The 143,233-nt window shown below is 45.7% G+C and overlaps 2 protein-coding genes across 7 annotated transcripts; both read left to right on the top strand.

The window, feature by feature from the left end:
• The first annotated feature begins 450 nt into the window (after positions 1-450).
• Positions 451-53,530, top strand: Igsf9b (immunoglobulin superfamily member 9B). Of its 6 annotated transcripts, none has more exons than XM_090319720.1 (21): positions 451-690; positions 11,620-11,817; positions 14,221-14,367; positions 21,088-21,239; positions 21,588-21,705; positions 22,558-22,699; positions 22,931-23,076; positions 26,055-26,197; positions 26,546-26,686; positions 26,801-26,917; positions 27,180-27,330; positions 28,163-28,274; positions 30,781-30,956; positions 32,173-32,399; positions 33,792-33,876; positions 37,419-37,580; positions 37,938-37,983; positions 38,752-40,404; positions 40,993-41,082; positions 41,956-42,001; positions 51,189-51,235. In XM_090319720.1, the coding sequence occupies exons 1-20, from the start codon at positions 627-629 to the stop codon at positions 41,999-42,001; spliced, it is 4,116 nt and encodes a 1,371-aa protein (XP_090175846.1). In that variant the 5' UTR covers positions 451-626; the 3' UTR covers positions 51,189-51,235. The 6 variants fall into 6 exon arrangements, with proteins under 6 accessions (XP_090175846.1, XP_090175845.1, XP_090175844.1 ...); XM_090319719.1 differs by lacking the exon at positions 51,189-51,235 and adding an exon at positions 48,477-48,555; XM_090319718.1 differs by lacking the exons at positions 40,993-41,082; positions 41,956-42,001 and adding an exon at positions 48,477-48,598 and having other exon boundaries at positions 51,189-53,530.
• Positions 53,531-77,863: 24,333 nt separating this feature from the next.
• On the top strand, positions 77,864-82,575 carry Spata19 (spermatogenesis associated 19). The gene is made up of 7 exons (XM_090319832.1): positions 77,864-78,016; positions 78,196-78,252; positions 78,637-78,729; positions 78,905-78,996; positions 81,401-81,478; positions 81,742-81,807; positions 82,401-82,575. The coding sequence occupies exons 1-6, from the start codon at positions 77,939-77,941 to the stop codon at positions 81,800-81,802; spliced, it is 459 nt and encodes a 152-aa protein (XP_090175958.1). The 5' UTR covers positions 77,864-77,938; the 3' UTR covers positions 81,803-81,807; positions 82,401-82,575.
• The last annotated feature ends 60,658 nt before the right edge of the window (positions 82,576-143,233 follow it).

Consider the following 143,233-nt stretch of genomic DNA (forward strand, 5'->3'; position numbering starts at 1 on the left):
AACTGCTTTTTTGCTAGCTGTAAACCGGATGTTGGATTCCCTGAGTGGGCGGGGGCTCCATCCCTTCAGATCTGTCAGGGGTAATTGAGAATCCTGGGGACCCATCAGTCAGTCCGTGAATCTATCATTTATTCCACCAGAAACTTGCCATACAGCCTAAGCAGAGAATAGAACAGAGCAAAGACGCTACAACGCCTTCTCCCAGGCAATGCGCATGATTCTGCGGCTCTGTTCTCACCGCACTTCAACGCACCTTGAAATGGGCTCGCCTCCTTCGCGCCCACGACGGGCAGACAGTTGAGCCAATCAGTCTTCAGACTGGTGGGAGGCATCCAATAGTCAAACCGAAGGGGCGGGCTTAGAGGTCCGGCCCGGCTAGGCTTCACCGTGGACCTGGTTGCCTTCTGCTTAGGCTAGTAGTGCAGGTGCCGCTGCGCCGGGGCCGGGGAGGCTGCGCGCAGAGCCCAGCGGAGCCAGGGAGGGATGGAGAGCGGGACGCCCGGGCTGCAGGAGCACCGGCAAGGGGCGTAGGCGGGCGAGAGGCGGGCGCTCGGGCACGAGAAGTGTGCGGGTGCTGGGAGCACTTTGCGATAGGATGAGGCTCTTGGCTGGCGCGCGGTAGTACTATGATTTGGTATGTGGCCACTTTGATAGCAAGTGTGATCAGCACCCGAGGTCTTGCGGCTCAAGGTGAGTTGAAGTGCAGCGTCCCTCCTCCGCCCCTCCCGGCTGGCTCCTTTTCAGCTCCTGATCACCGGCCCCCTGCACTGTGCCGCTCCTTCCCGATGGCGAGGTTCGGGCTTGGACTAGGCGCGCCTCCGGGCACTGACAACAGAGGGCCCGGGGACGGAGGAGCCGAGCCGGGCGGGAAAGGGCCGGCGCCCACCGCCTTGGAATCGAGGTCGACTTGGTCCACTTTGGGCCCCGGTGGTCGGCATCGGCACGCCGAGTTCCTTCCTCTTTTCTGCTGGCACCGGGTGATTGGGGTGAAGGTGGTGTGTGTGTGGGGGGGGGGTGGAGTCGTGCTTCTCTTCTCCTAACTCTGGCTGCCAGGGAGTTTGCGGTCTTCGGGCCGGCTGCAGCACGTTCGAGCACCGCGCCGCGCCGCTGCTCCGCGGAGGAGCCGTGCCCGGGAGGCCGACCCGAGCCTCGGGACCCTCTGCGCCCCACCTCTTTGGGACTGGGTCCTGTCGGCCTCGCGGGTGCCCCTCCTGCCCTTACGTCTCGGCAGCTGGAGGTCGGATCCCCCTCGTAGGTGACGGGGTGTCATCTTGGAGCAGCCCTCGCCCCATTTAGCCGTACCTGGGCTTCGGCCTGGCAAAAGTTCCCCGGGAGCGGGCCGCAGCCTTGCCACATGCCACCCTCCCCCGCGGCCGGGCACAGCCGTCCGGGGGCGAGGGCAGCGGGGCTCTTCTTCTTCTTCTTTCTGATTTCTCCTGTCTGAGCTCGGGGAGAAGAGCAAGAGGGAAGCCAGCGCGTCGGGGGAGATGCGTGCGTGAGCGCGCGGGCTTTTGCTTTGGAAACGGGCAGAGCGACTTGCAAGCCTCTGGGTGGCACCCGGGCTCTGGCTCTCCGCCCTTGTATGGAAGTAGGAGCGGAGCCTGGAAGCTGCCAGGACTCTGAGCTCACGGTTCTCAGCGCGCAGACACGACCCGGTGGTGGGCAAGTTCACCAAGCCGGGAGGAGATGGCGGCGGCGGGAGAGAGAGCTAGCTTGGGGGTGGGGTGGGGGTGGAAGGCGGTAGGGAGGACCCGCCAACCACAGCACCCACTCCCAGAGGGCGCCTTGTAGAGGGTCTTATCATCACTTGGGCGGGAGGTTTGGTGTGTGTGTGTGGGGGGGGGAGTGGTTTGAGAAAGTTTCAGGAATGGAAAATGTCTCCTATGCTCCTTGGGAGGGGGCGACTGGAAACCAGAGCACTGGGTAAGGGAAAGGGTGGTTTTGCCAAGTGAGGTGATGGGCTGGAGGGTCTAAAAACTTCCTTTGTCAAGTGGGGAGACAGGCCGGAGTGGCTAGAGAAGCCTGAGGGGGTGGGGTGGAGATGTAGACCAGCTGGCCTCATCCTTATCCTCTCCCCAGTCTCCTGGATGTCTTGCAAAGCCTACATCCCCCTCCCCTCCAGGTTTTGGTATGTTCCTGCTATGGGACTGTCACTGAAAGCACAAAGGATGTACTGGGATCTCCGAATAGAAGAGACATTGAAGGAAGATTCTGAAATAGCCGGCAAACCTAAGCCAGGGTGTGGGGGATTGGCCTGTTGTGTTTTATTATTTATTTATTCTTGCAAGTGTAAGCAAGGCATAAAGTAAACAGGTTTATGCTGCAGCAACACACAGAATGGCAAGGCAGAAGGAACTCCCCCACATTGCCTTCTTTCACAGTGCAGAGAGGTCTTCCCACCAGGAATGGCCTGCCATGTTCCCTTGTCTGAGGGCAGGGGTGACCTTCTTGGTCTTGGGATCTTTTTAGCCTAACATGACTCCATAATGTGATGGTGGTCTAGGACCTAGACTTAAAATTACACGTATTCAAATCTGGGTCTTATCACTGGCTAACCCTGTGACCTTGGACAAATTGTTTAACCTTTCTTGATGTCACTTGGTTCAATGGAAATAGGTTATGAGTGTAAGCTTATAGAGGTTTTTTCCTCCCTGGGGGGTGTAGTAGCTATAAATAAAAGAGTAGCTATCACACATAGTATATACTCATGAAATGTTAACATTGTTTATTATTTCAGTATGTTGGGGTTCCTGGTTCGCCTTTGTTTCCTTTCCCTTGGGTCATTCAGGGCAGCAGGAGGAAGTTCAGAAGGTTGCCTCTGTCAGGAAATGAGACTCCTTCATAGACTGACCTTGTCTGTGTGGAGCCTCTCATCCTCCTACATCTACTGAGGCGTCCAGGGTATGTGTGCTTCAAAGCTGCTTGAAAGCCCTTTGCAATGTGTTCAAAGCTAAATCCTTGTCAGTGTCTAGAACTTGTGGGAGGGTACAGAACTCAGCTTCTGGTAGGGAAAGGCTACTTGCTGTGTGTGAAACTGACGTTGGGTGCTTGCAGAGCTTAACTTTGACTTGGAGAGGCACTCTTAGGATTCACTGAAGTAGAGGAGTGAGAGAGGGCAGTTCCCTTAGGCCATGATAGGTGGGGCCTCTTGTCAACCTGCCTGCAAGGGATACGGGTAGAAATGGACTCTTCCCTTGTCTCTCTGATCATGTGTCGGGGAGACGACAGGTCAGTCATCAGGTGGAAGGCACGAGGAGAAGTTGGTCTATTGGTATCATCTCAGCATACTGTATGGTTGCCTAGTAAGCTGGGCAAGTTTCCACACTGTGGGAAGATCCTGGGCCAGTCTGAACTTCTCATGGCAGAGGGAAGTCTTATTCCAAAGGCTGTTTTCCCACTTGACCAGATTCTGAATTTTGCCTGGCATCAGTGCCCCCAAATAAAGTAAGGTGCTGACTCAAGTCAGGTTAGACAAGTCCCCTGTCTACTCTGGCCTTGATCTACTCAGCTCCCATTTGAGAAAGAAGTTTCAACCCCATGCCCAGGAAGAATTGATGGATGGAAGTGATTAGTGCATTGTGTGCCCCAGCACACACATGATGGAGGTGGGGGTGTGTCTGGCAGCAGCCACACTGGAAGTAGTTGAGGTTATATGTGAGATTGGGCATGGCTGAAGGGCAGTGGGAAAGATCAGCTTTCAGCTGCTGGTCTGTGGCCAGACATATGCCAGTGTCTGGAGATATCCTATCTCAAGTCCTGAGTGGTTTCTATGGTTCTGACACAGAAAGCTAATATCTGGTTACCTGAGGAGCAGGATCTGCCTCACTGAGCTGCTGCACCCCAGCATCTCTGTATCCGTCCCCTCCTTCCCTTAAGCCTCATTCTCTCCTGGTGTCTTCCTTTACTTCTCTAGCCTCTCCCCAGCCAGGCGCCAGCTAGCTTTCAGAGCTTGGCCTGCTTGTTCTATGCTTTCTTCTTTGGCTGTCTCTCAGCTCTACTTTATGCTCAACTGTCTATACACATCTTTCCTGTTTGCTGCACTGAAGATGTGCGGGTGGGAGATGAGTCTCTGTGAGGGCTGAGATTTAATCAGTTCTCATCTCCATAAGAGCCCCTCCCGACATGTGGTGACCTTAGCTCGGATACAATCTCTCCAGGTAGCAGTACTCCCTCCCTCTGGTTTCTAGGATGGGTTGGACAGCTTGAGTAAAGAGAGGATCTGAATGATGAAGGAGCTGTGATTGGTGAGAACTTCCCAATGTCTGGAGGTGAGAGCTGTATGTGTACTTTTGTGTGCCCGGGTCCACCTGTCTGTGTATGTGTGTTCTCCTGCAAATGCACACTTGCCTACCTGCAATGACACATGCATACATACATGTGTGTGCACACATATATACACACATGTGCTTATGTTTCTGTATACATATGTGTGCATGTCCATGTGATATGCATGCATTCTGTTTGTGCATCTATGCAAGTGTGAATGCCTATATGTTTGTATGTACATGCATGGACTGCAGCAGGACAGAGCTAGTTAGGTACAGACCCCGCAGTCTCCTTGCTTTCTGGTTCCCTTGCTTGGAACCAGCATCAAAGCAGCATAGAAGTCTCCAAAGTCGAAGGCTCTAGGTCCAGAGGCTGGGTTGAAGGATGTCTGAGGTTCTGGAGAGAAAGCCTAGGTAGCAGGAGAGTCTGAGCATGTGGGGAAGCTGATACTGGGCTATCTGTCTGTCTATCTATCGCTAGGAGGGACGGGTAGCATTCCTTGTCTTCAGATCTTTCCACTCTAAAATAGAGAAGAGACTGAATTATCATCAGTCCCCTGCCCCAGGGGCACTGCTCAGGGGCACTGGTGTGGGCCAGTCTACCAGAGGCAGCTGACCTATTTTTCTTAGGAATCCTCCTACTTTTCCTTTTCTCTCTTGCATGAATAAGCAGGAGAGAGAAGAGCAGAGATGGGGCCTCCATGAGGGGTTTGGAGAAAGATTCCAAAGTATCAGGGCTGTGAAGGAAGCCTGATTGCTCTTCTGACAAGAGAAGTACTGACAACCAGGCCTTCTGCCCATGCCCGTGCAGCAACCCCCCCTCCCCCGCCATTTGTAGTCACCCTTACTTTCTTCCTGGTCACGTGTGACTACCAGGATGGGGCAGTGAGTGGTATACAACTTGCACACAGGCAAACATTGTAAGGAGATGAGTCACTGTCCTCATTCTCGTTGGAGTAGGGAGTGTTGACGTTTTACCCTGAGTAGATATGGAACTTTGATCTCCCACTTAGTTATGGTGCCATTCTGGTCTCTTACCCTCATGGCATGCTCAGCTTTAGTGCCTTTACTTGACCAGCTCTCTGCCAACCAGCTTTGGGACAGGGAATCTGATTGCAGGGGGTATGGGTGTGTGTGTGTGTGTGTGTGTGTGTGTGTGTGTGTGTGTGTGTGTGTGTGTGTGTGTGTCTTTGCTTTTCTGCTGAGGAGCCATTAAAGGAGCAGAACTGAGATTGAATTACCGACTTCCTTCCTGCCAGGGGCTCCTGGGGAAAGAGCTCTTGGAAATGCTGTGTAGCCAAGCAAATGAAGGTTGCTAATAGCATCGCTGCCTCCCAGCTTGCTGGGGTAAGGGGGGACCTAGCCAGAAAGCGTAGAGAGCAGAGTCAACCATAGATGAAAGAAGCTGGCCATCCCTACCCTCTCCTTACCAGTCCTTGCTGTTCAGGCTTCCTGGCTGTTCCCACTCTGGGCCTCACCTGGCTTTTCAGACCCTGATGCAGACTGGATGTGGAGGAACCTAGAAGGGCAGCTAGGACACTGATGGGAGGCCCTGGCACTGTCTTTTATTAATGTGCCTGTGCACACGAGTGCTTGTTTCTAGAAAGAGGGAGGGATGCTCCTCAGGAGAAGCACAGGACATCCCTTCCCATCCTGGGCATGAGTCTATTTTCCACATCATACTTTTTGGGTGTTTCTCATTGGGCAAGAGGGAGCCATCCTCCAGTGTGTGCCTCCCACTTAGTGAGAACCCCAAGTCTGCTGGCTTCCTGGAATCTCCAGGAGCTTCCTGGCTTGTTGAGGAGGAGGGATTGGGGGACTATTGGGGGCTGTGTCTTTTTTGGACTCAGCAGGGATTATTTTTAGGCTGGCAGATGGAGGTGGTGGTGGCTGTCGCTGGTATTATTAGACAACAGGCCTGTGGTTTGAGAGTCTGGTGCCCAGAGGAGGAGGAGGAGGACGCGAAGGAGGAAGAGGAGGAGGAAGAGGAGGAGACTACAACAAAGATTTGTACTAATGAGTTTAGAAGGCTGATGCTCATCCACCAGACCCAGACAAGGGACTCTGAGATCTTAGGCAGAGCAAAGCTCCAGGTCCAGCTATCTGCTGAAACAGGTTCTTCAAAGTCTTCTTTGGTCCTGGGCTACAGAATCTAAGCTCCCAGGACCTGTGTGGGCTTGGCTGAGTGGGTAAAGAAGCGGAGGGGCAGAGAGGAGAGGCATTGGCCTGCTGGGGCTCTGGTGAGGAATTAGGAGAATCCTGACTTCCCTGCCTGTTACTTGGGTAACTTCCCAAATAATACCACTTCCCCATTGCTTCTTTGCAAAATGGAGACAACAGTACTTGTGCCAGGGCCATTGTAGGCATTCAGTATCAGAGCGGGTATGGAGTAGAGCTGGCAGCCAGCATGTTCCCTTTGCATCCCAGCTGAGGCTTTCTCTGCCCAGATCCAATCTTTCCCCCTGCTGTTTAGATAGTTTCCCATTCTCAGGACCCTTTCCTCTCTCAAGCCCTTCCCTGGCAGACAAGTTCTAGGTGAGGAGTGCTGGATGTGGGGCCATGCCAGGCCCTGGATGCTTCATGGTTCTGTGCCTACAGGGGGTCTGCTGGCAGCCCTGGACTCAGCTACCCACTGGGTACCACCTGGCTCAGAGAGCAGATTTGTATCCTATGGTTTCCTGGAAAGGTCAGCCAGCCTGCAGGGGGGTGGGGCTACTTCATCCTCTCTTTCTTGTCAGGGTGGCACCCCTCACAGGGGTCTAGGAAGATTTGGTAAGCTCAGGATGCACTGTTTCCTGCCTTCTTGCATACCTTCGAGTCCCTTACCCACTATCAAGCCAGTCAGAAGAAGCCTGACTTGGGGAGGGGGCTGCTATGAAGGAGGAAGGGTCTGGGGCTCCCCTCCCTTGCAGGCTCTGTCCCCCAAACATTCCCCACCCTCTCTACCCCTCCATGGTACACCTGGCCTTGCTGGAGACAAGCCATTCTGCTTCCTGCAGGCTCCACTCTGTCCTCCTGGTTCTCAGGTGCTCTGGAGGTTTCTGTCTGTGAATCTCTGTGTCTCTCTATTCTGTTGTCACTGCCCCCAGCCAACTCTTGGTTTGGACTGCGTCCATCTGTATCTCCGCACTTCCTTGCTTCTTGAATTGCTTTCACTGTAGGATTTGGGCTTCGTTCCCCAGTGTTTGAGTTTCTCCATGTCTCTCCTCCACCAGGCCCCTCTTTCCTCTTTACTGCCAGCCTGAGTACTTTCTCTCTCTCTCTCTCTCTCTCTCTCTCTCTCTCTCTCTCTCTCTCTCTCTTTTTTTTTTACACTGAGCTTTTCTGGAGAGAGTGTTTATTAGACATACTTTGGCTCAGAAAGGATCAGGCTGTGGGAGATGGAGTGAGGAAACACACCCGTGTGTGTGTGTGTGTGTGTGTGTGTGTGTGTCTGTGTGTGTGTGTGTGTGTGTGTGTGTAGGAGATGCAGAAGAGCAGATGATAATACATTAGGAACCTGGAAACCAGGAGGGCCTGGACTGAGTGTGGGACCTGGGATGCCTTCTCTCTGTCTACTTTTGGAGACACTGGTCTCATTTGTCCTGTGTGTTATTTTGGGGGTGCACCTGGTTGTTGTTGCTCCTCCCTGATTGAAAGGGTCTCAAGAAAATGATGCTGGCTCTGTGTGTGTGTGTGTGTGTGTGTGTGTGTGTGTGTCCTCCCTGTTGCTTGGGATGGGCTTTACAATGGGCTCTGTGTTTAACCCAGGGACTGGCCAGGCTGGGGGTGGGGAGAGAAGGTGTCAAAGAGCTGCCTCATTGCCATGCAGTGAGAATGAGGCAGCACTAGGTGCAAATGAGCAGAGCACCCCCATGTCAAAGCTGACCCACCTTCTAGTAGTGCCCTCACTCCAGAATAAAGCTGAGTGGTAGAGGTGCCCAGTTGTTCCCCTAGGCTCTTTCTCTTACTTCTAGGGCCCAAGGAGCCACCTTGCCCCACCCAAGGTTTACTGGCCCCTGGGAATAGCTCTTTCCTCCCTCACATTTCTGTAGTTTGTCTCCTCATCTCCTCACTGCCCAGTCCTGTACATGTTCAGTTATTACATGTGTGTACTTACACATTTGCACATGTGTGTGCGTGCACACACATACACGCTGTCTCTCTTGATGGCTCATGGCACCTGCTGCCCATCCATTGCACTGGGTCTAGCACTGGCTTGTACTTGTGGGTGAAGCAGGGCGAGCAAGCCAGCAGGCAGGCAGGCAGGCAGGCAGGCAGGCAGGCAGGTATCCCTAGGGATGTTGGGGAGGAGCCTGCTGCAGCTGGGCCCTCTCCTCCTTTTACCCCTAGGGGCTGGGCTGCAAACTGAAGCCAGGCTGGGAGGGGGTGGGGGCTCAGGAAACCTGCTGGGGCCTCTAGCAGGTGAGTGCAATGCTGCTCTGCTCCAAAAATACTCTGTGATCTTAGCTCTTTCTCTAGAAAACAGTGATGTCACTGGGAGCCAATCGGCTTCTGGAAGAGCTTGCCTCCTCCTCCTCCTCCTGCAAGTTACAGGGAAGGGGGAGCCAGGAGAATGGGGCTCGCAGAGGCACACGGAGATGACATAGACTGACACAGAGATTCAGAGATAAGAAACACATATGCACACAGATACAGAAGCTCCTCCATGTAGAAAGCAGCTGAAATCTCTTGCCCTCACATGGGCCAGCAGCAATTCGTGGTTCCAATCCTCCAACACACACACACACACACACACACACACACACACACACACACACACACACACTAGCTGATAGAAACAGGGAGAGAGGCAAGTAGGTAATTACTCACATGTAATGCTAGCAGGAGAAAGAGACAGAGAGAGACACATACTGATGGAGAGACTTGGAAGAGAGCCAGAGAGACATAGGGAAGAAGCAAGACAGAGACAGAGACAGACAGAGACAGAGAGAAAGACAGAGACACAGAGACACAGAGAGAGACAGAGACACAGAGACAGAGAGAGACAGAGACACAGAGACACAGAGAGAGACAGAGACACAGAGACACAGAGAGAGACAGAGACACAGAGAGACAGAGACACAGAGACAGACAGACACATGGAGAAGGAGCCAGAGAGACAGAGAGACTTGGGGCTGAGCAAGAGATTGACAGACAGACAGATGACAGACACATCAAACAGACAGACTACAGAGTAGTAGAGAGACAGTAGAGAGACAGCGATAAATAAAGACAGATAAGAGCTAGGAGAGAGAGAGAGAGAGAGAGAGAGAGAGAGAGAGAGAGAGAGAGAGAGAGAGAGAGAGAGGAAGAAGAAGGAGGAGGAAGAGGAGGAGGAAGAAGGGGAGGAGGAGAAGACAGAAAGGGGAGAAAGTGAGAAAGAGAGATAACAGACAAACTGACAGAGATAGCTCCTTCTGGGAGCACATGCGTGCATACACACACAGAATGAAACACTCAGACATGAAGGAGAGACAGTGGCAGCTGGGATCCCGTAGGGGTCAGGGCATGCAAAAAGAGCCCAGCTTGGCCAGAAGGGCAGCGTGGACTGTTCCCTCTCCCATCCTTTCTGGGTGGAAGGGCCCAGCCTGCGTTTGGCTTCGGGCCCTCAGTCTGTGGTTGCTGTCCTAGGTGCTGCCCGGAACAGTCTAAGTGCCCAGGCTGTGGCCTGGAGGGGTCCAGTGAGGTGGGAAAGGGTGTGGTCAGCTTGGGAAGGGCAGTGCAGGGGAGGCAAGGCTGGAGCCGCCCCTGCTGTCCTTCTAACCACCAGCACTGGGCAAGGTGACCTTGTACCCTCCCTGGTCCTGCCTGGTTGCAGGGCACTGCAGATCCTGTTTGGGGCCTGGGAGCAGGTGCCCAGGAGAGAGGGAGTGACTTCCACGGGTCCTCATCTTCCCTCTTAGGTGGAATGGGGGCCTCTCCTACCTGCTTTCTTCCCCATCCTCCTCTGTCAGCAAGGATATTGATATTTTGTGCCCTAGGGCCCCCTTTCTTTGTCCTCAGCAACCTGCTCTCCACACAGTGAAGTCAGATAGATTTGAGCCTTGGACATAAATGGGAAGGCTGTAAATGCTTCCTCTGCAGCAGAGGTGGGAGGAGAGGCTGGAGAGGCCAGCCTGGCCGGTGGGGTTTTCCTCTGGTGTTGCCTAGAGCAGCCTGCTTAGCGTGTTAGGGATTCCCAGCTTGGCTCCCGGTGAGGAGCACTCTTGTTTAGTGCAGGCTGAGCTGGGGGTGGGGCCGTGGAGGAGGATCTCCTACCATTCTGGAGCAGGAAACAGCTTCTGGAGGAATGTTGCCTGTTTGTAGGTGGTTATGGCTGGGCTGAGCTGTGCCTCTTGAGACAGCATCTGTGTGTGTGTGTGTGTGTGTGTGTGTGTGTGTGTGTGCCTATACTGAGGCTTGTCCTGGGTACTGTCCCTGATCACTGAACTCAGGGACTGAGTGCTGTCCCTGAGCTCTTTTGCTCACAGCTAGTGCTCTACCACATTGAGCCACAGCTCCAGTTTCAGTTTTTGAGTGGTTAGTTGGAGATAAGAGTCACACGGGGACTTTTCTGGCTTTGAACTATGATCCTCACATTTCACCCTCCTGAGTAGTACTAGCTGCTAGGAATGGTAGCTGTGGTTTAACCCACAGGTTCTTGGCTTGTCTCAGCGCTTTGATGCCCAAGTCTGGTACTCTACCACTTGAGCAACAACTCCACTTTCAGCTTGTTTGGTGGTTAATTGGAGATAAGAATCCCATGAACTTTCTTGTCTAGGTTGGCTTTGAACCTTGATGGTAGGCTTTCAGCTTCCTGAGGAGCTAGGATTACAGATATGAGCCACTAGCACCGGGCTTTGCCTGCTTTTCTTTGGGATTGGGAAGATTAGTTCTTGCTTATAGAGCTAAAAAACAAAACAAAACAATGAAACACTTTTTTTCCCCTTTGGTCAGTTCCTGGGCTTGAACTCAGGACATGGGCTCTGTCCTAGAACTTCTTTTTGCTTAAGGCTAGCACTCCACTTGAGCCACAGTACCACCTGTGGATTTTTTCTGAGTAGTTTATGGGAGGTAAGAGTCTCATGGACTTTCCTGCTTCGAACCGAACCATGATCCTCAGATCTCAGCCTCCTGAGTAGTTATTCATGAACCAGGCATGAGACACTGGCACCTGGAAAGACTTTCTCATTTCTTTTCCTCCCTTCCTCAGCTGTGAGAATGCTTGAGGCTTTTAGGGCAGAGGGAGGTTTGGGTCAGAGGTAGTAAGTGAAGGTGCACTGGGGCCCTCTGGAAGGGAGAGGGTGGGCTGGGGTGACGCCTTTGACACTGACACACTAGGCTGCCGAGCTTTTTGTCACCTGCTCATGTCCCACCTTGGCTGTCCCTTTAGGTGCCCACGGCCTACGAGAGGAGCCTGAGTTCGTGACTGCACGAGCTGGTGAGGGTGTCGTTCTGCGATGCGACGTGATCCATCCAGTGACGGGACAGCCCCCACCCTATGTTGTAGAGTGGTTCAAGTTTGGGGTTCCCATCCCTATCTTCATCAAGTTTGGCTACTACCCTCCTCATGTGGACCCTGAGTATGCAGGTAAGGTGCGGGTACTGAGGGGGTACTTTGTACGGGTACTTTGTCTCTCTCCTCCCAGGTCCCAGATTCCTTTGCCTTCATTATGGTAAGTTCTGATCTTTCTCCAGACTGATCTATTATCTCTGTTGTTATAATCTCTAGCTCTTTCCCTCCCATCTTTGCTTCACTAGGTTTTTATTAAGTGGAAAGAGGAGGGGGAGTAGGATGTGAGGCATACATGAAAGTCTTCTAAACCACACAGCCTTGGGAATGGAGTAAGGATTCAGCAGTCCCAGGGCAAGCTAGAGAGAGGACTCCTGGGAGGAAGCAAGAACCCACACTGTCCAGGGAAGAAAGGGAAGAAGACAGAGCTGCCTTTGACCATATGTGGTGAAGCCAAAGCTGCAGAATTCCTTGTCTGCATATTCCTTTTCTCTTTCCCCTAGTTCAGAAGTTGGCCATACTACTATCCCCAGTTCTAATAGTCATTCCCTTCTGTACCTGACCCTAGCCCATGCCTCATCACTCCCTCCTCTGCCGCTCACCCTCCCCTCCCTTCTCCTGGCCCTGTTTGTGTCTTGTTCTGCAATTACTCTGCCAGTCATGGCCTCTTTATGACTCATAGCCACTGCCCTGCCAGTCTGCCAGGGTGGAGGGTGCTGTGTGTGTGTGTGTGTGTGTGTCCCTGAGTGTGTGCTGGGGTAAAAAAGAAGAAACAGGACACTGTTTTTACTTTTGTCTCCCCTGTAGCTTATAGTCTGAACTGCCTTTTTCTTACAAAGCTTCCCTTCTCCTCCTCCTCCTCTTCCTCCTCTTCCTCCTCTTACTTTTCTTCCTCCTCTTCCTCTTCTTCCTCCCCTTCCTCCCCTTCTTCTCCTTCCTCTCCTTCCTCTCCTTCTTCTTCTTCTCCTTTTTCTCCTTCTTCGTCTTCGTCTTCTTCTTCCTCCTGTGGTCAGGAGTGACTTCATTAGTCTGAGTTTTATGCAGATTTACAGATCCAAGATGAGGAGGAAAACAGAGGAGATGGCGGCGATAGTCTTGGCTTGGTTTGAAAGAGGCTACAGTGGATGGTGAGGAAGTGGTGAGCTTTTTAACATGGCATGTCACTGCCAAGCAGGAAGGGACTCCTTTCTTAGTGTAAGAGGAACACAGAGGTGGCCTCTCAGTGGAGTCAAGGTCCTCTACTGCCCCCTTTGCCTTGATTTTTTTTTCTTTTGAGACAAAGACATGCTGTTTATATGCGAGGCTGCCTTACACTCACTATACTTGTTGGTCTAGGGTAGCTTACACTTGTATTCCTCGCTACTCAGGAGACTGAGATCTGAGGATCACGGTTCCAAGCCAGCTTGGATAGAAAAGTGTGTGAGATTCTTTATTTCCAGTGAATCAGCAAAAAGCTGGACATGGAGCTGTGGCTCAAATGGCAGAACACCAGCCTTGAGGGGAAGAAGCTAAGCCAGTATATGTGAGGCCCTGAGTTCAACCCCCAATAGAAAGAAACCAAAGATAAACAAACAAGCAAAAAACTGTGCCTTGGCGTCCTGAATGCTGGGACTACAGGTGGAACCAGCATATCTGGCTGTCCTTTCTCCTGGAGTTGCTGGGTTTTGGAAGGGGTTGGTAGCAGGGTCTATAAGGACTCTATTGTCCAGTCCCGACAGCCTTCACTCTATCCTCCCTTAGGAAAACTAGGCAGACAGGAAAGTGTGAGGTAGCCCTAGCCATAGCTAATAGAGATACTTCATGGCCTGTCTGGCCTCCTCATCTCTGTTGTGCTTTTCTTTTGGTCTAACAGCTCTCTAAAAAAATGCTGCTAAGCTGGGTGCCAGTGATTCATGCCTGTAATCCTAGTTATTCAGGAGGCTGAGACTTAGAAGATGATGGGTAGAAGCCAGCTCAAGACAGGAAAATCTGTGAGACTTTTATCTCTGATAAACTACTTAGAAAAGGCTAGAAGTAGTGGCTGTGGCTTTAGAGATAGAGTATTACTCTTAAGCAGAAGAAGCTCAGGGAGAGCACTCAGGCCCTGAGCCTGGCAAGAAAAAATAAGCTAAATCGGAGGAGTGGCTCAAATAGTAGAGCGCCAGCAAGAAAGCTGAGAAAGAACACATGGCCCTGAATTCAAGCCCTGGTACCAGCACACACATACACAGAAAGAAAGTTTCTGTTCTAAGTTGTTGAGGCTAGCCTTGGTTTTACGCACAGTGGGCTGTTTGGTGGCCTGGGTCAGGGTTGGCTGGGATGGACAGTGGTGTTGTGGTCAAGGCCACCTACTGGTGTGTTGGGGTACATGAGGTCGTTTTGGAGCTCTGCTATGGAAAGTAGATTGGTTACCTTCTTTGGCTGGGGGAAGGGAAAACTGATAGTCCTGCCCTGATGGCTTACTGGGTTTTTGTTCACTGTCTGCCCCCCTCCCCCCACTAGGCCGGGCCAGTCTTCATGATAAAGCATCATTGCGGCTGGAGCAGGTACGCTCTGAAGACCAGGGCTGGTATGAGTGCAAAGTGCTCATGCTGGACCAGCAGTATGACACCTTCCACAATGGCAGCTGGGTCCACCTCACCATCAATGGTGCGTATGAGTCCCCTTCCTGGGGGCTGTCCTCACTACTGGCCTTTCCCTCAGCCTTTGCCACCAAGAGAAGCCTTGGGCAGCCTTGGTTCTTTGAGATCCCAGCTCACTCCTTTGGGGTCTCCGGGACGATGGGGGTCCAGAGGTGCAGCAGCTCACTGTGTACATGATGATGTCAGAGTTTTTCCTCTCAGGGAACCAGAAGGGTTAAGGCTTTATGGAGGGCAAATCAGTCACTGGTGCTGTCACTTCTCTCCTCTGGGAGGCGCCTGGGAGCTCAGGAAGGGCATTTCCCCTCTTCTGTAGAATTCCTAGAGCCTCAGCATTGGTCTTTTTAGATCGCTGTTTCGGTTTCTTGTTAAACGTATTTATTTGAGTAATAATACAGAGGGTTTGTTATATGCTTGGCCCCACACCAGATGGTGGGGGAAATACTGATGAGCAAACCTGGACATGGTCCTTGCTCATACACGCTTTACTAGCTAATAAAATGTAAGGATCCTAGGGAGAAGATCTGTTTTCATGGCTGACAGTTATTGATAGCTCAGGTTAAATGGAATGTACCCTGTACAGATGCTGTTCAACTATCTAGGTGGGCAGGTGTCAGGATGGACTTGCTGAGTTCCTAGAGTTGGCTAAAGTTGGGGGCAGGGGATCCACAATGGTGATGGCATGGGGGTGGGTCTTCAATGTCTCCACGGAGGAAGAATGTCCCTTTATGTCCCAAGGAATCCTTACCTGGGATGCTGGCATCGTGGAGAAAGGACAGGAAAAGGTATCCACTCAGTGGGTGGGGCATGAGGATGCTTTATTTCTCTGTCCCCTCCCTCTCTTTCCTTCTCTCCCTCCTGCCCTCCCTCCCTCCCTGCCTGTCTGCTTGCCTGCCAGATCTGGGATAGATCTACTTGAACTCAGGGCCTATGTGTTGTGCCTGAGCTTTTTTGTTTAAGGCTAGTGGTCTACCACTTGAGCCACAGATCCACGTCCAGCTTTTTGGTGGTGGTTAATTGGAGATAAGAGTCTCATAGATGTTTAAATGTTCCTGCCTAGGCTGGCTTCAAATCTCAGCCTCTTGAATGCTAGGATTAATGGCATGAGCCACTGGCACCCAGCCTTCCTTTGTTTTATTTCATTCTTTTAGCCAGATTCTTGTTTTTCTTTATTTAATGGATAGCTACACACACACACACACACACACACACACACACACACACACACACACACACACACACACACACACACACCTGGCTTTGGCCACCACTGTGTCACAGATACCATGCTAGTTATTGAGACTTCAGTATCCTGGGTATGCCACATACCATGGAGATGCTTATGGTTTGGGTGTCTGAAACTGTAGAAGCTGTGGTTGGAAGATAGAAATTGATGTTGTTCCTGGCCTGGAAGCTTCTCCCATTATTGATTTGCTCTGAAGGATGGCTCTGTCCACACTACCTATAGAAAATGCATCAGATTCAGTCTGCTTTGGAGCCTTGGAACCAATCCAGGGTCTTAAAAGAACAGACTTTAAAAAAAAATTTGTTTTTGTATTGTTGGGCAGCAGGCCCCAGACATGCCAGGCAAGTGCAAGTATTATACTACTGAACTAAGTCCTCGCCTTGGAATAGAAGATTTTAGAAAAATCATTGTGTAGCACAGGAAACTAAAGATGGACTGAGGTGAGAGTTACCTGAGGCATTAAGTGCTGTTGGCTCCAGCCATTTGGTCCCAGGAATCTGATGGGAATCAGACTTTAAAGTCTATACCTAATCAGGCATTGGTGGCTCACACCTATGATCCTAGGTGTTCAGGAGGCAGAGATCTGAGGATTTGTAGTTCAAAGTCAGCCTGGTCAGGAAAGTTTATGAGGCTCTTATCTCCAATTAACCACCAAAAGGCTGGAAATAGAGCTGTGGCTCAGATGGTAGAGTATCCACTTTGAGTGAAAAATCTAAGGAATAGCATGCCCAGGCTCGGATTAAAGCCCTAGTGTGCCAGCACAAAAATAAAATTTATTTTTACCACTGCAGGCTATTTATTTATTTATTTTTGTCAGTTATGGGCTTGAACTCTGGGCTTGGCATTGTCCCTGAGCTCTTTAGGTCAAGGCTACCATCTTACCCCTTGAGCCACAGAGACACTTCTGGTTATCTGATGGTTAACTGGAGATACGAGTCTCATGGACTTTAGTGCCCCAGCTGGCTTTGAACCAAGATCCTCAGATCTCAGCCTCCTGAGCATCTAGGATTATAGGCATGAGCCACTATGCCCAGCTTCTACAGGCTTTAGAAAAGTTTTTAATCACCTGCTTTTGATTCCAGCTGTCATAGAAATGAAAATTCCCCCTTAATATCAGTCCAAGCAAGACAGAATTAGGAAGGCATATTTGTTGCTGAGGGCTTTCCTGATTGAATAGCAGGAAGCCTAGAGTCCCCTGTTGTTTCCTCTTTCCCAGGCCCTTCCCTAACTGCCCCAAACCATCCTGAGTGAAGACCTTTTGTCTTTCACATCCTCTAGTTGGCAGTGTCCACTCTAGAAATCAGAAACACCAGCCGATTAGCGGACACTCGGGTGAATTTGGTAGGATATGGTTTGGAATTGTACGTTCTGTTGAATGTCAAGTGGGATTTGATTCTTTGAGAATTTCTGAGTCGGCTTATTTTATTACTGTTCACCAAAGCCTGTCAAGTCACCTCTCTGAGCTCTGGTTCCTCGGTTATAAAAACAATGTTTGTTTGCAGGGTGGATGTGAGGATTCAATGAAATTCTGTATGGAAAAGAATCTTGCTGTGTCTGGACTATTAATTACATGGGAGCTGATTATCGATAAGATATTGGCTGTCCTTCTTGAGAAAAAGAAAGGGAGGGAGATAGGGAGGGAGGGAGGAAGGAAGGAAAGAGAGTGTAGTTAGTGTAGTTATTAGGGTTAGCTCCCTAGAAGCTATCAAAGATGTTGACCATTTAAAGAAGTCCTTGTAGCCAGGCCCTGACACTGGTGGCTCATGCCTGTAATCCTAGCTACTCAGGAGGCTGAGATCTGAGGACTGAAGTTTGAAGCCAGCCTTAGCAGAAAAGTCCACGAGACTCTTATCTCCAATTAATCACCATAATTCTGGAAGTGGAGCTATGGCTCAAGTAGTAGAGCACTAGCGTTTGGCAACATTGCTAAAGGACAGGGTCCAGGCCTTGAATTCAGGCCCTAGGACACACACACACACACACACACACACACACACACACAAACACAAACCAATCTACCTATCAGAAACGATCCATTTATATTTATGCTTTCCAATTCCAGTATGGGTTTGGCGGCTACAGTAGGGGGTATAACCCAGTCCTGGTGTTTAGGACTTGGCTCAGTGATAGCCATCCAGAGAAAATTGCTGTTTGTCTTTGGGAGCACAGAGGACAGGCAGCCTCTTTGAAGACATGGCTTCTGTGCAGAGACCTGGCAAAGGAGGGGGCTTGGTTTGGAGGAGGTGGGAGGAGGGAAGAATCCTCCAGGAAAAGGGAATGGCAAATTGAGGAGCATCAGGAGGAGCCAGGACTTAACATAGAGCATAACCAAGTTTTAACCATAACCAGGAATCCCACCTGAAGACCAGGCAGAACAGGGCTGGTACTTCCCATTAGGAGAGAGCCATTACTTCTCTTGCTTTTCTCCCTTTTCCTTCTCCCCGAGTTCTGAGGTTCCTTCCACGTAAATATTTCCGTCATCCAGGAAAGGGTCTGAGTGCCAGCATTCCACTGCTTCCAGACTAGAATGTTTCATGTCAGGCATTTTCTGACAGGGATCACCTTTGGAAATCGAAAGACCAGTGAAGAATTAGAATTACAAATTGTTCTCATTTGCCTTCTGTGTTTTCTTTGAAGACCGGTTGGGTGGAAACAAACCCAATTATTTCTTTATCACATGTAAAATACTCAAAGAGCCCCAGCCAAGTCTTGCTTTAGGTCGGTGAATTACTTGGAGGAGAGGCCTGCCTATTTCTAACCTGCACTATTAATTATAGGCCACTTGCAAAAAGAATTAAGCCTGGAAATGCAGCTGGCAAGCTAACACCTAATTCAGTAAATAACGGAGAGTCAAACCATTATTTTCCTGAAAACTTGAAATTGTTCAAAGTACTTTCCTGATTAGCACCTAAATAATAAAGTAATTATGTAATTAGCAATTAATTTGTCACTTCAGGACGTAATTTAATTTATTATCTTTTCTTTTAAGCTTGACACTGGAGGTAATGGAAGCTGTGGCTGCATTAACTGCATTTCAGGGTACAGGCTGGATCAGGGTGGGGTCTGAGATGAACACATGTTCCCAGAATCTGGAGGCCAGGGTTCCAGAGTTCCTTTACAGAACTTCAAATGGCCTTTTATATTATATTTAGTGTCTTAGACCCTGTATGCAAATAGCTTTCCTTGAGGATGTTTGTTGTGTACATTCTGTTCTGTTTTGGGTTGGTTGGTTGCAGAGCTTCAACTGTGGGCCTGAGCATTGTCCCTGACCTCTTCAGCTCAAGGTTAGCACTCTATCACTTTGAGCCACAGTGCCACTTCTGGTTTTTTTAAATGGCTAATTGGAGATAAAAGTCTCATCGACTTTTGTGCCCAGGCTAGCTTTGAACTGCAATCTTCAGATCTCAGCCTCCAGAAAAGCTAGGGTTACAGGTATGAACCTGTTGTTATATTCTTGTGTGCTTAAGACACTCCATAGTTCCTCAAGTGTCTCTGTGTGCCCATACTGACCTACAGGCTTTGTAGATTAGAGATCCAGCAATCTTGCTGTGGTCTTCCTTTTGAAAGGTTTTATTATGTATTTGCATTTGCGTTGGACCTTCAGTATCCATACCGTAAACTCCCATCCATTTATTCCCTAATTTTATTCAACAATTTTCTTGAGCCTGCTCCTACATCCAGGAATTATGCTATAAAAGCCGGCCATTTGGTGGGATTGCAGAAGGGGTATCTGCTTTAGAGAATCACAATGTCCACAAATGGGGACAGCTAGAAAGCCGGCTTCTATACAGGTGGGCTTCAGCTCATGAGAGATGAGTAAGGGAAAGAAAACAGTGCAAAAGGGACTAGGATGAGCTGGAAGTGCCCTTAGTGATGTGCTAGCCAGGTAAAGCAGAGATGGCAGTTCACATGAACTGAACAGGCATGCCTGGGATCCAGGCAGAGAAAGCTGCACACACGAAGGCCCTGAGATTGCAAATCCTCGGCACTTTGGAAATGGACAAAGAAGGCCTTATATGGTAAAAGAGCAGTTAAGATAAAATGTGAAGGGAGATGAACGAGTTTTAGGGCAAAACTTCTATCCTTCCAGGACACGATGATGATAATAATAGCAGAACCACCGAAGTTTGGTTCAACATATGCTTACATTCTACCAGGTCCTTTCCACATATATTAATCTTCCTAGCAATTCCAGAGGATGGGGAGTAGGGAGGCCAAGGAACTTGCTCAAGGGACATGCAGCAAGGGGCAAGCTAGCACTTTGGATCCTGAGCTCTGGTGGCTACCTTAAGAGGAGCTCAGGATGTCCTGTCCAGTCCAGCACTGAGGAGGACCTCAAGGCTGCAGTTTAGATATGGAAAGCCACAGAACTGCTAGTCCAGAGGGTTAAGATTGACCAGATTGTCTCTACAAGCAGCTCAAGCAAATGGGACTCAGACTCCAAAAGCCGATTATCCAAACAGGATGGTGTTTTAATCACATCTCCGATGCACAGCAGGAAAGAGGACATGGAATAATCAGAGACTTAGGAAAGAAGTAGCCTCGAGTAAAGCTATATATTTGTATCCACAAGAGCCACAGAGAGAGGCAGGTGGAGGACTTTCTCTGTAGAACTGGAGACTGTAGTCTTGACCTGAGACCTGCATGAGATGACAAATGTCCTGGCAATGAAGGGTCATAGTTGTGATGGTGTTGCTTCGTACCATGAAAATCCTTGGGTTAAACATTGTTGTGCAATAGAGGATTCTGGGGTGGCTAGGCATGAGAACTGTACTTTTTGTCAGTCCTAGGGCTTGAACACAGGGCCTGGGCACTGCCCTAAGAATGTTTGCTCAAGACTCCTGCTCTACCACTTTGAGCCACAGCTCTATTTCCAGTTTTCTGGTAGTTAGTGGGAAATAAGTGTCTTATAGATTTCTCTGCCTGGACTGGCTTTGAATCTCAGTTCTCAGATCTAGCCTCCTGAGTAGGTAAGATGAGACCCGGCAAGAGCTTGGTCTTACTTTGTGTCCCCACTGCTGGCTGTGGCATCTTTCTTTTTTTTTTTTTTTGCCAGTCCTGGGCTTGAGCTCAGGGCCTGAGCACTGTCCTTGGACTTTCTCAAGGCTAGAGCTCTACCACTTGAGCCTCAGCACCACTTCTGGCTTTTTTTTTCTATGTATGTGGTACCAAGGAATCGAACCCGGTCTTCGTGCATGCTAGGCAAGCACTTTAACCACTAGGCCAAACTCCCAGCCCTGTGGCATCTTTCTTATAGTAGATTTCTTCCTCTCATCCCTGAGATAGTTAAGTTTTATGGGATGAGAAGATACTATAATCTGAATACACCCAGACTGAGCCTGGAGCCTGGATGTCCCCTCCCCTGTGATGCTGATGGGCAGGACTTTACCCACTCCCTTCGTGTTCCTTCATCTGCGCATTCTGCTGAGTTGCAGTGCCTAAGTGGGTTGATTCCATCCCTCACCTCCCTGGTCTCCTTTGCAGCCCCTCCCACCTTTACAGAAACACCCCCCCAGTACATCGAGGCCAAGGAGGGTGGCAGTATTACCATGACCTGCACAGCTTTTGGGAACCCCAAGCCTATCGTCACCTGGCTCAAGGAGGGGACGCTCCTCGGTGCTAGTGGGAAGTACCAGGTGAGCTGAATGTGGCGCTAGGGCTGGGGCACTGTATTTGCTTTTCCTTTCCCTTCTTCCCTGCTCTTCTGCTCTTCTTCCCCTTCTCCCTCCCCTGGTCCCAGGGCAGCTGTTTCCTGATATTATGTGCACAGGGCTAGGTGGGGCAGGAAAGCCTACAGCCTGGTCTGGTGGAGACATCTGTTCTGTCTTGGAGGGGGAATGGGTAGACAGGCACCTGTTCTCTATCTTCCTGTGCTTGTGTTCCCGACCTTCTCCAAACCAGCTGCTCTTGCATCCCTCTGCTTGGAGGGATGTGTTGGGGAGCTCCTTGCTGTCTGCTGAGTTCTGTTTGTCCTGGGGTCTTAGGTGAGTGACGGTAGCCTGACGGTGACATCAGTCAGTCGAGAGGACAGAGGAGCCTATACCTGTCGAGCATACAGCATCCAGGGGGAGGCTGTCCATACCACCCACCTGCTTGTCCAAGGTAAGAGGCCTTCTGTAAACTCTAGCCCCTGAGCTCTGCAAAGGCGTTCCCAGGCCTGCTGAGTTATGGATGCTGGGTTTTCAGGGCACAGCTGGGGTTGGTAGTGAAGCTGGGTGGTGGCTCCCGCATCTTGAGTGCAGGTCTTGGCAGCAAGGACTTTGTATGATGTAGCAGAAAGGCCTTGTGCTGAGCCATTTCCGGTTTCCCTCTGTCCAGAGAGGATCCCTGTCATGGCTCCACCTCCCTGAGGGAGGAGACCTCCCTCTGGTTATCTATCCATTAGTGTTGGCATCAATAAATAAAGGCAGAAATGCTATCCAAGCCCTAGATATTTAAACACTACTGAGGGCATTTGGCAGACACAGGGTCTGTGCAGTCAGCTCTGAGAGATGCCAGTCTGTCCAGCCTGGGCTCCAGAAAGCCCCAGAAGGGCTGGTCACTGACTATCCAGAATGGGTGGGGTCCTCTGCCTCCCTTCCCTCCATCTGGTGAAGGGACAGAGTGGGAGTTAATGGCTGTTGGGTCCTGTTGGAGAGACAGAGAGACTGTGGTGGCATTGACTTCTCCTGCCACCGAGAGTTGAGCAGCAGCCGGGACCAAGGTCCCTCTGCAACCTGGTGAGACTGCAGTCTGTCCACGTGTGGCCAGCCAGCATCAGCAGCTGCTGGAATTCCACCCTCCCTCTGTGCCCCGGCCTCCTCTTCCTCAGCTGCCTTCTTAACCTTTTGGCACTGCTCCTTCCTGTGTGCTCTTCCTGCCTGGTTCCCTAGCGCCCCCCCTATCCCCCCCAGGGCTTGGTGCACTTGCCCTCCACCACCAGGGCAGGTGATGTTTGTTCCCTGTGCTCTCCAGGGCCTCCTTTCATCGTGTCCCCTCCGGAGAATATCACCGTCAACATCTCCCAGGATGCTCTGCTCACCTGCCGGGCAGAGGCGTATCCGGGCAACCTCACCTACACCTGGTACTGGCAGGATGAGAATGTCTACTTCCAGAAGTGAGCAGCACCTTGTACTGACCCGCTCATAGGGGTCCCCCCCCACCCCAACCACCCCAGTTTTCTAGGGGCAAGAGTCTGTATACTGGAGGGGCTTTGAGCACTGGGCCTCCTTATCCCATCTAGGGGAGGTGAGGTTGACTCATTGTTTACCTGCCTTGAGTTCTTCCGGACAGTTTCACCCACCTGCCAACACCCTTTGTGTCTCGTGTCTCCTTACCCACGCTGTAGTGATCTGAAGCTGAGGGTGCGGATCTTGATTGACGGGACGTTGATCATCTTCCGGGTGAAGCCGGAAGATGCTGGGAAGTACACCTGTGTCCCAAGCAACAGCTTAGGACGTTCCCCCTCCGCCTCGGCGTACCTGACTGTGCAGTGTGAGTAGCCAACAAGGAGACTGATGCTCCTGGCCATTCCAGAAGGCTTCCAGCCACTTCTTAGCCAGGTTGCAAAAGTATGGGTGGATTATGAGCAAAGGAAGAAAAGACAGGTTCCAGAAGAGTCCATGGCCAGGCTGGCCAATCAGGATGAGATAAAAACACTTGCTAAGCAGCTTTTATGGGCTGGTGCTCTCCGTGAGGTGTTAAGCTAACTTGGCACATCAAGCTTAGGTTCAAGATCATGCAGCCCTGCTCTTTGAATAATTGCTCTTTGAGATGGTGGTCCTTACAGTGAAAGCTGGCTCACCTGTACCTTGAGTTTCTAACTACTAGAGGCACTTGTCAGGAATCTGAGGGATGGAGCTTAGACTCAGTACAGGGTTAAGTTCTCTGGTAGCTGCAGCTCTCACATTCTCATACTATGAGGCGAGGGGAGTCGGGCCTAGCAGGATAACTCAGCTCGTATCGTGTCTCCTCCCTCCTCTCCAGAGGCTGTGAGAGATCCAAATGAATGTGCTGCTTCTCAGCTAGAACATCGGAGGGCTTTGGTATCTGTGGAGTAATTCCCTTTGCTGATCTTTAATACTTGAGCACCAGTGGTGGTTTCACCCCTTGGCAGGCTGAGCTTTGTGAGAGTGAAGGATCAGTAATGAGGATTAATGTCTTCCTTTTGATTTGTGGATGGTCCTGTCTTTCAGGCAACTGAGGCCCCAGGTTGTTGCTGTAGGTGACCGAGGCTCTGTCATTTCAGGGCTGGTGTGGGAGAATGGTAGGGATGTGGAATGTGGCTGGGGTGATTAGTGAAGCAATGTGGAGATGGGCCGCTGGGGGATGGAGGGGGAAGCCTACAAGCCAAGGATAAGTAGAGGACCAGTGGGTGGCCCTGAGAGGTGTAGCTACTCTGGCTGCTGCAGAATGGGTGTGTGGACTGGTCTGTGTTGATAGTCGGGGTGGGGGGTAGGAGATGGAGGTCTGTGGAGGTTCTCCCGTCATCTCACTGGGTCTCATCTCCATGGATAACTTTGGGGAGGAGTCACAGGCCTCCCTTGTCCTGCGTCATGACAGCTTGGAGGGACTTGTAGTAACTGGAATGGAGTTCCAGGCATTCGCTGACCCGCAGTGGGAGAAGCAAGTGAGATGTTGTTCCTACATGGCTTAGGATGTGTCCAAGCGGGAGAAGAAAGACAGGTGGATTCCATTCTTTGGGCTGGACACAGGCCATGCCATCTGGCCAAGAAAGTGGCAGTGGTGTAAGGGAAGGGAACTCAAAACGGTAGTCTTTCAGAAAGATGGGAAAGCAGCCAAGACAGAGTTCCCCTCAAAGCTGCAGGCCACCAACCTGTTGGAGAGGCGTGTTGGTTACCCGTCTCTCTCTGGCACCAACATTTGCTACCCACTCCATCGTCTTCTTTTTTACCTTCTTCGGCTTCAAAGGGAATCCAGGGGGTTGAGAGTTCCAGGTGGGTGAGACAGGATCGTTATTTCTGCTAAGGAGCAGTGTGTTCAGAGTATTTCCCATTCCATTCATAAACCCTCTGAAAACCTTGGAGGAATTAGAAAAAAAGAAAAAGAAAAACTCTACCGTACAAAAGTGGGAAGCTATGTCTAAATATATAACTCTGCCTGATATTTATGTAATGCACTGTTCTCTGAAGAGCTCAGAATGCTTAAAAGGCACCACCAGCTCATTCATCCTCAAGGCCTCCCCAGTTCTGTGTCCCACTCCTCCATAGCCCTCAGGGGTACCTGGGGAGAACTGACAGGAGGTGACTCAGCCTGGAGCCCAGAGATGTGGGGTTTCTCATGGCTCTGCTGGAGTCTTGCCTCCGTTTTTTTTTTTGGCCAAGTCTGCTTCTGCATTTCAACTGCAGAGTCCATGGGAACACTGAGGCCATGGGAGGCCAGACAAACAGCAGAAGGAACAGATAGAAGGAAAAAAAAATGACCCACGTGCTATGCCTGTGATGGCCTCGTGCAAAGAACTGACGTTGCTCTTTTGGCTTAGGATGTCTAGAGACTGAATTGCTTGCTCCCAAGGGAGACTGCAGGGAGAAAGTGGTTGGGAAAAAGAATGGCTTTGTGCTTTATAATTTTAGGATTTGGACAATCTGAACACCTTGCTGGTTTGAGATGCATTTGCAAGTGCTGCAGATTTGGGCAGTTGAGAACATGCCTTTGAATGTCTCCAGGCATTTTTTTGGGGCCATTCCTGGGGCTTGAACTCAGTGCTTTTGCACTGTCCCTCAGCTTCTTTTGTTCAAGGCTAGCACTTTACCACTTGTGGCCTTTTCTATTTATATGGTATTGCGGAATCAAACCCAGGGCTTGCTATGCAAGCACTCTACCACTAAGCCATATCCCCAGCCTGTCTCCAAGCATTTTAAAACTTCCTATATTTCTTGCAGTTAAAAACACAATAGAAGCCAGGGGCTGGGAGTGTTGCCTAGTGGTAGAGTGCTTACCTAGCATGCATGAAGCCCTGGGTTTGATTCCTCAGTACCAATAATCCCAGCTCCTCAGGGGGCTGAGATCTGATGATCAAGATTTGAAGCTGCTTGACACTCTTTTCTGCACTTAGCCAGCAAGAAAGCCAGAAGTGAAGGTATGGCTCAAAGAGCAGAGTTGCAGCCTTTAGTGAAAAGCTAAATGAAAAAAGCTTGGAGCCCCCAAGTTCAAGCTGGCATATACACACATGAAAATAGTAGATTGGGCAGACCGAAGAAGACTGCAGTCTGCTTCCCCAACCCCAACCAACAGTATATAGCCCGTAGGCTTTAAGTCTAGAGAGATGGATTAGTTATTCTTATCCTATGCCTAGTCCTGGCACCTAGCACTGAGCCATGCAGTGAGTCTATGGCTTGGGGGTGGTTGGGGAGGTTCTCTTTTGCCGGCAGGAACATCTGGGCCTGTGCTGCCTACCTTCTCACGTGGCTCCTCTGACATTCTTCTCTCCTATGTTCACTGTCTCTCTGCAGACCCAGCCCGTGTACTCAACATGCCCCCTGTCATTTATGTGCCCGTGGGCATCCATGGATATATCCGCTGCCCTGTGGATGCAGAGCCCCCAGCCACCGTGGTGAAGTGGAACAAGGATGGGCGCCCCCTGCAGGTTGAGAAGGTATGAGCAGGTTGCAGGGGGTTGGGGGTTGGGGGCAGGGTGGTGCTTAGAAAAAGCAAGCAGCTGACATTAGGAGAGTGACCTCTAGCCTGTGGTTTTCTGCCAGCCCCTCCTCCCTCCTCCAATAAAAAAATAAAATAAAATAAAATAAACCAATGAACGACCAGGAGTTGTATATGCTAGCGCTCAGTACCTGACTGGAGGGTGCAGGCATCCTGGCACTTCCTGGCCCAGGTTGACACTCGCTCTTCTGTCTTGTACTCTGCTGATCTAAGCTCAGGTTCTGCCTGGGCTGAGCGAGATGGACTTTTCTTGCCCTTCCTACCAGCCTTGTTGTCTACCTTGCAGAACCTGGGTTGGACGTTGATGGATGATGGCTCCATACGAATCGAGGAGGCCACAGAAGAGGCTCTTGGCACGTACACATGTGTGCCTTACAACACTCTGGGGACCATGGGCCAGTCTGCTCCTGCGAGGCTTGTCCTGAAGGTGAGGCCCAACAGCTGTCTGGGGCCTCCTTGCGAGTGGGTCTCGATGCCAGCTCATATGTGTGTGTGTGTGTGTGTGTGTGTGTGTGTGTGCGCACGCCTGTGTCCTTCTCAGGACCCCCCGTACTTCACGGTGCTACCAGGCTGGGAGTATAGACAAGAGGCTGGCCGGGAGCTGCTCATCCCCTGTGCAGCCGCAGGGGACCCCTTTCCTGTCATCACCTGGAGAAAGGTACCTGGGCTCTGGAGATCCTGGGCTGTGGGGAGGATGGTGAGGCCCCGTGGCCACCACCTCTGGCTATGACAGGCCAGATGTCCAGTCAGAAGGGGGCATCCTGGAGCTGTGGGTGCTGAGGAGGGTCAGCGGTGGTCTGAGGGCCCAGGGATGGCCCCTTACCATCCTCCTCCTCCTCCTCCTCCTCGGACTCCTGTGTTACCCTCTCCTAACCTCCATCCCTGCTCCCGCCCTCCTTCCTGCCCCCTTGTTTGGCAAGGTAGGGAAGCCCAGCAGAAGCAAGCACAATGCCCTGCCCAGTGGGAGTCTTCAGTTCCGCGCCCTGAGTAAGGAGGACCACGGGGAGTGGGAATGTGTCGCCACCAACGTGGTCACGAGCATCACTGCCAGCACCCACCTCACTGTCATCGGTATGTGGCTGGATGGGCAGAGTGGGGGCTTGGCAGGAGGCACCTGGAGACCGCTCGCTCCTAGGTCAGCCATCTCAGAATCCAGTCCATCAGCTATAGCCTTCACCCAGTGGGAGCTATGTGCATGAATGACCATGACAAATCCCCAACCTTGGGGAGAGGCGGGCAGATGGACTCACGTGACACACTGGCGGCAGGGCGTCTCTTGAGTGTGGGAAATTGGGAGGGACTCGAGTCAAGGGGAGTCAGGTGAGGACATGGTGCTAAAGCTTGAGAACTGGAGGAAGCTGATTGATGCCCCTGGTTCTAATTCCCTGGGCCATGTGTCCACAGACACTCAGCCTCTCCCTCCCTTTTAGCCTGTCCCTCTGAATCTTCATGGCCAACATTGACCATTTCTTACCAGTTTAAGGCTCTGCACCTCATCATTCACCACCTCAGAAGGGAGCTGGCTTCTCCCCAGGTGACGTCTGCTAGACCTGAGCACCTTCCCAGAGGCAGGACTGATCACTGGCAGAACCAGGACTCAGGCTGATGTGTGCCATTCCAGCATTCTGGTGGAGTGAGGCTGCAGAAACTGGAAATATATCTTGTTGTTTCTGGGTTGAGTAGAGCACAAGAGTTTGGCTTGGGATGAGAGAAGTTCCTGTATTCACTGGGACTTGATTGCACGGTGGAACAGCTTCTGGGTCAGACCTGGCAGGGTCAGGGGAAATGGAGCCTCACAGCCTCCATCATCCCCTGGCCTCTTGGGTTTCCTGCAGCAGGATCGCATGTAACCAGCGAATGGGCTCAGCTCCGTTCAGTCTGAAAGGTCTCCTTTGGTCTCCAGGCACCAGCCCCCATGCCCCAGGAAATGTCCGTGTCCAGGTCTCCATGACAACTGCCAACGTGTCGTGGGAGCCAGGTTATGATGGAGGCTTCGAGCAGACATTCTCAGTTTGGTACGGACCTCTGTGAGTCAGCCCTGCATGCTTTGCTCTCTGCTTCCCCTTCCCTTGCCCGACTCAGGCAGTCTCAGGGCGGGTGGAGGGTCCAAAGATACCCGGGGTTTCTGCCATCTGCCACTGAGACAGAAAAGTGGGTCAGACTGTTTTATGGGTGCTGGGGGTATGTGACTCAGGACTCTGGGTTCCCACAAAAAGAGTTGGAGACACCAATTGGGGTCTTCATTTACGTTAACCCTGACCCTCTGTAGCTTTCTTCCTGGCTTTGTTTCTATGCCCACTTCATGCCCCGACCCTTATGTTTGTCTTGTTTTTTTTTTTTCTAGGGTGCTTTGGCATTTAGAGAAGACTATTTGGGGGGGTAGAGTCTAGGGTGGGGAAATTAGAGCTATTACTGGCATTTGGACCCAGGGACTTGTGCTTGCTTGGCTTGCTTGATTTGCTGGTGCTCTACCCCTTGTGTCACACCTCCAACCTTGCTTTTTGCTACTTATTTGGGAGATAGGCTTTTCTACAAAGGCTGGATTCAAACCATGATCTTCTGGATCTCGGCCTCTTGTGTAGCTAGGATTACAGGAATGAGCTACGGTGCCTGGCTGAATCTTTTAAGGGTGTTTGGGGAAGAGCCCAGGCTGAGGCATAGGGTCTAATTTGTGCTTTGCCCAGTGGTTCTAGAGATCTGGTGCTCATGTTCCTGGACTTGACTTCAACGTCACATTTTCTCCCTAGGACCCTGGATCCCTGTTGTTTTCCTGCCCTCAATATTAATTTAGCCAGATCAGTGATGTGAGATCTTTGCGCCAACATTTTATGGAGGTACAGATCTCAAAATGGTAGGGGCCATGCTGAGGATAGGAGCATAGGAAAGGTTGGAAGAAAAGCCCGGAAGAATTCCTTCCCATCACTCCGAGACTTCTCTCTCCTTTTGCTCCTATCCTGAGCCCCAAACTATAGGCTTCTGGGTCCTGGTGATGTTCTGAACAGGGAGGAAGCTCTGGCTTCCTAGATCCAGACTTACACGGGTGTGTCTCCAGCCTGGTTCGACTTGAGTCTGCCGAGCAGAACTAAGGGAAATCCCTTGGTGCATCCTTAAACAGCATGGGAGGCGGAAGGGGAATCTGTGAGGACCTCTGCCCTGATTTCTACAGTGGTTTGGGGGAACAGTCCCCAGGCAGGATAATCTGAGGCGTTGGGGTTTTAGATTGATGCACTGGTATCTGGATGGTGGCAGCTGTAGCCAGAAGATGCCCTCCAGCCTTACCTCCGTCACTCCACAGTGGGCATGTTTGTAGGGGTGAGGTCAAGCTGGGTAACAAAGACACACGGGATCAGGTCTCCTAACAATGGGAGGGAGGGGGTATTTGGTGTGGCTCAGCCATCTTTGGGGATGCCTGTGTGGGTTCCCCTTGTCGCTTGTGGCACTGCTTTATGTCATTGTTCATCTGCATTGCTTTGTCACCCTTTGCCGGTTGGCTCTGGTGCCCTGGGTGTGAAAGGGCAGGGTGTGGTGTACAGAGGCTGGGTTGGCTCTCTTATTTTTCCTTTCTTTCAGACTGCCTTCAACTCTGTACTGACTCAGACATTTGGTTGCCAGTTCTTTCCCTTTTCATTCTTTTTCTTTTTCCTGTTTTTTTTTTCTTTTGGCTATGCTTCCTTTCTGCTGTCTCATCTCACCCTCCTGGGCAAACATGATAGGGAGCCTTTCAACCTAGAGGGGGAACACAGTGGGCATCAGTTTAGTTACAGTTCAGGGCTGGAGAGGAGTATGCCAATCATACAGGACAATATCTCCTCCCTGTGGCAAGATGGTGGTACTGCACCTACAAGTGTAGCATTACTGCCTATTGAGACTTAGGGGTTCCTTTGGAACAGTGGAAAGCCCTCAGGCCTAGTGTCAGAACTCTCCACACATATTGTGACAACGCATTTGACTGCAATTTCGAATCCTCAAGCCATAGGACTCCTGGTCCCATGATGGAGATATCTCTGGTCAGTTTTTTTTTTTTTTTTTTGTATATCTTGGATACTCTCATAATCAGACTGAGTGAGCTCCCAGGGGTTCTCTGGATCCTGTGTTTGGCTATCCCGGTAGGGAGCTCAGCCAAGGTCACCGAGGTTCCTTTCCTAGTTCCAATATTGCTCATCCTCACAGCCAGTGTCCCCACTCTCCCCAGGCAAATCTCACTTGCAGGGTGGCCCTCAGGGTGGGATTTGTCCCACAAAACACCTGGTAATCTGGCCAGTGTCTTCAGCATGATTTGTACTGGAGGGGCTCAGCACCAGCAGTGGCAGGTAGCCTGGCATCATGAGGGTTGGCACAGCTAGAGCTGGGCAGGTCACTCTCCCACCACCCTTACCTTGGCCATCCTCTCTCCCTTCTCTTGAACCCGGGAATGCTTGTCCTCTCACTGCCTTCTCCTCGAGGACCTTGTATGCATGCTCTTCTCTCCAGTGTGACCCACCCCACCCCTTGTCCCCCATCCTCTCTCTCTCTCTTGGCCAGGATGAAGCGGGCACAGTTTGGGCCCCACGACTGGCTGTCCTTGTCAGTGCCACCGGGCCCTAACTGGTTGCTGGTGGATACCCTGGAGCCGGAGACTGCATATCAGTTCAGTGTCCTGGCCCAGAACAAGCTGGGAACCAGCGCCTTCAGTGAAGTGGTCACTGTGAACACTTTAGGTGAGGCCACAGGCTTGGGGGCTCTTCCTAGCAGAGCTGGGGTAGACCAAGATAATGAAAGCAATGGTCTTAGACTCAACACTTAGGGCTTAGTAAGTACCGATAGACTTACTTACTAAGTGCTTTCTAGAATGGTTCCATTTGGTCTCCCAGTGAGGATTTTCCATGTGGCGTTAGCCAGTTCCAAATTTCTATGGCATCCTCACATGGAAGGGAGAGATTCTGCATCACACCCTTCCTTGTTAAGCTATGTCTTTGGTGGGTTTACTGCTGGTTGCAGTTGTGGGTGCGTTGTGAGGCAGAAGCTTGGGGAGGTGGCTCTTTCTAGAACAGGGAAAGGGGTGGCAACAGCTCTAGCTGGCCCTGTTTCCCGAGTCCTCTAGAGTGCCGCCAGGTAATCAACAGGTATAGGATGCTCACCTGGGCTCTACAGTTCTCAGCTGGGCTTCCTTTTGTGCTCAGGGGCCAGAAGGAGTATTGAGTGAATGAACCGTGAGCTGTTGGGTGAATGTTTCCTCCTTTCTGGGAGGAAAACCAAAGATAGAATCCTGTGTGACTTAATAACAGGGACATGAGCTGAGAAGGGTGTTGTTAAACAGTGTGTTTGTTGTGTGAACATCACAGTGTGTATTTACACAGACCAAGATGGTAGGACACAAGAAGAACAAAGATGTAACCAAGAGACACGGTAAACATGGGATGTATGGAATGAGGGCCGGCAAAGCAGAGTAGATTTGCCAGACACTTAAACATAATAATGATAAAACGGGTAGTGTAGTCAACCCATTACTTGGCAACATCATCCTCTAGCTCCTGAATCAAGAATTCTGTGCTACACAGACCTGCAAAATGTACCAGCTTCATCACCAGCATTAGAACGACCTGCTGTTCTAAGAGGTCAAGCTCCGTTATCGTCTCTTGGGTCTCGTTGGCCAAAGCGTCACATAGCACACGACTATACTTATACTTAGTTCTCCCTTCCCCTGTGAGGCTTCCCCTATGTGCACTCATTAAACCTACTCTGAAGCTAGAGTCATGAAGCTCTGGCCCCAACTTCCCTTGGACCAGAAAGGCTATTGTAAATCGCATCCTCTGGCCTCTGTGCTGCCACATGCATTGCTGAGTTCCCCAGGTGGGCTCCTGAGTGGGTGGGGGAGGCCACCACATTTCTCTCAACCTTCCCAGTGCCATCTTCCTTCTCCCTCCCTTGCTGCAGCATTCCCTATTACAACTCCAGAACCCCTGGTGCTGGTTACCCCACCAAGGTGCCTCACAGCCAATCGGACCCAGCAGGGTGTGCTCCTGTCCTGGCTCCCGCCTGCCAATCACAGCTTCCCCATCGACCGCTACGTCATGGAGTTCCGAGTTGGGGAGCGCTGGGAAATGCTGGATGATGCCATTCCAGGAACCGATGGGGATTTCTTTGCCAAGGATCTGTCACAGGTCAGCCTTTGCTTTTCCTTGTCTCTCTTTTTTGGCCACTCTTGGGGATTGAACTCAGGGCATGGGGGTTGTCCTTGAATTTCTATTGCTCAAGGTTAGTGCCCTGCTACTTGAACCAAAATGCTACTGTTGGCTTTTTCTGAGTAATTTGTTGGAGACGAGAGTCTCACAGACTTTTCTGCCTGGGCTGGCTTCAAACTGTGATCCTTAGATCTCAGCCTCCTGAGTAGCTGGGATTGCAGGAGTGAGCTACAGGCGTCCTGCTCTTTTCTTTTTTTTCCTTTCCTGTTTTTTTTTTTTTTTATGTGGGTCATGGAGCTTGAACTCGGCCTGGGAGCTGTCCCTGAGCTCTTTGGCTCAAGGCTACCGCCCTTCTCTTCAGCCAAGCCCCACTTCCCGTTTTCTAGTAGTTAACTAGAGATAAGAGTCTTGGGTCCTGGGGCCGGGAGTTTGGCCTAGTGGTGGAATGCTTGCCTAGACCTGGGTTCAATTTCTTAGTACCACATACGTAGAAAAAGCCAGAAGTGGTTCTGTGGCTCAAGTGGTAGAGTGCTAGACTTGAGGAAACCCAAAGACTGAGCTCAGCCCATGACTGGCAAAAAAAAAAAAAGAGTCTTTGGTTCTTTTGAGCCTGGGCTGGCTTGCTCCTAAGCAGCTAGAATTCCCGGCGTGAGCCAACATGCCCAGCATCTTTTCTTGTTTTATTTTCCTCTGATTCTGGAAGTGCCACCGGAAACTTGGAGTGACCCAACTCAGTTGAAGAAGGTCATGTTTTTTGTTGTACCTCCTCAACCTACACTCCTGGCTTCTCTTAGATCTGCTGGCAGGATTTGAACTTGGTCTTTAAGATCCATGGGGCCAGCTTGGCCCAGTTGAGGGATTGCACTAATGGTTTTCCCTAAGAGCAGACATCAGCTTGGCAGGGCAGGTGAGAGGTTAGTGTGGATCATCAGATCCCTGGCTTCACTGCTTCACTAGGTCTCAGCAGAGTGGGCTGAGAAGGTCTCAGAAAGATTTGTCTTCTGAGGTTGCCAAAGGAAGGACTTTCCTCTAATCATTCAGAGCCCCTGGACAAATGCAATTAATTATCTTTTTTCCAGAGGACTTCTCAAAACCAGGGTGTCTCTGGACCTTTAGAAAGGAAGCAGCTTGCTTCCTAGTTCTAATCTAGTGTATCTTTCCTGCTTGGTTAGTGGTAGAGTGGAATCTGCTCACAGTGGCTTTTGGGAGCCAACTGGGACATGTTTTTCCAGCTCTCCCAGCGACTTCAGGCCTATACCCAGAAATCATCCGTGGTGGGGTGTTTACCAGAGTAGTGTGGAGGCGGGGGTGGGTGTGGGGAGTGTATCTGAAGTCCTTCATCTGACCTGTTGTTATCCTCGGGGGTTTTAGGACACCTGGTATGAGTTCCGGGTTCTGGCTGTCATGCAGGATATGATCAGCGAGCCCAGCAACATCGCCGGAGTCTCCAGCACAGGTATTCCAGGATGTAGGGTTGTTTTACAACTCCGGAGATGTGCTCCTCAAAGCAGTGGGAGTTCTTCCGTCAAATAGCTAATCTAATCCCGGAGAACAGGCTGGCTGCAACCTAAGGAGGTGCCTGGTTGAAACTGCACAGGTCTGAGCATCACAGATGCCCATCCGATTCTTTGCATCCAGGATGCATGGTATTTTATCCCTCTAAAAAGGCCTTCTGGGGCCGGGAGTTTGGCCTAGTAGTAAAGTGCATGCCCAGCATGCACGAAGACCGGGGTTCAATTCCTTGGTACCTCATACCAAAAAAGCCGGAAGTGGTGCTGAGGTTGTGGTAGAGCTCTCGCCTTGAGAAAGTCCAAGGACAGTGCTCAGGCCCTGAGCTCAAGCCCAGGACTGGCAAAAAAAAAAAAAGAGCCTTCAACTCTTCTCATCACAGTTGTCACAAAACACTGGCTTTAAGTGTTACTTGTTATACATTTTCCCCTTTCTCCTGGTGCTCCCGGCTGAGGTGGGGAGGGGCTCGGAATTGGAGGGAAGAGACAGTAGGTCAACAAGTGTTTATGGGATGCCTATTATAGGCTTCTTTATAATTATGTGGGTTTTATTTGGAAAATTGTTGTTTGGTGTTGTTTTCCTCCCTTCCTTCCTCTCTGTGGATTTTTTTTTCTTTTTTTTCCCCTTCAGGCTAAATAAAGCCAACTTCCTAGCACTTTTCTCGATTTATCTTTCTTTCTCTTGGCACGGGTCCCATATGTATATACATCTCTCTCTAGCTCCAGTTTATCAAACATAGAGCAAGATCCCTCCCTGCTAAAAGTGGTATTCTTGGTAAGCCTAGTAAGCAAGCCATCTTCATGGAGAGACCTCTGGGACCCAGGAGGCAGGGATCTTGGTCCAGTTTCCCTTTCTACCTCCATGTAGGGGGGACCTAAAGTTACAAGAGCACTGTAATATGGGCAGGTTAGGGGAGGGGAACAAGAGAGTGTGATTTCTGTCATGTATTAGGCACCCTGGGTTTTTTTTTTTTTCTGTGTAAAACACAGATAGCTTCATTAGGCAGCAGAAGACAGCTTCCTTCTGTCTTAGCTTCTAATCAGGGATCAGACTCAGAGAGGTGGAGGAAAGAGGAAGGCAGCCCACAGCCAAGGCCCAAGTAGAAAGCCTGCATGTTTTGTGGGTTCACTTCTTCCATGCCCACTTCTGTACGCAGTAGCTCCCGAAAGGAAGTATGTAATCAAAGGATTCCATATTGCTGATGATGACTTGAGGACCCACTTATCACGGCATTGTCTGACTGAAAGCTCCCCAACTCCCCTCCCCCCATTTCCCAAAGCTGTGGCATTCATTTCCTACTAAATCCATCAGCATAATTTGGATTATTTTTATCTGCTATTATTATTGACAGGGCAGTGAATTCTGTCCAAATGTCTCACAATGCATCGATTTTTGCCTTTGATTAACCTGAAGATGGGCACATACTGACTGATCTAACAGTCCTGTGGCTGCAGTAGGCTGAGCTGAGGTCTTCATCCTTGCTAAAATCTCACGGTCCAGGGTTAGGGTTCAGATTAGCCCTGGGAATCTGTAAAAGGAGGAGAACTGAGCCCCTTTCATCTAGCATGCCTCTGTAGCTTGCTGACCAGGATGTGCTTAATTCTTACACACTTTGTCCCTGAAATGACTTAAGAGGTGGTTGTCTTCATTTTGTCAAGACAGCATGAAGGAAGGCAGGAAATCTGGGACTGGAGGTCAGAACAACTAGATCGAGCCAGAGCATTCGCAGCAACAAGAGCACAAGTCACTCAAACCCAGTGATCACTGCGCTGCATGCACTGTGGGGACGGTCCACGTCTTGTTCACAGAGCAAATGCAGGATGCTCTGATTACATGAGCCAACACATAGGGTACTAGGCAGATGTAGGGGGTTTACTCATGGGTGAGCTCCATGGGGGAGATGTGCCTAGCATTCTTTATAACCTATGAGGAGGTTACTTGACTTCTATAGTTTCTTTTTCTCCTTCTTCAGACCACCAAATGAACTTCTAAACTTCTTTACCTTTTTGTTTTTGTTTTTTTTGGTGGTACTGTGATTGCACTCTGGGCCTCACACTTGTTAGACTAGTGCTATGCCCCGCCCCTCCCCTGGTGTTTTGCATTTTAGTCTGAGTTGACCTCATACCTGGATCCTCCTAACTCTTCCTCCCTAGTGGCTGAGATTCCAGACATGTACCCCTGTGCTTGGGTTGTTTTTGTGAGAAAGGATCTTTGTCCTTTTCCTCCTGAATAGCTGGATTTAGAGATGTGTATCACCACACACAGTTCATTTGTTTCTTTCAAAATAAATTTTCAGTTACCTTTAGTTATACAAAAAGGTTTCAGTTCAGTGTGTCGATTTACGAGTACACTGTATCGTGACCAGTGTCATCCCTCCCATTATTCTCCCTCCCCATCCCTCAAACTTCCTAGTTCCCTTTGCACTTACATACATTGGCTAGTATGATAGAATTCACCCATCATTCCCCTCTCCATTCATTCCCCACTCCTTAAAAATCCACTCTCTTCAGCCACTACTTGGCATTTACCCAACCACCCAGAAACAAGGACATACTAAACCCACTAGCACAACAATGTTCATTGCAGCACTATTCACCATAGCAAAGATATGGAACCAACCTAGATGTCCCTCAGTTGATGAGTGGATCAACAAGTGGTGGTATTTGTACACAATGGAATTCTATGCTGCTGTCAGAAAGAATGACATCGCCCCATTTGTTAGGAAATGGAAAGACTTAGAAAAAATCATATTAAGTGAAGTAAGCCAGACTCAAAGGAACTTAGGCTCAATAGTTTCCCTCATTCGTCATAATCAGTAGAAACCTTGGGCTCTACTAGCAGAGATTTGCAATAGAGCAAAATCTTGATACATAAGGACATATAATGTGAAGCTAATTGAAAGGACCTCCAGGATAGTGAAACAAAAGCCATATAATGAATGATTCTTGTCCTTAATGTACTATGTTGTCTCTCATCTCCTTTGCTGTCCCTTGGTTATCTCATATTGGTATAGTATCTCACTTTGTTATCTGATATAGTGAATTTATTTGTATTTGGATATTTGAAATTTGATAGGGAAGGGGGGAAAACCAAGACGGGTGGGGGGGTGTGGGGGGGGGAGGGAAACGGGTACCAAGACATGTGAAAGGGTATCAATGTATGTGAATTAATGCACCTTCTATCTGGCAAATATCATGTAACCCTTTTACTAATTACAATAAAAAAATAGTTACTATAAAAAAAAATCCACTCTCTTCAAATAAAATATTTCAGCATCTTCATAGTTATTTAATTAAACTGTCTGCCAATTGCTCAAAGGAACCCAGCTCCTTTCTGTACCTCTTTAAAGACTCCATGTTGAGCCAAGCATGGAGACAGAAGCCCTAGCCTGGTCTGTTGTAGGGAAAAATCCTTGGGGATAGAGCATCAGAATGGGTGGGTGATGCAGGAGCTGGTAGGGGACCCACGCGTGCTCCTGCTTTCTTCCAGACATCTTCCCACAGCCGGACCTGACTGATGATGGGTTGGCCCGGCCCGTGTTGGCTGGGATTGTGGCCACCATCTGCTTCCTGGCAGCTGCCATACTGTTCAGCACTCTGGCTGCCTGCTTTGTCAACAGGCAGCGCAAGCGCAAGCTCAGGCGAAAGAAAGGTGAGTGCCTGCCTTTATTGTCCTCTCTGGCTAGGTCATGATGGTCTCTAGCCAGTGGGAGGAAGAGGGGGCGTCCTTTGCAGCATTCCTCCTCCACCCTAACATGGGAAAATGGAAGACTTATGGGTAGAGATGTCTGTGGGAATTGGTTCGAAAGAGAAAGGAGAGAGCAGGGTTGGCGGGGAGGGTGAGGTGGGCTCAGGGTACAGGGGTGGGTGAGCCACAGACTGCTGGTGGTGATCACAGACCTAGGAGCTGGCTTTGTGTGGGGACTCTTTGTTGATTTTTGGGTATGGGATGCTGGCTTTTTGTGGGTTCAGGCCTCAATGGGCTCTCTCCCTCCCTTGCTCCTTCTAGACCCTCCACTTTCCATCACTCACTGCAGGAAGAGTCTCGAATCTCCGTAAGTGTCTCTGGCTGTGGGTGGTGAGGGAGAAAGGCACTTGGCCCATTTTCATGATTATTAAATGGTCCACGTGGTTGGCAAGTGCAGTCATAAAGATAAAGGCCAAAGCAAGGCTATTCCTTTCTCTTTCTCTCTGACAGATTTGGCTTCCTTAATGTGTCTCACTTAAGTCAATGTTAACAGGAGTTTGGCTTTCTTGAACAACTAGGGAATGACACTGAAGGTGTACTTAGACAGAAAGACACGTTTGGGGAAGATCCAAGGAAAAAGTAACAGTGTGTGTATGTTCATCTCCTGGTGGGACAACGTACATCTAGACAGCAGAGTCTGCTACAGGGCTTCTGACTAAAATAAAATTATTACAGCCTACCTAGGTTCCTATTCTTTTCTTTTTCTTTCTTACTTTCATTTATTTATTTATTTATGGCTAGTTGTAGGGCTTAAACTCAGGGCTTAGGCACTGCCCCTGAGCTCAAGGCTAGAGCTCCATCACTGAGCCATAGTTCTACTTCTGGTTTTTGTGTGGCTAATTGGAGTTGAGTCTCACGACAACTTTTCCGCCCGAGCTAGCTTTGAGCTATGATCCTTAGATCTCAGCCTCCTGAGTAGCTAGGATGACAGACGTGAACCACAGGGCCCAACGAGGCGTCTATTCTTTAGTGTTGCCTTTAAAGGTATTGGTGGGTTGTTCTAAGACAGGGAAAACAGGCGGTAGGCTGGTGTGCAGCCCCACTCCTTACTCCCTACTCTTCATTCTACCTGTAGCTTGTCCTCTGGCAAGGTGAGTCCGGAGAGCATCCGTACACTGCGTCCTCCATCAGAGTCTTCTGATGACCAGGGCCAGCCTGCCGCCAAGAGGATGCTGAGCCCCACCCGGGAGAAGGAACTGTCCTTGTACAAGAAGACCAAGAGGGCCATCAGCAGCAAGAAGTACAGCGTGGCCAAGGCTGAGGCCGAGGCGGAGGCCACCACCCCCATTGAACTGATTAGCAGGGGACCTGACGGCCGCTTCGTGATGGACCCCTCTGACATAGAGCCCTCTATGAAGAGCCGGCGCATTGAGGGTTTCCCATTCGCGGAGGAGACGGACATGTACCCTGAGTTCCGACAGTCGGACGAAGAGAACGAGGACCCACTGGTGCCTACATCTGTGGCTGCCCTCAAGTCCCAGCTGACCCCCCTGTCTTCCAGTCAGGAATCTTATCTGCCACCACCAGCATACAGTCCTCGATTTCAACCCCGGGGGCTAGAGGGTCCCAGTGGCCTGGGAAGTCGACTCCAGGCCACAGGCCAAGCGCGGCCTCCTGCCCCTCGGCCCTTCCACCAAGGCCAGTATTATGGGTACCTCAGCAGCAGCAGCCCAGGGGAAGTGGAGCCACCGCCCTTCTACATGCCGGAAGTGGGCAGTCCCCTGAGCTCGGTCATGTCGTCTCCACCCCTGCACACGGAGGGGCCTTTCGGCCACCCCACGATCCCTGAGGAAAGCGGAGAGAATGCTTCCAACAGTACGCTGCCATTGACCCAGACACCCACGGGAGGACGCTCCCCTGAGCCCTGGGGTCAGCCAGAGTTCCCCTTTGGGGGGCTGGAAACCCCAACCATGATGTTCCCCCACCAGCTGCACCCATGCGATGTCACCGAGAGTCTGCAGCCCAAAGCCTGCCTGCCCCGAGGACTGCCTCCGTCCTCCCTCCAGGTGCCCGCAGCCTACCCGGGCATTTTATCTCTGGAGGCACCAAAGGGTTGGGCAGGTAAATCACCTGGCAGGGGCTCTGTGCCAGCACCCCCCGCCCCTAAGTGGCAGGACAGACCTATGCAACCTCTGGTCAGCCAAGGGCAGCTAAGACATACCAGCCAAGGCATGGGCATACCTGTGTTGCCTTACCCCGAGCCGGCAGAGCCGGGGGGGCATGGTGGCCCCAGCACATTTGGCCTGGACACCCGGTGGTATGAACACCAGCCTCGGCCCCGGCCCAGCCCCCGCCAGGCCCGGCGAGCTGAGCCCAGTTTACATCAAGTGGTGCTACAGCCCTCCCGGCTCTCACCTCTGACCCAAAGTCCCCTCAGCTCTCGGACCGGCTCCCCTGAGCTGGCTGCCCGAGCCCGGCCTCGTCCGGGCCTCCTGCAACAAGCAGAGATGTCAGAAATCACCCTGCAGCCCCCAGCGGCTGTCAGCTTCTCTCGAAAGTCCACGCCATCCACTGGCTCTCCATCCCAGAGCAGCCGCAGCGGGAGTCCCAGCTACAGGCCTGCAATGGGCTTCACCACTCTGGCCACAGGCTACCCCTCCCCTCCACCGGGCCCTGCCCCTGCAGCGCCTGGGGAGAGCTTGGATGTGTTTGGACAGACACCTTCCCCTCGCAGGATGGGGGAGGAGCTTCTCCGGCCAGAGCCCCCCACAACGTTACCTACTTCAGGGTAAGTACCAACTTCTGTTTCCTGCCCATCTGCCCTGCTCAACTTCCTGCTGGCCCTGCCTCGCCCTGCCCACCACCACTCTCCATCGTTCCTAGCATGGTTGGACTTGGGCAGCCTCCCTGCCCACACATCGGCAGGGTGTGCTCACAGGGACAGCTGGGTTACCTGCCCACGTACCCTGACAGAAACTTCGAGGGGTTCAAGGAGCCTCTTCCCTTCCCAGAATTCTCTGGAATTCCTCCCCCCCCTGCCAGGAGTGTGGGGAAGGGAAGGGGGACATGGTGTGTGGCGGGGGAGTGATTTCTGTGATTGGATTTGAGGCCCTCCAGGTCTCTGTGGTTCATGGCCAGCCTCCTCTTCCTTGGGCCTCTGCTTGCTAAGCAGGACCGTGGAGCCTGACACCCCTGGATTACCAGGTCAGGACTCTTCTGTTCCCACCAACCCTTGCCCATTAGTAGTTGAGTAAGCACCTGACTTCGGGCCCTGTTTACCTCCAGAGGTGTGTCCTGGAGGCAAGGCCAACAAGCTCAGGCCTTATGTTTGGGGAGCCACAGCCCCCTCCCCCCTTCCCACCTATGTGCCTCGCAGGAAGCTGCAGAGAGACAGACAGACAGACAAGCTTCCACGATCAGCCCGCCTGAGAGAGCACATTCTATACTGTAGCCGCTGGTATTCCAGGTACCAGAGTCGGCCTGGACCCGTGCCTGTGCCTCTGCTCTGTCCTCTTGCCTGTCTCTTCCCTTTTCTCCTCTCTGCCCTTCCTTCCTCCCTCCCTCCCTCCCTCCCTCGCTTCCTTCCTTCCTTCCTTCCTTCCTTCCTTCCTTCCTTCCTTCCTTCCTGCCTTCCTGCCTTCCTGCCTTCCTGCCTTCCTGCCTTCCTTCCTGCCTTCCTTCCTTCCTTCTTTTCCAAGTCAGTTCTCTCTACTTTTCTTCTGTCTCCATCGACCTTGGGGTTGACTTGACTTGCTCACAAGAGCCTGCTACCAGTAACTAGTGTTCTCTGTCCTCCTTTCCCTCCTCCCTTTCCCCTTCTGTCACCCCACTTCCAGTTCTGTACTTCCGTCTCTCTTCTTGATGTAGCTGCCTGTGGTGGGGAGTGGAGTTCCAGAGGAGGCTGGCTTGGTGGTAGGGGCTGGGAGGTGGTTAGGGAGGAGGGAGCCAAGTGCCCTCCCCCTCCCATCCACTCCTATACCTGGACCACAACTTCACCTCCCATCCCAGTAGCACTGCGTGCTTCTGGCGGGCAGGTGTGGGAGGTGGAGGAGAACATGGAGCTAGGGTGCCTGCCTCTCTCTTCAGGAGATGCTGTCACTGTGCCCCGTCTGTGCTTTGGGTAGCACACTCAGGTTCAACTCACCTGCTTTGTTCCATCCTGCGTCTGGTTCTCGTCTCTCCTCTCCTCCTCTCCTCCTCTCCCTTACCCATTCTCTGGCCTCCACTATGGGTCTCTGCTGGCCGGGCCCCCCCTTCCTCCCCTCTTCCTCCCCTCTGGGTGTGCGTGGGTGGTTTCCCTGGCCAGTGTTGGTAACTGCTTTGTTTCTGATTATCTCAGCTATCTGGGCAGTGTTGTCGAGACAAGCCTCTCCTCAGCTCAATAGGTAAGGGAGCTCCTCGGCTGGGCCGGGCGGGGGAGGGCAGGCGGATGGGCTTTGGCAGGGCCATCGCTTCCTTGACAGGGGATCCAAGCCACATCCTCTCACCGCCCCATGTGTGTGTGTGAGGGGGCAGCTGTCGCTCTCCTCGATTCCCATGGCTTCTGGGGTTCCCCACATCACGCTGCTCCAACTGCACCAGCTGCCTTCTGGCCACCATCTGGGCACCACCTGGCCGAAGCTTTTAACCTCCCAGCCTACCTCTGGCTCTTCCCTGGGTCCCCTTGCAGAATCCCAGCAGACCCCCATCAGAACCCCCACAGGAGCCTCAGGACCTGCATGTACCCTGAGGGATATACAATGCCCCTCCCCACCCATTGGCTTTGCATCGCCACCTTTGGGCACCTGGGCCCATACTGGAATCTAGGATCCCCTCCTAACCACCGTGAGCACCCCTGCCCTGTTTTCTCAGCAACTTCAGGCCTAGTGCCTCCTTCCTCCCTAGCCACCCTCCAGAGACTCATCCCCTGGGGTTGCTGGTCCCTCAGCCCCTTTGGTATTAGGTTTTCTCAAGGAACTCACGGTCCCTGCTTCCACATGTGGTTCTTCCTCAGGGTTGGGTGGTCTCCAGTTTTCAGGCAAGACAAGGCTGGGCCAATGTCCCTACTTCCCCACGATCCTTGCCTCTGCAGCTTTTTCTTGGCTGTTACAGGACCGGAATATAGCCTAGCCCTCAGGTACACACTGATAAGATGATTGGGAGTGCTAACAGCCCCCCCCCCCCCAACACACACACACCTGCCTGGGAAGAGGACCAGTCTCTCTGGACAAAAGGAAGTTGAGCTGGCAGAAGGAGGAAATTCCCTGAGATCAGCACTGCACTCTCTACCCTGCCCTCCTGTGCCTGACTTCACCTTTCCAGATAGATGCCCAAGGAATATGGCCTTTCTAGGAGGCAGAAAGTCTCTTCAAGAAGCATAGGACACACAGGCTCCCCCTCTCTCATGACATCCCAGAAAGATGCTTCATTTTCTTTAAAAGAAAAGAACTCCAAGCTGGCTACTGGTGGCTCATGCCTATAATTCTAGCTACTCAAGAGGGTGAGCTCTGGGATCTTGGTTCAAAACCAGCCCTGGTTTTGAGATAAGACTCTTACCTTTAATTAACTGCCACAAAAAAAGAAACGGAAAAAAGAAATCAGAGTGGAGCTGTGACACAAAGTGGTAGACTGCTAGCCTTGAACAAAAGAGCTCAGGGATAGTACCCAGGCCCTGAGTTCAAGTCCCATGACTGACCAAAAACAAAACAAAACAAAAACAACAAAACCCCCTTCCCCCCAAAACCGTTATGCTGTGGGCCTGGATGGGAGTCTTCAGTCTGGATGCTTTTGGCTCCTCAGGTGAAAAAGAGCTAATTGCTTTCCGGGGAGGTTGGAGGCTGCATTTCCTATCTCAAGACCATAAATCCCATGAAGCCTAAGAATGACTTCCCATAAGAAGAGGACTCCTTTGACATTTGTTTACCACCTGCAGTGGAGGCCCAGAAATTTCACCATGAGGCCACCTGGGTGTCATGTTGCAATCCCCCAGGCTGGCAGAAGCATGGTGGAGTTCAGGCTCCCAGGGCCTCCTGTGGCCTTCTGGATGGATGCTGAACAGGAGAGAAAGTGGTCACCCTTCACCTTCCCCGTTCTTCCCACTGTCCCCATCAAGTCTCCTTTCCTTGCCCAGAGGGACATGGCAGCTTAGACCAACTCTTGAAAAGCATCTGCATTTCAGTCTCCTTGGTCCTTTCCACTCTCTCCCAAATCCACTGACCCCTCCTCTTCCTGTAATTTCTGCACCAATACCAGATGCAAGATTCACCCCACTGACCTCTCCTCTTCCTGACACCAGTGCCAGATCCAAGAGAAACCAGTTATCCTATCACTATTGTGGCAAACGTAGGAACCTGGGGCAGTGAACAGGGACTGTTGTTCCTCCCCCAGGCCTGGCCAGTGTCCCCAGCCTAGAAGAACAAATCCTTCCCATCATCCTCTGGGTTAGACCTTCATAGTGCTGGATAATGAACAGACGCCTCTGCTCACTCCCCTGCTTGCTGAGAGCCTCCCTGGGGTGCAGGAGCTGCTGGGGCCATGGGGAGGCGGCAGTCCCCTTGTAGATGCTGTCTTCATGCTGTGCCTTTGCATGTGTCTTGCTTGGAGAAGTTGTGACGCCTCTTGTCTATGTGCGTTATCTCTGTTTCTCTCCCCTCTGGTCTCTCTCCTGTTCCCTTCTGTCTATACCTGTTGCTGTTTTCCGAACCCCTCCTCTTTGGTCTCTTTCTTCTCCTTTTCTCCCTCTTCCCAACTCCCATCTCCGTGTGGAGAGTTGTATTATGTGGACTATTGGGATGAGGGTGGGGTGAGATACCCACTGAACTCCCCCCAAATTCCCACATCTCTAATTCCCTCCCCCCAATAAGACATGAGAAGGACAGGACCCCCGTGATGGAGGAAGGCCGAGGAAGGGAGGGGTTGTGGCCTCCTTTTACTAGGTGCCCAGAGGAAGGAGCTGTCATTTGGACCCAAGCTCCTCCTAAATTCTGAGGCCAAGCACTTGGTCAAAACCTGACCACCCTGGAGAGAGTCTTCCACCTTGTAGTCCTGGGTTTGCACTGACCTGTGAACTGGCCATTCATGAGGTACACAGAGTGACTTCACCTGTCCTGGGCTGTAATTTGTAGTGTGCCTGCCACCCTCTGCTACTCCTGAGTTTGCTCTCAGGCAGTTAAGAAGAGGAGGAGGAACATGCCTTTAAACCACTGCTTCTGCCTATTAGCTGGGGAAAATTGAAAACTGTGCGAGTGGCCATCTCTTAGGGCACCAAGGGGAGAAAATTTCTAACTTTCTACTTTCCTGTCCTGAGGCTGGCTTGTATCAACCTGGCTGCCTCTTTCTTTGGTTACCCTAGGTAAGCAGAATGCTAAGAAAATACGACCTATTGGGCTAAATGGTTGTAGTTGGGGTTCTGCATGGGTTTTGGAGGAAGAAAGAGAAAGGGAGAGAGAGAAGAGAGAGGCAAGATAAAGAATCCCAGGCAATTTTTAGTAGTTCTGAGATTCAAGAAACATCACCTGGATCATCTTTCATTAGTACCCTTACTGCTGGTAGGAGGGAAACCCCAGAGTTGCTGGCATTCCTGTATGTTTAGAAAAAATCTAGGCTGATTGGAAGGAGAACTGGGACCTCAACTTGGAGAGCCCAGTTGAATTCTGCTGTGAACAGGCTGAACTCGGGTTTATCTGATTTCCTTTCTTCCAGAGTTAGCAAGAAATTCTTTATCCCAGTTGGTCCCGGGGACAGATTGTGGTCATCTTTCCTTAGAAAGGGAGGCAACTTAATTCCAGTGGGCCTGCCCCTGCTCTTGGAAAAGTCTGTTGAAAGTCTTTTTTATCTGTCTTTTCTATGTAACCTGCCTAAAATAGACCCATTTTACCCATCCACCTTCTACCCATCTGTCCTGCTAGACACTGGCTTTATTTTTTCCTCTGGCATTAGGCAAAATGTCCTGGTACCTTCAGAAGTTGTCTCTCTGCTATGTTGCAATGCCTGGGAACTGCATCAGGCACCAAAACAGGTGCCTTTCTGCTTAGAAAGGCAGAGGTTTGGCTGCTTCTTAAGGGAAAGTTAGTGGTGTCTTTTGACAATGCTTCCTTTCATTATCGTTTGTAGATTTCTTTGTTTGAAGATATGACATTAGCTAGTTCTCCTCACTGCTGATCTTTCTTCCTCTGGTTTGGACATGAGAGCAGAGAACACCATACTTTTGTTCTATTATAACTTCCATGCCTTGTATTTACTGGGAAGGAATTGGAGGGCTAATTCCTAGCTTAATATAAAACGCCTTGGTTCTATCCCCTCATAACTGGATTGTTCGATAAGATGCAGAACTTTTCTAAACAGTCTCTCTGTCTGGAAGATGGGGGTCAATGCAATATTTGCCTTTTGGGGTTGCTGTAAATATTGACAATGGTTGTAGTTAAACCTACGACAGTGTCTGACGTGGTAAGTGGCAAATGAATGATGATGATAAAAATGGTGATGATAATATGTTGATGGTTACAATAATATTTCCTCCCATCCCTGTGGACCTTTTCCCTGAGTTAAAGAATCTCCAGGATATTTCTGATAGTTCCTTTACCAGCTTCTTGCATGGTCTGAACATTACACTGATTCTCTGAACCCTAGTCAAGCCCTAATCTTAATCTGGGTGAAGTGTTTCCTCCTTTCCCTAGTTACGGTGGGTTTAGGAACGGGTTTCTCCTGTATCCCATCCCGAGCGTTTTACTGAGTAAGTGGAGTTTGCTCCCAGGCAATTAAGAAAGGAGGAAGAGGAAATGGTTTTCAAAACACGGCATCTGTTTGTTGGCCTGGGACATCAGATTCTGTGTCACTGCAGGTTACCTAAGGTTCCGCCTTCTAAAACCACAGATGGCTCACTTCAAGTCATCGTTCTGAAGAGGCTGGCTGGGAAAGTGGTGGGTAGGGGTTTGTGTTTTTGGATTTCCTTTTAGGCACCCTTGGTCCAGGCTGACAAGCAGGTGAGCCCATTTAAGTACTCTGGGGAAGGCAGGCTCCTCCCACCTTTCTATTTGCATTCATTACTTTCCAAATTCCCTTGCAGCTGCTGCTGTGGGAGGTGTCTGTGAGTAGATTGGGATTTATAGAAGAGAGAGGAGTGAGGTCCCCGCATGCTGGCTTCTGAAGTGAGCTGGAGCACTCCATGAGACATATGTGCCTACCTGGGCTAGATGTGCTTGTATGCATACAAACGTGGCCCCATGCAGGCCGTTGGGCACTAGTGGCAGGTGGCTGTGGAGAGGGAAGAAGTTGGGTCTTACTTGAGCTTTGGAAGAGCTACTTGATACTTTAGGTACCAAAAAGCTCTGGACTGATGATATCCATCAAATAAGTTGGAGGCTACTTCTCTGCTAATAACAGCCAGAAATTCTAGCCACCAGAGATTTACCTACCATGAGTCCCTTCTCTCAATATCCCTTGTTGGGGAGATGGGGGCCACAGTTTTTTCAACTTTCTCACTTTTTTCCTTAACCTCAAATGGCTTACTGACCTTTGGGAGCTTCCTTCTTTATTTCTTTCAGGATCTTTTGTCTTTAGATCAGGGGTGATAAAAACCCAGTTGTGAGGAAGATGGAGGGGGGAATCAAATCAGTCACTTCCAGTTGACATGGTTTTAGACCATCCCTACTTCCGGTATGCTAATACCAGCATTAGTGGGAACAAAGCACGCCCTATCTCTCTCTCCCTTTTATTACCCAGGCTCGAAGTTCACGTACTTTGAGAAGAAATGGCATCAGTAACATGTCTTCTAGATTCTCTTCTTTTATGACTCTTGAAAAATTCTCTCCAATAGGCACAGACTCTCACAGCTCTTTATTCTGTTTGTTTTGATCTCCTTTGCTGAGTTATACATACCTTCACTGATCATCAGGCAAATGACAAAATCCACGATGCAACTGAAGTGGCTGGATATAGTTCTCCTCCTCCAGCAATTTCAGCATCCTTATACTTGTGACTAGATACTTATTTTATAGCAAAGGAATATATGAGGCTGTAGAGTTGAACACTTGCCATAATCTCCTTCCACCTTCTTCTCTGTTTTCTTATGAGACGAAGGAAATCTGAACATAGTCTGTGGGCAGTGATGTAGACACCTCTCTCAAACTGTTCTGGTTTATGCCCAGCACTTGTTGTTATTTGCTGGGAGGTTTCTGGTTGAATCTCGCAGATGGATGAGAAATCATACTCAGTGAAGCTGGGAATAATGTTGCTTCCATCTCAACGGGGGATGGGCTTATTACTTCCCCCTTCTTTTTTCTGGAGGGGGGGAAGACTTCATTTGGGTTGAAGCAGCTTTCTCTTACATGTATGTTTAGAAAAATCTAGAATGATTGGAAGGAGAACTGGGACCTTGACTTGGAGAGCCCAGTTGGAATTCTGCTGTGAACAGGCCCAACTAAGCTTCACCTGATTACCTTTCTTCCAGAGTTAGCAAGAAATTCTTTACCCTGGCTTCCTATCTAAAAACATTTTTTTTTAACTTTTCAGTTTAAAGTCTTGGTTGTGGTGATTTGTGGACACGGCCCACGTGGAGTCCTGTCTTTCTTCTCTGGCGCTTCCTCAGCCCAGCTTTGGGTGGCGTGTGATGGGGCTTACTATTAAAGTCTCTTTCTCCTCTCCTAGGGTCTTCTCTCCAGGTTGGTTTCCACCTGAGGTAGGCCACCTGCAGCTGGAGTTTTGGCTTTTTTCCCTTCCAGGAAGCAGTAGGAAGGCAGGTATCAAGGACCTATCGTGGACACCCCGGATGCCTCAGCCTGGGCTCCATCCTTCTGTGGGCAGCTCTTTGATTTTCTTCCAGCCCCTCTTCGAAGGCTCCCTCATCTGGGAGCTGACCTGTGCCTCTCTAATTGTCCTTTGCAGAATTCTTCCACCTGCACCCGGGAATGCTGCTGCGCCTGAGAGGCTGGAGGCTCTGAAATACCAACGGATAAAGAAGCCCAAAAAGTCATCCAAGGGCTCTTCGAAGTCAAAGAAACAATCCGGTAAATGGTGGGGGAGCTCCTGGTCCTCTCCATCTTGCTCTGCACTTACCATGAGGACTGTTGGATCCAGGATCCCTCCCTGCCTTACGTTTTCTCTAAAACCGAATCCATCAGCTTCTCTTGTGCTCAGTTTCCTTTGACACACTCATTTTAAAGTAGCACACACGTTTTTTTTTCTCACATAAAACTGTGGGGGGTGATGAGGTGAGACTCGATTGACTTCCCTCCTAGTTCATTTCCGCCCCCTAGAGAAACTATCACTTGTGGTAGTGTGTGCACCTGTATACAGGCATTAGAGAACAGATCACTTGGTGTTAGCATGTTTTTGAGTGACTATACAGTATTGTATTTTTCTCTCCCTCCCCTTCTCCCTGTTCTTCACACCTGGTAGATACCTGTATCTCCTGCGTATTTCTCCTCTAATGAATCAGGCTTTCTAGTGGAGCTTGAGGTATATGTAGCATAGATCAATTTTGACAGGCTGACCAGACTCAGTATCTTTATTGGAATTGTGTCCAATGTCTATCTGGCATTGATAGGTAGTTTCTAAAATTGGGCAGGAATAATTCAGCCCTCTTTCAGAGAATTCCTTGATGTTTATCCCATATTCTGTTTCCACGGATGGCTTAAGGAATGCTGTGGCAGTCTGTAGATCTTTGATGACTGCTGTGGAGTCACTTTCTTTGTAGGTAGGTTATGGAGAAGTGTGCAGGGGAAGCCCTCATCTCCTTGGGAATCACTGACGAATCACTTAGCAGGTGGCACTTGTTTCCTGTCAGTTTATGGATAGGGATACTGAGGCAGAGAAGCCAAACTAATGACTTTTTTTTAAAAAAAAATGGTTTGTGTGAGAAATCGGAGCTAAAAGCTCCAGTTAAAACCCACTTCAGCTTACACACATGTATGTTTGTGTGTGTGTGTGTGTGTGTGTGTGTGTGTGTGTGATCATGTCACTTTATAATAGGGACAGCACTGTAGGAATTTGGTTGTTAGGCAGTTTTTCCCTGGGGTGAGCTTACAGAGCATGTTTACACATGTGAGTTACTATGGCTTCATCTATAGGCCCACCATGGCAACAAGCAAAGTGTATTGACTTACTGCCGAGCAGGCCACAGCAGATGCCTGTTCTAATGACAGTGAGCCTGGTGCTTGTTCTGTGTTAACGATTCTCCAATGTCTGTCCTTAACCGAGGTGTCTTCTAAGAGGTCGAGTCTCAGATTTCCAGTTGACTGTTGAGCATGTACTTGGGTGTTCCTTTTGTTTTTGTTTTAATAAACTTTATATGTCCTAGATGGAGTCATTGGTTCTCTTCTCCAAATCTGCTTCTTCACACTCCTCTCTAGTGTAGTAACTAGTGCTGCTTCCTGCCCTGTTTTGCAGGTTTCTTCTCTTCCTCTCATGATGCCTGTCTGATTCATTTGATAAAGCCTATTGAATCAATCTTTGTAACCCTGTATCTGGCTGCTCTCCTGCAAAAACAAACAAACCTAAAGTCTGAGCCCTCTTTTCTTCTGCCCACATGGATACAGTATCTCACAGCTGCCCTCCTGCCAGTTCTTTCTCCTTCGGTGTGTTTCACAAATAGCAACCACGGTGAGCTTTAGAGGGACGGAAGCAACCTCTTTCATGGGTGTATATACACATATACATACTTCTGGTTTAAGCATTCCAGAAAACTTCCCTTGACTAGTGGAACAGATTTCAAACTCCTTTTGCACTTCACCCCTATTGTTCCTGCCTCTTTCCCATGACCTCTGTTCTGTCCCCAACTTAACATCTCTGGGCTTGGCCATTCCTTAAGATGGGAATAATTGTCCCTCAGGTCTGTGGAAGGCTCCTAATTCCAGACTCTAGTTGGATATGAACGCTATGGAGAGTAGAAGCAGTTGTCTCTGTGACATGTCTCTGTCACATGGCCCTCTTTTATCTGTCTTTGTCACACTGTTAGCATCTGTATTTTTGTTTTTAAGTCTTGATGATTTGTCTCTTTTTTCTCACTGTCACACTGAATTGCAGACTTCTAAAAAGTAAAGCTTTTCTGTTAAATTCCCCAAAGGGCCACAAGGTAGAAGAGTGGTGCTGGTAGTTCAAAAGGAGTTAGGCCTGACTCTGTCATCTGTGCTTAAAAGTCTGTTGTGGCTTGGGATGGGTGAGAAAGCCCCAGTTCCTGGTACCCAAGAAGCACTGCAAAACTAACATCTAGCGATTGATTGGTTGGTGGGATCTATGAGTTTAGAGGAAGAAAAATGTCCATTTGACTTCCTTCTTATAACGAGGGGGCCAGAGTTGGGTTGTGGATTGCCTTTGGTGGTGAAGGAAGTTGGTCTCTGCAGTCATTTGATCTCATTGTCCATATGTATTCAATGATTGCTGTGTTCCAGTAGAAACATAGAATGTAGCTCGGGTAGATGTACAAGATGAGGTTGAGAGCCTCCTTTTTACCCTTTCTCTTTCTCTCTTTTTCTTTCCTTTGTGTGTGTGTGTGTGTGTGTGTGTGTGTGTGTGTGTGTGTGTGTGTGTATGTGCATGTGTGTCTGTCTTATGTGTGGGTGTGTGGGTGTGTCTGTCTGTCTGGTTTCCTCTCTGTAGACGGTTCTGCCTCCCAGGCTCAGCAGCTTCCCAGTTCTCAGGTTCTGTGGCCCGACGAAGCAGTCTGCCTCCGAAAGAAGAAGAGACACTCTCGTCCTGACCCCTTTGCCCGGCTTTCAGACTTGTGCCACCGCCAACTTCCAGAAGACCAGACGGCCATCCTCAACAGCGTGGATCATGACGACTCTGGCCACGCCACTCTGCTGTGACTCAAACTACTCCAAGTGTCCCTAGGGCAAGGTGCTGGACTAAGGGGGCAGGGAGGGACATTGTGTGGGGCCTTGTCCTTTTCTGTCCACCAAGGGAGGGCCCAGACCTTGAGTGGCATCTGAGTGCCCTCTCACTTGCCAGAGTAAGAGGGTCTCCCACAGATCTGTCCAGCTGGACTTGTCCACAGGACAGAGAGCTGGGGACAGACCTACTGCCCATGGGTAGAAATCAGGGGGTAAGTGAGGGAAAAGAAGATATTTGTCTCCATCCCTCCTCTCTCCCTCTTTATTAGGTTGATTTTTTTTCTTACCTCTTCAAATGTCTTTGGAAGTGAAGAGGAAAACAATGGCTCTTACTACCCTCTGCTTCTGTTCAGTTTTCTGAGTCTTAGGAGAGGGCTGGACTTATACCCCATCTTCCAAACTGCACATATATATAGATATAGGTACAAATGCACTTGTATGTAGTTGGTGGGTTCCTCTATGTGTATATATATGTACATTGAAACAAAGCACTGTTTCTCTATGTGGACAGTGAAGGAAGGAGGCAGGTAGTGGACAATTGGAGGTTGCGAGCAGGGTAGTCTCAGCTGGTGGGGTGCCCTTGTATCTGTTCTTGGGAGACTGATTATTCCTGCTGAACTAGGCTCATGACTCTCAGCTGAATTCACCTTTATCCTCTCTAGGTTCTTCTAACTAGAGTAGAAATGAGGTTCTGTCACAATGACCAAACTGCCTGTTTTGGGTGTACCGCAGTGAGTTAACACAGAACTAAACACAAGTCCTAAACACAAGTCTTCATTGCTTGATTTACTGGGATTAAAAACAATGGTGGCCCAGGTGTAAGACCAGACTGGCATCTTTCTTCCTTCCACAGTTTGGCTCGTGTTACCGAAGTAGAAGCTGCTTCATTGTGGGTCAAAGACCCTGGTGCACACACCTAAACTTAGATGATCAACCTTCAGTACCTTTGGGTCAAGCCAGGGCCCACTGGACTGAGCAGTGAGCTGTTGGGGCTCTATGGATATCGGCTGGCTCAGCACTTTCTGCAGTGCTGTTGTAGCGCTGGGTTGGCTCCTCCTTTCCTTTTGTGAGAGCTGATTCTCCACATTGATTAATTGCTACTGTGAGAGCCTCCTGCACATCCCTTGCATCTTCACCACATGCTTCCTGCTGACTCGATGTTGCCCCTGGAGTTCTCCATCTCCAGGACCCAGGCTCCAGTGGTGGGAGATCAGACTGAAGTGAGACCATCTCTGGTGATTGAGTTCTGGGGTGTTGGTTCTCTGAACAAACGAGCTGGCTAAGGTACTGGAATGAAGGCTGAAGGTGGGGGAGGGGAGAGTAAGCAGGGCCCTGGGCTCTGATCCTTCCTGTGCTCGAACCAGATTCTGGTTTCAAACTATTAGTACTGGTCAGTAGTTGTGAGTTCATGTCCCTGCTCAGACGTATCCCTCTCTTCCTGTAAGACAATGGTGCTGCCCCCAAACCAGGGCAGAAGGCTGAGGCTGGATAGGGAGTATACCTGCTCTCACCTGCCCTCTTGCATAGAAGGCATCCTTCTGACCTGGCCTGGGAGCTGCCAGCTTCCTTGAAATGTTTCCTTTTTGGTGCTTCTAGGTTGGTAGGTCTGCTCATCTCACTGCACTTGTCAATGATGATGGCAGTTTTGCTCAAATGACCTAGGCAAGGTGTGGTCTGGGAAACTGGTTCCTTATAGAAGCTTCCATTTGGGAGAGATGGTCTTCATCTCTTCTAGCCAGGCCCTGGTGCTTCCTTCTCTCTCCTAGTGAGTGAGGGACCAACTCCACACTCGAGGATCCACCATATAAGCCACACCACTGCTCATTTCTGGATGCAGAGGGGAGGGTTTCTGTCACTTGGGAGTTAGACTGTATACCCTTAGGATGGCACTGTACCCTCTGCTTACAGACTTCTCGAGGCATTGGGATCTGCCTGACCACTGGGCCTCAGCTCTGCACAGCAGACAGGTACAGTTGGGTGACTCCTTGCATTCACTGGAATGGCAGCACTACCTCTGCCAATGTGCCACGATGGACCTCTCTCCCAGGGGTGCCAGAAACAAGCTTACTTGAAACGTCACAGTGGGACCTGGAGGCTGCCCGTATTCCATCCTGAAGCCTTGACTCCCCTGTAGCATGTGATGCATCCTCACATCCGGGGATGACATGTACATGTGGCATGTTAAAGCTGTTGGGCCTCTGTGATGGATTCGGCCAACTGTGACTCAACCTTTATTTGGAATTCTGTCCCTGATGAGGTTGTAGCCCTGAGACTAGAAAAGAAGACAAAAGTGGAAAGTTTTGCCTCTTTATAATGTTAGCTCGGGCCGTGAGCCAAACCTTGTGGGCTGGGCTTGCTGAGGCCCTGTGCTAACTCTGGCTTCCTTTGCCTGTGCCCATTACCTCAGATCAAAGATTAGGAGTTGTGCTTTTGCTGGCTACCAGACAGCAGCTACGCTGTGGCGACCCCAGGGATAGGAAGGGTCACAAGGTCTACCTATCTCTCTGTGGCCTCAGACTCTTTCTCCTTCCAAGAGGACTTCTTTCTTGTGATAATGCCCTTGGAAGCCAGCAACCTTTCTGAACCCCTGGGAGGTATTTAATCATTCCTCCAAAGGAATTTGGCAGATAACAGGTCCCCCGTGCCCACTGGTGGAGGGTAAAGATATCAGACACATACTCTTCAGTGTTGGGCATAAGCTTATGTTGGGCTGGGAATGTGTACATAATTGATGTATATATGCATTTCTAGGGACCCATATGTTCTGCCTTTAAATATGTCAGCAGCCATTATTGGGCTTCCTAGGGCATCTCCCCTCTTCTCTGAATGAGAACATACATCTTCCAAGTCTTTCCTTTTAGGATGTGGTAGCCATGGAGCAGAAGTTACCCAGGTACAAACCTATTGTTATGTCTCCAATTTCTGTCAGGCTCTTCTGTTTGGCTAGAAGTGATTGTTGCAGCTTTAGGTGATTTCATGGACCAGGAATAAGGTAAAACAGTTCTCTATGTGAGAGACCACAAGGGTTTAAGGGAAGATGAGCAATAAGGAAGAGAGGGTAAATCTATTTTCTTGACTTATGGTCTGATGGCCAGTGGGCTTCATGGCTTTGAGTGGAGTCTTTTGTGTAGATTTCTCATTGGTAATTATGGGCTAACATCTGGTGGTGGCTCTTGCCTCCTTCCAGTTTTCCTGGGGCTACTGGGCTAGGAGAAGGAAGACCAAAGTACTAGCAGAGCCTGTGTCCTATTTCATGGCAGGGTCTGGCTGTTTGGGCCATGCTCTTGGGAAGGTTCCAGCAGGGAGAATGGCACGTGGGGGGCCGGGGGGGGATGAGTAGTTACTGCTTTTCTTTCATGGTTGTGTGTGTGTGTGTGTGTGTGTGTGTGTGTGTGTGTGTGCGCGCGTGCACGCACGCGTGTGCACGAGCGCGCATGCTCATGAATGCATGTACCAGTTCTGGTTTAAATTCAAGGCCCGGGCTATTGTGCCTAAGGCTAACATTCTACCACTTGTTGGTAGTTTATTGGATGTCAGAGTCTCACGGACTTTCCTGCCTGAGCTGGTTTTGAGTCAAGATCCTCGGATCTCACCTTCTGAGTAGCTAGGATTACAGGTGTGAGCCACCGGGCACCTGGCTCTGAATTTTGATTAATGATCAAAAGTATCTGGGATTGGACAAATTTCAATGGTTTATTCCTCTGCCTTTATCATGCTGAGGGAAGTGGGAAGGTGTGGAATTTCCTGTGTTTGCTTTTATTCATGTAAAGATTGACAAACACTAGCTTCAGCAACAAACAAACAAACAAACAAACAAAAACCCAGATAGCATCACGGACTACCAGGCCATTTGTTTATTGCCGAAGATTTGACTGGGACTGATTGAACTTTGTGTGTGGCTGGAACTTAAAAAAAAATTGCTTTTTCTCCCAATTTTGTTAGGAAAAGACATTTTGGTGGCAAGGGGGAAGGGAGATCATAGATAATTCCATTTTATCAGTATGCTGAGAACCTTAGGAAAAGAAGTGGGAGCTAATGGTGAATCTTAGGCTTGCTTTTGCTTACATGTCAAGGATCTTTGGGGCTTATTGCAGGAGTTTGGGAGAGCAGATGAGCAGGCGTGGAGGAAGCTCCTGGTGCTTGTGGAAAGGTTATTCCTTGGCTTGGCCTTACCTTCTGTGTGGTCTTCAAAAACGAAGCCAGAAGAGGCTCCAGTGAGGTAGAGGCCCAGAGCCCCACTGGCTATGTTTGCTGCTTTGTTGGGGAGAAGTCAGGAGACATTTCAGTGTCCCATTCTGTATTCAATGTACCAGTGGAGCAGAGTGTTTCAGGAAGGAGAACTTGAGAGTCACAGCCCAGGAAGAAGCCTGAGGCTTTGCTCAGGTATGCCAGGTGTGCAGGGAGCACAGAGTGTTAGATCAGCCATGGAGTAGGGAATAGGGATCCTACAATAGCCTGGTAACATCTAGATATGGGGCATCAAGCCTCTGATCCTCTTGGGGGCATATTGTTAGTTATTCCTAACAATGTAGTGTATACATTGTTGGATCACCCAAGAAATAATGGTGGGTACCCAGAGTACAGTGAAAAGCAAGGGAGGGACATAGCTTGCCACTGAGAGCAGGTTGTGGGCATGGCCTACCCTACAAGCTCAGACTAGCTCTCAGAAGAGGTCTTACTTCTTAGCTGGCTTTTCTTACCCTCCTAGAATCACCCTCTGACACTAAGGGCCCAGATAGGGGTGTCTTCTTTGTCACATTCTGTAGCTTTACCTGTCTGCATAACCCCTCAGATTAAATGCTGGGAGTCTTGCCTTGAAATGCTGGGGCTCTGTGCTTGTAGAGAAAGAAGTTTGTGTGTTTATTCTCCTAAGCAGAAGGGCTGGGTTGCCTTGCTTCCTCTCCATTATCTGAATATGTTCACAAGACATTGGGATGGTGGTCTGAAAGAGGACTTGGGAATTCCTTCAGGCCATGAAGCTGCGCAAGTGGCCTTATACCTAGAGCTTTTGTCTTTACTTTCTCTTCTTTCCATAGTCTGAAGTAGGAAGGGTGAAAGAATTTCACTCTGAAATCAGAGATCAGCCATTCTGCCCTCCTTACTTAATGTCTGCATCCCTGCTTCCTTTTGGATCCAGGGGTGGGATTGAAATAATAATAACAACAATCTCTTCTTTAGAAGAAGTCAGTAGTCCAAGATCAAAGCCCAGATGGGACTTTACACTCTTACCAACTTGTTATTTGGGTAGGGGCATCTCTTATCACCCCCTCTCTGATCAACAATGAACGTTCATGGGTCCTGAGCCTTATTTCTGGGCCCCTGTCTATTCTTGAAAATTAACCTTGTAGGAGCAAATATGCTATGTTTTATCCTTTCGGCTACCAATAAGGTAGAAGAAGTGTTTTTATGACCTCATTTTAAGCTTTAGAAAAACTCTCAATTGATGAAGTCTGGTCCAAAGATATCCCTAGACCCTGAGAATTTCTGTGTAGATAAGGAAAAATTAGGCATTAGTACAAATATTAGTGATTGACCATGCTTTAGAAGGAGAAAAGTCAGGGTATCTTGATTGCTAAATATTTTAGTAGAACAGCAACCAATCAGTGAGTGTCACCTGGACGTTTTCTCCTTCAATGAGTCAGTCACACAGTTAGGGATCTGAACAGAGCTGAGAAAATACTCATCAGCTTTGGACCCTTGTGTGGGAGAGCTAGGTTGGAGCATTGAACCCAGGTAGTATCAACTCTCAAGTCTTTGGCTGTCCACCTTTCCTTTTTCACTAGATGGTGACACAAATGGCTGCCCAAGCCCGTGTTTCTTCTGGTTCTGAGAGGAACATGCCCCACCAATCCCATCTCCCACTGGCACTGGATTTTCTGGATTTTATCTTAGGAATGAAGGCCAGCTCTTCTCCCACCCCACCTCATATACATACCAGTTAACTTCTCTTTCCTTCCCTTCCCCACTTGCATATGGCTCCAGAGAGCTCAAACTTGTGCATGGTTTATGATAGGGAGGTGGTTGGGAGGGAGGGGCATGGGACAGGGCACTGGGCTGGGATGGGGAGGGGGATTTGCACTTTCAGCCTTCGACATACTGCAAGCATGCTTTGGGGCCACATGTAGGGTCTTCACGTAAGTAGTTGGTAGGGGCAGATGCCTGCTGCTCCTCATATTGAGGATGGGAGCTCGGAGGATTTTGCTTCCTTTGGCTTATGGATCTATGAAACCTCTTACCTTGTGGAACCTCCACTGATTCAGTCACGTTGTAGTCTTTGGAAGGGAGACTGTCATTTACTCTGTCAAGGAGTATGTTTGTTGCCTACGAGCAATGCGAGGTCTGTCACGAGTTGATGTTGCTCTAGCTGGGTCGGAGAAGTGGGGTTATTCCACTTGTCCCATGTCTCTGCAGGTAGCAGATTATGTCCCTGCTCCCAATCCCTAGCCACGTGTCTCTCCCAGTGTTCCTTTCCTCTGTTCCAGAAGTAAGTATGCTGGTATGTGTGTGAACTGTTTGTGTGTTTTGTCAGCTCGTGGTATCTGTATATGTGTATGCGTGATATGTGTTTGTGGTATGTATGTATAGTGTGTATGGTATATGACTAAGTGTGTATGTGTGTGGTGTCATGTGTGATGTATGTGTGCGTGTGTATGTGATGTATGTGTGTGTGTGCATGTGTATGAATGTGGTGTGTATGTGTATAAGAGATTTGTAGGGACACTCTGCTTTGCCTGAGTAGTATCAGGCCTAGGAAACCCCTTTTCTTTTTGTTTGTTTGGCTCTTTCTTTTTTTAGACAACTTCTGTTTTGGTAGGAGGGTCACATTTGTTAATATATCAACTTGAGTGTACTTTTTATGGAGATTGTATATAAAATGATATAAATATATATAATTGTTCTATTTTAAGGAGAGAAGGGGACTTGTAGTGGGGGGGTGGGCAAGGATCAGATGCAATAGTATGATTAATAGTGGGAACTTCAGGAGAGTTTATGTGGGAATGGGTGAGTAGAAGGGCAAGAGAGGCAAGCCAGATGGATGAGCAAGGGCTCTTGCCTTGGGCACCCATCTATAAATAAGAGAAACTATATAAAGTCTATCTAGCTATCTTATCTAATCTATATATCTATATATCTATATGAAGTCATAGTTTGCTTTATTTTTGTACTTGTGCTTAGAGAAGCTTTGAGCAGTATCACCTTCCTTAGGTGGTCTGGGGTACGAGCTCATGCCTTGGTGCCACCTTCTTCTTCATCTTTCCTGGGATACACTCTGTTCAGAGCCACTTGGGTCTTTTTGATGGAAATGTGTATATATGGGGGGGGGCGGGGAGAACCCTTTCAAAATACAACAAAATCCACTTGCAGAAAGATAATCAGGCTAAAAGTTATAGGGAGCCACTGGATTAAATAGCCCCAGAGAACCTGGATCTGCCGTGTTTCCAGCCAGGAGAGAGGACCTTGATTGTAGGATTGGCTGAGAGGAGCTCATTCTAGCAAGGATAGTAGGCTCTTGCAGCTCTTCAAGCTATGGTGGTAAGATTTTTGTGAGGCTGACTGTGTGGGCGCCATCTTGGAGAAGGGAAACTCTGGTGGTGATCACTGCAGATTCTCGGAACCAGTGTGAATGTGATATTTAGTCTAAATAGATCATCTGTGCTTTCTTTTATTTATTTTAATCGGACAACAAAGTGTGATAGGAATTGGGGTGGTCTGATGCTGGCATCCCAAGTAGAAAGTCAGAAGTAAGGGATTCATTTTGTGTAAGATTAGCAGGATAGGCCCTACTGGGCCTTTCCTTTTGGCACTCAGCTTGTGACTTCTGAAACCAGGTCACATCCTGGAAGAACATGATGCTGAATGGGAGATTTGGGGAGTGAGCAGGAAGCTTCTTGTGTTCTGAAGAATACCTCTGAGAATTCAAGACCTCACGTATGCTGCAAGAGCCATGTGCCTTGCAGGTATCTCCTGGGTGCTAACTCTTTTCTTTTGGTGTTCCAAGTGGTGCATTTGAAGTTGGTGTAGGGTCAGATGTTGCAGGAGCCAGGAGAGACTCAAGATTGTAGTCTCTCAGCATTTTCTGCTCTTCCTAATCCTAAAAGAAGAAAAAAAAGGCAACATTAACCCTTCTTTTCCAACCAGAACGCTCAGAGCTCTGCTTTATGGAACTTAATATTGGAGGGACTGAGATGCCTGACTATGAAGAAGTTTCCTTTTGCCTTTTGAGGTTATTGTGGGGAAAATGGGAGTAAGAGTAAGTTGAAGCTTGAGTCTAACTCCTGACCCTTATATAGACCTTAAGAGGCCCTGCCGTTCTTCATGACACTTAGCTTGGGTCCCCTAAGTGATCTGTTCAGAACACTTCTGATTCTCTAAGGATAAGGAGATGGAAGGGTTCCCATGACTGGGTCCAGTTGGCAGTGTGTTCGTGCTTGCAGATAGCCAATTGTTGGGGGGCCCAAAAGTGGCTGTAAGATTTTTTTTTTCTGGACGTTTGAGCAAGAGGAAGAACAGCAAATTCGATGTCACTTCCTGGCTTCCATCCCCCACCCCAAGCTGCCAAAGAGGGTTTCCATGGCTATTCTTTTGACTCTCAGAGCTAACCCCTTTCTCTGTAACTCCATCTTACTACTGCTGGCCACCTGACACCAGCAGCCAGACACTTCAGGACACAGGCACCTCAAAGGCCCAGGGTCCTTCCAACAGTCCACTTTCTTTGCATATGAAGCCAAGGGCTTCAGAAACCTCAGCTGCACCAAAGCACTTGAGGCTGGGAAAACCTGCATATTGCCATTCCATTTTGTGATGTCCATATAGCCTCTTTATGTGGGGAGAGAATAGGATAGACAGAGACATATCCTCTACATTAAAATTCTACAGTCTTTAAACAAACAGTAAAATTCTAGAGTTTGGAGAGGATGTGTTATTTACCTATGCTCTTTCCATGACCTAGATCTTGGCAAGATGTCAAAACAGTGAGCATTGGAGAGTTAAGGACCAAGGACCCACAACAACCCACCTTTTTTTTTTTTTTTTTTTTTTCTTTTTCAGAAAAGCCAGGCTTTTACAAAGGCACAAAGAGTGAAGGGGATGGGGTGGGATTATACATGAATGGAAAAGATGTCCTGTCTTTGAACCCTCAGTTCATGGGACCATGGATAGGAAAGGTGCCTTCAAGAAGACTTTGATTCCTCACTTCACTTCCAGTATTCTACTGCAGGGTTCCACATGCTGTGAACTTATTCCTTGAACCCCAGGAAGTGGAAAGGACATTAAATTTTTGGTGCTTTTCCTCTTTGGAAGGAAGTAAAGGGAAGCTATCACATTCTTTCAGTTCTGCTACTTCTGTCTGCTATACCGTACAGAGTGTGGCGTAGATAGATCCACTGGGAATCATTCTCCAAGGGTCACTGTGGGCTCTCTCCTTTTCTCTGTGGTCACCCACCAGGAGTATGAGGAAGGGAGACTCTGACCTGGCCCCTTGGTTTTTGCCTGGGCCTTCTGCTCTTTTCCATTGACCTTTGCAAGGTCCCATTTTGAGCAATATAAAAGTAGGAGGTGGGAGGTGAGCCTACACAGTCTCCTTTCTGTTGGTGGAGAATTGATCCACCCTGTTGGCACGTGGAAGTCTATCCTGCTGTTGACAGAATGACATGTGCAGACTCCAAGGACTGGAGGCTGGAACATTAGGCTGTGGTGTAGAAGGGAGTGGTTGATCTGCACTCATCATTCACCATGTCAGGCAGTCAGTGGCAGAAAGTTTCATTTAGATTTAATTTCTTTACTGCCATTTCTGGGGCCAGGGATGGAGGGCTCTGATGGAGTGTTCTCTCACAGGTTGCCTGTCCTCACTCACCGTCTCCTAACATGAAGAATCTATATCTTGGTTCACGTCAGCAGCTCTGGGCCCCCTTTCTTGCCAACTTTCTTTCTTCTATCAGGAGGGACTGGGTCATCTTGGAGATTTTTCTTCCACCCCACACCCTGAGGCAGTTTTCATGGGAATTCCTTTCTTCCTGTCACTCTGTTGTGTAGGCACGCAGGGTGAGGAGTGAAGAGTTGGTAGAGAAGGGGTTCCCTTTGCTCCTTCCTCTGAACCCCTCTTGGACTGCACACCTCCGATGCCTGGCAGTCTCTCTCTCCAGTTCTTTTCTGGATGCATCTGGATATGACCACCAGTTTTGTCATGAGATGATTTCTTGCTCTCATTTCGAACCCATTTTTTTTTCCTTCCTCCAACTTTCGTTGAGGGTTCCCCCCCCATCCATGCCGGGTCTTCTTGAGAAGCCTGTTCAGACCTCGTTTCCATTTCCTGAATGTTGAGTATTACAACGCCACTGCTCTAGGGTGCTTTATGGTGCTGTTTCTGAAGAGCCCAGCTGGACGGATTCCATCCTTTTCGTCCCACTGGTTCCTTAGATCTTGCTGTATTTTACCTGTATTTGATTTTTTTCCCCCCTGGGGTTTTGGGGAGGGGAGGTTTGGGGGTGGCTTTTGTGTTCTCTCTTTCTTTTCTGTATGTAAGGATTGGTTAGCATGGGCAGCTGACTCCACGGTATCGGTTGGCTGACTTTGGTTCCAAATTAAAGACAAACCAACACATGTATGGCTGCTCACAGAACACCTCTGAGTGTGAATTTGGATGGCAACTAGAGGCTTACTTTTTGAACTTCAGGTATGTAACTGAAAAGTAAATAAAACACTATTTTTTCAGTAAGCTTTTTTTCTTCTTCTAAAAAAAAATAACTTAGAATTCAAAATATAAGAACATGAAATTGGTGCTGTACCAAAGCCTTATATGACACATTCTATACTCTGTATAACCTGTCTGTGGGGAGCTCCCTGCTCTACCACCCTCTTCTCAATAGCCTGGGAATGCCAGAGTGTGACAAGCCTGGAGGTGGGTCTTGGGGACCTGTGGGGACCCCTGGGAGCAGAGGATGACAGTGGAGATGTGGCATCATTATGTTGCCTGAGGAGATGCTGAAGAAGGCTGTGTGTATGTGTGTGTGTGTGTGATGAGTGTGTATTCTAGAGTGGTCAATGTGTATGTATGTGTGTGTGTGCATGTGTGCGAGGGGAGAGAGAGAGAGAGAGAGAGAGAGAGAGAGAGAGAGAGAGAGAGAGAGAGAGAGAGAGAGAGAGAGAGAGAGAGAGAGAATGAATACAGGTACACAACGCCAAAGCCAATGCATTAACTGGGGGCTTGAAAGGGATTCTCAGGTTGGTCCTGGGAATGGGGAGGTGGTGGGAACAGGGGGTCTGTTCCCTCCTTTGTTCTCCCATCTCCTTCCCTTTCTTCTCTGTCAAGGAGGTGTATTAGAAACAGCTACACTCTCAATCAGGTGCTTTTTCCTCCAAAATCTCCCATCTCTACACATTTCTTCATTCAAGGGGCAGGCATCTGAAGCTATGAATCCTAGTTTCCAAAGCAGAAGGGCCCTTGTTTCTCCCCAAACGTTGCTTGCTTGCTTGGGAAATTAGGATTCCTTTTGCAGGAGGGTCTCCGTTGCCTCCATTCCTAGGCTGGGGGGGGTGGCTTCCACCTCTCCAGGTGGGCTCCCATTGACTGTTTCCTCCTTCTCAGCCCACTGAAAAGACCCCCTAAGCCACACCTACACCATGGCCCCAAACTATAATGCCTGCCCAGCTACCAATGATAGTGATTCCTTTGGCTTTAGATTTGCCAGTTAAAAACTTGAGTGAACCCCCCCCTCCCTCCCACCTTCCCCTCCAACTCAACTAAGGAGAGAATTTGCAGTCTGCCTTAGCTCAGGCTGCTATGGCCAGGCTCCACTCGCTGGTATTTTCAGGCTTGCTGAATACTAACCAATTCATCTGCCAATAACACTGCATGTTCATATCCTGAATTAGAAATCAAAATGAGCAAACAAGTACACAGGCGAATAAATGAGGGAGGAAAAAGGCACCTAAAAGGACGAGATGCGTACCAGTGTGGGTGCCCCACGAGTGTTGGGAGTTAAGCTGATTAAAGGAAGCTTAGTGTTTAATTGCTCCTCATGTAACATTACTCTGCTTCAGAAATGTTTTGTATTTTGATATAAATAAACATTTGCTAAAAAAAATCTGCTTCCTATTTTTTTTTTGTACCTCATGTTATTTATGTCACTGGTGGCCCTCGGTCCCTCTAATCAAGCCATTTTCACTTCACAGCTCCACACGGTTCCGAAGGGACTTTGAAATTTGGAGATGGAAGAAGCTGTTGTTCACTCATTGTTGAGAAAACCTGAATCGAGGGGACACTTGTGTGAGTCCCTAAACAAATGAGAAATGTCGTCTACCTGACAAGCAGCAAGACTACCACTCACGGAAACGGAAAAGAAAAAGTTTATTTGCACTGAGTCTTAGAGTCGGGATCTAGACTGCAGTCTCTGTGGCTCAGGGTTTTTAAGCACAAAAGCTGCATGTACCACTTGCAGGTGGTTGAGCAAGTCAAAAACAAGCCATTTACAGAAGCGAAATTCAGCATTTAAGTTAACAGGACCTTCGTGCATTTTTAACATTATCACTATGGCTCCTAGGACAGCATAATTACTTTGCAGTTTTCCTTGGCCATATGCTGATATCTCCCCATTTAAGCAAGCATGTAGTGACAGAAGTAGAGCTAGCAGCTAGTAGAAGGAGCACATTCCAGACACTCTCATTGTTTCCCAGTGAGGGCTTGGCTGACATTTACCAGAACATGCCTCTCTATTTTATTGAGTTTGCCCTGTTCTAGGCCAACTGCCTTACCTAGATTTTCTGTTTCTAGGATCTCAAAAGAAAAGGGGTGGAAGCTTCTTTCCTTGGTTCTCATAGTTAAGGGTGCTATCCTGGAAGGTTTAGTTAGTACTCCTGGACAAAATTGAGTAGAGCAAGAGGAAACTGCTGTATAGAAGGAAGGGCTTAATTACAGCCCACTAAGAAGACCTTGTTAAGAAGATAACCATTTGAACAACAGTTAAAAGGGAACTCGCTTAGTTAAATGTTGGAGGCTCATATGCTTTTTTTTTAAACTGCAGGTGTGCACGCCCACGTGTGTGTGTGTGTGTGTGTGTGTGTGTGTGTGTGTGTGTGGTGTTGGTTGGTCCTTGCAGCTTTTTGGTGATGAATTGGAGATAAGAGTCTCACAGTTTTCTGCCTGGGATGGTTTTGATCCACGATCCTTAAATCTCAGCCTTCTGAGTAGCTGGGATTACAGGCGTGGGCAGTGGCATCCAGCTCACTCCACACTGGGTTTAGTGGGTCTGGCTGCCTAAATTGGCATACTTTTCTTTCCTGACCACATCATTTTTCTCGACTCTTAATGTAGTTTTTTTTCTTATATCCCTCTAGACAATAGTCCCTAGTGATTGTCCAATCCCTACTATGCTTCTTGTATATATTTAGTTTTCTTTTTGAGACAGGATCCCACAATGTAGTCTAGACTGGCATTAAACCCATGATCTTCCTGCCTCTTTTTAAAATTTTTATTTGGGATTTTAGTGGAAGGCAAATACTGTAACATAATATTTCTTTCATATATATATCTACTGTTCAGGATGAAGAAAACCACCAACTGTGTTAGCATTCTGTCACTGGATAAAATTTCAGAGAAAAAAGGAGGGAAAGTTTAATTTTTACTCATAGTTCTGCTATTTCAGTCTGTGGTTGGCCCATTACTTTGGGCCTGTGGCATTCAGTCAAGGTAAGACTATATGGGGGAGAAGGCTGATCACCTCAAGAAGCCTGGGAATCAGAGGAGGCAGGAAGAGAGTTATGGGGCACTGGGAATCAGAGAGGAAGAGAATGAGAGGGAGAAGGAGAGGAGAGAGCCTGGCACCCCAGTATTCCCTTCAGGGGCACACCTCCAATAACCTAACTTCCTCTTGCTAGGTCCACCTGATGGTGGCTAATTCATGAACACATGAGATTTGGGGTGATATAACCAAGACATACAACCAACTAGCCAAACACTAAAATAGATCCACCTACACATTTAAAAATACCAACCAGGTGCCAGTGGCTCATGGTGGTAACCCTAGCTGCTCAGAAGACTGAGATCTGAGGATTTCAGTTTGAAGCCACCCCTGGCAGGAAAATCTGTGAGACTCTTATTTCCAATTAATCACAGGAAAAGCTGGAAGTGGTGCTGTGGCTAAAGTGGTAGGATGCTAGCATTGAGTAAAATGATGCTCAGGGATAGCAACCAAGCCCAGAGTCTAAGCCCCAGGACTGGCAAAAAACAAACAAAAACAAACAAAAAAACTACTGTGGTTTAACAACTTCTCCAAGCAGTACTATTCCCAACAACCAAGTTATGAAAACAGCTCAAATGCCCTACAACCTATGAATGGGTTAAGAAAATGTGCTATGTACATACACGCAATGGAATTTTATCCATCACTAAGAGTAGTACGTCATTTGCAGAGAAATAGGTGTACCTGGAAAAAAATAATATCGAATGAAGTAGTCAGGCTCAGAGAGACAAAGATACATATTCTATCTCACATGGGAATTAGACCCAAAATATAAGGGCACATGAAAATACATATAGAGCCCTATGCATTTATGCATGGGCACACTGATTAAATATGCATACACTGGAATGGGGTTCCATGGTGTACTTCTCTGAATGATTAACGGACAATTCAATAAAATGAATACCAGGAAGCTAAAACATATCTTGTCTGAAGGGATTGGGGGATAAGAAGAAGAGGGTAAACAGAAAGAGGAATGGTGGGTAAATACAAACATAATGCTCAATGTATATACATGAAGATGAAACAAACAATAATCTTATGGGAAGTACAGGGAATTGATGGAAAGGGGTACATTGAAAACCCCTCATACAATTATTTGAAGATAATAATAAGAGGAAAAATGCTCCCCCCAAGTTGTGAGATGGGGAGCTGCCAGTATGCACACAACTCTCCCTTGCTTCAGTTACTGGTCACAATTCTTATTCCTATCCAGTTTTCATTTCCTCTTTCCATTGCCTTCTTTATTTAGGCCATGATGAAATTATTTTTGATTGCTTCCTGTAGGCTATGGTATTCTAATGTCTGTCGATTATCTATCAATATATTTATATCATTTTCTTTTTTCCAGTCCTGTGGCTTGACCTGAGGGCCTGGTCATTATTCTTGAGCTTTTTTTTCCCCCTCAAAGCTAATGCTCTACCATTTGAGCCACAGCACCATTTTCAACTTTTTCTGTATAGGTGGTACCAAGGAATGGAACCCAGTGCTCTGTGCATGCTAGGCAAGCACTCCCTGGCCACATGTCCGGCCCTCACCTTTTCTTGATTCATTTATCCATTGAAAGGTATCTAGGTGATTACATAACTTACCTATGGTTATAGAAGACAATTCTAATATGTATTGGAATGGTTATTGGAAATTTGATAAGATTGATGGCCCATGTGAGGCAAAATGAAAATGTTAGAAGTCCATTGCACATTTTGAAAGGAAGCTCCAAAGCCTTAAAGAAGTGGCCCATACTAGAATGGACCTGCTATTAGAATATAGCAAGACCTATCTGATCACTGAGTTTTCTGTTTGGGTGGAAGGACTCTTCAATTGGTGAGTGTGGGTTGGTGTGTGCCCCAGCCTAGATGAGAAGCTCAGGAGTGTCCCTCCTCAGAGGCTGAGCTGATGAGTGAATGTGCTGTTACAGAACCAGACATCCAGTGAATATTCACATGGGAAGACAAGAGTTTCTAAAGCCAAGAAGAAAAAAAGACACCAACTCCACTAGGGAATCTTGCATTACAAACCCAACCATGATAACTTAAAAGGCAAATCAGTAAAAGGTGTAAGCAAAACTATTATTACCTTCCATCAATATGAATATATAGAAAATGTATGAGAATCCATGAACTATTAAAAATAATATAAGGTCAGGAAAGTTTGATCTGCCTGAGAGTGTTATTGAATGTACACATAAGATGTGTACAAGTAAAAAGTCTCCTGAACCTCAGGAGACTTCTGTGCCTCCCCCGCCTTGATGGTACCTCTTCCCATGATGTTAATACCTAATCAAGGAAATCAAGTCTCTATTTCCCCTGGGAAAAGGAGTGAACACGGGACTAGGAATTTCTCCTAGTGTTAGAGTGCTTACCAAGCATGCACAAAGACCTAGGTTTGATTCCTCCTTACCACATAAATTGAAAAAAGCCAGAAGTGGTGCTGCAACTCAAGTGGTAGAGTTCTAGCCTTGAGAAAGCCCAAGGACAGGCCCTGAGTTAGAGCCCCAAGGCTGGCAAAAACAAAGGCGTGAAACACCTCCTGTCATGTTCCGTGTACAATGCATCTTGGTCCCTCTTACCCTTTCCATCTTTCTTGTCCATCTTTCTCAATCTCATCCATGCTCTGAAGCTATGAGATTGCATTTTCACATATGTACATTGAATATAATGACTGTATTTATCCACTCTCCCTCTGTCCATTCACCTCTCCTTGCTACCCCTCCAACCCCCAACAGAACATCCAGCCCTTGGATGTGTTATTTCATTGTTTATAAGTGTTTAGTACCAAAATACATTAAAAAAACTTTATAGCTGAGTGCCAGTGGCTCACACCTATAATCACAGGTACTTACGAGGCTGAGATCTGAAGACTGTGGTTCAAAGGCAGCCAAAGGCAGGAAAGTCCATGAGACTTTCATCTCCAATACACTGCTCAGAAAAAGCCAGAAGTGGCGCTGTGGCTTAAGTGGTAGAGCTCTAGCCTTGAGCACAGAGAAGCACAGGGATAGCGCTCAAGCCCAAAGTTAAAGTTCCAGGACTGGCAATAAATGTAACTTTATAAATGGGGTGAAATGATCACACATGTAATCCTAATTGCTTGCCATTCAGGAGGCTGAGATCAGAAAGATCACTGCTTGAGGCCATCCCAGTCCCCCCCCCCAAAAAATACTTCAAGAAATCCCTTTTGGACCAATAGTTGGATTCAGTGGTACATATCTGTCATTCCAGAGAACTCAGAAATATAAATAGGAGGAATGTAATCCATGCCAGCTGGCAACCACCTCATAGAAAGGAATAAGTCTAGTGAAAAATGGGTAAATGATATGAATTGATTGTGATAATTATGGGAGCAAGCATTCATTATCCTCTTATGTGAGGATGTGATTCTTAGAGAATTTTGTCTGGAGCAATGGTCTGCCTTGCACAAGCCCATGTGTTTATTAACGTTCTACTGTATGTGCTAAACCTCAGCTCTTTCCTTACATGCAACGACCTGCCTCTTTTCCCTTTGCTCTCTCCCCTCTTAGGTCAATGGGACTTCAACTTATGTTTAGGTTGCCATGGCACCACTTCCTCTCTTCAATGTTGACACCTGCTTATGGACAGACTCATCTTTGCGCTCTGAAGTATGCTTGTTATAGCTCAATCAGCCTTCTAGAATGAGGGGGGAGGGGAAGGACATTTTTTTTCTCTTTTTTTTTATAGTTGTCTTTCTTTTTTTTTATTGCAATTAGTAAAAGGGTTACATGATATTTGCCAGGTAGAAGGTGCATTAATTCACATACATTGATACCCTTTCATATGTCTTGGTACCCATTACACCCCCCCACACACCCCCCACCTGTCTTGGTTTTCTCCCCTTCCCTATCAAATTTCAAATAACCAAATACAAATAAATTCAATATATCAGATAACAAAGTGAGATACTATAACAATATGGGATAACCAAGGGACAGCAAAGGAGATGAGAGACAACATAGTACATTAAGGACAACAATCATTCGTTATATGGCTTTTGTTTCAATATTTAGATTATATTGATTTTTCATTATCTTTCTTTAAGTTATGCTGGGCTTTCTTCTTTAAATAAGATTTAAAAATATATACTTGTTCTCAGAGCCTTGCACTGGTAAACCCTTTATGACTAGAGCTATGTCTCCTCAGGTCTAAAAAAGTCCATATGTGGGGGCTGGGAGTTTGGCCTGGTGGTAAGAGTGCATGCACGAAGACCCGGGTTCAATTCCTCAGCACCCCACATACATAGAAAAAGCCAGAAGTGGTGCTGTGGCTCAAATGGTAGAGCGCTAGCCTTGAGAAAGCCCAAGTACAATGCTCAGGCCCTGAGCTCAAGCCACAAGACTGGCAAAAAAAAAAATCCATATGTATATATATATATATATATATATGTATATAAACACACACACATATATATATACATATATATGTTTTACATATGTAAAATATGCAAATAGGTATAAGTGTGTGTGTGTGTGTGTGTGTGTGTGTGTGTGTGTGTGTGTGTATGTGTGTGTATGTTTGTGTATGCCAGAATTTGGACTTGAACTTAGGGCCTAGGTGCTGTGCCTTGGCTTTTTTGCTCAAAGCTGGCGCTTTACCACTTGATTCACCTCTCCACTTCTGGCTTTTTTCAGTGTTAATTTGAGAGGAGAGTCTGTTTCTTGCCTAGACTGGCCTTGAACTATGGTCTTCAAATCTCAACCTCCTGAGTAGTTAGCACTACAGACATGGACCACTCATGCCTGGCTTAAAGATATTTCTCAGCTCAGTTTGATCTATTTGTCAAAGGAGAATTTAATTCATTCCCATGAGTAGTGACTGTTATATTATATATAGCTTTTTTAAAACCTTATTTTTAATTTTATTTGGTGTTTCCTTAATTTTCCCTCTCCTTTTTTTTTTTTTTTACTGGTGTGTGTTGTTTATTTTCTGGCTCATATTTATTGCCTTTTTAACTTCCATATTAAATTTAGGAGCTTAACTATCGTTTTCCATGCTGCTAATGATAATGTTTCATTTCCAAGTTCTCAGTCAAGTCCATATTTCCAGTGCCATTTACTAGATCGTAACAAATGCCAACCAAACACACTGTTATTATCTGACTGTTCTCTCTATCTGCAGTAAGACTGGAAAATTTCCATTTCCTGTGTCTCTCTTTCCTAACCTTAATTAGACCTTTTTTGACTTCTATACCTCCTTTGTAACACCCAAGATATGGTGAACTTAATATATTTATCATTAGAATTATTGAAAGATTATTAGAATTAATCCTGTAATAAGTAGGGTTCTTCTATTTAAGAATTTGTATTTCTTAGATTGTACATTCTCAGGTACCTATTTTCGATGCATGAGTACAAGAGTCTGTGTACTTGTGAAAACAAACATATACATAAAATTAATTTTTCACCATCCTCTCTCCTAAAATCTCTGACGTTAACTTTTGGAAGTGAAGTTTATTCTTAAGTTCCTTCCTTAGTTTTAGAAGTGAGAAAATATCGGGACAGTTGTGTCTGAAAATGATCACTTGCATTTAAAAATTGCTAAGTAGTTGTAAAAAGGAGTTTCAGTACAACAAGTCATAGTGTGCATGCAGTGAATCTTGGTCCCTCTGATGCTTTCTGTCTTTCTCCTCCATCTTTCCCAATCTTATCCATGCTCTCAAGTTATGTGGTTTCATTTTTACATGTGTACATTGAATTTAATGACTGTATTTGTCTACCCTTCCTCTCTCTATTCATCTCTCCCTGCTTGCCCTCCAACCCCCTCCACCGAGCATCCAGCTTTTGGATACTGACCTGCTAACATAGCAGAAAGAGGTGTTCAACCCTTATCCCAGGGGAAGTGGTATAAGAACAGGCACCATCAAGGGTGGGGCACAGAAGTCTTCTCCTGAGGTTCAGTTAGGTGCACACACCAAAACTTTTCTTGCTTGATCAAATTTTTCATCTGGCTCTGGCTCTTGTTGGAAAGGAAGATCAGCTGGAACCTAAATATCCATCGATGTTTTGTGTTTGCTAATGAGAGGGTGGAGAGGGTAGACAGTGGCTAAGAATAGAATCCTGGAGAGTAGCAGTGTTTCAAGGGGCACACAGTAAAAAAAGGGGATGTAAGGAAGATGGTTGGAAACACAGGAGGACTGGGAGTAGAGAGATAGGAGGGGAGGTCAATCAGTAGGTTCCAATATGAGAAAGGTATAACTGTTCTGTGTCTTCACAAACTGGGACAACAATGGACTTGCTTTTGTTGAAACCATATACTTGTGTCATTGGTTCAACAAGTTGTCTCTGTGTCCTCTTTGGTCCTAATTTCTTAGTATCCTGGAAGTGTTTACCTGAACTGCAGAAACTGATCCCAGGTGTCTTAGATCCTGCCTGATGAGAATGTAAGATCAAGAGCCATCATTCAGTTCACAAGACTCTAGTGGGTGACTGTGTCTCAGGATGCTGCTGGTTCTTCTTGTTGCCAATAGAGGTAGAGATGGATATAGTATAAGGTCAAAGGAAGTGTATGCAACCTGCTGTGCTTTATGGGTTTCAGAGGACTACGTAGTGCTTACAAAAAGTCCTGACCCCTGCTATTTTTGTTTTGGATTTTGTACTCAGGGCTTGCACTCAGGGCCTTGCATTCTGGCTTGGCTTTTTCATTCAAGGCTGGTGCCCTATTATTTGAACCATACCTCCACTTCTGACTTTTTGCTGATTTGTTGGAGCTAACAGTTTCATAGACTTCCCTTCCCAGACTGGCTTTGAACCCAGGTCCTTAGATCTTAGCCTCCCATGTAGCAAGGATAACAGATGTGGGCTACCAGTGCTCAGCTTCTGCATTTAGTTTTGTCTTCTGTTCTTAGATCTCAAATGGTAGACACCAGAGATTTGTTCCATTCCCGCCCCCTCCTATCCCAATAGAGTCTATTCAGTTTTGAATAGATGAGGGAAAGGAGGAAGAAACAAGTTCTAAATGCACATGGAGACAGTGTGGAGAAAGAAAGGGCAGCAATGAATTTGGCAAAGAATGACGTCCCGCTGTGTGCATTGGGTTTCAAAGGGTAACAAACAATCAGGAGGATCACATTGGTAACTGGTTCCAAGGATTCCCACAGATTGAAGGTAACTTAAAAAGCCAGAAGGCACTGCAAGGACTTTGTCAATATGAACCATAGGGTTGAGGAAAGCAGGGCGTGAGGGCTGGATTGTTGGTCTTGGAGGATAAAAAGAAGATATGTGGTTCAGGTGTTACCTGTCTGACTTCAGTTTATGATTACCTGACACCCTCTGTTGCATAAAATGTGAAAGAAACAATGTATGTAGTAGACAGTTCAGACACCACTGGCTACCTTGTGGGAAAGTCAGCAGAAAAGCCACAGTGCAGTGAGCTAGACAAAAGGGGCAGAAGGGAGTGAATGACACAGGCAGTCAGTGATAAAGACTCTCTGAGATGATAAGGAGAATGCTGAGATGCAGTAGGTGTAGGTGTGGTATATTATGAAGGTATTTTTGCCTTTTTTTTTTTTTTTTAGCATTGCCTGGATTCAATTGCTTGGTTGTACCTTTCAGGTGTCTTCCTCCTTCTTTACTCTGTACTTAACCAGGCTTTCCCAGAGGGATGTCAACAGATGTTATGTAGTGAAGGTTTGAAATAAGTCTCTGGAAGAATAGTAAGACACAGAGAAAGGCCACATTGCTCTAATTGATCCAGCTGGAAGCAGAGAAGAAGTGGCTGATCCCTAGATATGTGGGTGATTCTAGCCAATAAGAGAGTCAGCCAACTCCAGAGGCAGAATTCCATACATTTCCAAATACTTGTTTACAGTAACAGACATTATTATGTGTTGCTGGAATCTCATAGTGAATATTTTTTGGCAGTATTGGGGTTTGAATTCAGGGCTTTATGATTGCCAGGAAGACATGCTCTATCACTTGAGCCATGCCCTCAGATATTTTTGTTTTCATTACCTTTCATATTTTAGGTCTCATGTTTCTGCCTGGGACACTTGTGGACTCTATTTCCTTCTATTTAAACTTTCCACATAACTAATAGTCATATACCACTGGACACCTGTTGAGATGGAGTCCCAGAAACACTTTGCCTGAGGCTACCCTCAAACTGCCATCCTTCCAGTCTCTACTTCCCAAGTAATTAGGATCATAGGCATGAACATTCACACATAGCTCATTGTTGATTTTTAATACAGCAATATTGAGTTGACTGATAGAAAGGATAAATTAATATTCTTAGTAATTGCTTATAATTAATTTTTGCCAGTCTTGGGGTTTGAACTCAAGGCCTGAGCTCTGTCCTTGAGCTTTCTCAAGGCTATAGAGCTCTACCATTTGAGCCACAACACCACTTCTGGCTTTTTTCTGTGCATTTGGTACTGAGGAATGGAATTCAGGGCCTTGTGTATGCTAGGCAAGCATTCTACCACCAGGCCACATTCCAGGCCCTCTAATTAACCTTCTAGAAACCTAGATTTAGAAATTACATGGATTAAATCCTATTTCATTTGAAATATGAGAAAGCCTAGATTCAATTTTAAGTATTAATATGTTAGACTGCAAAAAAATTAGATAAAAATTTACAGGGCAAAAATGTCAAATGACAAACAGAGAGAAAATAATTGGGACGTATTCCACAGAAAAACAGGGCTCCTCATACAGACAACAGCTTTGATGAGGAAGGTCACTCTCAAAAGACTATAAACTGGCTGGTTGCTGGTGGCTCATATCTGTAATCCTAGCTACTCAGGAGGCTGAGATCTGAGTATTGCAGTTCAAAGCCAAACTGGGAAAGAAAGTTCATGAGATTTGTACCTCCAATTAAGCATCAAAACAACTAAATCCAGGGCCGGGAGTTTGGCCTAGTGGTTAAAGTGCTTGCCTAGCATGCACAAAGACCCGGGTTCGATTCCTCGGTACCACATGCATAGAAAAAAGCTGGAAGTAGTGCTGAGGCTCAAGTGGTAGAGCTCTAACCTTGAGAAAGTCCAAGCACAGGGCTCAGGCCCTGAGCTCAAGCCCAGGACTAGCAACAAAAACAACAACAACAACTAAATTCTAGAAGTTGCATTGTGACTCTAGTGGTAGAGTGCCAGTCTTGAGTGAAGAAACTAAAGGACAATGCCCAAGCCCCAAGTTCAAGTTCAAGCTCCAATACAGGCGTATTCATGCTCGCACATGCACACACGCACACACATACGCACACAAATTAAGAGTTTCTGTTCTACAAAAGGCAGTAGTGCCTGCTACAGTGGCTCACACTTGTAATCCTAGCTATTCAGGATTAGATTTGAAACCATCCTGGACAGGAATGTCCCTGAGACTCATCAACTGACAACAAAATAGCTTTAAGTGTAGCTATGGCTCTACTGGTAGAGTGCTAGCATTGGGGGGAAAAGAAACCCCAAAACAACTCAGGGACAATGCCCAGACCTGAGTTCATGCCACTAGCCTGGCATATATACACATGAAGATAATAGTAAAAGACTGAAAAGGTCATAGATGGAGATAAAATAATGGCAGCATACATATCCACAAAGGATTCCTATCTATAATATATAAAGAAATCCTACAGATCAACAAAGAAAGAAATGGACACGTCATTAAAAGGGCAGCAGACTTGGGGAGGCACTTCAAACACAAAAAAGAACATCCAACAGTGCCAGTAGGCTTAGCACTATGAATAATTAGCTAAATACACATGAGTCGGTTGTTAATGATCACTATGCATCTACCAGATGGCTACGCTTAAAGAAGTGACAATACCTACGCTGGGCAAAACTTGGGAGCAACTGTCTCTACTACACATTATTTATGAGCTAAAAATTCCTATAACCTCTTTGTCAAGAACATGTAAAACCTATAGGTTAGCAATTGCATACTCGGATGATTTAGTGCTTATGACAACCAAAGGTAAGTCGAAAGTATTCATAGCAACGTGCTCTCCAAATACATCATGTTTGCTATAATGCAAATGCATGTTGGTAATCAGTTTGATAATTTGTGTTGCTAAAACAGAGCATAAGACAGAAACGAAATAACATACAACAGCTTCACTCACCACCACCACCACCAACAACAACAACAGCATGTTAAGAAAAGGAAAACAGAGAGAAATTAGTCCACACTGCAAAAGAAATTCATTTGCAGCAGCGGAGTGGAAGTTAGGTCTCTCAGGCTAGGCAGGAGATAGAAATCAGCACTGGCTCCAATATGGTGGGCAGGCTGAGAGGGGAGTGATGTGGCTAAATGATGTGTCTTGCTCACCTCTTGGGCACTGGAACCTAGTGCATTGTTGCTTTTGTGGCTGTGGTCCAGTACATGTTCCTCCCTAACTTCCATCCAGTCAGGAGTCCCTTCTGTACTTACACAGAGAGGGAGGAGATCCAATCACAGGGAAACTTCTGCACTCATGTTCTGAAGCAAGGGAACCAATCACAGGCCTTTCCACAATGTATGTCCGCCTCTTGACCAATCAGATCAGGAACAAGGTCCTTAGGGGGTGGAGGCAAGGGATCCTTTATATAGCAAGTCCACAGAGCAAGCTAGAAGATACCTGGATCTGGAGCCCCTTCTTCACTATTTTTTTTCTTCAAACAAACATGCTATGTCTGATTTAATCACTTTCCTGCCCTTTAATTCATTAATTAGCAGAGGAAAAGAGCCCTAGATAGTTAACAAAAATATTATGTGGTTATGATTGCCTGAAGGTCTGTGGGAATCAGGAATGTCCTCTATGTATCTTCATCTGGAAAGTGGTTTCAGTAGGTGTGTGTCAACGTTTTTTTCAGAGTTGAACCTGTATTTTCCTAAATGCATATGAAAAACAACAATCAAAAAGGAAGAATATGTTTGTATAACTGCTTCATTTTTACAACATAAACACAATATATATCCTAGAAAGTATTAAAAATTAACTTCTGAAGCAAGCCTGAATGACATTAGATAGGTGGAGGAGAAAATAAAACTATTTTGAGTGCATTTTTTTCTCATAGTCTTGGTATTTGAGACAATGTCAGTTTTTTTTCATGTTCTTATCTGTAGTATGTAAGAACTTAGAGGTATCTTCCTTATTATCTAATCCATATGAGGAATTCAAATCCCTTTGTAGCTCAGACCTGTAGTAACACCTACCTGGGAGGCAGAGATAGGGAGGTTCGTGGTTGAGACCTTAACTCAATTAATAAGGTAGATATGGTAGTGTGTGTCTCTATTCCCAGCGAAGGGGAGACATAGAGATTAGATCGTGGTTCAAGCTAGAGCTGAGGAAAACTGTGTGATCCTATCTGAAAAAAAATAGAGCAAAAAAATGGCTGGAAGTATGGTTCAAATGGTAGAGCATCTGAACAGCAAACATGAATCCCTGAGGCGCAACTCCTGTCCCTATAAAAAAATACACGTGTCAGTGTGCACATGTGTGCATGTGTGTACACAGGCACATGCACATTTCAAATAATAAAAGAAATAGAGTGTGAGGTCAAGGCACTTTCTTTTTGCCCATATATTTTTTAATTGTAATTAACAGAAGGGTTATATTATACTCACCAGATAGAAGGTGCATTACTTCACATACATTGATACCCTTTCTCATGTCATGATCCCCATTTCCCTCCCCCTAAAGGAACACTCTTTAAAAGATAATTCCTAGTCACTGTGTTTCAGTTCACTTTGGTGGGTTGTCTTGGTGGAAGGCCAGGGACGAGGACATGAAGAGATCATGCTATGACTTCAGAATTGGATGAAAAACCCCAATAGGGGCTGAGATTGTTTTGCTTCAGTCACCTTTTGTCAAGAAATCTAAGGGAGTTCAGAATGCTGCAGGACCCTAAGCAAAGGTTCCTTGGCTCTCCAAAACGTGTAGCTCTACAACCTTGGGATCGTTCTCAAGATCTCACACACACTCAGATGCCGTCCCTTCCCTGCTGCTCTGCTCACGTGCCCTCTACCTCATCATTCCTCTCTTTAGTCCTACTTTCTTGGTCTTAAAATGAAAGGGGAAAAAAGAGGACTCTTTATTTTTTTATAGTTGTGATATCCTGCCAGTTTTCTCACTTGTATTCTCTTCAGTGATATAGAATACCTTTATTTTTCTCCCAAGTTTTTCTTTTTTACCAGTCCTGGGGCTTGAACTCAGGGCCTGGATACTGTCCTTGGGCTTTCTCAAGGCTAGCACTTTACAACTTGAGCCACAGCACCACTTCTGGCCTTTTTATGTACTCAGGAATTGAACCCAGGGCTTCATGCATGTTAGACAAGCACTGTACCAGTGGGCCAAATTCCCAGCCCTCCTCAAGTTTCTTAATATAGCTATTAGATCTGTTCAGTCTCAACAAACACAGCAATAACAACAGAAGATTACAAGTGTGAGCCACTGGCACCCCGCTGTTTTTCTTTATGTTTATGAGACAGGGCATCCCACTGTAACCAAGGCCAGCCTGGAACTTGCTATGCAACCCCATTTGGCCTTGAAGTGTGATCCTCTTTCCTTAGCTTCCCAAGAATTAAGATTATAGGTGTGTGCCACTATATCCAGCTACCCTTTATGTTTTCCTTCGAATTGTTCTGGTTGTAACTTAATAGTTGAGGCAGAAATCTCTGGACCCCTCTTTTCCATCTCCATGCTGACTCTGGAAGTTTAAGGGAGCTCATTGTCACGTCATCAATAGTCAGCCAATCAGGAGGGCTCCTCCCTTTGATGACCTCCCTGTCCCACAGAAGTTCTTAGGCAGTTTCAATGGAAGGAGGGAGTCAAGAGGGAGGCCTGGTATAAGTCCAAAGATGATCATTACAACATGGATTGTGTACATCCTCTCCCGGAAAGCTGTGGGACTCCCCTTCCCACCAAGAATGAGTTGTGTGAGTGTCAGTGTTGGGTGGATGTGTCGAGTATGGTATTCCTTCTATTTTCTCTGTGTTTCCTGCTGTACTTCAGAACCATCTCATCACTTATAAGTCTAGATAAGAGTGGGAGGGAGGGATGGGGTTTCCAGATTTGTTTGTTTGTTTGAGATAATCAACTTACCCATTTATTCCAGGACGTCGACGTTGTGGAAAGTGAAGCTGTTTCTGTTGTACAGCATTGGTTGAAGAAAGTGAGTATGGTGTGATGCCCCAAATTCTAGCTGGTTCAGTGGGGGAAGAGATCTGGACTCTCCCCTCTACACATCTGGGAAATTAAACAACACCCTGTGTGGAGTTGATTCTAATGCACCCACATGTCCAAAGAGGATGCTCTTGTCTTATCCTGGTAAAAGAGGCATCAGCATCCATCCGGTGAGCCAGTCCTGCTGATCAAGCCTCATGGGGAGAGGGGTTTCAGCTCAAGGGTGGCTCAGAAGTTCGGAGGAGTTGAATGCGGGAAGAGTGCGATGGTGAGGGGGCCTGGGCACGCTCTACAAATTGGGGAAGGGAAGAGGTGAAGCCTGGGGAATCAGATGCCGAGTGACACATTCAGAGGATAATTACTTGTCTTTCAGACAGAAGATGAGGCTTCCCAATGCATCAGGGAGAAGTTGTCCATCGGCTCCTATCCCTCTCGTGGCCAAGACATACACGTGACCAGAGATGTGGTAACTGAGAGCTGGAGGCAGTGGCCTGAGGGATGGGGGTGAGGGTGTGGCATGTTGGGTAAGGGGGGAGCAGACTGAGGAAAATGAAGCATGCTGGGTAAGTGGGCACTGCCCACCTCTGCTATGGGATCTATACTGTCCAGTAACCATGTGGGCCCTTATCCTGAATTCTTAGGTGAAGCACCCTCTTTCCAAGTGTGATTTGGAATCAAACCCAAACCAAGAGTTCCTGGAGGAGAGAACAAGAATTCAGTTCATAAGATGGAGGTACAGTGTCCTGTTGGCTTTGAGCAGCAGAGGGCAAGGGCTAGGGCAGGAATGCATTTCTCCCTGCCTCCTAAGTCCATTGCTATCTTCTTTGGCTGAGAAATGTTGGGTGTTAAGGGAACATTTTAAGTGTTTTGCTCATTCCTATATTTTTAAATGACTTGAAGGTGTGCATGGTAGCCAAGCTCATCTAGAAACCTGGACCACATCACCACATCCCTTCTTGGAGAAGGCTGTGGGCATGAACTCCCCACATAGAAGCTGAGGGAAGCACTGTCTCCCTACGCTTCTGCGTTCCTGTCATTTTGTCTGCTGACATTTCTCAGGAAGGCTGTGCATGTGTGCATACCTGTGCCCTGACTCTCTGGTCCTGGGGCTCAGCCTTGAGCTCTTCCTTAGCTTTTTTCCCTCAAGGTTGACTCTCTACTACTTGAGACATTCCTTCACTTATCTGGCTTTTTCTGGTTAATTGGAGATAAGGGTATTATGGACTTTCTTGCCCTTACTGGCTTCCAACCATAATCCTCAGAATTCAGCTACTCAGCCTCTATGTAGCTAGGATCATAGGTATGAGGCACCAGTGCCTGATAGAATGTGTACTTTTGCTACGGGATACTGGGTATTGATGAATTTACCTTTTCCTATGGCTCCACAGAGGAAGATTAAAATGTTCAGGGAAAGATTGCTAATGTTTGAATTCAAACCCTCCATAGAAAGGAGAATTTTGAATGAGAAACCTTACTGATGTGTTGATGGTTACCTGAGGAGGTACAGTGTAGAACCATAACGCATAGGCATCTTCCAATGTTGTTTAAACTTTGCCTGTACACGGTTACTAGGTTTAAGCTTTGAAATAGGCAGATAGGAGTTAGCTTTCTACTGATTTTATATTTTTTTCTGGGTTTTCTATGGAGATCTTAAGCCAACAAACTATCTGACACCGCAACCCACTGACTCAAGTGCCCTTTTAGTTTTAGCCAGTGAGTAGTCAGGGCATATAGTCTGTATGTGACATAGCTCTGGTCATCCACACCTTTGATAGACATAAAGGAATCTGGTATTTGCTAGTCACTTGGAAAAAAGAAAGGGGGCACAATATACCCTCCAGTTTGCAAAAGGTTAAAGTTAGCCAGACAGTTAAGGTCGGTGAAAGTTTGTGTTAGGGAAGCTGAAGGAGTGACTGAGAGTGCAGGGTAGAGACACAGGTCACCCAAGTACTGGACACTGCTGCCCACTATCCTCAATTAAAGTGCCTAGAGAGCCACATGCCCACACCAGGTCCTACCTGGCCAGTACTGGAGACAGCAGGAGCACCTGGGAAACCAGGGCATCCTGGGTGGCTCTGAGATCAATGTGAGGGTTCCCTCTTTGAGCTGCCCATTCCCTCTGGACTGCGACCATCCTGGCCTCTTGGCTTTATTTTCCTCTCCTGAGTACCCACTCCTATTCACAATCCCAACTTCTCTCACTTGGGACCACTGGAATGGCATTGCTGCCCATTATCATGTCCCCAAACCTGACTATGCCAAATGCTGGTGGCTCATGCTGATAATCCTGGTGACTCAACAGGCTGAGAGCTGAGGATCCTGGCACAAAGCCAGCCCAAGTCTGTGAGATTCTTACTGCCAATTAACCACCCCAAAATGGAAGTGGCATTGTGGTTCAAAGTGGCTGAGTGCTATCTTTGAGTACAAAAGTTCAGGGACAGTGCCTAGGCCCTAAGTCCAAGCCCCACAACCAATAAAAAAACAACCAACCAACTTCCTCCACCCTGCGCCAATACATGGAGAACAGGGTATTACCAAAGTAGGGGAGTTTCTACAGACATAGAAGTGGGCAGATTGCAGGGAGGGGAGAGGATGAGTGGGACACAGAATTGGAAAGGACACAGAGTATCCCAGAGAGGCCATAGTAAGTAAATCAGATGGAAATAACCACCAGGGCCAGGTGGTACCCACCATTTTCTTATGAAAGAATTTTCTAGAAGCTTCTGGAAACCACGGTGACTATGGTATGTATGATGTTGATTCTAAGAGGTGAGAGTGAAGCTGGAATTTCAAAGGGATTTAGAAGGGAAGCTGTCCCCCAGATCAATAACCCAGCTTCTTTGTCTCTTTGCCTATTTTGGGTGTCTTGGGGGTCCACACCTTCTATAAGGAGGATACAAGGAGGAGACAAGAAATTTTGTTCTATGTCCCTGTTCTTTGACACCCAAAAGTCTTGTCCTCTTTATGTCCCTCTCTGGACACTGACTCTCATTCATGAGCAAATCTTCCCTTCCCCAAGAAACTTGGAACCCTTGTTCTCTATTTATTTATTTATCATTAAACATATCAGTTTATAAGTACCATGAATCAACATCACCCCGTTAATCTGTCTCTCCTGCTTGAATGGCATTTGGTAGCCACACCCGCATCTTCCAAGTGCCAAGTGAGATGCTGGATGACGTCATGCAAGACCGAATAGATCAAGTGAGACGAAGGTAAGCTGAGGGTGACGAGCTGCGTTGTGCTCCTTGCTGGGGGCAGGCGGGTGAAGATGACTGGTAAGTACCTGTTCAAACCTGTCATGCTTTCCCCACTTTCGGACGGGGCACTAAAGGACTCAGATGGCGAGTTTCTTCCTAAGATCCCTCCTAGACTGTCCCTGTTCTGTAGTCTGGGGGGTCAGGTCTGGGGTATGAAATATCTGGCACGTGCTCTGCCCATCAGACAGCTTCCCCTCCACCTCTTCTGTCCCCTGCAGCATATCCCATATCACGAATGACTCCAGTTCAAGCTGTAGAACTTCCTTCTCAGAATGCTAAAACAGGTGAGAGAACCAGCCGGTGAGTCACTGAGCAGGGAAGAGGAGAGGGATTCTGGAATGGAGAGCTTGAAGCTGAGCCTTGGAGCTTTTTGAGGGGTGCTTTCACTCAGAGCCACTGAGGAGAAAGGGGGTGGAGGAAAAGTGCCTGCCTCTGGCTCCTGTAATGCTTCTCTCCAACTTCTGAAAGGATAGCCAAACACAAATTGGCATTTCCACCTCTTCTCTGCCACCAGAGTAGCACTTCTCCATGATTTCCCTTGTGGGGCCAGAACCTGGTTGTTCAACAGGCTGCACTGGGCAGGCTGTGCTAGGGGTTGTATGTCTGCACATGCAACAGGTCCCAGCAGAGTTGCTGCTGCATTTTTCATCCTACTGTGTGTCCCAAGATCCCACAGTCAGAAGTGAGGCTGGTAGATTTTACACCAACCCCAAATCAGGATACATGGGACTGTGGTTCTCATGGCCCCATTGCTTTGGCTCAGTGTAAGCCAGTGGCTGAAACTGGTTGTCCACGGGTAGCTCTGGGAGGAAGAAGGTCAATGGGTGAGGCATTGCCTCTCTATCATGGTGGCCCTGGGCCTTTCTCTGATTCCAAGGTTGAAGGCTTCCAGGGTGAAGAAGCAGCCTGCGTCAGAACAGCACCCACCTCCCGCTCCATCTGCAGGCTGATCAGACCTGGGCAGACACTTCAGTGGTTCAGCCCTTCCTTGTGACAACATTGGAATTGTCTTGCTGAACTGCTAATAAAGAGACATGCTATTTAACAACTCATGAAGGTGGTGGAAGTGATCTGTCATCCCTTCATTTGTTCACTCAGGCCTGTCTCTGGGCGTCCATGGTTGTCAGCTGACAGGGGAGTAGTCTATTTTGCTATTGTATATTGAAAATGATTTAGGTGGTGATCCTAGAACATTTGAAGGGGACTACTGTGGGCTGGGGCAGAGAAGAATTCCTCAGGAGGTAGCTGGGATGTTTCTTGTGCTTATTTTATTGCTGCTGGTCCTTCCCTAGCATCATGTGAATCTGAATTCTAACTTAGGACTTTTTCCTTGAAGAACTTTTCTTAAGTCAGATCTACTAGTGATGGTTACGTTTAATTTGGTTGTCCTTGTTGTTGTTGGCTGTGGGGCTTGAACTCAGGGCCTGGGCACTATTCTTGAGCTTTTTTTTTTTTTTTATTGCACAAGCCTAGCATTTTACCACTTTGTGTCACTGAGCCACTTCTGGTTTTCTGGTGGTTAATTGGAGGTAAGAATCTTCTGGAGTTTCCTGCTCCAGTTGGCTTTAAACTGTGATTCGCAGACTTTAGCCTCTTGATTTGCTAGGATTACAGTCACAAGCCACCAGTACTCAGCCTCTTTTAGTTTTTGATTATCTGAAGAAATTCTTGTTTTTTTTTTTTTACCTGAAGAGGGATATTTTTGCAGGACATGGAATTTTTCTTCTGCAAGATTTTTTTTTCTCAATAGTATTTCACTCCCTTCTGTGTATGTGTATGTGTATGTGTTTGTGTATGTGTATGTGTATGTGTTTGTGTATGCGTATGTGTATGTGTCCTGGAACTTGAAATTCATTTTTACTCTGTGGAGTGTGTGTGTGTGTGTGTGTGTGTGTGTGTGTGTTGTGTCCTGTGGCTTGAAATCCAGGCTTTTCATCCTTGCTTGGCCTTTTCCACTCACCAGGTGAGCATGCAGGCCTCTACTTTCGGGTTTTTGCTAGTTAATTGAATATGAGAACTCAGATTTGTCTGCCTGGGATGACTAAACAGCATTCTCAGCTCACAGCCTCCTGAGTAGCTAGGATTATAGGTGTGAGCCACAAGTGCCATGCTCCAGTTTAGTCTTGCTTGCATGGTTTCTCAGTAATTGGGTGTAATTGATATCCATGTTACTTTATAGATACCCAGTGGTGTTTTGATTTTTTTTTAAGGATTGTTTGTGTTTGGTTTGTTGTTGTTTCGATATTACATAATAAAATGCATTTCCTTTTGGCATTTATCCTGCTTGGTGTTTCTGAGTTGCTTTGGATTTATTATTCGGCCTCTGTCATAAAATTCTGGGACATTCTCAGCTATTCAAACACTTCAGGGTTTCCATATTTTCCTTCTAGTATTCTCATTATGCAAGTGTTATACCTTTTGGAACTGGCCCACAGTTCTTGGAAATTCTTTGGTTTTTTTTTTTCCTCCTCTTTGCTTTTTAGCTTGGTTATTTTCTTTATTTTGTTGCTTATTTATTTTTTATTGAAAACTTTTAAATTGTTATTGTAAAGGTGACGTACAGAGGAGTTAGTTATATAAGTCAAGTAATAAGTACACTTATTTTTGGATAATGCCATCCATTTCCTCACTCAGAGTTTGGGTATTTCTTATGCATGTTTACTGTTTTTTTAAGATGTTGAAGATTGAATCCAGAGCTTCATGGGTGCTAAACACATATTCTATCTCCCACTAAGCTGCACCCCAACCTATCACTGTTTCTTGAAGCTCAAGGATTCTTTACTCAACCTTGTCTAGCCAACTGCTAAGACATTCTTTACATGTGTGTTGTGTTTTATTTTCTTTTGCGTGTCCGTATTTTTCTCTCCCTCTGTTTATAACTGCCTGTTTCCCACTCTCTATTTTTTCCATAGGTGCCACTGGCATATTTATCACAGTTGTATTTACTGTTATTTTCCTGTCAGAGCTGATGTTTGAATGAATGGTCTTTCCACTTGCTGGGCTAGCATGATACTGTTGAGCCAAACCTCCAGCTCTGGTTTTCACTGGCTGTTTTCAGGATGGTGTCTTACTTCCCTCCGTGCTATGACTTTAGGGCTTCTCATTGAAGGTGGGGTCCCAGGCTTGTGCCACCATGTCTAGCTTCCCTTCCGTGGAGGTGGACTCTTGACAGCTTTTCTGTCCTGGCTGTCCTGGTACCACAGTCCACCTACTATCAGCCTCCCCCATAGCATGAGATGACATGTGTCAATCATTTTGTGTAGCTAGGGGTTGAGAAAGGGTCTAGGGGTGGTCTTGTGAACTTTGTTGCCTGGCCTGGCCTCAGATGATGGTCTTAGCCTCTCAAGCAGCTAGGATTATAGGTATAAGCTGCTGGCGCCAGGCTATCAGAAATTTCTAGTCTAATTGGTCCAGCACAGCTTCAAGTTTGAGTCTGATTCTGATTCTTTGTTCTTCCACGCTGTATTTTTTTTAAAAAATGATCTTTTGGCATGACTTGTAAAAATTCTGCTAAAGGAAGATCCGATGTAACAGGTATAGGAACTCAGATGAACCTTCAATGAGAGGCAGAATGTCTGTGCTTGTGGCGACTGTCGGTTGTTATGATTCCCTCTGACACCTTGATTCTGAATGTCCTATTATCTTTGTGTTTCCCTAGAGACTCCTTAAGTAGGGATCTGAGACCCGCATTCTAATATGACTGTGGGTATTAGAATATCCACAGGGAGCTCCCCAGGCCTGGGGACAAGTTTTCTGTGATCTCTGAGCCAATCTGCCTCTGAGCTGTGACCTCCACATTTTACCAACCTTAGGAAAGAGACAGTCTGGAGGACTGAATAGTTCCCTCTTAGATTCTCTTAAGGGTGGACTTTGATGAAGAACAGAAGGCTCTGGATGTATTTAAAAATGGCTGTACTTAGAGGTTTATCTTTGTGATTGTTTGCTATGTGAAGTTATTTTTCTTTTTGTTCTCCTTATGATCTATCTCATGTTGTTACTATATCTGACTTTGGTACATGGTATATTGTATATATATGTTTATTTGAAATAAGAAAGGGAAGGGGAAAAAGAAGAGGATTAGGAGAGGGTTGGGGGAGGGAAAGTGGAACAAAAACAGGAGAAGGGGTATCAATGTTCAAGAAGTAATGAACCTACTACCTGACGAATGTAACTGTAACTCCTCTATACATTACCTTGACAATAAAATACAATAAAAAAGAAAAAGCTGTTCTTCCTTCTCCCGGAAGACCTTGTAAAACCCCTGGTGGATATATATATATATATATATATATATATATATATATATATATATGCTCCTCCCACACACACATCCCCTATGACAGGGCCTAGACCTTGACCTTGAGAAGGTAGCAGGCTAATAAGCCCTGTGCATCCCCAGTGCGACTTTTGTTTTGACAAGGGAGATACGTTTTGTAAGACAAGCCTATGAGTCAGAACTTTCATCATTCAAGAAGTACTATTAGATATTGTGGAGATTTCATCAGAAAAGAAAACATTTTTCTTTTTGGCCAGTTGTGGAGCTTGAGGCTCTACCATTTGAGCAGTAGCACCACTTCCAAGTTTTGAATGGTTAATAAGAGATAAGCATCTGAAAGGGACTTTTCTTCTTGGTCTAGCTTCTAACCATGATCCTCAGATCTCAGCCTCCTGAGGAGCTAGGATTACAGGCCACCAGGACCTGGCTAGAAAACGTTAATATTTTATTTTATTTTTTTTTATGTTTTGCCAGTCGTGGGGCTTGAACTTGGGGCCTGAGCACTGTCCTTGGACTTTTCTCAAGGCTAGTGCTCTACCACTTGAGCCACAGCACCAGTTCCAGCTTTTTTCTATGTATGTGGTACCGAGGAATCGAACCCAGGCATTCATACATGCTAGGTAAGCACTCTACCACTAGGCCAAATTCCTGGCCCCGGTAACATTTATTTTTAAGTTATCTCCATTTCTGGATGAGGAGCAGGCAGTTCAGAGACTCTGAAACTATTACAGGGAAGCATTGTTAGAACACTCGAAGATCCAGGCACAGGTAAGAATTTCCTGAACAGTACTCAATAGCTCAGAAACGAAGTACAAGAATTAATCAGTGGATTTGCGTCAAATTAGAAAGCTTCTGCATAACAAAGGAAATAATTACCAGAATGAAATGATAACCCACGGAATGGGAGAAAGCCTTTGCAAGTTATTCATTGGATAAAGATTATTATCTGGAATGTATTAAGAGCTCAAAAAGAAAGTAAGAAAGAAAGAAAGAGAAAGAAAGAAAAGAAAGAAAGAAAGAAAGAAAGAAAGAAAGAAAGAAAGAAAGAAACCAGGTAATAAATGGGCAAATGAACAGACAGTTCTCAAAAGAATTACCGATGGCTGATAAACAAACACATGTGTTCAACATCCTTAGCCATAAAGGAAATGCAAATCAAAACTACACTGAGGTACTATCTCATTTCAAGTCAGAGTGACATTCATCAAGGAAATATAAACCGGGTACCAGTGGCTCATGCCTGTGATCCTAGCTGCTCAGGAGGCTGAGATCTGAATATCTGAAACACATTTTGTGTACTATGGAAATCATAAGGAGGCCCATAGAACAAAAAATACAAGATAAAAAATAGGGACTAAGGCAGTCAAATAAGAGTCCAATTGAGAGGTGCAAAGGGGTCAAAGTGCATTCTTCCTTTTTTTTGGTGCTAGTACTGAAGTTTTTACTCAGAACCTCACACACTCACTTGACTTTTCACTTGCCCAAGGCTGATACTCTACCATGTGAGATACACCACCCTTCTGGTTTTTTGCTGGTTCATTAGAGATTAGAGTCTTTGGAATTTCTCTGCCTAGTCTGCCTTTGAGCCATACTCCTCAGATCTCAGCCTCCTGGGTAGGTAGGACTTAGAAGCCTTCAGTGCCTAGCTATGATCAAAGTATGTTCTGTATGTGTATGGAAATATCAATGAAACCCCCTACATTATACAACCACCCTAATATGAGGAAAATGTGAAGAAAATATGTATAAAAACTGTTAGCATTTCCTCCATACTGGATCCTCAGCCACTCACACTTCACAACATATCTATCCCCAGCTGCATCATTGGATTGCCCTCTACCCAAGCCTGAACTCCACCCTGCCCTAGAACTCTTCTGTGATTGGCTGGCATTTCTTTTTTTCATACATTTTTATTGTAATTAATAGAAGGGTTACATTATATTCACCAGACAGAAGGTGCATTGCTTCACAAACATTGATACCCTTTCTCATGTTTTGGTCCCCATTTCACTCCCCTCACCTTTGCCTCTCATCTTGTTTTTCCCCCTTTCCTATCTGATTTCAAATAACCAAATAAACATATACACAGTATACCAGATAACAAGGCAAAATACTGTAACAATATGAGATAACCAAGGGACAGCAAAAGAGATGAGAGATACCATAGTACATTAAGGACAACAATCATTATATTGTTTTTGTTTCTATATCCTGGAAGTCCTTTCATTTAGCATCATCCTAGGACCTTATATATCTAGGTTTTGCTCTATTGTTAACCTCTTCTAAGAGAGCCCAAGGTTTCTACTGATTATGACAAATGAGGGAAACCACGGAATCTATGTTTCTCTGAGTCTGGCTTACTTCACTTAATATGATTTTTTTCTAAGTCTTTCCATTTCCTTACAAATGGGGTGATGTCATTCTTTCTGATGGCAGCATAGAATTCCATTGTGTATAAATACATGTTGTTGATCCACTAGTCAACTGAGGGGTATCTGGGTTGGTTCCACATCTTTGCTATGGTAAATAGTGCTGCAATGAACATCGTTGTGCTAGTGGATTTAGTATGTCCTTGTTTCTGGATGATTGGGTAAATGCTCAGTAGTGGAATTTCTGGGTCATAGGGGAGCTCTATGTTTAGTCTTTTGAGGGTCCTTGGTTGGTATTTCTACTCTCCTCCCCAGACCTAGCTGCACACTCAGAGTATTTCCCACTCTGGCCCTGGTGTTTCAAAGGGCCAGGTGTCATATTGCTCTTTCTCTCAGTGGGAAGATGGTCTTTCTGATAAACCTTATAAACCTCCTCTCCTGTACATGACCACATCTTTCTGATCTGCTGGGATGGATGCCTACAAAAACCAACCAACCAAACAAAAACCCCAAAATGCCTCATTATTGTGTGTTACAAATACATAGATAATAAAATTGTTGCCAATTACAAGAGGCATAGATTGCATAAACAAAAGAAGGGTAATTGGGAGGCTAAGACTGGAAGTGAAGTGAGGAGACCAATTTTGGCTGGTGCTATCTCGGCCATGTTGGGTTTAATTGGCACCATCTTGCTTCATGGTAGTGGCAGGGAAGTGTCCTGCCTCCCTGGTGTTGGGTGTTCCTGAATTCTTAGAGACAGGGGCAGGGACTTGGATACTAGTTTACAGGACCTGACAGTTTTGGGTCACGAACTCTCCAGTTCCCTGTGACCATGCCCCCTGAGCTGACCTAGTTAGGCCAACAGCAGCTCAGGTGTGGGTATACCTTGCCAGATGTCTGCTCATATTCGGTCTCCTGGCTCTCCTCCCGGTCAACCTGGTGTCACACTTCAGCTCTCCATTGGAGACCATTTGGTTGGTTGGTATTGTTTTGTTGGTATTGTTTTTTTCTTCTCTTTCTTTCTGAGACTCATGGCTCAGTTTTCTGACAGTATTAAGTGTATTCATGGGGCTGCAGGTCTTTGTGACAAGAGTTGGTGTGTGGTCACTGGCTTTCCAATAAAGACTCCCAATTCCACTGCTTAAAACGTGGCTTTGCTGTATCTCTCTGACTGGATTCGCCTTACAACAGGAGGATCAAGGTTTAAGACTAGACTGGACATACACAAGAGACTCCTTTTCAACTAATAGCATGGGCATGATGGCAGGTGTCTGTCATCTGAGCTGCATGTGAGGCTGAGATCAATTCCAGGTTGGTCTGGGACAGGAAACCAAACCAAATCAAACTGAACCTACAACATTCTCCAGAATCCATCTCAAGGGAATAAAACTGGGCATAGTGATTTGCATTTGCTTACCCAGCTATGATGAAGAGCAAAGAATAGGTGAAATCAAAATTCAGGTTCATATACTTGGGCAAAAGTGAGGCCTCTTTTTCAAAGTAGCATACAAAAGGGGTTCAAGCGTGGCTCAGTAGGTAGAGTACTTGCCTGGCAATTGTGAGACTCTGAGTTCAAACCCTCATTTTGAGATTAAGTTGTTTCTCCAGTGCTGGCCATTAATAGAATAGCCAATACTTGCATTCAGGCGGTCAGGATCCACGCCCGATTATTCCCTTTTAGTTTAGCTCTGGTGAGGGCTCATCTTGGTTGATGATGGTGCATGTTGGCCAGCTAGACACTGTCAAAGGATGGAAAGGAAGTAGAAGAAGGGAAGACTCTTATCCTCTGTTCCCACAGATCAGGGACACCTGGAGTTTCCATCTTCTGCCCCTCTCAGCTCCTTTTGCTGAGAGGGAAGAAGAGGTGGGAAGAAGAAGAGAATGAGGATTCCTCAGGCAGAAAGCCAGGAGAGTCCCTCAGCTCTGAACAGGAGAGACACATGGCCATGACAGAAGAAGCCCCAAAAGATGGCTCTGGCTGGAAAGTGCAGTGGAGGAGGCCATGGAGAATGCCTATAGACCTTGTTACATATCCTCACCTTGCTGGCAGACAGAGGTGTGTTGCAGCTGTTAATAGTTGAATATGAAATGTCCTCCACAAGCTCAAGTGTTGAACACTTTGGCCTGGTGGTTTGGTTCTTGTTAAGGAAAAGAGGAACACTTTTTTTGGGATAAGGAAAGATCTTTTGAAATGTAATGATTTTCGTTTTATACTGGTTTCTTTTCAACATGGATTTATGACACACTCCAGATTGTTCTAGAAATAGCAGAGGGTATGGGTATATTTTGAGATTATTTGTGTACTGCTAATCAGTGAGTATATTTTGAAAAGTCTTGTGTACTGTTAATCTTATTTCCCGGTCACCTAAGGTAGATACATGCTACACTATTTAAACTAGCCAATCTGGAGCAGAATGTGAGCCTGAGCTCAACCAATCAGAGCAGAGGGGCAGGACCTGCTGCATTAGGGTTAAATGGTATGTTGTGTTGGGGTGGGGGGGCAGCCTGCTTGCTCTGTGCTTGCTTGTCAGATTTTTGTCTAATGGTACACCCTTCTGCAGTAGTACATTTTGTCGTGCTGAGATAGTTCTTTGTTTTCGTGACTATTGTTGTGTCTTCAATGGTCCTTCAGCATATTTATATGGCTGTTCAGGGAAGGACCATGGCCTTTCTATAGAAGAGGGCAGTAGGTAGCAAGCTATACAGAAGGTGACTTTCCCTCTGCAACCTGTGTGTCTGGTTTACCATATACCACTAGATGGTGCTATTTCCCCACCAAAAAGTCTTTTTTTTTTTTTTTTTTTTTTTTTTTAAGGTGACCATGTTTTCAGTTGAGTGTCTCCTGTGTCTGGCCTCATATAGATTTAGCATTCTTTGGGAGGCCTAAACAGATCAATGCCCTTGAGTGTCTTAAAGATACAGTTAGCATTCACACACATGAAATGACATTGAGGAGACACATTCAAATAAGACATACTGGATATTTATATTTGACCCTGGGCTACAAACACTGCACAGCCAGATGAGAGTTCTGTCATCTCCCAGGGAGCTCAGAGGAAGCTCCAGAAAGGGACTTCCAGGCAAACCAGCCAGGAGATACTGTGGAGGCAATAAATAGGAGGAGTGTCAATGGTACATGGTGGTGGGGAGATTTTCTCTGTGTGGAGAAAATGGATCGACTTTGCTGGAGGAGAGGAGTTCAGAAGAGTTCTGGAAGGACTGGAGACTGGGAAGATGGAGAAGGGGTTGGAAGATGCGTATGAAAGTTAGCTGTGAGTGCTTTGAATGCCCAGAGGGTATTGGGGGAAGAGTAGGGCCGGTTTGACAAGGGGGCAGGTGGAAATGTACAGCTAGGCATACAAAGGACCCCGTGAGAGACATGTGGCTTCTCAGGGCATGGAAATGTACAGTTGTAGCTCTGGCCATAGAGGGAATGGTTGAGGAACTGACAAGGGTCCACTCCCCTCTCTCACACCAACATCTAAAATTGGGGCCCAGGACCCTGTGTTAGTACTGTGGCTACAGCACTTTCAAACCTAGGGTGGAAATGACATCCTTGAGTAGTTCAAATGGAATTTTTTTCTGTGTGTGATAAACTCCCTGGGGGCTGTGTGTATGAGGAGAGTGTGATAGGTTTGGGAACAAATTGTCCCTCCTCTACCTGTCTTACAGAGCTACGGTGAATTAAAAGAAAATCACTGGCAAATTTGGGCCCACTCAGCTGTAACCAAGCCATTTGCGTAGTGAAATGGAACCAAAAGCTAATGACGACTCCGTGGGTCACAGATGCTGGGTGAGGGGAGGGTGGGCAGGTGGGTGTAGGGGGCCTGCCCCAAGCATACTGGGAAGAGGTCTTCCCCAGGACTTCTTGCTTCAGCAGTAGCAGTGATGGCTGTGATCGAGGGTGGGTGTTAGTTTAGCCTGTCATCCTAGTTTGTCATCCTTGTTGATTCTAAACAGAGACACATTCCCAGACCCACTCTCAGCCTTCTGCTGTCCCATCTAAGACATCATTAAGTAAAGAGGACCCAAGGGCACCAGAGGAGACAGGAAGGATTTTTTTTTTCTTTTTTGGTGCTGGTCTTGGGGCTTGAACTCAGGACCTGGTTGCTATTACTTTTTTGCTCAAGGGTAGAGCTCTACTACTTGAGCCACAGCTCCACTCCTGGACTTTCCTACGTGGGCTGGCTTTGAACTGTGATCTTCTGATCTCAGTATCCTGAATAGTGAGGATGACAGGTATTGAGACACTGGTTCCCAGCTTCACACCGCTGGAGCAGAGGGGACCAGACTCATTGCAGAGTGGGCTATGCAGCTGGTGGCTCATGCTTTTAATCCCAACTATTGTGGAGAATTTCAGAGGATCACAGTTTGAGGCCAGTCCAGCAGAAAAATATGCCAGATGTCATCTAAAAATAACCAGAAAAGGGGCTGGGAATGTGGCTTAGTGGTAGAAGCCCTGGGTTCCATTTCTCAGTACCACATAAAGAGAAAAAGCCAGAAGTGGTGCTGTGACTCTAGTAGTAGAGTGCTAGCCTTGAGCAAAAGAAGCTGAGGGACAGTGCCCAGGCTCTGGGTTCAGGCCGCAGTACTGGCAAAAAAAGTAACCAGATCAAAAGAACTGGAGGCATGGTTCAATTGGCAGAACACCAGCCGATCAAGCAAGCTAAACAAGAGGGAAGTTCAGTTGCACAAACGCTGTTCTGTTGATTTGCATCGCATGTCACCATTGCCAGGTTAGATGAGGCTTTGGTTCATCCCCAGAAGAGGTTAAGCAGCTGCTCAAACTTGAATGGATAAATATCTCTGGAAGCTGGGTGCTCTATCTATGTATCTATCTACATTATCTATCTATCTATCTATCTATCTATCTATCTATCTATCTATCCATCCATCCTTGGGCTTACACACCACCACACAGCTGAGAATCCATTTAAAGTCATGCACAAGGGCACCCAGCTGCTTCTGTCCTCCAGGGGCAGGGAAGAGGACCCAGGCCTGAGAGATGGGGGCACCCACCCCCTCACTGAGCAAACCAGACCCCGCCTCTGCCAGCAAGCCGACACCTGTGTTCCCACTCCTTGTAACAGCCTCAGTGTTGATGCTCAAAATTCATTTCTCACCCTGAGAACCAGGGGTTTGGGGGAGGGAGTGGCGAGGAAGGCAAGACAGAGTGTGGCAGCTGTTCCCAGAGTTGGGGAAGCATCCTGGAGGGAACTGCTAGGAACTGAAGACCCAGCACTGGTGGGAGGGGGTGGGGAAGATGTAGCCTGGCTCAGGTATAGCCTGATGAGGTCATTACAACGCTGTGTCTGCCATTACTCGTCATGTCTTTATATAGAAGTTGCTTCCCTCTGAGGGTGGGTGATGCTTCTTATCCACTGCCTGTTCTCCTGGCTCTGTGATGTTCTGGTCACAGGAGCTCAGTGAATACTTGTGGAAGGAGAGTAGAGTGGATGGATTAGATAGGTATCAGGCTTGATTCTGGGTGTCTTTTTTTCTTTCTTCCTTATGCTCCTTGGGCTCTTACCTATGTGTCTTCCTGGAAGGACCCCCATTTCTCTCAGTATTTAGGGATGCTGAGGTTTGCACGTGAAGGCTGAATGGATCATGAAGAGAGGCAAGAAGGGATGACATGGAGAAGGGCAGGCACTGCAGCTCCCACCTTGTAGCTAAGGGGCAGGAAGACTTTCGAGGAATTCACTACACACGTGGCTCAAATTGAACACATAAACCATCCTCAGATGGGTGAAGAGGATTCCTTTGGTTCTTTTCTTTTTTCCTGGGATGCAGATAGAAGAATGGCTGAGATCTCCGTTTCTAGCATAGGATGGCTCAGGCTGGAAACCTGGCTGTGTGATTTTGAGCAGGTGGCATTAACCCCTCTGTGACTGTTTCTTGTAGTTCTTGTGCAGATCAAGTGAGATAATCCCTGTGGAGTGTGATGCCTGGCTTTTGTGTCAGAAAGATGGGGAGCCCTCAGTGGGGCATGGCTGAATTATACATGAGGTTGTTTATCCTTTGATTGCCAGCTTTCCCCTAAGACTTTTGCCGTGTGAACTGGAGACTTACCACTGGACCTTTGCACTTACAATTTAAAGTTTAGATGGGGACTTGAGAAAATAATGGTAATCCATAGAAAGGTATGCAGGAGAGACAAAAGCCTGGGTGTCTGGACAGAGGTGTGATTCTAAGACTGGAGACCCCAGTTCCATTACCAGCTCCACAAATCAAATACTGTGTATTTGCGCTTGAGATCCAGAATAAGAGGGGTGGGTATTTAACTAGAATAAGCACTCCCTCTTCTTTGAGTTTTGCCCTTAGGGACTCCTTAGAAGACTTGCTCTCAAGACCCCACACATTCTGGGATTGGCTTAACTATCTCCCTTCCACAGAGGGTGCTAGAACACCTTATGGCCAGCAGATGGTGCTGTTGATCCAATAGTATTCTATCTTCTGGAGAAGAGGCCTGTTAAGATTGACCCGCAGCTGGTCCTGAGGTTGACTTTGGGGGATGTAACCCCACATCCCTAGGGCTAGGATGCATGTGAGGGTGAGTGGGAGAGGTCACACAGAGCAGGGGTATCCAGGAAAAGAGCATCCTAGAGCTTGGGAGGTCTTGCTGGGTCCACACATCAGAGCCTGGGAAGCAGCACTGCTTCACTGACATGCGGTCTTCTGCAAACCAGGCCACTGAGCCCCATCTGATGCATTTTGTCTGATGAGCTTGCATTTAACACCCCACTCCACTCCACGTGGTTCTGAGACAGTGTCTCCAGACCAGGACTGAGATGCAGGGATAGATATACATGTGGCTCTCATTAGTTCCACCCCCCCCCCCGCCCCAATCCCCACAGCAGGAGAAGATTATATCTGCTTCTGTGGCCCTTCAACTGGTCTTTATCAGGTTCAGCTGAGCCCCAGGCTGGGCGTTCTCTGTGACTGTGGTTTAAGATAGAAGCAAGTTGTAGATACCTTGGTTCAGAGATCCCCTTTCAGCCTACCTCCTCCATCACACTGTCTGGGGTTCTGGGGTTCCAGCTTTTCTAGCTTCTTTCACAGAAAGTTGCTTGGCTCTTCTCTTTCTGGGATACTCATAGGCATGAGGGTGGCCTCTTTGATGCTCACTGCAGAAACACATGCCTGAAAATATGGGGGTGTGAGCGCACAAATGTGTGTACATGAGCAGGCGTGAGTGTGCGGAGCAAGTTGTGTGTGTGAGTTGAGTGTATGAATGTATATGTCCATTGGAGTCTGAATGTGAGTGTGCTTATGAGTGAAAGGAAATGCATGCCCACATGCATATGTATGGGGCATGCCAGTATATTGGGTACATATGAATATGTGCACGTGTAGAGGGCTGGAAGAGGTGGGGGTTGGCTCCCATCCCTGGGGACAGACAGAAGTAGGCCTTGAGACTGAAGAAGGTAAAAAAGGTGCTTCTCTGAATTCTGGTTCTGGCTGTCTTGGTTGGCAGACATCTAGGTGAGAGGAGAGAAGGCACCCAGGCTGCTCTGTTCTCTTGTACTGTGGGACAGTGACTCGGTCACTCAGATCTGGACCTGAAGGGGCTGAAGGAAGGGGGGCTGTTTTCTTTTGCTGGATATTTTTCTTCCCTACTTTGTGGGTTTGATCTAGCCCTAATGTCAGATGGTGCTTGTCTCTGTCCAGCCTCTGAGGCTCATCTGTCAAAGTGTGTTCATATAGCAGATTGTAGGCTGCTTGACCTTGGCAATCACTGATAGCTAGTACCTTTGACTGAATTCTGCTCAGTGAATAACATCTTACCTTGGCTATGTGGTCTTTGGCAAGCCTTTGACTTATCTGGGCTCACAGATAAAATGAGAATTATCATCATCATCATCATCATCATCATCATCATCATCACCACCACCACCATCAACACCATCATCACTCAACAGATACTGAGCTAACTTTGGGAGGATGGTGGGTTTTCCCCATTTCATGATGTGAAGAACCAAAGGAAAAGTCTCCTAGACAATGTTGTCAAGGGACAAAGGCAAATCTCTGATTTACTTTTCCACAATGGGCAAAGACACAGAAAAAAACACCATTCTATGGTGGGATGCCTCACTGCCAAGCTCCCCAAAATGGGTATCCTCTCATGTCCCACCCAGGAGACACAGGTTCACATGAGAATGTTCCCTTGGATGACCAGAGCCTGTGTTCCTCTGAGAGCAAGTGGGGGCTGAGGCTGCAGGCACGCATGCCCTTCACAGCGCTTGCACATTTTCCCATTGCACAGGACGAGACAATGTTCACAGAGTTAATCTCATCCCTGCCCCAAGGCCTAGCAGGTCAGGGAGATCTCACTGGACAGGCGTGAGTCTGGTTCTTCGGCAGTCTTCAGCCTTTTGCCTCTGGTGGTGGGAATGTTCTGTTTATCAGGCTGGAATACCTGACTCTGAGCTGAACATTCTTGCTCCTCTTTGACAGTTATATGTGGCTATATCGAAGACATTGCTTCTTTCCTGGCTCCCAAGCCTCCAGCATGAATCAAGGTCTTCCCCATATCCTGCTGTCTCTCTGTATGGAATATCATTTCATTTTTAGGTTATAATTATTTTTTTGTTATTCATAGGCCTTCATGAATGTTTCAGGCAGATACAGGTTCTTAGGTGGGTTCTTCTTCTCCTTCTTCTCCTTCTCCTTCTTCTCCTCCTCCTCCTCCTCCTCCTCCTCCTCCTCCTCCTCCTCCTCCTCCACCTCCTCCTCCTCCTCCTCCTCCTCCTCCTCCTCCTCCTCCTCCTCCTCCTTTCTTCTTCTTCTTCTTCTTCTTGCTACTTCTCTACCATTTTGAGCTACAGTGTCACTTCTGGTTTTCTGGTGGTTAATTGGAAATGAATTTCATGAACTTTTATGCCCAGGTTGGCTTTGAACTGAGATCCTCAGATCTCAGCCAGCCTGAATAGCTAGGATTACAGGTGTGAGCCACTGCCGCCTGGCAGGTCTTAGCCATCTTTAAGGAGAACATGAGGTGTGGCCGCATCACCTGGAGTCCCAACACTTCCTTCCTTCCCACCTCCAGGGTTCCCACATTCTGTGTTGCAAGCCCAGTGCTTGCTTCAATGGGGAAGGATGTTGCCCCTCCTGCACACCTGGAAGCAGAAAGCATCGCTCCCTAGCTCACTGTGAGGACAGTGCACGGTGAGTCCTGTCAGAGTGTACCCTTGAGATCACTGCTCATGCTTATGATGGAAAACACAGCCCCTTTAAGGGGCAGAAAGCATGGTATAAAGTGTTTTCAAAGACTATCTATCTATCTATCTATCTATCTATCTATCTATCTGTCTACCCTCTGTTAACTGTGTATAATCTATCATATCTACCACTATCTACCTATCATGTTTATCTATCTATCTATCTATCTATCTATCTATCTATCTATCTATCTATCTATCTATCTATCTCTGTCATCTGTCACCACTATCATCATTGACCTTATCTATCTACTATTCTACTATCTGTCTATCATCTATGTTTGTCAGTCTATTATCATTATCATCAACATCATCATCACCTTTTATCTTATCTACCTATTATCTACCTCTCCTCTATACTTATCTATCTATCTCTGTATATCTGGCTCTCATTCCTTCATTCTCCCTCTTTCTTTCCCTCCTCAATATCTTTACATACTTTTCTTAACCATCCCCTTTGGAATCCTTACCAACTACTGGGGGTGAACCTCCCCCATCCTTCATGATCCAGATACAGAGAGAAGCACAGGTGAACTTCCTGAATGTGCAGTGGGCTGTGCAAGAGTAGAGAAGGCCTTTCCTCCTTACACCCTCAGTGCTTTCCACCTTTGTGTTTCTCAGATGATGGATCTGAGATGGAGGAGGATGGCTGGGGAACTGGGAGAGATCATAGAGATGGCCTGTGACCAAGAAGCATGGCACTTCATGGTAGTTGCAATAAATGGTAGAGGATGGAGTGATTTCCTGGATTTTCCTGCTATTGACACTGGGCTCAGGTCCTCTGTGGGCTCTGAAATCATTACAGCTAAAGAAAGCTCTGCTCATATGGCAGTTCCTCAAAAGACTAAACATAGAGCTCCCCTATGACCCAGAAATTCCACTACTGGGCATTTACCCAACCATCCAGGAACAAGGAAATACTAAATCCACTAGCACAATGATGTTCACTGCAGCACTATTTACCATAGCAAAGATATAGAACCAACCCAGATACCCCCCAGTTGATGAGTGGATCAACAAGATTTGGTATTTATACACAATGGTATTTATACACTATGATGCTGTCAGAAAGGCTGACATCACCCCATTTGTAAGGAGATGGAAAGACTTAGAAAAAAATCATATTAAGTGAAGTAAGCCAGACTCAAAGGAACATAGACTTAGTGGTTTTCCTCATTTGTCATAATCAGTAGAAACTTTGGGCTCTCCTAGCAGAGATTTACAATAGAACAAAACCTAGAAATATAGGGCCATATAGTATGACACTAAATGAAAGGACCTCTAGGATATAGAAACAAAAGCCATATAATGAGTGATTGTTGTTCTTAATGTACTATGGTATCTCTCATCTCTTTTGCTGTCCCTTGGTTATCTCATATTGTTACAGTATTTCACCTTATTTGGTATATTGTATGTATGTTTATTTGGTTATTTGAAATCAGATAGTGAAGGGGGGAAAGAAGATGAGGGGTGGGGGTTGGGGGACAGAAATGGGCACTAAGACATAAGAAAGGGTATCAGTGTTTGAGAAGTAATGCGCCTTCTATCTGGTGAATATAATGTAACCATTCTATTAATTACAATAAAAATACATGAAAAAAGAACACTCTGCTCTCTGGGTGCTGGTAGCTCACATCTGTAATCCTCAATTATCAGGAGGTAAGATATGAGGATCATGGTTTGAAGTCAACATGGGCAGGAAAGTCTATGGAGCCCTTATTTCCAATTAACTACCATGAAACAAAAATCTGAGTGGTAGAGTGCCAGCCATGAGCAAAATAGCTCAGGGACAGTGCCCAGGTCTTGAGTGCAAGCTCTGGGACTGACACTAAAAATAAAATAAAATGAAGCCCTGCTGTAGCACTCTAGAAAGCATGGAGAGACAAGAAGTGAATCTGAAGATAGATGATAGGTGATCGATGTTGGACTGATGGATAATAGATGATGGATAAATGACAGGTGATAGACAGTAGATGACAGATAGATGATAGATGATAGATAGATGATAGATGGTAGATAGGAATGAGAGAGAGATGAGTGACAGCTAGAAGGCCAGAAGTCCCACATACTTTGAAAGGAAATAGAAAACAGAACAGCTGAAGGTGGTGCCTCTCTGTGATACAGTCTGTTGGTGTGTGTGGAGGGGTGAGTTTAGGGGGTGAAGAAGTTGTCACAAGTTCCTGAGAAAGGGGGTTCCAGGCATAGGAAATGTCCCGGACTGCACCCAGGAGGCATGCATAGAGTAATCACTGAGGGTAATCGTGGATGTAATCCGAATTGGGATGATTTTCCAATAGCAGCTAGAATGAGTCCAATTAATGGATGGGCTTGGCCTGATATGGTAGAGCAACATGAGCAAGAGAGACTGTGTTGGAAGATGTGAAGAGAAGACAACCCCACTGATGAGGAGAGTGAGGGTGAAAGGTGCAGGAGAGGCCAGCCAATGTGTTCCAGGTCAGGCTGTGTGAGCCTTGGACTCTGGTTAAGACCAGGGCTGCCATGTTTTCTCAGAGCACAAGACAGGAACAGAATGACAGCATCAGCTTAGAGTTTCATGAGAGCTCTCTGGAGTGTCTGTAATCCGGCATTTGCACTTAGAAATAGAGGTCAGTGTAGCCAAATCCCAGGAGACACTGTCAAGACCCAGGGCTGTGTTTGGGAAGGGCTGCCTGCGGCTGAGGTGGGAAGCACAAGAGCCACTTTCAGAGGAGTGGGATCCTTTCTTGATGGTGAGCAGATAGCATGGCCCCCATCCCAGGACATAGAAAGACTTTTCTCATAGAGCCATCTCTCTGATTTCTGTCCGCTGGAGCCCGAGTGGTTGGTTCCCATTGCATTGGGAATTGAAATAGAGGCCAGGAACTTCAGAGAAGTGAATGCACACACGTTGGCCAGGGGCTAGAGATGGTCTTTCCATGACAACCATCTCATCCTAAATTCAGCTTCCAAGAAGAGGGAGAAGAATGCTTGGTGCATGGGGAGGCCAAGGCATAGATTTCAAGTTGGATTGGATTTAACTAGAGATGGATTTATTATTTATTTTAGCCCAACACCATTGCAACGGTCACAGGCCCAATCCTCAGAAAATAATGCATAGCATTATACACTGGACAGATGAATATACAATAAAAATTGTCCCATCCTCTCAGCAGAGGCTATCTGTGACACAGAAGTATAGGAGAATCAGAAGTTGTAATAGGTCAGCCGATGGTAATTGAACACATACAAAAGGAGGAGGTAGCTCAGCCGTTCAGCTGGGATTGAGAGCCTTGCTGCAGGCATGATGAGGAGCCACAGAGACATACCAGGACATAGAGACTTGGAGTATTAGGGGTTCCGCCCACCAGGAAGGTTCTCATCCTCCCCTCACTCAGGCCCAGTTCTTAAAGAGCCACAGGAGCTGCAAAAGTGTGGGAACTAGTCTCTAGAGTTACCCTGAAAATCCCTGATGACACTTAGACATTTTTCAAGGAGCCCCTGAGCTTCCTGACAAATATGAAGTCCCTAGAACTTGTGCCTTGGGTGACAGAAGTAATAGAGAGCTGGGAGATGTTGCAAATGGTCCCCGTGTTTCTGTCATCAAAGCAAAAGACATCTTTGTAGAAGTCACCTAAGGACAAGTTCTGGTGTACAGGTGAGGTTCCTCCATGTTTGCATAGAAAGGCTTTCTACAGGATTGCACTGCATTCTCAGCTGCACAGATTCAGTTGTTCCTCTTGCTCATTCCTGATAGCCTGTCTCAGAAAAGCTTGTTGATGCTGAGGTCTCATGCTTGTGAGAGGAGAATCAGGGTGAAGAGAAGGAGGAAGAAGGAAGGGACCCATGTCTGAGTCCCTTTGTCTCCTCCTTAAGCAAACCCAGGCCAGGGTGGCAATGCCAGCTGGGTGAGGCATCCGTGGGACACTTTTTATCTGCATTATCATGCAATATTCCAAGTCTGCTTTGTCTTTTTTTTTTTGCATTTTATCAATACCACTGGTAGATCCTGCTGTCCCTTTCTGTTGGGTTTATTAATATTGCCCTCTGATCTACGGGTAGCTGCCATGCTTTATATTCTAGCCCCATCCTGGCTTCTCCAAACTCAGACACCATATTTAATTAGATTTTCTCCCTGGCTCTGGCAAACAGAAATTGAACTCCCAGTATATCTCTATTGCTCGGGAGCTGGCGGCTGACAGAAGGAGACAGCTCTTTTCCTCTCTGCCTTTCTCTGCCTCTTCCCTTCCATCCCCACCTCTGACATTAATATCGAAACACAAGCCTACGTGCAAGATCAATCTTTGGCCTCCTTATGATTCATACCCATCACACACACACACTCACACACACACACACACACACACACACATACACTCCTATATCCATGTAAGTAGATGCACAAGCTTTGCATGACCAAAATTTATGCAGACATGACCCTGGATATTAGCAGGTAAGCTATTTGGCTTTATACCAATGGTTTCTTAGAAAATATCCTTGCCACAACTATGGGCACTCCTAAGAAATTCATATAATATATCCTCAGTGTTCTCCCCAGCAAGGGATGGTGATAGTACCAGTTCCTAGGCACGCCCCATAGCTGTGATCTTGGAGGAAAACCTTGCCTGTCCCTGTATGCCATAAGCCAGGCAACTCCTTGCCAGGATCAAGCATTTCCATTCTCACATAAGGGTTGGTTTGCAATGGCTGCTGGGTAATGCAAACTAGAGGGCCAGAAAATAATTTGTATTTTCTTCATTCAATAACTACAGTATGTGAAGATGGAGCTAGGGAAACGGAGGTGATAAGTGGGATTGGGAGAGATGAGGGAGGGGTGTGGGGGAGGGAGAATGCTGAAATATCAAATATCATCTAAATATCAAGATGCATTATTCTCACACACTGGCATGGTGTTGGGGTGGGGTCAGGTGGGAGAAGCCTAAGCATTTAGGTGGGGTGGTAACAGATAGAGGGTTTGAGGGTGACCGAAGGAAAAAACAGTAAAGAAAGAGGGAAGGAGGGAGCCATAGTGGAGGGTAGTTTGCCCAGATTCCATTGTAATATTTGAGGTGGCCTCATTATCAAGATGCGAAAACACATTCATTCACTGTCAACCATGACAAAGGTGAAGACAAGGTCAGCACCCCAGAAGGGCAGATGGGCAATGCCACTTTCTATGGAAGGAGGAAGAAGCTACAATGTGTCCCCTGCCCACATTGGGCTCCATCTCCTTGGGGTAGCTTCTGGTAGGCCAGGGGAAGAGAACTGTGCTTCTGGTGGTAGACAGGACAAGTAAGGCATGTGGAGAAGGGGAGATGAGAGCAGGCAGAGCACATGGATGTGGCACTGGGCCGGTTCTGGTTGGAGAGGTTTTTGGAGGACAGCAGTTGTAAGCTAGCATTCAGACCAGTCACCTATATGCCACCTCTGGCAAATCACCTCCCTTTCTGAGCCTTAGGTTTGCTTCTTGCACAAAGGGCTTCTTGCACTGCCTCTTGTGCTGTATGCTAGGATTAGAAGGAGTTGTGCTGGTGTGACACCAGGAACGAATCCAGTTCATGTGGAGCCCACCACAGCTGTGTTTGCTTGAGTACCTGGTATCCCTCAGAGGTTGAGGACAGAGGAGAGGTTGAGCCCATGCTCAGGGCTCATTTTCAGGGATCTAGGATTGCTTCCTAAATCTGAGTTGAGTTCATCCGGGAGGAGAGTGGGGCTCAGCGCGACTTATGAGTAGAGTCTTCAAGAAAAAGACCCATCTTGGGAAGACCCCCATAGCTCTTCTATTCTCATGATTCTAGACAAATGTCCATTGTGGCAGCCCAGAACAGCTAATAATCAGGCTGTCTGTCATCCATTTGCTTAGAAAACCAAACTTCCCGAGATGGGTCACAGATCTCTGGTCACAGAGTTGCTTCATGACATAACTGATTCTCGAACTAAAAGCACAGAGGGTACCCTGAGATCGGAGAACAGTGGGTCAGAGAGTCCCTGACTGTTCCTGAAGGTCCGTGGCTGGTGTTGGGGTGGGGTCTGGTGGGAGAAGCTAATTTCTAGCTCATGTAAGAGCCCAATGTGCCATTTCTGGCCAGCAGATGGCGTTGTATCCCACTATGATGCACAAACTCAAAGTCATTTCTTGCATGGTTCTCTGAGCCCCTCTGGCCCTGCCTGGCTGCCTCTTCCTACAGATGGTGGAAGGAGAGAATGCTAAGAGAAGCTCCGTCCTGAAAAAGGCCCCACATCTCATTGGCGAAAATTCCCATGGTGGCCAAAACCAACCAGTAGGGTGGCTGGGAAATACAGTCTTCTATCCATAAGGGATGAGAACCATCACTGCAGAAGCCTGAGGCCACCAGAAGTGCTGCTTGAACTGTATATGCACAAGTGCCATGACTTCCTGTACATACATAACTAGCGTAGGTAGGATTTATTTCTTTTTTTGCATAATCACATTTTCTTTCCTTTAATTGGTATTGTAAAGGTGATGTAAAGAGGGGTTATAGTTACATGTCAGATAATAAGTACATTTCTTTTTTTCTTTTCTTTTTTGGGGGAGGGCGGTGTGGTCTTGCACTCTGGGCCTGGGCGCTGTCCCTCAGCTCTTCAGCTCAAGGCTACAGCCCTAACCCTGGAGCCATAGCGCCACTTCCCTAACCCTGGAGCCATAGCGCCACTTCCCTTTTTCTAGTGGTTAATTGGAGATAAAAGTCTCATGGACTTTAGTGCCTGGGCTGGCTTTGAACTGTGATCCTCAGATCTCAGCCTCCTGAATAGCTAGGATTACAAGCGTGAGCCACTGTATTTGGCTATACATTTCCTTTCCTTTTCTTTCTTTCTTTCTTTCTTTCTTTCTTTCTTTCTTTCTTTCTTTCTTTCCTTCCTTCCTTCCTTCTCCTCCTTCTCCTTCTCCTCCTTCTCCTTCTTCTATTCTTCTTCTTCTTCTTCTTCTTCTTCTTCTTCTTCTTCTCCTTCTCCTTCTTCTCTTCTTCTTCCTTCTTCTCTTCTTCTCCTTCTTCTCTTCTTCTCTTCTTCTTCTTCTTCTTCTTCTTCTTCTTCTTCTTCTTCTTCTTCTTCTTCTTCTTCTTCTTCTTCTTCTTCTTCTTCTTCTTCTTCTTCTTCCTCTTCCAGTGTCACCTCTTCTCTCATTTTCTCCCAGTTTTTTTTTCCCCGCACCCCCTACAAATTGTATGGTTCATTTTCAACATATCATCTCGTATCTCTGTTGCATTTGTCCACCCTTCACCTCACCATTTCTGGACTCCCCTTTGCCCTTCCCAACACAGATGAACTTACATACAAGACAAAAGTACAGAAAGGAAAAAAAAAACAGTATCAAAGGATTAAAGAATAAACCCCCAAAACCAAGAAGCAAAATGACATACATTTATAAACAAGATACTGTAAGAGATCTGCCACATCTGGGAACTGCTGGCTCCTGTTCGTATGTCCTTCTCTGTTTTCATTTAACAACCTCCATCTTAGGTCCTCAGACTTTTCCCTGAAATCAGGTGCCCAGACGTGGTTGTAATTGTTCATGACTACCCCCTCACCCTCTGGCTGCAGCAGCAGAATGCCCTCCACCCAGTCCAATTGTTGCAATCAGTAAACCCCACCCTGGCTCTCAATCTTTGGCCCCAGCTACCACTGCAGACAGAGAACAAGCCCCTAGTGAAATTTTCCATCTCTAGCGCTTGGCCCTATAAAGGTATCTCTCTCTCTTGCACAGACAACCATTGTACCCAGCTGGAAAGGCACAGCCTTGTCAGCTTGCTGACAATAAACGTTGCTGTATGTGACTTGGTGTCTACATGGTCTTCTGGACTGGAGCCTTCAACTGTTGCCTGTGATCCTAGTTATTTAAAGGAGCTGAGCACTGAGGATCAATGTTCAAAGCCAGCCCAGACAGATAAGTCTCCAATTAATCAATTGGCTCAAATGGTAGAGTGCTATCCTTGAGTGTAAAAGCTAAGAGAGAGTGCCCTGTACACTGAGTTCAAGCCCCAGTACCGGCGTGCACATGTCCCCCCCACCCCCCAGATCAACAACCAATTCATCAACAATTCATAATAAAGCACAACAATTACAACATTGTCCCGTAATTGTAGCTATTTAAAATGTATCAATTGTTTATATTGGAGATTGTCCATCTGGTATTTTCAAATGCAGTTGACCATGGGGAACAGAAACTATAGAAAGCAGAACTACAAATAAAGGAGGATCACTACTCATCTTGTGCCCAGAAAGAAGAGGAAAGTAGAATACATGATGCTGAGAGACCCTTGGAAAGCTCTCACCCAGGCCATCTCCCTACTCTACAAATATCTTCTTGTACTCTCCTTTCCTGGCCTTTGTAATGCAGTCTTCTTTCTCAAGCCTTCATGTAGCAACCTATGAACTAGAAAGACACCTTATCTACTCACAGGATACAAGAGAGGAATTGGAACAAGATTAACTGTCATAAGAACACCCCCTGGGGTAGATACCATGGATAGATTCACAGCAGTATACATGTTCTGTAGTGTGAGCAGACTCTCCAGGTGATGCATTTCTGGGTTGGGGGTCAGGGTTCATTCCCTGCTTAAACCTCGCTTCTGGTTTTGGAGAAAAATGTCCATGTCTGTTGTTTTGTGAAGAATCTGCCCTACCCCTGGGCAACTTCCCCTTCCTTGCTACCCTCTGGGTTAGCGCTAAGGAGGACCTATGTAGTCATGTGTATTTGTACTATGGAGAACTTTTTACCCAGGCTCTTGTAAGCCAGCCAATCATTTCTTTGGTACTCAATCCCTTTAATACTTGATCGGTTCTTGAGCTGCTTTCTTCCCAGTTAAATCGAATTGTTAGTATCAGCACTCGAAGTTCTTTCTGAGATTTGGTCCTCAGTGTTCACTTCTCCATGCCTTTCTCTCAATTTAAGAATAGCCATTATGAAACATCTGCAACAATAGGCTTGGAATAAATCTGAGCTGGGTACAGCTGCCAGAACCGAGGATAGCACCTTGATGGCTTCAACCAAAGTCACCCGGAGGCTGAAAGTTTCAGGACCAAGTATCCCAAAGTGGATCCTGCTGAGGGTGTCTGGACTTTGTGTCCTTATCCTAGGGTATGGTGTCGTGCTGGCTGTGTTTGGTGTTTCGCTTTGTCATTTCATTTTGTCTTTTTCTTGTGTGGTACTGTTTCAGTGTACATGTTTCTAACTTTCCCCACTTTCAAAGGACAGCAGGCATATGAAGTGAGGGCCCCTCTTATTCCAGGATGATCTCATTTTACCTCATCAAATCTATAATGACCTTGATTCCAAATGAGGCCACACCTTGAGATATGGTGGTAGGATGCCAGCATGTGAAGTCTTTCAGAGCTGAGAAGCCAAGGCATCACCTTTCACTGGATTCTTGAGATCCCTCCATGGAACCCTGAATTATTCATGGGCCTTTGTTTCTCAGAGCCCCTCTGTTTCCTCCCTATGCCAGCCCTACGGTGACCCACATTTCTGAACTCCTTTCAAATACTCTTCCTAGAAAGAAAACCCATCTGTGTTATGAGGAAAGGGAAATGAGCACATGTTGAATACCTACTCTGTGCCAGCCCCTCTCTCAGATCCTGTGTCTCTTTTCACAAAACACATGGAGATTCTGTGAAATTAGGGCCTTTTATGCCTGAGGAGAGAATAGCTTCTACAACATGTGCAAACTCCCCAGTGTTTCCATGCTTCTGTTTCTGAGCTGATTTGTAGAGGCGCCTTCTCAAACACCCCATGGTTTCTGAATGAGCTTTCCTGGATGCCCCACAGAAAATCAGATAGCCCAGAATCCTGCTGACCCCGGCTCCATCACCTTCTCACACAGGGTGTGTGATCTTTGGGTTTTTCATGGGTTCCCTCTACCTCTCAAGCTTCCAGCTTCACAGAGACAGCAGAGATTTTACCTGCTCCATGTCATGCTTTCTCTGTGCCAAGAATGGTGCTGTGGAAGTAATGATTGAAGGTGTCTGGAGGAAGCTTCCACCACAGGGCTGAGGACAGGTGCTCTGGATTGAATCAGAAGTAAAGTTAAGCAGATGGATTGGCCTGAATTCCAGCTCAGTGCTTTACTATCAGGACAGTATGAGGGAAGGCACTTCATCCTTCTATTCTTTAGCTGTAATAACAGTCTATCTCTTAGGATGATTGTGATGCAGAAGTGTTTAACAGAGGGTTTGCATGCTGGAAGAGCCCAGGACATGCTACTTTTACTCAAGGTGATGGTCAGTAACATGAATTCTCACAAATCGGATCCCTTGTGTGTGTTTGTACTGTTGATAATATTTTAACTTGGACAATGCTCTCTTTTGCTCTGACTAAGTACTAGAGGCTAGACACTTCATAATGAAAAGAGCTCACAGTTCTAGAGATTCAAGTGCATGGTGTTTGGCACCTGTGTAGCTCTGGTGAGGAACCCATGAAAATGACATCATAATGGCAGGTGCATGTGAAGACAGAGGGAAAGGGGGGAGAGAGCGGGGGTGAAGGAGAGACAGAAAGACAGAGGCAGAGTGGAGATGAGAGAGGTAAAAGAGATCAAAGAGAGAGATAAACTTGCTTTACAACAACTTGGTCAAGTAGAAACAGTTCACTCCAGGAGATCTGTATCCCCTCTCCGATCTGTATCCCCTCTCCTTCAGGGATGGAGCTCATGGTAACTTCTACAACTTCCCCTTAGCTCCTCCTCTTAAAGGTCCCACTACCTCCTAGTCACACCAAAACTGGGGCCCGAGCTTCAAGGAACCTTTTGGAGAACACACTCAGGATCATGTGCTTATTTTTTCTAAAGTCATGAAATGATCCATTCATAGGAAAGGAAGCAGAGTCTGGCATTTCTTGAAAAATATCCAGATCTATCCCTCTTTTCTGCCAGATTCCTCATACAATAAATCTGCTGTATGTACAGGTGAGAACTTCGAATCAGGTAATTGGACACATCTGGGCTGTTGATTCAGCTGGCTCCCCCCTCATCCATCATTGCCACCCTGGAGTCTTGTGATATACCTGGGCTGAGGTGCAATGGCTTTTTTTCCTCCTCCTCCTCCTCCTCCTCCTCCTCCTCCTCCTCCTCCTCCTCCTTCTCCTCCTCCCTCTCTTACTCCTCCTCCTGCTCCTTTTCCTCCTCCTCCTTCCTTCTTTTTTCTTTCTTCTTCTGCCTATCCCGGACTTGAACTTGGAGCCTGGGTGCTGTATACCTTTAGCCATAGATCCACTTCTGTTTTGTTTGTTGGTTATTAACTGAGATGAGAATGTCATGGATTTTTCTTTCAGGCCTGGCTTTGAGCCATGATCTTCAGATCTCAGACTCCTGTATAGCTATGGTTACAGATGTGAACCACTGGCTACTGGCTCAGCTGCTGCTATTGCTTCTTCCTCCTCCTCCTCCTCCTCCTCCTCCTCCTCCTCCTCCTCCTCCTCCTCCTTCTCCTCCTCTTTTCCTCCTCCTTCTTTCTTTTTGGAATAGAATTATGGTATTTCTTTCATATCTTAATATATGAAGAAAGTTTGAAAATTTGGGTCATCATAAAGGTTGGGATAGAGATGAAAGTGAAAGGTGCTTTGAGGCATGAAGGACCATTAGTAATTTTCAGGTAGAGGGACCCAGAAGATTCTTAAAGTGTCTTGCATTCTAGCTTTGTTCTGATGCCCTTGCTCTTGGTTCTGCACAGATCTGCTGATCCTCTCCTGTGTAGGCAGAATTCTCCTCTCCTTGGCTCTGGGAAGCCTGTTTCATGAGCCAGCTCTGGTCAGCCTCTGCCCTCTGACTTCATTGTGCAGATTCTTCTCGTGCAGTAACCTGGTGCCTGGCAAGTCTAGCAGGCTGTAGTGTACAAGTGCTAAGAGCTGGGTGTGTGGTGGTGAGCACCTAAAGTCACTTGCTAGCTCTGTTCCCCTCCCCCCACCTTTCTCTTTCTGACTTCTTCCACTCAGGAGCATTCTGGGTCAGCAAAGACAGGACCAGACAATTATGTTCTGAGTGTGTGATTTATTAATGAAGGGGGAAGCCAGCAGAGGAGACTGTAATGCTATCATAGTATGTCTGATCTAATTATGCTAATCAATTTTTATGGCTCATCAGAGGGAATTCCAGTTGGACTTGTGTCAGGAATTCTCTAGAGGATCAGAAAAGGTGCTTCCAGGACTTGGGAAGCTGTTGGGGGAATACTCCAAAAGCTCATGGAACTGTACTCACCCTCATCCTTTGGTATGGCTAGGGATGCAAGGCCCTGGAAACTGGGGAAATGCTCCCAAAGAGAACAGACTTGGAAGGCAACAGAAGGGGCGAATCCAGGGGAGTGTGTGTGTGTGTGTGTGTGTGTGTGTGTGTGTGTGTGTGTGTGTGTGATCCAGAAGGAGCAGTGAAGGCACTGTGGTAGTTGCTGGTGGGCTGGGTGCAGGCCCTGCACAGCTGGCTGGAACTACCTGGAACAGGAGCAATGGAAAGAGCAATGACGTCACGCAGCCCTGCTCCTCTCCTTGGGCTTCCCAATCCCAGACCTTTGAGCCCCTCTCTCCCCATAGGCTTTGAGCCCTGAGTTTTATCCAGAGAGTTATCCTGCTCCACACCTGTGTTTTAGATTCTTACATGCTTCTCTACTTCCAACTGTGTGCATGTCAATAGGTGGATTAGAACCCATGTCAAGTTATAGGCTATTTTGCAAGGCATCCAGAGAAAGCTTAGAGACCTGATCAGTCCTCCTTCCATCTACTTGCCATCTAAAGTTTGATCCTTCTATTTTTCTTTGTGGTACTAAGGATTGAATTCAGCACCTCACGTTTGCTAGGCAGGTGTTCTACCACTTGGGCCATGCCTCCAAGCCTCTTTTTTGGTTGCTTATTTTCAAAAGAGGATCTCATTTTGTGTTAGGGCCAACCTGGGCTGCAATCAGCCATTCAACTGGAAATGGCAGGCTCATGCCACTGTACCAAGTCGCTGTGCTTCTGCCATAACCTGGGGCCATGTGCCATTGCGCTCAGCCATGGATGAAGATGGAGTCCTCTGGATTTTTTATATCTTATCTCCTGATCTATCTCCCAAGTGGCTTCCCTAACAAAAATGCCTAGAACACAGAACACTGGCCAGTCAGATAGATGCCTGGGAAGTTTGAAAACCCTGCATTGTGCAGGTAAAACTTTCGCTAGGACATTTCAGTGGTAACTTGTAAGGGGGGATACTGTAAGTCTATGGAAGTGTTGGGAAAACAGAATACTAGCAGTGTGTGCATGCTGGATAGAGTGGGCTTGTAGTGGTTACGTTTTGTAAGGGATGAGGAAAGGAAGTTAGGAAAGAATAGCTGATTTGCAAGGAAAGTAAAAGGAAGTAGAGAGAATGCACAAAAGTGGGGCATACTGTGCTTTCCAGCACTCATGGTGGTGTGATTGTAGTGTGTCCTTTACTACAGCTTAGTGAAGGAGCCATTTATGAGGCTTCTAAGATTCTGTGCAGTAGGACATTAAACTGGACATGGCAGGCACATCTTGCCTCTGTCCCATGATGTTTAGGGTTCAGCTAGAAGACGGGAGTCTCTGGGGCTCATATACACACATCTGCTGGAAGATTCTGGTGGTGGCCCAGGGATGTCGCAGCTATCACATCATGATGAACACTGCAACACCGTTATCATTTAGCCTGAGGGTTCCTTGGGCTAGCATCTGACTCATGCCACTCCTCAGACAAGGCCACTAAGGCTAGCTCTCAATCGTAGGGAGGGCATGTGGATTCCACCCTGGGATGGACCAAATGTCAAAGTTCTTGGGAGATCACGCTGGACTGGTAAGGCTGCTGCTGACGCAGTCACTCTGGGAACACACCATCTTTTTTTTTTGTTTTGTTTTTTGGCAGAGGGGCTTGGAAAGCTGACATTTCCCAAACAGGAAGAGAAATGGCACAGGCCAAATGTCTCATTTATACCAAGAGACTTGCACCTCTGGTAAAAAAAAAAAAGTTAGATGATTGTAGTGAAAGCCTTTGAGTCCAAGTGACAGTTGCAGAAAGGGAAAGGTAGTGAGGGACAATGAAATCAGGCATATTTTAACAATATGTGTAGAAGAGCACTAAGAATGCGCTTGTTTTACAAATGGAGCTGCCTTGAAGCAGGTGGACGAGGAGCTGCTATGTTTCTGAGATCAGAGAGTCTGGTAGGAAGGACCTGTGAGCTCTCTAAGATGGGGGTACAGGAGAGCTGAATATGGATTCTTACATCTGTCATCGCCTCTGGGTGGCCCTCACCACCCCCTCTCCTGGCTCCTGCCTCGCCAGCTCTACTGACCCACAGTAGACTGGGATGTGAGCAAAAAATGAGCCTTTGGGGTTTCTGTAAATAGCAGTTCGTTTTCCCCTGACAAATTCAGGCTGCTTTCTTGGCACATCCTTTGAAGAAGCTGTAAGTAACATTTGTAAGTCGGTCCATTTCTCTAATGCACTGGCACAGCTTTCCTACTTCCCAGGAATGCTGAGTACTTCAAGGGGGCACAGATGACAGCCACAGAGGCAGGCAGATTGGCTACCATGGGACTTTGGGGTTGGAAGTTTAGTAGGGCGATGCTATGCACTCAGGATGAGAAAGGTCTGCTGGAACGCTCTCTCTCTCTCTCTCTCTCTCTCTCTCTCTCTCTCTCTCTCTCTCTCTCTCTCTGTGTGTGTGTGTGTGTGTGTGTGTGTGTGTGTGTGTGTGTGTGTGTATAGCCATTGCTTGGCTGCTGTGCATAGAAACAGAAAACCAGGCTACAGAGAACCCACAGAACACTGCGTCTGACAGAGAGAGAGGGGATCCCAGTGGCTCTCCCCTCACGTCTGAGCCATCTTTTCTTGCATTCTATGAGAGACTCTTGCTTCATGCAATCATTTTCCATGTCTATAACTCATTTTAGTGGGTTCCACTTATCATAAAAGACTGCTGATTGAGATGGAAGCAGTATGGCAGAGTGTTCATAGTATTGCGGGTAAAAGTACCGGGCTACAAAATAGATGGTTTATTGTGATCTTGTGGCAATAATTACTATATAGATAAATAAGGAATGGAGAATAAACATCAGCATATGAATAGCCATTATTTCAGGAACTTTGGGGGAAAGTATAGGTAGGGCTTAATCTTTCTGTGCTTTGAGCATTTATATTTCTATTCCCTGTGGAGAACATGTATTGTTTTAGTAACAGGAAGAAAAAAACACCCAGGGTTTTAAATCCATAATATGCCTGAAAAGGAAATTGAGGAATACAAAATGAATCTAAAAACAGCAGAGGATATCATGTCAGAATTCTGTGTATGAGACTTTCTGTCGGGTATGCGTCTCTTCCATTTTTCTCTTCTGCTGGGCACAGTTGGGCCCATGGTGTGTGTGTGTAGCCTCTGGCTTTTCAGAAGCTCAACACGAGTCTTCTCGGGACTGGACCTAGCTTGGGGTTACCCAGCCTCTCAGTTAATTCCTGCAGTCACCAAAGTCTGTCTTGGAAGATCCAGGTAGTCTTCTGTCTCTATCTTCTTTACGCTGTCTGGTTTCTCTGCTTTTTTTTTTTCCAGTTCTCATCTCTTTTACACCTCTGCTCTATGTCCTGGAATTTCTACTCTTTGGCCTAATTGGCTTTTCTGAAGACTGGCCGTCCAGCTTTGAAGGTATTGCTGACTCTTAGGTGCCTTTTAAATTCCTAGCTTTTGTCTGGTCTAGCCTGGATCTTCTTTTCAGTTGTCTGATTTCTCCCCCTCCACCCCTCCCAAAGCAGAAATGACTGGCTCAACTCAGCCAGAGAACTGTTCTTTCTCCTCCTGGATATTTCTGAGCTTGCAAAAGCTGAGCCTCTGAGAAAAGGGAAGACTTGGTCATGAGCAGCACACATTCTCCTGGCCAGCTCCCAGGATGGACAAGACAGAACCCTCTCTTGAAAGTACCAGGGTAAGCTGGGTCCTGGTGGTTCATACCTGGAATCCTAGCTACTCAAGAGGCTGAGATCTAAGGATTGTAGTTCAAAGCCATCCAGGACAGGAAAATCCAGGAGACTCTTATCTCCAGTGAACCACCAAAAAATAAAAAAATTGGAGCTGTGGCTCGAAGTGGTAGAGTAGTAGGGCACTAGCCTTGAGTGAAAAAAGTCAGGAACAGTGCACAGGCCCTGAGTTTAAGCCCCATAACTAACAAAAAAAATACTAGGGTAGAGGCCAGGATCATGGCCTATTGGGAGAATGCTTGCATAGCATGCACAACGCTCTGGGTTCGATTCCTGGTACCACATACACTGAAAAAAGCCAAAAGTGGTGCTGTGGCTCAAGTGATAGAGTGCTGGTCTTGAGGAAAGCCCAAGGACAGTGCTCAGGCCCTGAGTTCAGTCCCCAGGACTGGCAAAAATAAAGATACTAGGATAGTACTGAGGAGTCTAAATGGCATTGCCCTGACTCTGCGTAAAGTACTGATGGTCAAAAAGTCCTATTTTGAAATACAGATGAAAATTACATTTTATTTTTGAACTGTCATCATCTTAGTGCTTTACAGCAGTGTCCTATCCCCCTGCCCCCTGCCACCTTACAATCATTTCAGTCCCTACATACCTACCCGCAGCCTTGGGTGAGACAGCAGGAGAAGGGGCCCTGACCGAGTGAGGCAGCCTGCAGACAGGAAGTGCTCACCGCGTGTGGACCCTGGCCTGGACAATGTGTCCAATCTTTAGGATTCTGTACCAGAGGGGATGGAGACTTTTGTGGAACAGTGTGGCAGACCTGAGCTCTCATGTCTCCTGTGTCTATTCTTGGAGGAGGTAAGAAGGCATTTCAGCCTTCTTTTAGGGACATAGGAGATTTAGTAAGAAATCAGAAGTTGCCACCATGTAGGGATCCACAGGTTTGCAGTCACTGAAGCCCAAGTCAAGAATGATGTCATAATTGAAAGGACCTCCAGGATATTGAAACAAAAGCCATATAATGAATGATTGTTGTCCTTAATGTACTATGTTGTCTCTCATCTCCTTTGCTGTCCCTTGGTTATCTCATATTGGTATAGTATCTCACTTTGTTATCTGATATATTGAATTTATTTGTATTTGGATATTTGAAATTTGATAGGGAAGGGGGGAAAACCAAGACGGGTGAGGGGTGTGGGGGGGGAGGGAAATGGGTACCAAGACATGTGAAAGGGTATCAATGTATGTGAATTAATGCACCTTCTATCTGGCAAATATCATGTAACCCTTTTACTAATTACAATAAAAAATTTAAAAAAAAAAGAATGATGTCATATTTCTGTTCACAAATGAAGTGTCAGGCATAATTGGTGAGGGTTTTGTATCATTTACCAGGAGGAATCAGCAAACACACTGCCATTTTTGTAGCTCTGTAGGTTCTCGTGCTTCCCTACCTCATCTGAGCAGGACAGTTCTGTGACATCGCGCACCTGTCCCAGGGGCCCGTGATGAATATAGCAGGCTGCACAAATCACAGATGTCCTTGAGGAGAACAATTACTGGTCTCAATAACTGGTCTCACCACAAGCCAGAGGAGTAGAAGTTCTTCTCATTCTCCCTCAGCCCCCACTCTGGGGACCCAAGCAACACCAAATTCAATGTTTGTTCTCAGGTTCCAAATCTGGAATAAAATTCATGACTCTATGGCTACAAGGCTCACACCTGATTTCTCTGTCTGTCTGTCTGTCTGTCTGTCTGTCTGCCAGACCTGGGGCTTGAACAAGCTCTGTCCTGGAGCATCAATGTGCTCAAGGCTAGTGATCTAGCACTTGAACCACAGTGCCACTTCTGGCTTTTTCTGAGTAGTTTATTGGAGATGAAAATCTCATGGACTTTCCTCAGCTCTGGCTGAGATCTGAGGATCTTGGTTTCCGGAGTAGCTAGGATTACAGGCATGAGACCCCGGCATCAGGCTTACATCTGATTTTCTCTAAACACCAGAATGAAGGACCCCTCAAACCACAATAGAATGGACACAATAAAAATAAAACTCTCCATTTTCTAACCAGGTAGTTGGCTTTCTAACCTTGCAGGATGAGAGGTGTCCATTATTTTAAAGTTTCTAAATGCTGCTTGGGATTGAGATTGTGACCGTGCAGCCAGATCAGGCCTCACCCAACATTTTCAAATTCTCCCAACTTTTTTTTCTTTTTTTGGTCATGGAACTTAACCATGGGGCCTGGGCATTGTCTCTGAGCATTTTTGCTCAAGGCTAGCACCCTACTGCTTTGAGCAACAATACCACTTCCAATTTTCAGGTGGTTAATTGGAGATAAGAGTCTCGTGGACTTTCTTGCCCACGCTGGCTGCAAACCATGATCTTCAGATCTCAGCCTCTGGAGAAGCTAGGATTAAAGTCATGACCGCACCTGTTTAAGGTACTTAGTTTAACCTGAAGGGATTTGGTGGAAGACTCGGTAGGAAAGTTTGGGATCACCATGGACCTATAGCAGTGAGAGGGTTTGGAATGCATGGTGGGTAGAGAATGTTGCCTAGCCTTCCATAGGAAGAAGAGTTTAGTTAGTGCCCTGGTAGCTGCCTCATGGAATTCCTGTTCAATATTCACCCTTCTATTGCTTTACTGTCTCTCCTTCTTCCGACTCTTCTCCACCCCCATGTCCTCCCAGTCCCCCAGGCCTCTCCTATTGCAAGGGCAGAGGCACAGTTACACACAGGCAGTATTATGTGTGCAGAGCACATCGGACTGTGTGTTGAAGCTTTTCTCCAGCCTCTCTTTGTGGATCCTTTGAAATTCCATTATGTTATCTGAGGATCGAACAATTAGGTTTCTATGGAGAGGAGAAGGGGAGAAAGAGCCTGTACTACAGCATCCAGTTGCAAATATCATTTATTAACCTAAGAAGCCACGAGGATTGGAGGGGGCTTTCTGTGCCAAACACGGAACGGTTGAATATATTCAGTCTTTAAAAGAGCAGAACTGGGCCCCACGGGGCAGACAGCACACTTCCTTGCCCTAGAAATTCATGTTTTAGCCCCAAGTGCCTTCTCTCTGCAGGCAGAGACCTCTGGTGAAAGAAAACTTGGGATGGCAGCTGTCCCAAGCTTGGCTCTGTTCCTTCCCTCCCCACCCCCAACTCTCGCTTCTTGGGGCCTTATCAGGTGCACCTCATTCACTGGCCCTCACTGTATGAGCTGTGATTCAGCTGGGGCAGCAAGTGTGGTGGGGGAGAAAGGGCTGATTGAATTTGCTTTGGGACCAGCTCCAAGTCCTGCAAGGCTTGCAAATGTTTAGGGAGTGATTTCCATATCACTCTAAAGTTGCTTGTCTTTCTCCCAAAGGCAAAGGCTGTTGCCAAAAGTGAAGGACTTGGAGCTGGAGGCTGCCCTAAAGATTGGGTAGTGAAGTGAACTCCATTTCTGGAACTTGATGTGCGTGTGTGCGTGTGTGTGTGTGTGTGTGTGTGTGTGTGTGTGTGTGTGTGCGCGCGCGCGCGTGCACATGTGCATGTGCACATGTGTGATGGGTTTTGGCTCTTTGTTAATTCCCTATAATAGAGATCACAGTGCTGAGAAGCCCAGGGCTTCACTGGGCATTTGGCCAGCACAGCACAGGCCATGTGCAGCCTGGAGAAGGGATTCTTGGAAGAAAAATGAAATGTTATAAAGTGAGAATCTTGGGCACTATGGAATGACTTGCAGGGCAGGGAGGCCAGGAATGACCTTCAAGAAAACTGAAGATTAGGAAAGGAGCCAGGAGGAGGTGGGAGCAAGATTTGCTCCTGGATATTGGAGTCTCCAAGGCAAGGGGCTTGCTGATGTGGCCGTCACTTGTATTGAAGGGTACAAGTCACATAGACTTGAGATGTGGGTGCTTTGAGTGCTATAGTAAGGAGGCAGAAGAAGGAAATAGGCACATAGAATGAAGAGGCAAACTTGAGATCCTACCCATTCAGAAAGCTGAGATCTGCTCAAGGTTTGAAGCCAGCCTAAGCAGGAAAGTTTTGGAGACTCTTATCTCCAATTACCCAGCAAAAACCTGGAAGTAGAGGTGTGGCTTGAATGGAAGAGAACCAGTTTTGAGAGAAAAAGCTAAGAGATGATGCCTAGGTCCTGGGACAAGCCCCAGGACCAGCACAAAAACAAGATTGAAAACATAGATGAGAGAGCAACTGGAAGATGCAGCTGCTTTCCATTTCCAGTGGAGGTGGATAGACCCTTATTTTCTTTGTCCTCATGCATGCATTATAGCTCGCAAGTAGGGAGATTTTGCAAGTTGGGATTGAGATTTTCTACTCTTTGTTTCTATATATTGATGCATATTTATATATATGCATGTATGTGTATCTGAAAAAATATATATGCCATTATAGTACAGATAAATTATATTTCGTGTATTTCCAGATATATATGCCAATAAAAAGAAGTATATACAGATGTATTAACTGAAATATGGTAATTTCAAGAAAGAGGTCAAATGGGATAATTCCTTAGAAAGGCAAGGTTCAATAAGGTTCATCCAGCAGGTACTTGAAAGGAGTAAGACGGGCTCAAGGGAGAAGATGTGGGAAAATGAAGATGAAAAGAAGGGGGGAAATGCAGTCAAGTATCCAAGAGTAAAAATGAATGGGTGGAACAAGATGGGCGAGAATGTTGAAAAAGTGACACTGATCATGATACACTGTACTGATAAACTGCTTTGGTAAATGGCAACTCCTTTGTACAACTACTTAAAGAATACAGACATTAAAAAGTGGAGAGCGGAGTGACTACGTACTTAATAATGCGATCCATCAAGTCTTACTATTTCCCTTTTGCTAAATGTTGTTAGGGGATCCAGCGCTTTTTCCAGTCCATTCTCTTCCTTTTCTCCCTCAGAGGTACTCACTGCTCATAATTTGTTGCTCCAGAAAAATAATTTACTGTATTTAATATGCCCAATGACATTACAAAATGTTATTTTGCTTCCTATTAAACTTTACATAATTGGTTTCATACTGTGAAAAAGTTCCCTAGTTTTCTTTACACTCCACATTATACATTTTAGATTTGTCCTGCTTACCAACTGGACATCTAACCTTTTACTGCTGTGGAGTAATCTGTTACAAGGCTATATCACAACTCCCACTCGTCCATTTGTGGTCTTTCAGGTGGTTCCCTCATGTTTTTCTTAGTTGATAAAAAGTGTTACATTGCTGGACACCTGTGGCTCATGCCTGTAATTCTAGCTACATGAGAGAATGATCTGAGGATCTCAATTAGAAGCCAGCCTGGATAAAAAGGTCTGTAAAACTCTTTTTTTTTTTCAATTTAAAACTTAAAAAAAATTTATTGTCAGGATAATGTATAGAGGGGTTACAGTTACATTCAGTAGTAGATGCATTATTTCCCACACATTAATACCGCTTCTCATGTTTTTGTCCCCGTTAGGTCTGTAAGACTTTTTTATCTCCAACTAAATCACAGAAAAAGTCTGAAGTAGAGTTGTGGCTCAAGTGGTAGAGTGTTAGGTTTGAACAAAAAAGCCCTGGGACAGAACAGTGTTACACTGACAAGTGCTTTGTGACTCATGGCTACTCAGAAGCCTGAGATGTGAGGATTGTGGTTCAAACATACCCTAGCCAAAAATCGGTGAGACTTTTATCTCCAATCAATTACTAAAAGTGGTAGAGCACCAGCCTGGAGCAAAACAAAACAAAACAAAACAAAAACAAGCGGGAGTGTGAGAGGCCCTGCATTGGCACACACAAAAATGACAGCAAACATTTTCATACATCCCTTCTAATGTATGTACACAACATGCCTTGACATACACACATGTACACTTTCTCTATGGGAAATCCTTGGATTTGCTATTGCCAGATCTTTAGGTTTATCCACACCTACCACATAACTAGATTTAGCCAAACTGCTTTCCACAGTGATTGTTAGTTACCCTTCTGTCTTGTAGTCGATTCCAGTTGTTCCATAGCCTCCTCAGCTTCCAGTATCACCAGGTATTTTATCTTTGTCTGTGGTGGGACATGAAAGGGAGCTTCCAGTTATGATGTGTGTTGCTAAGAGAAAGTATCTCTTTCAGTGTTCATGGATTTCCAGGTTGAAATTTAATAGACTTAATGGCTTCTGATTTTTTTCAGTTAAATTTTTTTCCCATGATAATACTGGGGCTTGAACTCAATGCATGAGTGCTATTATTTAACTTTTTCTGGTTAAGGGTAGGGCTCTACCACTCGAGCCATAGCTCCAATTCTGGTTTTCTGGTAGTTAATTAGAGATAAAAGTCTCACAGATTTCTTGCTTGGTCTGGCTTTGAACTGTGATCATCAGATCTAAGCCTCCTGAGTAGCTAGGATTATAGAGGGAGCCACCAGTGCCTGGTTCTCTACTTTTTTATTAGCACACATTAATTATACACAGGGAGTTGTCTGTGATTTGTCTGTGTATATATGCATTGTACTTTGATCAAACTCATCCCCTTTATTCCTTTCTGGGAAGAAGCCCATCAGGTTGCATTGTTTTATTACTATATATAAAAGAAATCTTTATTCTGTCTTGGAAGGCAGTTCAGTGGTAGTACATGTGCCTGGCATGCACAAGGCTCTGGAATTGAACTTCAGCACCAAGAAACAAAACCAAACAAAAACAAAACCAACAACACGAAAGCTTTCCCTACCCTGAGGTCACATAGTTTCTTGAACTTACCTATGAAGTTTTTTTGTTTGTTTGTTTGTTTTTTTTCCAAGTACTTTTTTTCTTTTGGTGGTGCTACTCTAACACCTGTCACATCCTAGCTCATGGATGAAGTGACTTGGGTTTTGTATTTCTCTTGAAAATCTGTGTGGAATGTCCTGTCTGCACAGCATAAGTAATGTGTTTGTATCTTCTCTTCTGAGTCCCTGAAGCCTTGTATTGTCACTTTCCTGGGCCCAGCATCCTCAAACTAAAGATTCAATCTCTGCCCCTTTTGCTTTGCTTTACCCATTTCTAGTACAATATTACATCATCTTAGCTACAAATTTATATTATATCCACATATGTAAAATGATAATTTCATTTTTTTAATTCTTCAATTATGTTGGTCGATCTTGGGCCTTTGATTTTTCTCTGGATAAGTTTAGAGTCAACTTGTCATGTTCATTGGAGAACCTTTTCCAATTTTAATTAAAAATACATGAAAATTAGCTGGGTTCAGTGGCTCAGGCCCATAGTGCTAGTTACTCAGGAGGTTCAGATTGAGAGGATCACCATTAATGGCCAGTCCAAGCAAAAGAAAAAGTCCTGGGGATTCCTTCTCAACCCTATCTGGGTGGATGGCACTTGTCTTGTCATTCCAGCTATGCAGGATGCTGATATCAGGAGGACTGTTGTTCTACATGGAAACAGACCAAGCAAAAACATCAAGACTCTATATTAATGAAAGAATTGGGTGTGTGACACATACCTGACATCCTAGTTACGATGGGAGGCATGACATAGGCAGATTGTGGCCCAGCCACCGGCTCAGGAAAAAAATGAGACCCTCCCTATCTCAAATGTCACTAAGTACAGAAAAGGGTTGGAGGTTGGTCCAGTGATGAGAACACTTACCTTGCAAGCACAAAATCCTGAATTATAGACTAAACTGAGGAGAGCTGACCCTTTCATTGTATTACCTATTACCTTTGACCACGATATGTCTCATCATTCATGTAGTTTCTTTTAGATTTTTTTCTATTATTATCATGAAGGTGATGGTGTCTACAGAGGGGTTACAGTTACATAAGTCAGGTAGAGTATGTTCCTTTGTGGACAATGTCGTCTCTTCTCTTGCTGTCTCATAGATTTTCCCTCTCATCCCCACCCACAAGTTGTAAAGTCCATTTTTACTAGAGAGTCTAATGAGTAGGATTGCTGCATTTGTTAACCCTTTCCCCTTCCATTTCTGTGCCTTCCCTTCCCTTCCCAAAGACATCTGAATTAACAAACAAGACACAAAGAAAAGAAAACAAAAACAGCAACAGAGAAAAAGTCTCTTATGTTTCTATTTCCCAGAGTACATTTCAGTTAGCTATTATTTTGTATAGGCCTTGCTCTTTTGTGTTCCTCTCCTAAAAGTATCCAACTTTGTTCTCACTGTGTGTGAATGCCTAGAGCTTTGTGTACTTTATCATTTCCCAGAATATTTTAGATCTAGTGCCAGCTGTGAACTTGGCTTACCTCACTTAGCATGATTTGTTCTAGGTCCATCCATTTTCTGGCAAAGGTATATATATATATATATTATATGTGTGTGTATATATATAATATTCTTTCTTTCTAATGGCTATATGTAATTCCATTGTATATAGGTACCACATGTTTTGGGTTCCCTCATCGTCTGTAGATCATCTTGGCTATTTCTACAACTTGACTATTGTGAATAGTGCAGCAGTGAACAGGTTTGTGTATCTGGTTTGTAATGTTTTGGGTCGATGCTCAGGTGTTGTATGGCCGGGTCACAGGAAAGGTATGTATTCTCCTTCAATAAAACTTGTTTACTTCAGAAATATAGTGTATATTCTTACCATTTTTTCTTTCTTTTTCTCTTTTTTTCTTTTGCCAGTCCTGGGGCTTGAACTCAGAGCCTGAGCACTATCCTTAGGCTTTCTCAAGGCTAGAGCTCTACTACTTGAGCCACGGCTCCATTTCTGGCTTTTTCTATGAATGTGGTACTGAGCATGCTATGCAAGCATTCTACCACTAGGCCACACTCCTGGACCTGTTACCATTTTCTTATACCTTTGCCATTCTCTACTTTAAAAAATTATCTTAAGCTTCTTTCTTTGTCTTTTTTTAAAAAAATGTTTTTGACTTAGGCCTAGTGTTGCACATTGATAATTTTAGCTACTAAGGAGGCCAAAGTATGAGTATGAGTATGTGAGGTGGAGGCCAAGTAGGTGCAATTTAGCAAGACATTATGGAAATTAAAGCAGCAAGAGCAACAACAAAACTACCATATTTGGTAGATGGCAACACAATTGATTTTATAAATTGATTGCAAGTTACAAACTGATAGAAAACGTGCTGAAGTTCTTTTTGGATCCAATTTTCTGTTTTTCTTTCTTTAGTCATTTTGTTCTTCCTTTCTATTATTTTCTTAATTTTTTTTCCTATGGGCATTATCCTATTATTTTTCAATCTTGATATTTAGGTATTTCTTTTCAATCTTTATTTTCTATCTAGTAAATGCAATTGAAGGCCATACATTCATTTGCCTCTAAATGTGATGGTGCACCCTCTGAACTTTAACATATGAATTTTCTGTTCAATTCTAAATATTTTGTTACCAGTGGGTGGCTACACATAAAGAGTTATTTCAGAATGCAATGAAAGTGGGATGCTGGTAACTCATGTCTGTAATCCTAGCTACTCAAAGGATTAAGACATGAGAAGAGACTGGGCAGACAAGTTCTCAAGATTTCATCTCCAATTAACCAGAAAAATGCTAGGATGAAGGCATGTCTCAAGCGGTGGAGTACCAGCTGTAAGCAAAAGTCAAAAGTCAAGTGAAAGTTTGATTCCCCGAGTTCAAGTCCTGGTGACAGCACATACATGAACACTCACACACACACACACACACACACACACACACTCACACACACACACATGCACACACATACACATACACATACACTCAAAGGAAATACAGTGGAATTTCTAACATCTCTGTAAGACAACTTGTTTACCTCTTTATTATTAGCTTTCATTGAATTGTAATTTGTAAGATAATTTGTCCTAGAAAATATTAATGCTTGAAAAAATTCTGAGATGTCTGTGCTCATTCAAATTGGAGTTTTATGAACATTCTGAGTATGTCATGTTCTATACTTATGTCTGTTGGATCAAACTTCCTTGTTTTGTTGCTTGAGTTTTTAATATTTAGCTTTATTCTGGGCTCTGGGGACTCATCCCTCTAATTCTAACTACTTGGGAGACTAAGAACCGAAGATTGCCGTTCAAAGCCAGCCTAAACAGACAAATTTGTGAGACTCTTATCTCCAATTAACCAGCCTAAAGGTAGAAGTGGAAGTGGAGGTGTGGCTTGAGTAGTAGAGCAACAAGTTTGAGCAAAAAAGCCAAGCAAGAGCATGAGGCCCTGAGTTCAAGCCTCACTACTAGCACAGAACAATTTCAGCCTTATTGAGTAATAATTGATATACAGAAAGTTCTTGTGCAGTTTAACTTACACAATTTGGTATGTTTGAACATATGCCTGCACTCATGATACTGGCTCTTGAATCCAGGCAATGATACACCAGTCAGAACTTTCCCATGTTCCTTTGTGTGCATATATGCTTGCGGGTGGTGAGAATAGTTAATGCAAGGCTTATTTTCATAACAAATGTTCAAGTGCACAATGCTACGTTGTTGATTACAGACACCATTTGCACAGTATATTTCTAGGCTGTGTTTATCTTTCGTAATTGATATTTATTTTATACAACTGAAACTTTATACTCATTGAATAACAACTCATTTTTCTCTCCTTTCTGCTCCTGGAAAGCATTATTCTGCTCTCTGCTTCTTTGAATTCAACTATTTAGATGCCATGTATAAAGGAGATTAGGACTTTTCTTTGTGTGATTGAGTTACTTCATTAATTTAATTTCCTAAGGAGGATATATACCAAGTTCATTCAAATTAGCACAAGTGATAACATTTCTTTGTTTTTTTCCAGTCCTGGGCTTGAGCTCAAGGCCTGAGCACTGTCCTTGGACTTTCTCAAGGCTAGAGCTCTACCACTTGAGCCTCAGCACCACTTCCAGCTTTTTTCTGTCTGTGGTATTGAGGAATCAAACCTGGGTCTTCGTGCATGCTAAGCAATCACTCCACCACTAGGCCAAACTCTTGGCCCCTTTCCTTCTGTTTTTAAAGCTGAATTATCTCCTTGTCTTCTTTTTTGTCTATCAGTAATAAGACTTGAATTCAAGGTCTCACATTTTTGCATAGCTTTTTCACTAAAGGCTGGTACTCTGTTGTTTGAGCCATATTTCTACTTCCAGCTTTTTGTTGGTTAGTTGGAAATAAGATTTTTCTCCCTAGACTGGCTTTGAACCCTGATCTTCAGGTATCAGTTGCTTGAGTAGCTGGGATTACACACATGAACCACCAGCACCTGGCTTATATCCTTATTAGTTCCATTTGCTTTATTTTACTATTTTGTCTAAGTCCAATTTTGTCAGCTAAAAATATTTTAAAGTGGCAGTATAATTTTCACCAAACAGCAGATTTATTAAAAGTTCCCGGTGAATTGTTTCACAGGGCAGATCGTGTTATTGTTAAACCATACGGTTCCCCTTGTTCACAGGAATATTCTCTTTTTTTATTGGACATAAATTTTGGTTGTATGACTTGGTTGAGACAATGAAGTCTGGGTAGAAAGGAGAGATATCATTCTTCAATCTCCTGTTCACAGCACATTGTTCATAATGTCGTTTTCTTTTTTTTTTCTATCATGGGACCAGCAACGCACTAGAGGCTAATCTATCAGCCTGGGTCACATAGTGACATAATATAAAACAGAGCTGCCCTCCCTCTGTCACGAACACGTTGTGCGAAATAAACCATTGTTTGAGTAAGTTATGGAGATCTTTCAGGTTGTTTGTTACTGAAGTCTAGCCTAACCTATCACGACTAACACAATTTATGTTTTCTTTTCCTTCAAGGTCAATTTTGTCTGACTCTGGTTCTCTTTGAAATCGTGTTTTCCTGTGTGTCCTTTTAAATCTTTTCTTCTTCAATATTTTAAGACTTATAATAATTTTCTGTAAACCACATTGAGTTACATGTTGTTTCTATTCTTTCTACTCCATTCTGAGATGTCCTATCCATTTAAATTCAGTGTTTAATTTTTTTTTTTACTGGTGTGCTTCTTCTGATTCTTCTTGTGATTTTTGCCAAGTCTGCTCTTTGTCTCTGCCTTTCCCCTGCCTTTCCCTTCCTCTGCATCTATAAGCTGGCATAGTGGGGTGAATGGTTATCTTCAAAATTATAAACCATTTCCTAACACCCCGAATTTGTGAGTGACCCCATACATAGTAAAGAATTGGATATTACCTTATGTAGCAAAAGATGTGTTTAAGGTACGGACCTTGAGAAGAGATTTTTATCTTGTGTTGTCCAGGTGGGCCTTAATCTGCAAAAACACCTATTATTCGAGGACAGGCACACAGAGGGAAGGAGGTAGAGACGTTGTCTACAAATGCTGATGGGCACCAGAAACTACTGAAAGAACAGATTCTCTACTAGAGTGTCCAGAAGGACCATGGCCTTGCAGTACCACACTTTGCTTGGCTTCTTTTGCTCAATGCGGTGCTCTACCACTTGGGTCAAACCTCTACTTCTAGCTTTTGGTTACTTGAAGTTAAGAGTGTCATGGGTTTCTTTCCTACCTGGGCTGGATTTGAACTGCAAGCCTCAGTTCTCAGTCTTCTGAGTAGCCAGGATTATAGACAGGAACCACCAGAATCTGGACTGAGATGAACATTCTTAGGCCATCTAGGCCATAAGAAGTAGAATCTATAAGGGATTAGGATGCAGTAAGGGGGCTGGAGGGAATGAAGAGTTAAAAGCTGATTCTATCCTCAGCCTGATCCTATGTGGGTCTATAAAGGGCACCAAGAGTTGCCCAACTTTGAGTTCACTGAGCCAAGCTTTTGTATTCCTTATAAGCCAGTCACTGATGGAGAGATGGGGATGAGTAACAGAATATAGGAGCAACACACTATATTTTTTGTCACTTTGGGATAAAGAAGCACTTCCCAGCTAAGAGCAAATCTCCTAAATTAGGCATTAGTATCAGGTCCTTATAGTGTTAGCATAATGGGCATGGTTGGATGTTCTGGTACCTGCCACAGAGCATAAGAAAAAAAAACAGTGAGATAGAATCTTGAAAGTGTTTAAGAAAATAGGAATTGTTACTCAAAAGTTTGGACCTCAGTTCCAATGTCACTGAAGAACAGGAGAAAAACACAAAGAATTCTTGCTGAGTATAGTTTTCTACACTTAAAGGAAAAGTATATGGATTTGAAAATTTTAAAAGTATTTCAAGGTGAAATACTTAGATATAAAGCTAAAATATGTATGCAATCTATATGAGGAAAACTAGAGGTCTGATGAGAAATGCCAAAGAAGAACTGTGGAAATAATGAGAAATTACTATGTCCATGGAGAGGGAGTCTCAACACAGTCAAGAGGTCAGTTCTTCCTAACCAGGCTTATATGATTAATGCAATCCTAATCACTTTAGGATAAAGATAAATCAATTCTACAGCTCATATGGGGTGATGGGCAACCCAGAATGGCCAATATAATACTGAAAAAGAACCACTGTCCAACCTCAAGACATCCTGTGAAACTACCATGATCAAGCAGTGGGGACTGTAAAAAAAAAAATAGAGCAATAGGACAGAATATGAAGACTAGAAATGAGCCCAGCTAAAAAAAGAGCAAAAAAAATAGTGTTGGAGTCACTGGCTCTGATCAGCAAAAAATACTCTATACATATACTCTATACATACTTTCCACCTTTCAAAAAACTGAACACAAAATCGACCATTGATCTACAGGCAAGGTGAAAAACTACAGAACTCTTAGAAGATGGCATAGGAAAGCTGGATAACCTTGGGCTTGATTGTGAACTTTTTAGATGTTACACCACAGACATAACACAGGAATGAAATAATTGTACTAGAAAGTACAAGAATGATTAGGTTACACATATCAGCTAAGAACAAAAGGACAATCTGTCTTTTTGCACAGCATAGATTTTGAGGTCAGTCTTGGCTGTTCTCTCATCAAGAGGATAGGACAAATGCTCAAATGTTTTAAAATCTATATTGCTTTTGTCAGAGAGTTGAGCTCTTCAGAACACATAAAGCACTTCTTTCAAAAAACACCATCACAATGTACAACACTGTAAGTGTACATGATATAGGCAAGCTGTGACTTGACACCTGTCTTATCTAGATGCTGATTGTACAAAACAATGCTTCCCTTTTCCCTTCCCTCCCCTCCCCTTCCCCTCCCCTCCCCTTCCCCTCCCCTCCCCTCCCCTTCCCCTCCCCTCCCCTTCCCCTCCCCTCCCCTCCCCTTCCCCTCTCCTCCCCTCCCCTCCCCTCCCCTTCCCTTCCCTCCCCTTCTCTTCCCTTCCCTTCCCTCTCCCTCCCCTTCCCTCTCCCTCCCCTCCCCTCCCCTCTCCTCCCCTCCCCTCCCTTTCCCCTCCCCTTCTGTTCCCTTCCCCTTCCCTTCCCTTTCCCTCCCCTCCTCTCCCCTCCCTCTCCTCCCCTCCCCTCCCCTTCCCTTCTCTCCTCTCCCCTCCCCTCTCCCCTCCCCCTCCCCCCCTCCCCTCCCTCTCTCCTTTCTTTCTTTTTTTCTTTCTTTCTCCCTTTTTCTCCATTTCTTTCTTTTAAAAATTTTTTTATTGTAATTAGTAAAAGGGTTACATGATATTTGCCAGATAGAAGGTGCATTAATTCACATACATTGATACCCTTTCACATGTCTTGGTACCCATTTCCCTCCCCCCCACACCCCCCACCCGTCTTGGTTTTCCCCCCTTCCCTATCAAATTTCAAATATCCAAATACAAATAAATTCAATATATCAGATAACCATTATTTATGGCCTTTTTTTTGCTGGTTTATTAGAGCTAAGAGTCTCACAAACATTTCTTCTAGTTTCAAACCTTGATCCTCAAATGTCAGTCTCCTGAGTAGTTAGGGTTACAGATATGAACCATGAGCATCCAGACAAGAATAGGTTTCTTTATGACATTTCCACACATACATGAAATATATTTTGATCTTAATATCTTCCTGCTCCCTCTAAATTTATCTTCCTTCTATCATTTCCCTGATTTCTCCCCCCAAAAACAAGCCTCAGTTTAAGTTCATGACTGTTTGTAGTTTATAGATCTAGTCTACAAACCTAGACTCTATATCAGAGAGAAAACCTGCGGTGATAATCATTGAGTATGGCTCATTTCACTTAATATTATGGTCTCCAGTTCCATTTATTTCCCTGCAGATGACATAGTTTAATTCTTCTGTAAAAACTCCATTGTGGGAAGTAAGTTGGGCTAGATGGGGGGCAGTGGGGGTGAAGGGAGCGTGACACTGAATGAGAGAGGTTATTAAACTGACGTACTATTTAAAGATAATAAAAATCATTAAAATTAAAAAAAATTAAAAAGGAAAGAATTACAAGCTGAGTTTCATTAATTAGAATTAAGAACTTCTACTATGTAGAAAATAAAGAATGACAAAAAAGAGAATGAGAAGATATGCAACAGACAATTAGAAAGGATTTGAGAAAACAAAAAACCCCCCAATATCTAATGAGAGACTTGTATCTAGACATACACAGAACTCTTTGCTGGTTCCAGAGGCTCACCCCTGTACTCCTAGCTATTCAGGAGACTGAGATCTGATGATTGCAGCTCAAAGTCAGTGCAGGCAAAGAAGTCTGTGAGATTCTTGTCTAGCAAAAAGCCAGAAAGGGAGCTTTAATTCAAGTGTAGAGTATTATCTTGTGTGAAAAAGTTAAGGGACAGTGCCTAGGTCTGGAGTGCCAGCTCTAGTACTGGCATTAAAACAAGAAAAAAAAAAGAATACTTAAAACCCAACAGGAAGTGAAGCAACAACTTGACTGAAAAATGTCCTCAAGATCTCAACAGACACCTCACAAAGAAGATAAACAGATGGCAAGTAAGCATGTGAAAAGATGTTGTACATCATCTTTCATTAGAACTGCAAATTTAAACAACTTTGAAATACCACGACTCTCATCGTAGAGTGTCTAAAACAGTGAAGCCGATAATTACAAGGAATGGGAAGCACAAAGGACTCTCACTCATTGCTAGTGGGAACCATCACTCTTCAGGAGTTTTGTAGCTTATTCTCTTCCCATATGATCATGTAGTCTTGCTCCTTGATATTTATCCACATGAACTGAAAAGTCATCTTCGAACAATAAAATCCATGTATGACATTTAGCGACTTATTTACAACTGCCTAAACTTGAAAAGAACCAGAATATCTTTTAGCACATGAATGGGCACTCTGTACATTTGAATAATGAAATACTATTCAGGATCAAAAAACAAAAAAATAAAAAAAAGGAACGAAACACCAACTGGGAGACGTGTAAAAACAGGTTACTAAGTAAAAGAAGTCAGTCTGAAAAGGTTACAGACTGTTTATGGCAAGAGGCTGTGAAAAAAGTTCAGAGGTTTGCCAGGAGGGTTTGGTGGAGAGAAAGAGAGAGAGAGATGAGACAACAGAGCCTAGAAGTGTTTTAGTGAAGTATTACCATACTGGCACCATGATACATTTCCAAAACTCACAGTGTCCACCGCCTAGAGTAAGTCCCAGTGTCAGCTGTGGCCTGGGAGTTGTGATGAATTCATGAGGATTTGACTGTAATATGTGCCCACTAGTGAGAGGTGTTGGTGGGGGTATGGGAAATCTTGGTCCCTTTCGCTTCACTTTTCTGTGAGGTCCAGATTTCCTTTAAAAAGTGAACTTTATTTAAGAGAAAAAAAGGAAAGGAGTCCAGAGAATATGAGTGAGATGGCTACAAGGGAGAAAAATATAGACCAGGAAAACATAGAGTATTAGGCAGGCTTTTATAATTATAAACACAATGTGTTGCTTATGGTTATTGCTTATTATTGCTCATGGTCATGTATTGATTATGGTTTGATGTAATTTTGAGAGTTGACATGTTGGAAACTTGGCCCTGGTGGAGTGATGTTTGGAGATTTAAAACCTTGGAGAGGTGGGACCTTGTGGAGAGTCCTTTGGTTGGGAAGTACTAAGGTGATTCCCTTGTCCAGGTCTCCTGATAGCCCCTTGAATACAGGTGCTTATTCCCAAGTCACCTGCTAGGACCTGAATACAGGTGTTCCTCGTCAGGTCCACGGCTACTCCCTGCAGATGCTCACTTGTTATGTTACTTGCTCAGAGAAACTCCCCACCCAATCTGTTTTGGTCAGTTATGGAGCCTGAATTCTGGACGTGGGTACTGTCCCTAAGCTTTTCAGCTCAAGGGTAGCACTCTAGCACTTTGAGCCACAGTGCCACTTCCAGTTTTCTGGTAGTTAATTGGAGATAAGAGTCTCATGGACTTTCAAGCAGGGGTTGGTTTTGAACTGTGATCAACCTCCCGAGAATCCAGAATTACAGGTTTGAGTCACCATCACCCAGCACAGAGAAGCCTTTTGTGACTATCCAATATAAATCATTCTCATTCAGTCTGCCTTTTTTCTTTTATTTTCTTATTCATAACATTTATGACAATCTGGAGTTGTCTTATTTATTCATATTTTTGTTTATTGTCTCCTCCCTTAGAATAAAAATGTCATGAAGTCAGGGACATTAATTTGTAGTCTGTAAACAGTGCCTAGGTTTCCACACTGGATTTTCAATAAACACCAGAGGGATAAATGGGTGTTGTTATTAAATTGACCTCCCCAGAGAGGAGCTCTGGGAAGGTTATAGCTCCGTAAATGCTTTCCTTTGCCCTTCAAGCGTCTTCTAAATCTCCCCAACTTCCTTTATTCTTATCTAGAACAATGCACTTTCCTGTGTTCCATAATCTCCCAAAGTGAGTTTGGTTTACTTGTTTTTATTTTTAGCTTTAAAATATGATTTTACATTTTTATTAAGGTCTTGTACAAGGGGTTCCCATCTCATATGTGAGGTAATGAGTATGTTTCCTTTTTTGTGACAATGTCACCCATTCTTTCACTTTCCCTCAGTCTCTCCCCTTCCCTTTTCACAAGTCACATAGTTCAATTTCTACATAGTGTATGCTGAATAGCATGATTAGAGGTCCAATACTAGTATTTGATGACTGAGGTAGGAAGTGTTTCAAGGTCTCCCAAGATTCCCAGCTATTGGTTTATCCAGGATTTCTCTGTCGAAACATTAATCTAAGTACTGTTATATAGAGGTTTTGTGCATGCACTCATACACACACACACACACACACACACACATACACAAACATACACAAAGGAATTGAGTCACTCACCTTAAGATGAGGTGATTGTTTAGTTAAGCCAGATCTAACCATTGGAGCCCTGTGCTGGTGACTCACGCCTATAATTCTAGCTACACAGGAGCTGAAGATCTAAAGATCTTAATTTGAAGAAAGCCTAAGCAGGAAAATCTGTGAGATTCTGATCTCTATTTAACTAGCAAAAAGCCAGTATGCAGGTATGGATCAAGTAGTAGAATGCTTGTCTTGAGGGAAAAGAAGGGACAGTGCCCAGGCTCTGAGTTCAAGCCCCAGCATATTACCACACACACACATACCACAAACAAAGTCAGGGAGATGCTTCCTAAAGGTGGAGGGAGACAATATGATAAAAAATATGAATGGCTTTAGAAACTATGGGAAACTCTTATATGACAGCTAGCAAGGAAACCAGAACCTCAGTGCTCTTAAGTACAAGGTCCTGACCTCTGCTCAACTGCGGGAGTTTAGATGCAAATCTAAGCAACCTCAGATGGGAGCTACAGTTCTCAGAGCTCAGCATAGTCAGACCCTGAGCTGAGACCTAGTTGTGGCATGTCTGGACTTGTGACTACAGAACCTTTGTGGATGTTGTATGTGTAATATCTCAGTCATTCTTGGGTCCCTAAAACCCCCAGCAATAGAGTCACCAGCTCTCAATGAAAGGAGCTAGGAGTCAGTTTAATAGCAGCACAGCAGCTACTCTCTACCTTCAGGCTCATAGCAGCCCCGGCCTTCCGAGGGGCTGAGCTTTTAAAGGACAGCAACACACACAGGTAGTCCTTTTCATCAGGAAAAAAACACACACACACACAGGTGGTCACAAGGAAAGCACCCCCACACACGTGGTCAAGCAGTTTAAGCATTTTTTTTTTTTACAAAAGAACAAAAAGAGAATTAGACAGCTAATCTTGACAGGTTACTACAGTATGTAGCCATTCAGCATGGTTCTTTTGTTATATAGAAAAAGGAAACAGTTATGGTGGAAGAGAGGAAGACACATCCTATAAGCACAAGAAAAGAAAGAGCCTCAGAAAGCCCTGAGTTTAGTAACCCAGCTATCCCTGCTCCAGGATGAAGAACAGAATGTCTATAGGTCTTGATTCTACTCCCATTCTTGTCGGGTGCCCCACAGAAAGAGATTCTGGGCTGGATTGGTGAGTGAATGTCTTCTGTTTTCCTCCCCCCTTTTGTCTTAGCACAGAGGAACACATTTCTTTCTCCATTGATCCTGCCCCATAAATGTACCAACCTGAGAGAAGTGACCTTAAAAAATAAAAATAAGGAAGCATTCTCCAGAGCCCTCTCAGGCAGTATTAGCATTCTCTAGTCTCCCTGAATTGTGTCCTGGGAGTCTCAAAGAAATGAATCTTATTATTAGTCGGCTGCCAGTGAAGGCTTCTGACAGTGCCTCCTCCCCACCACAGCTGCGAGCAGACACAGGTGTCAAGAAGCTGATGGCTCAGCAGGCATGGGGAGGGGTGGAGGGAGATTTATGGACGCTCCCTCAGGCTCCCATTTGGGGTTCCTACACATCAGGGAGCCTCAAAATCTGTGTTCCCAGACTTCCTCAGGTAAAGTCTTGGTAACACCCCTTCTTCTTTTTTTTTTTTTTTTTGAAATCATGAGTTACATCCTCTGTACAGAGGCATGCATATCACCCATGTGAATAATTTTAAAATTATACAACAAACTCCCATACCAAAGGTAATTAGAAAATATACATTGCTAGCACCCCAGAAGACCTTCTGTTTTTCTTTACCAAATACAATTCCTTTTTCCCTCCAGAAGGTGATAATCACTATCTAGAACTTCAGTCATAAAGTTTCCTGCTCTCTAAAATTCCCCTATTATTATTATTATTAATTTAATTTTGGTGCCTTGGGCCTGACCTCAACCAAGACTGCAAGCCCTCATTTGGTTCTTTTGCTCAAGGCAGGCACTCTACCACTTGAGCCACAAATATACTTCCAGATTTTTGTTGGTTAATTAGAGCTAAGACTCTCATAGCTCCCCCCCCCACCCCGGGCTGGCTTTGAATCTCAATCCTAACGTCTCAGCCTCCTGAGTAGTTAGGATTGTAGGTGTGAGCTACTAGTGCTCAGCCATAACTATAATTTAGTAGTGTTTTAACATCAGTAAATGCACTGCTATATAAAGGTGTTTTAGCCTTACCTATATGCAAATTTTATAGAAATGGAAAGCAGTCTTTTCTGTATCTTCTTTTTCTTTTCCAACCTCATTTGTTACTATGAAGGTAATGGTCAGAGGGTTTATAGTTACATAGGTCAGGTGAAAAATACATTTCTTTTTGGACAATGGCACCCCTTCCCTTGCTCTCTTCCAGTTTTCTTCCTCCCTCCTCTCCCCTCCCAAGTTGTATAGTTCATTTCCAACCCAGAGTCTAGTGTGACTTAGTTCACCCTTCGTCTCACCATTTCTGTGTTTCCCCTTCACCTCTCAAAATCAGATAAACTTCCATACGAAAACAAGGGCACAGAAATTAAAAAGAGTGACAAAAGGGGAAAATAAAACAAGAAAAAGAACTGAAAACAGTACAATAAAAAAACCTCTTGATTCCATTTCTTGGAGATCATTTCGATAAGCATGTTTTATAGGATCTTACACACATAGCTATTGAGCCCTTATGATCCCCTCCTAAGAATATCCTCCTCTGGTCTCATTGTGTGTATGCTTAGAGTCTTGTTTAATTTACCAGCTCTAGCTCTGGCTCATCTTCTTCATCTGTTTCCTCTGTGTGTCTTTTGGGACTCTGTCTTCAGCTGTCTTGTCTTTTCCTTCTGCTTCTCTGTATCATAGCTCTGATTTGTTAACACTTTGATGGACTTGCTCTTCCACTGGATTGCTAGCTCCCCAACATTAGAGCATAATGTCCTGTTTCATGGTATCCTCAGGATTTAACTCAGAGACTTGAAGAATGAATTCATGGAGACAGGCCCAGATGCTCGGATAGCCTGGGCAGTCCCAGAGTTGCTTGGATACTGCAGTGTCTGGCACAGTATCACAGAGGCAGGAGGCAGGACTGATGTCCAATGAGTTTGATGTCCAGTGACAGTTCCTGGGCATTGAATGGGGACAGAAGTACAGTGCTTGCTGAAAAAGATCCTCTTAGGAATTTGTCCTTTTATCCTCATTTTTTCCTTTGTTAGTCCTAGGGCTTGAACTCAGGGCCTGAGCACTGTCCTTGAGCTTTCTCAAGGCAAGTATTCTACTGCTTGAACCACAGCATCACTTTTGACATTTTTTGGTGTGGGACCCAGGGCTTTGTGCATGCAAGGTAAACACTCTACTACTAGGCCACACTCCTGGCCTTCTCCTCATTTTTGACTTAGGAAACATTAGGCATTGTTGACTATTTAAAATAAATACTAAGAAAACTATTGTACCATTAGTCCAGTTTGTGCCTTTTCAATCCCCTCAAATTTCATCAATTTCATGGCTTCTCTGATAACTAGAAATTGAAGCTAAAATTTGAATTGAAACTCTAAACGTGGAATTTGAGATGGGTAGCTCTTATTTGGACACAATTTTCTGTCTTCAAAACGTTTCTATGTCTTCTCATTTAGTCTTCAGAAGCACACAATTATTTATTAAAATATTATTTGGTGGCATGGCAGTTTGCATTCAGGGTCTTGGGTTCAAATGTTCTATTTCTCAGGTCTTATTTCCCAGTCCTTTTTGGCTTTAGTCTACTTTTCAAACTGGGTCTTACAATTTTCCAGGTCACCCTTGGATCATAATCTTCCTACCTCTGCCTCTTGAGTAGCTAGAATTACAGATGTGCATAATTTATCTTGGTAACTGAGACAGGATTTCTTACTATCTCTGCTCCCTCTGTAGAGTAGCCTTGAAGTATAATCCTTTTTCCTCCATCTTCCATGTCACTGAAATTGCAGGTAAGACTATTTCTTGATGTAGGTGCTGACCAAGGTCCTGAAGTATCCCTAGAGAACAGCAATTTCACTCACATGAATGATAAAGACATCACACCTACTCCTACTCTCATTGGAAAGTAAGGGGAGGATAGAAACCCTGACATATTACAGTGGTTACTATGTGAGCAAATGAAAGTGTCAGAACTTGAATCTAGACCCTCTTGCCAAGAGCCCACATGCTTTCTTGCATCACTGTGAAGTCCTGCAGTTCAGGGAGTTTTATCTTTTTCTGAACAAGAAATACAGAGTGGTACCAAGAGCAATGTTTGAGGCAGTACTACTGAGCTTCTCCTTTCAAGTTCTTTCATGTTGGTGGCCCAGGTTCCAAGAAGTTTTTTTTCTTCAACCACAATGCCAGAGTTCATGCAGATCATGGGCTCTTAAACACTGGATCATCTCTACAGATACCCAGATCTCTGATTACTAATATGCTTTACATGAGCTAGAAAGCTGGAAGATATAAAAAGCATGTACCCAGCCCCCAGATATGTCCTCTGAGTTCTGAACCCCAGCTGCCTGGGTATCCCCTCCACCCTGTGAGCTTTCTTCGGAGTGAAGTGAAGGTTAACTGAGATCATACAGCCAGGTGGATGCCCGGATTTGCTTTCCCTGGGGCTAATTATGGAACTACATTAGATAAAAGTCAACATATGTTGTAAAAGGCACTGTGTATCATTGCTTGACAGTTTCTAACAATGTGCTCATGGAACAGCTGTCAGAGGCAGTGCTAGAAGATGAGTAATATGTTGATTTATGTATATCAGATCTGTCCTCATGCTCTGTGGTGGTGGAGCAAACCAGGCAAGCTCAGCTCTGTGGGTGGAGACTCAGGGAGGGGCAGCCAAGCCAAGGAGGAAGGAGATTCCCTCATCTTCCCAAGCTCTAGAACTCAGCGGGAGGGGAAGGGAGGGGTGGGGAGGGAGGATGAAGCCTGTAGCAGATGCTACTTTCTGAAGTCTTTTGGAGAAAATTTGGGAGGACATCTGTTTTCTTTCTGATAGAGGGAAGAGGCCAGAGAGGAATAAAATCTAGTTGTCCTGAGCAGCAGAGGCATCTGAGGAACAGAGCCGACGCTCATTCTGTGGAGTCACCTGCTATGTTCCTTATGGCTTCTGGGACAGATATTTTTTGTGGAAGTCTCTCTTTTAAATTTTATTGATAGGCTTTTATTTTATTATACAGTATTTTTGTGCCAGTACTGGGGTTTGAACTCAGGGCCTGGGTGCTATCCTTTAGCTTTTTGCTCAAGGCTAGAGCTTTAATACTTGAGGTTCACTTCTAGCTTTTTGGTGGTTAATTAGAGATGAATCTCAATGCCTGAAATGGCATTGAACCACAGTCCTCAGATGTTAGCCTCCTGATCAGCTAGGATTACATGTCTGAACACTCACAGGGGTGGTCTGGTTTACCATTACCTCAGCCTTTGACTCTGGAGAGCCCAAAGAAGTTGCTACCATTTGCCTCGAGGGGAACAAGAACAAACTGGGCCCTGTTTCCTATACAGGGGTCTGTCCTGAGCTTTTGGTTGTTCTCTTTCAGGGCAGTTTTGCTTTTTGCCATAAGATGATAAAAATGTGACATTAGAGCTGGGCTCTGGTAGTTCATGCCAATAATGTTAGATACTCAGGAGACTGAGATCTGAAGATCATGGTTCGAATTTAGCCCAGGAAGGAAAGTCTATGAGATTCTTATCTCTAATAAACTACTCTTCTTCCCACTTCAAGCTGGAAATAGAGCTGTGATTCAAGTGGTAGAGCTCTAGCCTTGAGCAAAAGAAGCTTAGGGACAGTGTCCAGGATCTGAGTTGAAGACCCAGAGAACTGATACACACACACACACACACACACACACACACACACACACACACACACACACACACACACACACAGCCCGGCTGAGCCTTGGAGAATAAATTTTTGAAGACAATCCAGGCAGACAAGTTGACAAATGTCATCTCCAATTAGTCAACAAAATGACTAGAGATGTGGTTCAAATGGCATCAGCTTTGAATAAGAAAGTCAAGTAAGATTGTGAAGACTTGAGTTTGAGCCTCAGTATTGGCAAGAAGAAAAAGATGAAGCTGGAGAAGAAGGTGCCAGATTAAATTCGAATGCACTGAGTTGGAAAATAAAGTTGAGTACATTCAAGCTTTATAACATGAGCATTTGACATACATCTGCATTGTGAAATGATGCCTCCAATCAAATTAATACACCCATTAGACCTGATAGCTTATCTCCTATCCTCCTACCTGGCAACTTTTCATCTTCAACTTATTTAGATATCACATCTAAGTGGGGTCATATAGTATTTATCTTTCTGTGTGTACCTAAGTTCATTTTGAAAATGAGACTAAAGCACCAAGCTAGCCTATGAATATTAATGGTAAATCCAAACTTAAAATAATTAATACTATACTTATAATATTCTGTGTGTCTAATAAATGTACTAATTTTACTTACACTTGGATATTAATTGGGACAGAATTAGAGGCTGCTTGGTTTACTTCACTACTGTCCATAACATTATCTCTGTAGAGACATTGCACACAACACTTCCCTCTGTATAACGTGATTATCGGGTGGAGCTCAGAGGGAAGGGGCAGACATGACATGCTTTCTGCTCTGCAAGTGGATCTGCTCTCTTTCTCTTGCTCTCTCTTGCTCTCTCTCTCTTCCCCCCCCTCTCTCTCAGTTGCAGCATGCAGGTATGCACCTGCTCCTCTGCTTATGTGTTGCACCCTGCGATCCCCTGAATTACTGTGTTGGATGTCAGACCTCCCCCAGTGCCATTTTCTCCATGCCTGGCCTTGGATACCACTATTAAGGAGCATTGCTTCTATTATGTAAATGTATCTTCAACTCTAGGGCTGTGAGATCCGCAGAGGGACTCATATGTTGACCCGTTTCAACCAAACTTCCACAATGCAATCCATTTCTAGTTATTTAGTTGGTGGAGAAAGCTACTTACCAATCTTTAAGACACACTGCAGAAATAGATGAATGTAGCTCTGGAGAATCTGAAGACATTATGGACACTGCACATTCCTCAAGCCAAGGATTTCCAGACTGAACAATCCACTAAAGACAGGTGAATGTAGTCAATGCACAATTGTGATTTCCAAAACAAGTGTCTTCTGTCTAGAGAGAAGTGATGAGGCCAAGAGCAGTGAGCCAGAGCTTTCCAGCTGGCAACCCAGGACCACACATCTGTGGAACAGCTGTTGTTCTGTTAACCAGTGCTCACAAAGAGGAGAAGAGAAGACCTGACTTTTAGGTTACAGGTTGTATGAAGATGCTCTATCTCGCTGTCACTGTCTTTGTCTCTGCCTCTGTCTCTCCCTTCCTCTCTCCCTCCTTCCCAGTACTGGACTTTAATTCAGCATCTAGTGCTTTTACATTGTTTGTTTACTGGGTGGGTGCTCTACACTTGAGTTATTTCTTCAAGCCCTGCTTATTTGCTTGCTGCTTTGGAGATAAGAGTCTCAAGGACTTTTCTACCCTGACTGACACTGGGTCATGGTCCTTTCGAACTCAGCCCTTTGAGTAGCTAGGAGTGTAGTCATGAAACAGTGGCATTTGGATAAAAAATATCTGTCTTTCTTTGCTAGTGGCCAAAAATGCATTACAAAAAGATGCCACTGTATTAAGGTAGAGGCAGGGAGGTAGAGATAATATTAAATCTAGACACAAAATGTCTTACCTGCGTGATCCTAAGTGAGGCAAGGAACATCTCAGAGGTTTGACTTTTTGCATACAGAAAGTGGGAATGGTAATTAAAGCATCCTCGAAAGTTTAGTAAAAATGAATGCAAGTGTAGTCTTCAAATGAGCTATAAATTTACTTTGCAGTATGTTTCGCCTAGGAGACACATTTCCCTGATGTTGTAATATTTTCAAAGGCAGTGTGTTTCTTACAATTGATATATTCAGTGTGGTCATGTTTTCTCTTTCCCCTGGAAAGTTATTAAATTGATGACATGCCTTGCAATCAATGGCTTCTTAGAGACATGAAAATATGGCTGTTCAATAAAAGTAAAATAGTTTTTATCAGGCACTGGAGGTCAGATTTATTAGTTTTCACTTGAGTATTTTAGAGTCATCTATTCATGTGACAGAGCTACCATTTATTGAGTGCATTATATTATTTTCAACAAAATAGTACCTAATACAAACACTTATTTACACAGAAGGCCCATTTCCTCTTAATTATACTTGGTTTTGTAGATAGAATAATACTTGGCATGTCAATAGTCCAGGCAGTGTGTTGGGATATGGAAGCACTGTACCATGAATGTGAGCTCTCCATCCTTACTGATGGAGTTCAGAAAGAAGATTCTGGATAGATCCTTAGCTTCCAGATGCTCTATCTATTCAAGCCTGGCACTCAAACTTTTTGAGGCACCAAAGGAAATAAAAAGACTCTAGAAAGTTTTTATTATGATGAAAAGATAAGATTACTTAGACACTAAAATGCAGTTCAGTTTCTTCTAGATTGATTTTTATTAACTTCAATGCAGACTCTTCTTTATACCTGATTGTACCATTTTATTTTCAAATACACACACTGTATTGACAATCTTATTCCCTCATTGAATTTTCTGCAAGTTTTTGTTGTCTTTTATGGGCCTATTCCAGCAAGGGGGGAAAAAGTTAAATGGGATTTATAGCAATATATTTACCTAGCTAGGTTGTAACTGTTTCTAAAATAAATAAAACTTTTAAGACAACACAAAACTGAAGGAGGGTAGATCTCTACTGATGGCTTCTCGCCTCCCCTGGGGAGGGATAAAAGGCAGCCCATTTATAGTGATGCTTCTTTTCAGTCCCCTTCTGTTTTTTTTCCCTCCCAAATAACCTGTCTAAACAGAGGAGCTTCTATGAGAATGTACTCCATGGGCAGGGCTATAAATATTCATTACTAAAATGCACATAGGGCACTGATCCATGGGCTTTTTTTTTAATTCAAAGATTTGATTTCAGCAATAAAAGCTTCAGTTTTGATCTACTGGGCAGAGTCAATGGCAGGCATGGAATCATTATCCAGAACTCTACCTCTTCCCAACCTTTTGGAATTCAACAACAACAACAACAACAACAACAACTATGGCCCAGAGTACAGCTAGGAAGACGTGAAGATGAAGCAATAAGTGCTGTTAGATGCCAAGTTCAGAATTCATCTGCTCCTGTTGGAGGGCTCATGGTGTTTGCAATGCAAATCTCAGAGAATCATGCTTTAATCATTTCCTCAGGGAGACAATTAGGGTTCAAGTATAGATTTCTTGATAATGAGAGCAAATAATAAAGAAATAAACACTCGAAACAAGAAGAGCTAATGTAGGCTGGGTATGGTGGGACCTGCCTGTAATTCCAGAATTTAGGAGGAAGGCTGAGGCAGGAGGGTCACTGCCTGGAGGCCAACTTGTCTTTATTGAAACTGTCTCAAAAATCCAATCAGGCAGTCATCCGTCCTTCCATCCATCCATCCATTCATCCATCCATCCCCAAGAAGAAGTAATATAACTCAAAGCAGTGTTTCCTTCCTGGCTTTCTGGATATGAGAGACTCCAAGTTTTAGGTGAGAGAGAGATGGGGATGTTATCTAAGAAAGTTTAGTTGAAGGCCCCTCAACTCAAGCCAAGTGAGTAGTTTTATGTGTTTAGTTTTATACTGTGGCAGTTAAAAATGCCAGGTACTTGAAGTGATGGACTCTTGTTTAACTCACAGTTCAGGCAATTAAATCTCTATGATCTTGGGCCAGTTTCTAAGCTTTTTCAGGAACTAGGATTCATGTACATGATTATTAAATTCATTGGTTAATTGTATGATTAATGAGAGTATATGTGTAAAACACTTAATGAAACAGTCTTAGTGTTAATAAAATTACTAGCATACCAATCATGTATCCCCAGTTTTCTTTCATTATATGTATATATGTATATATATATATGCACACACACAATGGCACAGGTGTGTGTGTGTGTGTGTGTGTGTGTGTGTTCTTTAGGATTTGTGTAAAGAAAAATAGGATTTGCGACTACAAACAAAATCCCCAATTATGAGACTCAATTATCTGTTTTTTTTTTTTTTTTTTTTGTGGGTCTTGTGGCTTGAACTTGCCTGGAGTTCTTCAGCTCATGGCTATTGCCCTACCCTGAGCTAATCTCACTTTCCATTTTCTAGAGGTTAATTGGAGATAAGAGTCTCAGGTCATTTGTGCCTGGGCTGGCTTTGAACCTTGATCCTCAAATCTCAGTCTCCTGAGTAGCTAGGATTACAGGCGTGAGCCACCGTGCCTGGCTTAGAAATTATTATTTCTTTACACCTGACATTATGGAGTTAAGTGATTCCACTTTACATTTTACAATCCATTTTGAAAACCTCCATTTAAGAATATAATTAAGTTTGTTTTAATCGTTATTAAAAGCGTTAATGTGAAATACTAACATTTAAAAATCACATCCTGTTATATGCCTAGATAAGTTACTTACATAGTAAATTAAAAAAATTTTAATAACAGATGTCCTGTTATTATCAGATTCCAACTGGAAATAAGGTTATATTTACATATAAGCTACATATTCATGTGCTATATGTGCAAATAAAAGTTGTTTGTCTTGTAATTTCAGCTTCTGTGCATCCGTCCATGTATCTCTTTATTCATTTCTTCCTACTGGCTCTGTTCTTTCCACAAAGCTTTGTACTTTGGGGGATATACGCAAGAAATATGGGTGAATGTTTGCAGACCAATAAAGGCAAATACATACACATGTCAAGACACGTGCATGTAATTTTCAAAGAGTCAATGTATTTTTGGATGCTGTGATAAGAATATTCATTAAATAAATTAATTTTCAATATCATAAGGAAAACTTTACAACAATGTACTTCATTTGCTTGCTTAGTTAACCATACATATTTGGCTAAATAATAAAATCATGACAGGTACCTATGGTTCACACCTGTAGTTCTAGTTATTCAGAAGACTGAGATCTGAGGAGCACAGTGAGAAGTCAGCAGAGTAGAAAAACTTGGAGTCTCTTATCTCCTATTAATCAACAAAAAGCTAGAGATTGTAGGGTGGTTCAAGTGGTAGAGTTCCAGTATTGGGGTGAAAAGCCAAATCCTACTACAGACAAGGGTAAAAAAAGATAAAAAAACATACATTTTTTTCAAAAAGAAAAGAAAAAGTGCCTTTATAAAGTACAAGTTTAGTAAGGGCTTACTTAACAGAAAGAGTTATGGATCAAGAACCTGTTATATCTCAGGGGACTCAACATGACTTAATATATGCATAGATCTGGATTCAATTTCAGCCTTTCCCCACCAAGAAAATAACTGGTGATAAATTAGAGTACAAGAAAAAAATGAGAAAGAAGGGAAGAAATAAGGAAAGGACTAAGGACCCAAGGTAAACCGACTTGAGTAGAACGTGTTGTAATTGTCAGAAAGGGGAAGATGTTGAGTTTCTTAGTCACCCAGTTGTATCTTTGGGTGAATTTAGATATAAGCAACTCAGACCCATCTAAAGTAGATGGAGGTGACAATAATTTAAAATGTGCCCAAGTAATTACAGTTTGCAGCTATGATAGACAGAGGCTGAATCTCTGTGACCTCAGTGGCTGGGGTACAGTTCATACTGGAGCTAGGCCCGGATGTACCCTCTTTCTTTTGCAAGGAGCTTGCAAGCTGTACAAGTTTTGGTGTCATGGGAGGTCAGTTGGGTTATAATTGGCTCTAATTGGCTCACTCAGCTGCTGAAACATCATCTGCCTACAGCCCAGTGACACTCCAACCTTTGAAAACATCAAAGGAGTCATTTCCAACATGGCTCTTACAGCTTAGTGCCCTGCAGCTCAGCAGTGCTGGGGTCAACTCCAGACCAGCTGATGGGGAACAGCTCTCTTTTCTTTTCTTTTCTTTTCTTCCTTCCTTCCTTTTCTTTCTTTCTT

This window comes from Megascapheus bottae, chromosome 27, assembly GCF_031878675.1.
Source record: "Megascapheus bottae isolate mThoBot1 chromosome 27, mThoBot2.hap1, whole genome shotgun sequence".
NCBI lineage: Eukaryota > Metazoa > Chordata > Mammalia > Rodentia > Geomyidae > Megascapheus > Megascapheus bottae.

Coding starts and splice junctions, on each gene's coding strand:
- Igsf9b (XM_090319718.1), top strand. CDS start 627: ATGATTTGGTATGTGGCCACTTTGATAGCAAGTGTGATCAGCACCCGA. Junction 26,918..27,179: donor CTGTCATCACCTGGAGAAAG/GTACCTGGGCTC, acceptor TTGTTTGGCAAG/GTAGGGAAGCCCAGCAGAAG. Junction 37,581..37,937: donor CAAGCTCAGGCGAAAGAAAG/GTGAGTGCCTGC, acceptor TGCTCCTTCTAG/ACCCTCCACTTTCCATCACT.
- Spata19 (XM_090319832.1), top strand. CDS start 77,939: ATGATCATTACAACATGGATTGTGTACATCCTCTCCCGGAAAGCTGTG. Junction 78,017..78,195: donor TCCCACCAAGAATGAGTTGT/GTGAGTGTCAGT, acceptor CATTTATTCCAG/GACGTCGACGTTGTGGAAAG. Junction 81,479..81,741: donor ATAGATCAAGTGAGACGAAG/GTAAGCTGAGGG, acceptor TGTCCCCTGCAG/CATATCCCATATCACGAATG.